The sequence below is a fragment of the Nothobranchius furzeri genome, chromosome 7, assembly GCF_043380555.1.
Source record: "Nothobranchius furzeri strain GRZ-AD chromosome 7, NfurGRZ-RIMD1, whole genome shotgun sequence".
Classification (NCBI taxonomy): Eukaryota; Metazoa; Chordata; class Actinopteri; order Cyprinodontiformes; family Nothobranchiidae; genus Nothobranchius; species Nothobranchius furzeri.
In genome coordinates, this window is record NC_091747.1 from 76,124,229 (window position 1) to 76,253,502 (window position 129,274).

Below are 129,274 nucleotides of genomic sequence, written 5' to 3' on the forward strand. Positions count from 1 at the left end.
GATGCCTCGGCCGGCAGGCTAACTTCACCCTGCATAACCTCTATTAGCATATCTTTCTATGTTGGCTGGCGATTCGCGCTTTTGTCTGACTACACTGTAAACTGGGACGGCTACTGGCCAACTGGGAAATAATGGAGACCAGTGATTTACTTTGCTGATGACTGAAGGGAACAGCCGAAAGCGAAAGTCTTCCCAGCATGTTGAATGTCCAGTAGTTTTCTCGGAATCGTTCAAAGTTTTTTATTTCGATTCCTAGAATGCCGACGGAAGAGGAATCCGCGGCCGATCTCCGTGAAAAATAAACGTGATCTGCAAATTGTGATCAACGCTTTTCAGAGCTGATCCCAGCAGCTGTCTGTGTGCAGCACCGAGTCCCCCATCCCCCCCACCCAGATATAAACAAACGCGTCTGCCGAACTTTTACTCCGTAACGTAAACTTTAACTCCTGCAGCGTAGAGGAAACGTGTTAAATACGTCAACACGGTGGATTTAATAGAAGCTTTAAAGAACAAACTCTGGACGGTGTGAGGTGAGTCTGTCTCACTGCAGAAATAAAAACACACACGGAGCGTCAGCAGTCAGACGCAGCCGCTCACCAACACTTGTGTGTGTGTGTGTGTGTAAGCGCGCATGTGTGTGTGTGAGCATCAGAAGGCTGAACAATAACCTGTAGAATAATTAAAGTCATCAAGCTAGAGCAGCTTCTCTGTGCTGGACCACACCAGCTTCTGCCGCAATAAATAAATAAATAATAATAATAACATTTTAAATTTCCTTTCTGAACTATTTCTGTTGAGAGTTTTAATGTTTAAATCTGTTAGATTGTTACTGACAGCAGCTACGTTTAGGTTCCTGTTCTGACTGAATGCTGCTGCAGCATGGAGGTGTAGTTCTCAGTCATCCTGGACATGATCATCCTGAGAGTTTTAGCTAAAAACAGCTGGACGTTTCTGGATATGTTGGAGACATTTAGCCTCTCATCCCAGAGGCTTCTTCCAGACTTTGGTTGTGGTCAGAAACAAACACACTGGTTGTGCTTCGCAAACCATCTTTGTTAGTGGGTCACAAGTCAAGAGCATCTGGCTGCAGACATCAGCTGGCGTCTTTGCCGTGACAGGAAATGACGTATCCGGAAAAACAAGACTTCGGGTCATTGCCTTCGCCGGAAGTCCTACTCTCACAAGTCGTCATTTGACCAATCGCAGTCACGGAGACAGCTAGTCAAAAACGCTGCGGTAGCCGGTATCGCTGCGCCGCTACTACAGTTGCTTCAACATTTCGCAGCGGTTGGAGCGTAAAGTTCGTAAAATCATCAAAATTCCCTCCAGATACCACCGTTTTCTGTCAAGAACTACAGCAGCTTTGTCTCCTTTCAGTTTCAGCCTTCACTGATGTTTCCCGAGGCTTGTGTTCTTTTGGGGTGTAGTTCAAGTGTTGGTCAAAAACAGGTTTCCCAGGAATTAGACAGGTCCGTCGTAACCCAAAGAAGATTGATTGTTGTTTCAGATTCATACAAGCGCTTTAGGCACGTTTCCCCTACATATGTTACATAAGAGATTTGAAATTAAGAAGAAAAACACTTGCAAACGCGTATGGATCTGTTCTCAATGAGGTAAATAAATATCTAAAGATGTTTCCGGTACTTTTACTGTCATTCTGTTGTGGAAAGTCGGCACAAATATTCAGCGAAAACTTAGAAAAGCTGCTTAAACCTTATTATGTTATAGTGGGCCTGTCTATATTTATAAAAGCAGTTGATGGTTTAAAGTAACTGTAACTAAAGTTACTCAGAGCAGGGGCGTGTCCAGGGAGTGGCCTGGGGTAGCACATGCCACCCTTAGAATCTGATTGGCCACCCCAGGTGCCACCCTACTAAGTTCCAGTTTAAATTGACTTTACATTGTCGACAAAAGGCTTGAGTTGTAAACTCCAAAAATAGTGTGTGGTAGCATGTACCTTTAACAATGTCTTCTAGCCCAGGCCTACAGAACATTTCTGTAGTATTAATATTATTTATTATTTTTCATATTCACATAAATAGTATTGAGTCCCAATCAACTCCAGTTGGTGGCAATAATGCAACAAGAAGTGACTTGCTAACCACCACAAAACTAGAAGATGAATAGAAAAAAATGGTGACTGTGCAATGTGAAACTCCAAAATTCACTAGAAAGTAAATAAATAAATAAATGAATTGTGTAAATAAATAAATAAATGAGCATAACCATTGGTGCCACCCATGCATAAACAAGTGCCCCACATGGGCCACCCCATTTTAAAAGTCCTGGACACGGCTCTGGCCGTGGGGAGTGTGTTGCGAATGACTCAGCTACTGCTTATTGTTGAGTAATAGGTCAAAGGGAGCAGTCAAGGTGGGAGACATCCTGGACAAGTCATCAGTCCATCATAGGACACATGACCAGTCACACTCACACTTAAGGACAATTTAAAGTCTCCAAATTACTTCAACATGCATGCTGTTGGTCTGTAGGAGGAAATCAAAGCGCCAGGAGAAACCCATGCATCCACCCAGAAAGGCTGTAGCCGGTGACCTTCCAACTGTGCCGCCATGCAGCCAATCGCTCAGATACTACTTTATTTTAATTCGAATCAGTTTATTGGTTTGTGTCTCATGCAACGTGTAGAGATTGAAGTACGTGTTGGCTATGAGCCTCGGCTGACACAACTCTGAGACCAGTATTTGTGAAGTTAATTAGGTAGTAACTGTTCATTTTTAGCCCAGGTTAGCCGTGTCAGCCATCTTGAATCAGTTCACGCAGAGGAGCCGTGTTTGATATTTGCAACAGTTTTTTTTTTAATTTTCAAGTTGACCAAGAAGGGGCAGGGGGGGTTATAATAATTGCAAACATTTTGCTTGAAAATATCGATTATTATGACATTTGACTTTGGGGTAGATAAAGGAGCATAGTTCAAGAGCAGAAGAAGGGATATACATACGTACAGTACAGGTAAGCATAGCACCGTTTTACACTGAATACTGGTGTTTTAGCTTTGTGTTTGTGTACAGAATTATACTAGAACTAGACTCCATAACAGAACGGTGGTAAAGAAAACAAACAAAAACAAAGTGATTTGTGTATCTGTGGGAGGAGGGTGGGTGGGGATGGCTGTCTTGTCAATGCGGTCCCATATCAAATATTCAATATTTCTCTATTCAACAGCTTCCAAACCCTTTCTCTTTGTCTCCCCAAGCAGATGTCGAACACACAGTCCTGGGAAAAATGAAACCTTTGCTGACTGTGAAACATCCAGAATCTCTTCTAACAATACAAAACCTGCTAAACAAATAAACCGATTGTATTTTAGATTCTACGTGTGGAATCTTTTGGTGCAAATAAATGATTTCCTTTCACACCGCTCCTTTGTCCTTCATGTCAATCCAGTCAAGAGGTTCCCCATGACTGGAAGTTACAACATCCATTTGTCTTTAAATCACCTTTACATTCTTTGGGCTGGGTATCAGTGGCACAAAATATAATCATCTGTTCATTATTACTCTGTAGGACAGGTGGAAGACCTTTGCTGTTAAAGTTTCATAGTTGAGGACAAACTCAAGAAGAGAAGTAGCTGTTTATTCTACCTTTAGTTATTGTTGTCCTCATGTTAGTAATTAGGAGTTGTCTAAATCTTTAATGATACATTTGTTTATAGGACTCTTCACTACTTTATAACCTGATAGTAAACCAGTGCTCTGCATTGCCCAACATCCATTCTTTTCCAGTCTCACACACACACACACACACACACACGTTTTCATATTAAAATATAATGAGTTACAGTGACAGATGCCATGCATACATCGTGTCTTACACAACCATGTAATCAACAGGTTTGCACAAAACACACACAACCCAACCGAGGAGGGCGGGTTTCAAAAACGACTTCTTTATACTGCAACGCAAGAACTGATTGGCTATCTCCAGGGGAAACCAATACTGGACCCCCAAGTGATACAAGATCAAGGAAAGGAGATGCTATACTCTCTCTCCCTCACACACACACACACACACACACACACACACACACACACACACACACACACACACACACACACACACACACACGGCTCAGTATAAGCAGCCACCCTCCACGACTCACTGGGGATCGAGAAGACAGAGCAGGCACACACACACACGCACACACACACTTTTCTACTCAGACAAAACAACACATTCAGAATGCTCCTTTGCCAGAGATTCCACTCCTCCGCTCCAAGGCTTTTCTGTTTGATATGGCTTATCACTGAACACACTGAGCCAAGATCCATTGCTGTCTCCTACAGATGGACGTGGACCCAGTCCTGCTTTAAACTGCTGTTTGAAAACTGAGACAAGCAAACTAAACTGCATGAGGGTTTCTGAGGCCTAGGAAGAGACAGAAGGATGAAACACCAATGACAAAGAAGACCAGTAGATGTTTGGTAGAAATCCAGACTTTCTTACTCAATTAAGTCAATCGGTGAGAGTAAAGAGGGTTTTACTGCAGCATCTGCACAACTCTGTGTTGATAAGGAAACAAGGGAGGGTTTTTTTTTACATCTGGGTCAAATTCTCCACTCAAGACACCACTAACTCCTTTGGTCTTTGCAGCATCACTGTCTGATCCTTCCTGGTCTGGTTCCAGACTGAGGCAGAAGCAAAAACATCTTCCCACATTCCTGAGAGGACAAGTACCATCCAGCAACTTCAAACCTTTACTAAGTCAAATATTTGTAAGACACAAGGGGCAACACAAGCGCGCGCGCACACACACACACACACACACACCCACTGGTGCCCAGCCATGCACACAAGGATTGTATTCTCAAAAAGTACACGTTAGCTCACAGAATCACACCACGGATTACAAAAACTAGGTTTCAACAGTGATTTTTCGTTACACGACCACATTAAGTGCTGAAGTTGTCAGGAGGTTGAGGATATACTGTTAGCTAGGGCTCTTCGACTGTTAAAAAATAATTCCTACTATATACACACGCAAACTCTTATTAGGGGTAATATGATGGAAAATATTTACGACTTTGAATAATCTGGAGAAAAAAATAATCATATTTCACTATGTCGTTGGCACTTGGAATCACTAAACCCGTTATACGTACAGTAATCACCCTGCAAATAATTCAGTTTAACTGTAATCTGGTTTTCTCCAAACTTATAATTACAAAGATTTTTTTGAAAAATGGTTTTTGTCCTGGAGACACAGTGTTCATAAGCAGCTTCCACAAAAACACCCGAGCCCGGTCGGTTTTAAACACACTGACTGACTTTAAAGTCTCGTCCTGGGACTACTTTCTTGTTTTTTAGAGATTTAGGTTGGGGGTTGGGGGGGGGGGGGGGGGGGGGAAGCTTAAAGAGCAATATCGCTGCTCTGTCTTTGAACAAATAACACTTAAAAGTAAAAATGTTTCCAAAGCTACTATTAAAAGCTTACACAGTTATTTTTTCCATGCAGTCATATAAAATACTACGTTCCTGTTTTCTGTTAGGCTGTACTGAATATTTACACATTTTCTTTTTATTATACAGTAAATCTGTACACGGTCAGTCAACAGTCTGTAGCAGTGAAGTGTATCTGTTCAGGGCTCCCCGGACACTGAAGCTCGCTCATGCTTCCACCTCTAAGAGGGGAAACGGGGACTTTACGAACTCACGGCCTTTCCTCTTTTCTACAACTCATTTCCTTTCAGACCAGTCGAGGGAAGGCGATGGTTTCTGGAGGAAACAAATGTTTGTGACAGTCACAAACATATGCAGCAGTCACACGTGATCCTCCAGACTTTACTGCGGCTGGTTGCTAACGTTGTCGGTCCTGTGAGACGACGGGACTTTCTGCTGTTTCTGGGGCTGCGGCTTCAGCTGCTGCTGGTGTCTCTGGTGGTGAGATTGTTGTTGCTGCTGTTGTTGTCGCTGCTGCTGTTGTTGTTGTTGTTGTTGCTGCTGCTGCTGCTGAGATTGCTGTGGAAGTGTTGCCTGAGTGAAAGTTCCCTGCTGTTGGAGAGGGAAAGCTGCCTGCAGGATCAGCTGGGTAGACTGGTTACTGTGGAGAAGCCGAGTACCCTGAAGGGTAAACAGAACAATTATTTTAGAAAATAAATCTCTCAGTAGGACAACTACTCTGTTTTCAGATCTAAAACATAATTATTATTTTTTATTTTCTGTTCACTCACTTGTAGGAATTGCTGTTGCTGCTGCTGCCCCTGCTGGCTGCCCTGTGTAACTACAGTTGTTTGGTTTTGGCCGTCAGGCTGACCTGGAGGTGGTTGGGCGGGTTGCAGAGTTAGAGTCTGGGTCTGCCCACCCTGCTGAGGTACACAGTGTTACAAAAGAACAAAAATATATGGTCAAAGGAATTCAAAGGAGCAAGTTCACTCATTTGTACATTTGCATCGGTCTCTATTATAAATGAATGCCTTGTGAGTGAAGCTCTGTGGGAAAAGGTAGTCCTGTTTCAGGAAGTAGATGCTAATCGGAAGGCAGAACTGCAAAATTTGGAGTCTTATCATCATTCATGATATTCTGACAACTCGCCTGACTGCCTAACAGCAACACGACTCTACCACAAGTTTGCTCTGCAACGTTGACGTTTTATCTGGTTAAATCTTGCCTCCCATCCTTGCTACCCTTGATCGGCTCCATCATCCACGCCTCCCTCCAGACCGGAATCGTACCCTCAGCCTTTAAAACCGCAGCTGTCACTCCATTTCTCAAAAAGCCTGGTTCAGATCCTAACAATTTCAATAACCCCCGCCCCATCTCCAACCTACCATTCATTTCCAAAATTCTTGAGAAAGTTGTCGCCAACCAACTTCATTCTCATTTATCCTGAAATTATCTGTATGAAGTCTTCCAGTCTGGTTTTCGCCCTCACCATAGCACTGAGACAGCTCTGCTAAAAATCACTGACGATCTCCTTCTAGCAGCTGAATCTGGCCAAATCTTCATTCTCATCCTACTTGATCTTAGCGCAGCATTTGACACCATTTCACATCCAGTCTTACTCCATAGACTCTCTGCAATCGGCATTTCTAAAACTCCCCTAACCTGGTTCAAATCATATCTATCAGATCGCACTCAATTTATCCAACTACGCACCTTCCGCTCCAACCCCTCCCCAGTCACATCTGGCGTTCCTCAAGGCTAAGTCTTAGGCCCCCCTTCTCTTCATAATTTACTTACTTCCACTCGGCAATAACTTCCATAAATTCAACATCAGTTTCCACTGCTATGCCGACAATACCCAGCTCTATTTCTCTACCAAACCCAACACTCCGCTCCCTCTTTCCTCTCTTCTCAGTTGTCTCTCTGAAGTTAAATCCTGTTCTCTTCCAACTTCATCCAGCTTAACAGTGACAAGTCAGGAATTCTCCTCACCGGCACCAAGTCCTCCCTCTCCAAGATCAGTTCATTCTCACTTAGTTTCGATAACACCACACTTTCCCCTAGCATTAAGCCAAGAGCTTAGGCGTCATTTTGGACAACACCTTATCATTCATACCTCACATCAACAATATTACAAAAACTGCTTTCTTCCATCTCCTCAATATCAATCAACTCCGCCCCTCCCTCAGCCAACACTCTGCTGCTATTTTGATTCACAGTCTTGTCACCATCCGCATCGACTACTGTAACGCCCTCCTCTCCGGTCTCCCCCTAAAGTCACTCAATAAACTTCAGCTGACTTCCGCCGCCCGTATAATCACCAAGACCTCCATCTACAATCACATCTCTCCTGCTTTGCACCACTGGCTCCCTATTAAATACCAAATTGACTTTAAAATTCTTCTGTACACTTTCAAAGCCATCCACAATCTCGCTCCTCCATATATTTCTAATCTCATCCATGCCGTCACTCCCACTCGCTCGCTTCGATCATCATCCTCCGTTTCCTTATCTGTTCCCCGTATTCGCCTCAGTAACACTGGAGCCAGAGCCTTCAGTTACTCAGGCCCTAAACTCTGGAACACTCTCCCGTCTGACATCCGCAATATCAACTCATTCTCAACCTTTAAGTCCCAAATCACAACTCATAAGTTCTGCTTGGTCTATCCACCATAACTATGCTCCTTCTTCTACCCTTCTCAAGCCTAGCAACCGAAATACTCCATTCCTACATTTTTATCTAGTCTTAGCTCCTTTATTTTATCTTGATAATTTTATGTATTTATTTGTATTGGTGTTTTTTTTCTTCTTGTATCTACCTGCACTTGTACCCTGCTCAGTGGCCTAGTGGTAAGAGTGTCCGCCCTGAGGCTGGGAGATCAGGGTTCGATTCCTGGTCGGGTCATACCAAAGACTTTGAAAAAAATGGGACCCAATGCCTCCCTGCTTGACACTCAGCATTAAGGGGTTGGATTGGGGGGGTTAAACCACCAAATAGTTCCCGAGCGCGGCTGTGTCTGCAGCTCACCGCTCCCCCAGGGGATGGGCCAAATGCGGAGAATAAATTTCGCACATACACCTGTGTGTGTGACAACTAATGGGACTTTAAAGTGACCTTGAGAGTCTTGAAGGGCACTTGAAATAAAATGCATTATTATTATTATTATTATCTCCACAAAAAGCACAAGTCTGGAGGAGTTCTGCTGCGTGGTGGAGCTCCTAATGCTAACAGTTGGCTTCTACTAGCCAAGATGTTCTCTACTGTTTCCTGGATGCTAAACCAACAACAGCCTTCCCCGTTGTGAGCCAAGATGCGTCCACAAATACTCGTTTACAGTGTGATGTAGATCTGAGTGGCTTTGTGACCGGCTTTCCTGATCTATTTTCACATTTAGCATCCATGTGAAACTCAAGAGTCATCTTGGTAGGCTCAGAAAGAAGCTAACTGGACTGGTCCATTTAGAACATTTTGTTTTTCTTCTCAGTTCAGATGAAGAGCCTCAAGTTTTTAAAACTGTGTAGAATGCTTTTTAAAGCCCACAAGGGTCTTTGCTGTTCAGGTCCACCTGGGAGATGTTATGCTCACGTTCCTGAAGGTGTGAATTGTTGTGAAAATGTGTGGGGATCAGGTTCAGGGCTGGACTTTAGGTGTTGGAGGGTTGTAACCTGAGAACATTTCCTCTGCTTAATGTAAATTCTTCTATTTGGACAAAGAAAAATAATTCTCAAACCATCGATCATCTTGGTCGAGATCCAAACACTCCTCACTACACTGAACCACACGACTTTTAGGTTTTAAGGTCACTGGGTGGTTGGGTTTGGCAAAAAAAACAAAAAACTCCTGTAATGTGTGGAAGGACCATGTTTTGTGCCTGTTGTCCAACATTAAAAGAGGAGGAGGTCTCAGAGTTCATCTCTTTAACAGCCGCAATGAAGCCCAGAACTTAATATCCAGGTGGCTTAAAGAGTTTGACCAAATGGTGGACCAGGACAACGAAGGTCCTAAGAACCCTCAGGAGGGAGGATCGGGGAAATCTGCACAGCTCTCAATATGTCTCTGCACTTTCCACTTATTGTTGCTAAAGCTTCTCACACAAGAAGCAAAGCATCCTCTAGCTCAGAGGTCGGCAAGCCGCAGCTCTTTCATCCATCTGATGCGGCTTTCTGCTTGTAAACCAATTCATGAATATTTAATTACAATGTATTTTATTTTACTGCATTCATTTTTATCTGTAGCCAATTCTAAATTTGAAGATTGTCTGCGTAAACCTGAACAGGTCACCTGCTTGAGCGTAATCAAATGTCTCTATAGAAGCTTTCTGAGCTGAAGAGGATATGAGATTCTGGACTTCTCCTCAGACAGGCTCATGGATGCGTTGCAGTGTTGGAGACAGGAACAAGCGCTATTCAGCCAAAGATTCACAATCAGGGAACATTTTTTAAGTGACGAGTCTCTGAGAGACCGGGTTTAGAAAACACAGAATCTTCCTGCATGTTTCTTGTAGGAGCCATTCATGTTTAGTAGTTTTCCTTTTGTGAATCAGCTGGTATGTGCACACGCTTCTGCACCTCATGTGATTGGTTGCACCGTGGGTGTGGTTATAAATATGAGCGCGCACCTATTGTTCGGGATATTTGGTTGTTTGTGCTGGCCTGCATTATGGTGACGGGGCGAACTTGGGGAGAAATTTCTGTTGACCGTTGTCCCATCAACTTACACCTGAAAGATCTGTACTGTCTGTGAGGTATTGTTTGGCATCTAATCACCATCACTCTAAGTAAGTGCCTGTTTCAGATGATAATACGACCTGGACAATAAATGATCAGCTGTGCAGCTGTTCCGCCTGTGCATCATCAGTCAAAAAAAACTTGTTTTAGCCTGCCGTGACGTGTTGAATAAGTTTTCAAACAAACGCCACAATAGTTCTGGTTCTGCGATGCGCTCCAAGCCCCCGATCTACACATCTTCAGCTCGTTGTCCACCTTACGCATGCGCTGACAGCGAGCTGCGCTGAGCTCAGTGTCCATCTCAGATGTTCTGATGGGGATCTTTTCTTGATTGTTGTAGCTACCTCCACGATGTGTGTAACGATTAAAATGTCAGCACGTCTGCAGACTTGAGATTTCTCCGTCAATAAACAATTGTAACGGAATGAAATGACTGTTTTCCACCTAAAAGTCATTTTCTCCCTCTCCTCAACAAGAACTAGTCTGCATGAGATATGGCCTCAAGGTCTCATGCATTTGTTATAAACTGCTTCTTTTCAGCTCAAGAGAAGAATGAAGAATGGACTCTCTCCTTTTAATAATCAAAGAACTCTATTTTAATAAAGCTAATCAAACAAAGTGTTAGTCAATAATGAGATGTGACCAATCTGTGAAATGAAAATATTAATTACTTTATTATAATCCTATAGAATATAATAAGTAATATGACTTTAAATGTTTCCACTAGGGACTGATGTCACGTAGCGTTAAGAGACGACACATTGCTTTACTGATCCAATCAGAATCTTCCAGATCTGACGGAGGCGTGGTTTTGGTGGTGTTTGGTAAATCTGCCATCTTTTCATTCGACCATAAACCAAAACATCTGAAGTATAAAACTATGCCCACGTCATCTTTAACGCCAGCTCAAAGCGTTCTAGAGAAGTTGACGGAGTGGCGTAACTTTCCTCTTCAGCCAAAAGAACCAACGACAAGCTGGATGAATCTGTTGCTGTTTCAACTGCTGCAACGGTTCCTTTCAGAATAAAAGCTGAACCATCACGACCCCGTTTTGGGTCTTGTTAGATGCCGATAAACTGCCGTGACCCGGAAGTATCTCAAGACTGGACTGGTCGGCTGCCGCGGCTGTTTCTACAAGCTTCGGCTTCAAAGGTCCAAGCTGGACCTCTACACCTCCTGATCTAGACGGGGACTTCCGCTAATGGTACGTAGACTGACAGGATGGCGTCGAATGTGTTTATGAATCTCCTAATCAAAGCTTAGCGCAAAGACATCACCTTCAGTTCCCACCAGAACTAAGCGTTTCTTCGGATTTGCTGGTTCTGAACAACATTCTACACTACACCATTTTCCGTCTCACTTCATCTTAGGCCCTGTCCACACGTAGCCGGGGATCTGCCAAAACGTAGATATTTTTCTACGTTTTGGCCTGTCATTCACACGAAAACGGAGTTTTTTCACACGAAAACGGATCTTTTTAAAAACTCCGGCCAAAGTGAAGATCTGCGTTTTCTCAGTTTTGGGTGTCTGCGTGTGGACGGACAAAACCGGAGTTTTAAGGTCCGCAACGTCACTTTCCGCGACAAAAAAATGCTGACATCACGTGTGCGACCTGTGTTTACACTAGCCGGCATCATGGAAGCCTTCAGAGCTGCGCTCTGTCACCCGATCCATCAATTGTCCAAGCGCTTTCTGCTTGTTTGTTTTTGCAAGCGGAATTACTGCTCCTTGCGGAAGACCACAGACGAAGGACGAGGTTAAGAACGGGGGAAGTACTGCCGCCTACAGGTCTGGCATGTCCTTAACAACGTATTTATCCGGGTACGTGTGGACAGAGTTTTTTTAAATGAGGTGGTGTGGATGCAAGTTTTTGGAGGGGTGGATATTCGTTTTTAAAAAAAAAAGGCTACGTGTGGACTAGGTCTTAGTTACACCATACATTTAGTGTTAAATTAGTCTAGTTTAATTTGTTTAGTAATAAATCTTTAAACTTTTAAAACTTGACTCTCTCTTCTGTTGTCTCTCAGTCAATACAAAGTGTTACATAATCCCTGCACTAAAAAGTTCCAATCTTCTAGTTAAAAGTACCCAAAGGTCCATCAGACTGATTCCATAGTCACTATGGAATCTCATGTCTCATGGTTCATTAAATAACATGTAAATTAACCCTTTACACAATCAAATATGGGAAATATCCAGTCAGTGTGAACCCTGTCATTTAACTATTTTACACTCTTGTGAAGATTGTTGCAAACAGAAACATTAAACATGATTAACACCAGAGCCACGCACACTGCGCCGTGATCTCCATCAGTGTAAACGAAGGAAAAAAAACTAATTGATTGGATCCTTTTCTTACCTTTTCAACAATGTTTAATGCAAAGTTTAGTTCAGTACAAAGTTTAATTACAACAGTCCAACGGGACAGAGCCTGGATTTGTATTCTGAACAGTTATGTGTCACGCCTTAAAAAGCGTCACCTGCTTGACTATTAAAACCACTAGCAGGGTGAAAAATATCGAAATATTGTAGCAGACGGGCTACAACTTTTGGATCAATTTTATACAAACAGTTTTATTAAAGGGACTTTACGGAATTTTGAATTTTTATGCTCGCGATTGCCCCCTCAGGCCAAAAGCGTAACGGCAGCTTCAATAGTAGGCTCGTGCACAAGGCGCGCATGCTGTACGTGCACACTCCTAAACGAAAATAACAGCTGAGACAGTCCTGTGTGTGTGTGTGTGTGTGTGTGTGTGTGTGTGAGTGTGAGTGTGTGTGTGTGTGTGTGTGTGTGTGTGTGTGTGTGTGTGTGTGTGTGTGTGTGTGTGTGTGGCCCGGAGGACAGAGGACAGGAGAACATGCAGCTAATTAATTAAATAATTTGGTTCTGTACCTTTCTCTTCAGCACAGCCGACAACGGTTTAAGATGGGTCAGTCCTCCTGCATGCTCAGATCATTCCCTTCCCTTGCTTGAAAAATTGTTCCAAAATGAAAGTTGAACCCACATCTTTTTTATCTGTCAATTCAATGCCGTTCGGCGAGTCTCAAATAAAAATTTGGGCATCTTACTGTAAAAAAAATATTATTAATGTAAAAAAGAATCTCTAAATGAACTAAGTTCACACCCAGAATTGAACCCAGGTCTTCTGCACGGGAGTCAGACATCTTACTAGGTGAGCTACACACTAGCTACATTTACAGTATCTGTAACTTTTATATCCTTAATGACACCTGAAACAACGTCAAACCAAAGAACGGTTCGGAGCGAAAATGGATATTTTGTTGCTAATTTGCAGGAAATATCTAGAAGAAAGTTCTACAGAAAGTAGCTAAGGGTCCTCAGAAATGTAGCTAGCTTTGTCACTAGGCGTTAGGAACAGCGACAAAGTCGCTGAGTTGGCACTACCTCTCTCTCTGCTGCTAAAGCTACCGATAGCAAATGCTACGGGCTATGCCTGAGCGTGAACGCGCATGAAGCAGCCTGCTCGACCCGAGCATCTCTCTTTTTCTGTGATTTTACAGGAAAACAGGCAATCACAGTAAAAATGCCAGGGCTCATTCTACAGGACCAGGGCATTGCAGGAGAATGTATGAAGAAGACATTTATTATTTCTATACATGTTTTGGCTGTCAAACTTCCATAACGCCCCTTTAATTATCTTCTGTTGAAAGATAACTTTGAGGTACATGAGCGACTGGTATTGGTTGCTGTCACCTGTTGTGATTGGTTAAAGCAGCTCTCTGCTGTCTGAGGGTAGGCCCCGCCCACAGTGCCGTGGCTGCTGTGGCTCCCAGTGTTTTCTTTACTGTGGGAAATGGGTAATAATGGCTCTTTGATGGGAAAAGGTTGCCAACCCCTGCTCTAGTTAGACAGAAAAGTCCAGTTTCCCTTTTTTCTGAACGTACCACAAATCCACAAAATTGTGCAAAAAAATTCAAGTCTTGGAAGAAACAAAACATAACAAAAAAACCCTGAAAGTTTTGAAAACTGTTAATCAAGTATGGATTAAATTCTGGCTTCTTGGAAGCCAATTATAAAGTGGAAATGACTACACACTCCTCCAGACGTGAAAACGAGGCAAGGGTGAAAAGGGTGCAAAACCTCACCCCGTGGTTAAAGAGCAAGTTACCCCAAATAGACTTTTTTTGCTGATAAACTATATAAATGTGTGTCTAATCGTGCTGCAGACATGTGTAGCAAATAATTTGGCACTTTAGTGTATCTTAGTTCAAATTTAAATAGTCTGCCAAAAACTGCTAGTGTTGCGCTGTCTTCAGGTAAAAACTCTGCACTGGAATTTAAATCTACTGTCACTATTTGCTAAGAGGCACCCTATGACGTCAGCTGGTACCATATGATGTCACAATGCCGTTGTGAGCCTGTGTGTGTGTATTTGTTAGCAGCTCCACCCTCTCAGTCAGCCAGGCAACAGCTTTTGTTGCATTTTTAAACAGGAAGTGGGAGTGGAGTTAAGACTCTGGTAGGGGGTGACTTGCTCTTTAACAGACTGGTTAATCTATGTCACCCTCGCCCTCATGTATAAAACCATCTACCCCCCTTATATTTTCCTCATCGCATCTACACAAATCACGTAGGTGACCCATTTTGCATTCAAAACAGCAAATTTTGATCAGTTTTAGCCCGTTTGTTTACCCACCTGCTGACCACCAAAGGGGTTGTACGCAGTAACCACCTGCCCCATGAACATAGAGGTGGGAACCATGACTGCACCACATGCATGCATTGGAGTTGTCACAAGTTTGGTCACCAGCTGCTGCCCTGCTGGAAATCTGGAGAAAAGAAATTCATGTTCAAGCATCACACCTTGTGTGGACTCTTCACATTTTCTATGAGGCTCTAATTAAAAGAAAAAAGAGGGTATTTTGTCCTGTACTTGCCGTATCTGTCGGTCCTGTGTGAAGGTAGCCACAGTTGTGCCTTGCTGTGGGTTGTTCTGAGGCAGGCTGGTGCTGATCTGCAGCACGTTGGGCTGCCCTGGTTGGGAGATCATCATGGTGTTGTACATGGGGGCAGATACAGATCCCGGGGGCTGGGGCTGAGCCTGAACCTGCTGTTGTGGCTGACGCTGAGGAAGACAGTGGGATGTGATAATTATTCATTCAAAATAATTCATACTGATGTAGTCCATCCATTGTCTGAACCCGTAGGGTCGGGGGGGGGGGGGGGGGGGGGGCTATCTCCAGCGGTCGATGGGCAATCAGGCGGGGTACACCCTGGACAGAGAGCCAGTCCATCGCAGGGCAACACAGACACACACACACACCTAAGGACAATCTAGACAGACCAATCAACCTAACAGTCATGTTTTTGGAATGTGGGAGGAAGCCGGAGTACCCGGAGAGAACCCACACATGCACAGGGAGAACATGCAAACTCCATGCAGAAAGATCCCAGGCTGGGAAGCGAACCCAGGACCTTCTTGCTGCAAGGCAACAGCTCTAACCACTGCACCACTGCACAGCCTCATTAGGAAAAAACAAGTCTCCTAATAAACTCAAACAGTGAGAGTGTGAATCCCACCTGTGTGAGTGTGTTGGTCTGCTGCTGTAGGTTTTGTTGGGGGGGCGCCGTCTGCTGCTGAATGGTGAGTTGCTGAGTTCCCGCATGCACAGGGTTGATTGTTGTTTGCTGGACCTGACCTGTCATGGTGGGCGTTTGCTGGACTGAGCCCACCTGAGGGAGCTGCACGCTCATGGGTCCACCCTGCTGCTGCAGCATCATCTGTTAGAGACATCCAAGGTCAAAGCACCCACATTTACACTACAAGGTGCTTCTATTGTATTTCATACATGTAAAAGCTTTTCATAGTAACAAAAGAACATTCCATAAACCTAAATTGTCTCCACAAAGGGCACATTTAGATGGTCAAAGGCTATTATTACTATTTTAGTTTTTACTAACAGATGCTAAGGGGTGCTAAGAGCAACTCAAATCTGCTTAGTATCCATTTAAACGGCTGTTGAAAAACTACATTAAAGAGAGACTGAATACATAGCGGTTAGAGTTTCAGGTTTCTCGTACTAAACACCTGAATGAGTTCCTGTCTACAGCTCACCTGTATGCCCTGGTCCTGGACCCTCTGCAGCTGCTCCTGGATGTGTCGTAGCTCGTCCTGCTGCCTCTGGATGTTAGCCTGGATCCTCCTGGTCCGGTCCTCCAGCTGCTCTTTAAGGTGCTGCATGGCGTTCACCTGTGCTGAGAACTCCATCACCGGCTTGAGGCAGACAGGAAGAGAGGAAAAGTCACACATTGAGCCTTTAGATGGGACTAGACACACAGTGGAGTACATATTTTTTCAAACGGTTTTTCTATTTCTTTTTACTTTGTTACAAATTTGCAACACATTTGGAGATCAATTAGTCAAATTTTTATTTACAAAAATTAATTAGACAACAACCTTTTTAGTCTCACACTAAAAAGATTCAAGTGAAGATTGTTTAGGGCCTGTGGCACCTAACACGTGTGTCAAACTATTCTCACCTGTACATTTGTCTGAAGCTGTTGCTGCTGCTGCTGCTGTTGTTGTTGTTGCTGTTGTTGCTGCTGTTGTTGTTGCTGTTGTTGTTGCTGTTGTTGTTGTAGTTGTTGTTGTTGCAGTTGTTGTTGCTGCTGCTGCTGTTGTTGCTGCTGCTGCATCATGGTAGGATTTAAACTCTGACCTGTGGTCTGAGAGTTCATAGACTGTAAAAATACGAGATCAGTATTAGTATATACTAATCTCTTCTAAAAAATGATAGCTAAGTCATGGATTTTGTGAAGTCTTTGAATTTGTTTCTTCAAACAGGAAAAAAGTAAAAAATGGTGTCGTGGTTTGCTACTCAGCCAATCCTGTCCCACCTGGCTGCTGATGGATGAGCGACGTTGTGATGTCATCTCCATGGTGGAAGCTAGTGACTGCCGAGGAGGCGTGGCCATCTCCATGTGAAGCTTGGGGGCCGTTGCTGCGGAGACAGAATTACGAATAAACGAGAGACTCTTTATTTTAGAGTAGAATGGTATAGAACAGAACAGAACACCCTGATGTGCCCCTTTTTAAAAAGGAGGACCACTACCCCGGTCTGCCAATTCAGGACAACTGCCCTCTGTGATAACTGTGTGAACCGACACAGCCCCACAATATCCAGAACCTTAAGGAACTCCAGGCGGATCTCATCCACCTCTGGGGTCTTGCCACCGAAGAGTTTTTTTGACCCCCTCAGTTACTTTGGCCCCAGCGATTGAAGAGTCCATCCCAAAGTCCCCAGACTCTGCTTCCTCACTGGAAGACGTGCCAGCGGGACTGAGGAGGTCTTTGAAGTACTCTGCCCACTGATCCACAAGTTATTAATGCTGTGTCAGCGCTGTTCTTTTCTTCTAAACATGTAAATTACCGGTATTAACGTGTCAGTTCTGTTTCTATTTTATAACCATCCAGAAATGTGAATGCTATCAGTGCTCACCCGTGTTTAAAATGTGTTTTGTTGAATTAAAACCACAACGAAAAACCTCCGTGTAGCGTCTTTCTGTCTAATTATCTTATGTTATGGCCATACATGTGCTGTGTGCCGGAGACCTGCATGTGGCTGCTGCACCGCGGCTTGTATTTGAGTGTGGCGTGTGTGTGTAGAAAACCTTTTTTTTTTGGGTTGGTGCGGCTTATATTGAGGTGCGCTCTTTAGTCCAGAAATTACGGTACATCCTCTTGTGGAAACTGGTTCCAGAGCCAGAGTTGATTCCGACTATATCTAGCCGGAACCGCTCATCGTCATACACAAACTCTGGCTCTTTCTCCACGAGAGGGGTGATATTCCACGTACCAAGAGCTAGCTTTGTAGCAGAGGATTAGACTGCCTTCGGCTCCCACCCGACCACTTTGGTCCCTCACTTAGAAGAGATCACAGATACAAGCGGCCGAAATTAGTTTTCGCCAAAAGGTGGCTGGCTCCCTTAATAATAGAGGGTAAGAAGCTGAGTCATCCAGATGGGACTCTGAGTAGACCCACTGCTCCTCCACATCAAGAAGAGCCAGTTGAGGTGGCTCGGCCATCCGTTTAGGATGCCTCCTGGACGCTTTCCTGGTAAGATTTTCCAAGCACATCCAACCGGGGTGAGACCTAAAGGAAGACCCAGGATGTGTTGGAGGGACTATGTCTCTCGGTTGGCCAGAGAACATCTTGGGATTACCCCAGAGGAGCTGGCACAAGTGGTTGGGGAGAGGGAAGTCTGGGCTTCCCTGCCTAGGCTGCTGCCACCGCGGCCCGACTGCGGATAAGCAGATGATAATGGATGGATGGATAGATGGATAGAAAGAAAATAAAATAATCTATTCTCCCGAAATACAAAGGCAATTAGCTATTATAGTCTTTAATCAACTTTACATTAGGTTGTGTGTACAGAAAACACAGGTATGCTCTTACAAGTGCAAGTGTTGTCAGAGACATGTGAGGAGGACTTGCGGGAACTACGTGAAGACGTTGAAGGTGTTCGGCTGTGGTCAAATCGTTCCAGAGCCTCCTTCAGGCTGGAGGTGTTGAGCTGTGATTCTGAGCCAGAGTCCTGGCTCTAAAAACAAAAACAAACAACAAAAGAGTAAAGATAAGCCAATACTCCGTTTATACACCACTCATGTACATAAAATGTATTGAGTGCTGAGGAAAAGGAACTGCTTGATGTGTAAATGAGCAAAGCATCAAATATCTTTATGTATTCACTTCAGGGCTAGAGGTCACTTTCAAGCAGACTCAAACATCAAAGGGGATAAGGAGCTTCACTCTGCAGATGTGGGCAAAAGCAAAAACACTAACACATTTACTGCATTGGTCCAGATTTGAAATGAAAGGTGATTTTTCTTACTTCATGATTTACTGGGCTTCAGGAAAAATGCAAATGCCCTAGATTGCCCTAATTTGAAAGTATGAGAAAGTTATGATGTGAAAAAAAACCTAAATGGTGAAAAAATGCATTAAAAATAGTGGTAATCTTGGTAATCATGATAAACAAAAAAAAAAAGGCGGAGATCGTCGTTTTTGGCTCCTCTACTGCACTGTCTAACCAAAATTGTAGCCTTGGAGACCTTTCCTCGCATTGTCATCACACAGTCGGGAATCTGGAGGTTATTTTGGATTCAAACCTAACTTTTGTAGATCAGATCAGTGCAGTGGTTAAGTCCAATTGAGGCTGCTCAGTAGGATTAAGGCCTATGTTCCTATGGATGTTTTTTACTTCTTTTATCCATGTCATGATTCCTTCAAGGCTGGACTATTGTAATGCGCTATACGCTGGCCTGCCTTAGTCAGGGCTAGGTCGCCTACAGAATGTTCAAAATGCGGCAGCACGCCTTCTCACAGGGGCAAGTAAATATGATCATATCACCTCCGTACTGGCAGATCTTCACTGGCTTCCTGTTAAGTTTAGGACTGACTTTAAGATATTGCTGCTAGATTTTAAATGTTTGCATGGTTTAGCTCCCTCTTATTTGTATGACCTGATCTTATATACCTGATTATATCTAGATTTCACTTAAAAACGAAGAGTGCTAGAGCTTTCTCTGCAATTGCTCCTGTCCTGTGGAATAGTCTACCCTTGGATGTGAAGACCACTGATTCCTTGTTCTCTTTTAAAGCATGTCTAAAAAAAGCATCTGTATGCCTTGGCATTTCATCGATGACTCGTAGCTGCAGGCTTTCTTCTTCATTTTATTTTTGGTTTTTAATCCTTTTAAATGATTCAATTTATTTTATGAGCATAATTGATGTTTTTAACTTTTAATTCATGCTTTGCATTTCGTCTTGGTTGTGATTTTAGCTTTTTTAAGTTTTAGTTAGCTTTTATGATATTAATCTTTATATTTTCTGCCAATGTTCAGCACTTTAGGGTAACAGCCGTTGCCATTTATGTGTTATACAAATAAACTTTGACTTGACTTGAAATGTGTAATAATTGAATCAAACGACCCTGAATCGAAATCGATTGGTGAGATATCTACGATGTCACACCTCTACTGGCTATCCTGTAAACCTGCAAACAAGCAGAACCTCTGCATCTTCATTACTGTGCATGTTTGTCACTGCACTGAGCAGTAATCACTGTTATCAATAGAATTTGACTAGTTAATGTCAACTTCCAGTGTTTAACTCTACTATGTGAAACTGTTTGCAGAGGTCACATTTATTTGTATGATATGCGTCCAGCACATAAGTGCAATAATTTACCCTAAAATAACAAATACACTTAATCTTAATAAGTTTTCCCATGTTGTACCACTTTTGGTTGAAAAAACATCATATGATTTAGAATTAGTCTTACTTTATCAACAGTCGCCTCTGGATTCGTCTCTTCAATCCCCAACTCTCTGCGTTGTTCAGCCCTGACTTCTGCATAGCTGGATTAAAAAAATAACAATCAGTAAAGCTCTGTGAAAAATGGGACAGATTAACTGAGCTGAAAATAATACAAAATGAAAAAAAAAAAACTCTGATAAATGTTCTATTTGCAAAAGGCATTAAGCTGATTGTACCTGACTACTGTGTGTGTGCAGACAATAAACTCAGGTCGAGAGTTCCACTGATGGTAGGTGATGTAGTAGTGTGTCTGCAGCCAGATCCACTGTTGACCTTTCGTCAGGAAACGATAGTAGCACGACTTCCCTTTTCCATACTGCATCACTGAGAAAAAGAAGGGCAGAAGGGACAAAGGTGAACACTTCACAACGATGGGAAAAATCCTTTTGAAGAATCGTGACTGAAAGAAAATGTGAGGCTCACAGTGTTCGTGACATTTGGCTAGTGTCTCCAGGTCATCCACGTGGTAATAGTCATACCCTGATGTTCCCAGAACCTCAAAAGGCAGGTAGCCTATGATTGGTGGAGCCCTGAAAAGAAAAGGTGCAAACTCAGCTGTTGTTGATCCAGGGATGGGTACCGAATTCTGTACTTTTTAAGGTACCGACCGAATTCCACAGTGCTGACCGAGCACCGATTCACTTCATTTGAAACAGTGCCTCGTTTCGGTACCGTCCTTCACAACGAGAACTTGCCTAGACAGCTGCGCATGCGCAAGAGTGTTATGATGAAACCAGCGACAACGATCTAAGTGAGACATCCTCATCTTAATCTGCTCCGGTAGATAAATATAATTAGCTTGATTTGTTAGCTTCTGTTTCACTAATGGTGCATTCGCTTTCTCCTCGGAACTCCGATTTTCCGACTAGAAGAACATGAACGCGCTCTAAAGTTTGGCTTCACTTTACTAAATGCGACGGGTGATTGGGTGAAGATGAAACCAGTGACAACGATCTAAGTGTGAGGCATCATCGTTTTAATCTGCTCCAGCAGCTAAATAAACTGTTTAAGATAACGTTAGCGTGATATGTTAGCTTCCATTGCCACGGATGTTATCAGCTAATGGTGCGTTCGCTTTCTCCTCGGAAATTCTAACTTCCCAGTAGGAAAAATCAAATGACAAAAGACGGCAAAAGGAATGAAGATACACAGTAAATTTAGTTCACAGTAAAGATGTTTGCTTCAGTTTAATTATCAGCTTATAAAACTACAAGGATGATGTTAAAATACAAACAGTTGTATGTTATTTATAGTGATATTTATCAAACATGGTTATACATTAAGAAAAAAATATATTTAATTATAAAAGAGAATTAAAATATTAAACACTCAAAAGTATCGAAAACTGGTACCGTTAAGTACCGGTATCAATTCCTAGGTACCGGGAATTAGTACCGGATCGATTCAAATGTCAAAGGTATCCATCCCTAAGTAAAACAGTCAAAAAAGTGTTTAAAGCCAACAGCTATGACAGAAAATGTCCCCATGTGGCCAACAGGAAGGACTGATTTGATTATCTCTCTGTACGTTTTTAACAGTATTAGTTATTAATAGGGGTGTAACAGTTCACAGGGGTTATTTGAACCGTGTCGGTTCGGGCAGTTCGGTGTGGTCCACCTGCGTACTGTTTCGGTTTATTTTTTCCGTTAAATAATGAATTTTTCACGCATTTGTGTGATTCAAGTGCAGCGGCTAAAAGTTCCTTGGCCAGTTTCCACACGGACGCTGTATTGAGTGATGCATGATGGCTGCACGCGCCCGATCTCTGTTTAAAAAATGTGATCTGCAAATTCTGATCCACGTCTTTCAGAGCGGATCAAACCAGCTGGCTGTAGCGGTTAATGTGGAGTCTGTGTAGAGACTCTGAACGGAGCATCGCGGAGGAAGCTCGTTATTTAATACCAGTTTTAAAGAAGAAACTTTGGGCGGTGTGAGGTGAGTTTTTAAGAAATAAAAACACGTCAAACACAACACTCGTCTGTATGAGAGTGCGCTGTGTAAATCATAGACATGAAGGGTGCTGGAGAGTGTAACCGCGCCATGCTGAATGGGTCTCCTCGCTCTCCAAAGTCGCTGCAGAGTGAGCAACTATGCCCGTTTCTGTGCAGCCTACGGTTACAACAACCAGCGTGCAATTCAAAACAGATCACATGAGATTACTAGTGCCTTTTCTAGCCGACCTGATAGGATTTTATATTTAATATTTATATTTTATCTATCATGCCGTACCTTGTGTTTGATTTTGTGAAAAAGCTTGATAAACATTTTTTTTTTAGTTGGGTAAGCACTTTCCTCAGTAGAGATGAGGGGGCTAATCTATCTAAAATAGCGGTCGGCCTCTACGGCATCTCCCATTCTCAACGCCAGTCGATGGGGCATCTATATATATATGTCTGTGGCGCAAATACCCTATGAAATAATTAAAGACATCATGCTAGATTAGCAGTCTGTGATGACACCTGGTTCTACTCACTATAGGAGCCGCTTCAGATATTAAATAAATAAATATAATAATAATATACCGAAATTAATCAAACCGAGCCCTTCAAAACACTGAACCAAACCAAATATGAGTTTTGGTACCGTTACACTCTTAGTTATTAATGTTGGAGATGGGTGAGGACCAGGTACAAATCACACAGAAAAGATGGCATCACTGATAAAAAAGGAGAAAAACACTGAGGGAGGATCAGAGTGGCGGAGCAGCTGAAACAGGTTTCACAGGTTGAGGCAGAATGAAAAGAGTAGTGTTGAAATGAAAGTCTGCTGTGATCAGCGACTTGAGGACTTCAGCTGTCTTTATTGCCAAATTTAGTATAAGTTGGCACTTCGATTCGAGCTTAAATGAGTAGATCAGGGATGGTGGATGTTGGTGTCGCCTAAGATGAGTAAACTGAAAACAGATTGGCACGTTGCCTTGTTGGATAACCACGAGTTAGCTGTCTGCAATCTGCATGTGAAATGAAAAATGTTGTTTTGGGTTTTTGAGATTCTGAATGTCCGCTTTTACCCTCCCAACTTGGTGCAATGCTAGTAGAGGTGTGCCTCAGCATTCAATTCAATTTTGATTCAGGGTCCTACGATCCGATTATTAACCGATTATTGTGATTGCAAACATTTTTATGCGTTTTTTCACTGTTTAGGTTTTTTTCTCACATCATAGCTTTTTCGTACTTTCAAATTAATTCAGCACACATTAATTCACGTTAACAAATACCTTTAACCTCACTATCTAATGCATGTAAGACTGAGCACATACCCACCATACTTTTGCATTAAATCTACAGCAAAAATGTATATAAAAGCCTGGTTTATCTAGTAAACATCGGCATGATCTTCTAGCTTCTTTTCCTTTGTTTGGCGACTTGAGCGCCACTTCCACATTCCCGCCAGGCCGCGTTTCTCCATCCAAGTTTTTTAAGGTCAGTTTATCCTCATTCCTCAGTGGTTTCTCCTCCTGTTCCCTCCATAAGTGGTTTTTATTAACACCGTGGATCTAACCCTGCTAATTTACGTCCACTAACTCCAGCTGTTTCTGTAGTTTCTGATTCCTCCACCTCACTCAGCATGGCTCTATTAAATACCCGCTATGTTAACAATAAGTCCTTCCTGCTCAATGATCTAATTCTCTCTAAAAACCTGGATTTTCTCTTTCTGACTGAAGTTTGGCAGCAAACATCTGATTATTCTGGTCTGATTGAACTCTGCCCGAGTGGTTATTCTTTTCTTAGCCAGCCTCGGGGTTTTGGTCGTGGTGGAGGCCTAGCTGTTGTTTTCAGAGACCATCTTCAACGTAGCTCTACAACCTCTGGTCACTTTGCTTCCTTTGAACTGCAGCTGATTAAAGTCGGGCGTAAGGACCCGTTCTACTGTGCTGTGGTCTATCGTCCACCTGGTCCAAACAGTTCTTTCCTTCAGGAGTTTAGTGACTTTCTATCCTCCACTGTGAAGCTGTCCAGACTGGTGATTGTTGGTGACTTTAACATCCACGTTGATGATCCCTCTGATCACTTTGCCATGAATTTCTCCAGCCTTATGGACTCCTTCAGCTTTACCCAGCATGTTTCTGGCCCCACACACACCAGGCGGGCACACTCTGGACCTTGTTTTTACCCTGAGTCTAAATGCTGACAGTGTTTGTCCTGAGGACGTTTATATTTCACATCACCATTGCATTTTCTTTTAACTTGTCAGTTTCTGTGGCCCCACCTCCTTCTCTCCGTATGGTTAGTTCAAATTTTCTTAATGGGAGTACAGCTAGCAATTTTTCTGCTGCTTTTGATCCACCCTGTTCTTCTGATAACGACCCAGATTCCTTAACTTCTCAGTTTAATGAGCACTGCCTCTCCATTCTGGACAACATCTGTCCTGTCAGAACCAGATCAGTTCCTGCAGTGAACCCTACTCCCTGGTTTAATGACAGCCTTCGCAGCCTAAAGCGCCAATGCAGAAAAATTGAGCGTTTGTGGAAGAAAACCCATCTCCACGTCCATCTGCTGCACCTAAAGGATCTTCAGACATCCTTTAACTCTGCAGTCAGAGATGCGAGGGTTTCCTATTTCTCCAACCTGGTGTCCCAGAGCAAAGGGAACCCCAAGGTGCTGTTTAACACCATCAGCAGCATCATCTCTCCTGCCTCTCCTACAGCCTCCATCCACTCTGTTGCAGACTGTGAGAACTTTCTCTTTCTTTGTGGACAAAGTCAATAAGGTTAGATCTAGCATCTCTCCTTCAGCCTTATCGCTGCCTCTCCCGGCTCCAACCAGGCCCATCATCGTAGATAGCTTTGCTCCTGTTTCTTTGCCTGAGTTAACCAAACTAGTTAACTCTATGAAGACCTCTGCATGCCCCCTCGACATCTTACCCTCATCTTTGTTTAAAAGTGCTTTTCAGTCCATCGGTCCCAGCGTACTCTCTATAATTAATGCTTCTCTGGTTTCTGGTCAGGTCCCTGCTTACTTTAAAAACGCTGTAATCCACCTACTTCTTAAAAAACCGAGTCTTGACCCCTCTCTCCATAGCAGCTTCAGACCCATCTCTAAACTTACGTTCATCTCCAAGATCTTAGAAAAGGTTGTGGCTTAACAACTCACAGCTGCTCTTGATGAACATAACATCTATGATAGCTTCCAGTCAGGTTTTCGTAGAGCTCATTCTACTGAAACAGCTCTTCTTAGGGTCTCTAATGACCTTCTGACTCACAGTGATGCAGGGGACTGTTCTGTTCTGGTCCTGTTGGACCTGATTACAGCCTTTGACACTGTTGACCACCACCTGCTACTGGACAGGCTGAGAGACTGGGTAGGCCTATCAGGATCTGCTCTGGAGTGGTTCTCATCTATCTCTCTGAGTGCTCCTTTTCTGTGGCTGTCTCCAAGTTTAGTTCCTCCACCACCTCTCTTACCCATGGTGTCCCACAGGGTTCTGTGCTGGGGATCCGCTCTTCCTCCTCTATCTGCTTCCTCTTCAGCACATCCTGAGCTCCTTCAAAGGAATCTCCTACCATCTTTATGCAGATGACATCCAACTGTACATCTCCTTTAAGCTCCATGAGATGTCTAAGCTGCAGCTGTTACACACCTGCTTAGACTCTATCAAAACCTGGATGGCTGGGAGCTTTCTTCAGCTGAATGAAGATAAGACTGAGATCCTCATCTGTGCCCCAGACAAGCTGGTTCCCAAAGTCAGAGACTCTCTTGGTCAGCTTGCTTCTCACACCAAGCCTTCCATCAGAAATCTTGGTGTGACCTTTGACCCAGCTCTCACCCTGGATTCTCATGTCAGTTCTGTTGTTCGCCCTTCCTTCTTCCATCTCAGGAACATTGCTAAGCTGAGTCCCATTCTGTCCCGCTCTGAACTTGAGACAGTTCTCCACACCTTCATCTCCTCACGCTTAGACTACTGTAACTCTCTTTTCACGTGTCTGAGCAGAACCTCCCTGAACCGTCTACAGGTGGTTCAGAATGCCTGTGCTCGGCTTCTGACCAAGTCCTCCAAACACACCCACATCACCCCGCTTCTCCTCCAGCTTCACTGGCTGCCAGTCAACTTCAGGGTTCATTTCAAGATCCTGGTACTGGTCTATAGGGCCTTACATGGACAAGCACCATCTTACATTGGTGATCTTCTCAGTCCCTACACCCCCAGCAGGTCCCTGAGGTCCAGTGATCAAAGCCTACTGGTTGTGCAGCACCAGGCTAAAGGTCAAAGGTGACCGATCATTTGTTGCTGTGGCCCCCAGACTCTGGAACTCTCTCCCCCTGAGCCTGAGATCAGTGGACTCAGTGGTCTCCTTTAAAAAGCAGCTGAAGACTCACTTGTTCAAGCTGGCTTTTGTATGACCTTCTTCACCTCTCTCTCTTTATTCTGCTCTCCCCACCTATTCCACCTTCCTCAGGATCCACTGATCTCCCTCTTTCCTATTCACTCTCTCTCTTTCTTAACATTTTTTAATCACAAATGTCTATTTTTTGCTCATTTTAAATATATTTTTAACCATTTTCTAAATTCTTTTTTATATTTTTACATTTTTTGTTTTTGTGAAGCGCCTCGTCATTTTTATCTTGAGAGGCGCTATAGAAATGATATTTTCTTCCTCTAAAAAAATCAAAGTAAACACGGCAGTCAGTTTCGCTTTTGTTAACAAAATCAGCTGAGACGGCAAACTGGAGCGATGCAGAAATCTGTGAGCTTCTGGTCTTTAGATCTGAAGCTCAGATCACCAGACAGTTCACGTGGGACTGTGAAAGACAGACAGCTTCTGGAGCGGCTCGTGAAAACACCTAGGAGCTTTATGCCATCGGCATAAAAGAAGTTATGTTCAAGCTAAAGTCCGTGACGGCGAGGAGACTGCCTCCGCTCCCACTTTATACAATCATCATCATTTATTTATTTCAAACATGCCAATAACATCACAATTAACAACAGGATATAAATCAATAATAGACCTCACAAGATAAATCAATAATAAATCAAGTTGTTGTAGGCATGTTCGAAAGAGAGTGGGCGGAAGCCAAGCTTATTCAAGCCCACCCCTATTTTTCACTAATAGTTTAACATTCAATATGTAGAAAAAACTCAAATTCAACAACCTTATGACCAAAGAAAATCAGAATCATAACAATAATAATAATGGTAGTCTAGACAATTTAACAATTCTTGTCAATATCATTAATTATATATTCCCATACACCTTTACTCACATCATCGCCCATTCTCATTAGTAAAGTATTTTAACCAAACTGTTCTTCTGTAGTGTGCTTTAAAAATCTGAATATTTTGACATTGTTTGTGATCCGTCTTTAAGTTATTCCATATTTTTATCCCACACACAGACACACAGAAGCTTTTACGTGTTGTTAGCACCAGTGGTAATTTAAATATTTTATCTCTCCTTAGGCTATGTGACAGCTCTTTAATTATAAATAGCTTTTGTAAATTATTTGGTAGAAGTTTATTAAATGCTTTGAAAAGAACTTGAACTGTTTGATATTTAATTATATCCTGTAATTTTAATAATTTAGATTGTAAAAAAAGTTAATTTGTGTGTTCTAAGAATCCAACCTTATTTATGATACGGACCGCTCTTTTTTGCAATATATAAAGAGGCTGTAAGGAGCATTGATAATTATTCCCCCATACCTCAGTGCCATAAGTAAAATAAGGGAGAACTAAGGAGCAATACAATACACGATGTGTGTTGCAATCAAGAAATGACAGCTTTATTATGTGTGCGGGTGATTGTATGTCCACTTTGGAAGTTGGGTGCGGGAGGGGAACCGTAATTGTTAATTGTTTTATACTTGGGGAGGGGGGCTGGGATGGGAATATGGGATCTATGGGGCCATTTTAATCTGTAAAGCACTTTGAGTTGCATTTTTTGTATGAAAAGTGCTTTATAAATAAAGTTGATTTGATTTGATTATCGAAAGACTTTTTGGGATTTTTTTGTTTTGTGTGTCTGATGTGAGGTTTCCATGAGTTTACTCCCAAAAATATGCTTTCTTGTACCATTTCAATTTGAAAACCATCTATATTTATTGGCAACTCAAACTTTGTTTCTTGATTACCAAATGTTATTGCTTTAGTCTTGTTTAAATTTGATGACAACTTATTGCTGTCCATCCATCTTTTAACAACAATCAACTCTTCATTTATTTTTTAATAAGATTTGGATAATTGTCACTGCTATAAAATACATTTGTATTATCTGTATCATCGCATAATCATTAGTGAAAAACACAAGATCGCACCACGTCACCGCCACAGGCTGACCACTTATAAACAACCAGAGGCTCCCTGGTGCTGCCGTAGTTTCATGTAGAAGGATGGAGTCGCGGGTTTTAGTTGTATTAATCCTTCTTTGATTGCTGGCTAGTTAGGAGGAACAACCAGACTTCTTCTCTTCATCTAACTCAGGATGGAAAAGTGCACTGAGTTGTCTCAGGTTGGTGGTGTTGCTATTGTATTTATTTTAGTTTTACGCAACTTCTCTAATCCTGACGAGTAAATCTCACACTCAGTGGCTGAAGCTGAGAAACAACAATTGTTTTCTCACTGGTCCGTCTTCCTAAAGTGTCCGGGCGGCTTGCGTAACTTTTATGTTCCCGCCATGCTTCGCGGCTGTCTTTTGGCATTTATTTAGAATCGTTTATGAACGTTTAGACGTCTATTTTGAACGGCACGTGTCACATCATTGTGCATCGATTAAATGGTGAATCGGCACCCTCCATAACATTTACATCCTTGTTTGTGTCCGACAGCAGGCACTGATGAAAATAAGAAAAATGTGAGTCGTTTACAACAAAAGCTATGAAGTCATACTTATTACTGGTGAATGTAATGACACAGATATGTCTCGGCATTACACAAAACCCCTCCAGGTGCAAAAGTGTGTTTGTGTGTGAAGATGTGAACACATAACTGCCTCTGCTTGTGTCTCACCTGTGGTCTAGGAAGAGGAATTTCCACTCTAGACTGTGCCTTGAGGTAAATTCCTCATTAGGTTCCTCTACTGTACACATTTCCTACAAGCATGAAAACAAAGACCTTTGAGTTGTATGTTTTTCTTTTAAATAAAGCTGACTCAATTGTATTTCAGGTAAGTTTGAGTCTAAACACTACCTTGATAAATTGTGGTTTGGCCAACCGAACTGTGGCTACAAAGCACACCTGGTCATCGAAGGCAGGTTGCAGCGATCGCTGTAACACCCCCGCCAGGCCGTTTCTTGTAATGTTGGGAACTGGAGCACAAACAAAAAGTTCTGTGATTTAAAAATTATATGACATGTTATATAAAACATTGTTCCTCTAAAAAACCAAATGAACAGATGACATTTTTTTAAGTAACATGGATGACTCACCATTGTTGAGAGACTTGAAATTGCCGATGAACTTGACATACTCGTAAACGGGAGGTTCCTTAGGGTCGATAGCCCCTCGCAGCATGTGGCAGCAGAACTCCAGATGATTCTTAGCTGCAGACAAAAATAAATCCAAACAAAAATAAGTCATTCAACATAGTGATTAAAAAAAATTGCTTATAAGAAATGTTCAACATATTTCAAACAAGCTGTAAGGTGCTACTGACTTTTCAAATAATCAGTACTGAGGCTCTCTGGGTCGGAGGGGTGTGTGGACAAAGCTTTGTAAACTTCGGAGTGTTCCCCAACAGGCAGGAAGTTTAACAGGTTCTGGTCCACCAAGTCGGCCTGGAAAACCACACATTCAGGTGTGGAGACAAGTTCTCTTTTCACACCCAGGTCGTCCTAACATGTTTAATTACTTACTGGTAGGTGTTCTAGTAATGAGGTGACACTCTCAGAGACATACAGGATGTTTCCATCAGTCATTATTGCTATAAAGAACCCATCCAGAGCCTGATAAAACAAGTTCAAATATCATTATGGGATGTTGCTCTCAATTACAAGAATAAAGAAATGAAGTGGGTTTTAATAATGATTCACAAAACATTTAAAATTATGATTCAGCACATCAAAACCGTATATGGTCGCTTCTTTTTAAATGATAAAAACATTCAAATGAAAGATTCAGGCTTATATATGAACATCTATCCACAATACTGATACAATGAGGTTGAAACACTTGTGTAGAAACCTAACAGGTGAAATAAATCAGAGCGTGGCACTTCTAACCTCCAGCATAAGCTGAGTGAACTCCTCGTTGCTAAGAAATGGAGGTTTCCAGTCCTGTCTGATCTCACTGGACTCCGACTGAGCAGCAATTTCTGGTGAAGGAGAAAATTACTTTTTAAATTTAAAGCTCTCATTAAAAATAATAAAAGGAGAAACTTTTGTGGTCACAGCACATAAGAACTACACAGCAGGGGCAAACATGGTTTAGTATTTAAAACAGAAAAAGTTGATTTTAATATTGATTCAAATTAAATTTAACCTAAATAGTAAATCTCACATTGATCAAGTCAGTAAATCATCAATAAGGAGTCAAAAGATTAAAAACAAACAGCGCTCGACATTTTACCAACACCCATGTCTGATAAAAGGCACAATAACACCTGTTTTTACTAAGCGTAGGTGATAAGGATGAACAAGTGCTGGTGTGTGTGTGCGTGTGTGTGTGTGTGTGTGTGTGTGTGTGTGTGTGTGTGTGTGTGTGTGTGTGCAGGTGAATAATTAAACATAAATATAGCAGCAGAAATCTAACAGAGAACACATAAACACAAGGATGGGGATGATGACCTTTGTGTTTACACAGGAAGTCGATGCTTTTCTGCAGGATGGTGGACTTGTCCATCTTCCTGGTGTTGCCTGGCAACATCGTGCCAAGCTCCTTGATGAGGACATTGAACTGATCTCTACGTTTCTTCTCTGACTTGTTACGGGAAACACTGCAATCCAAGAGACCAGGTACGGTTAATAGTGCTCGTCAAAAACAGCACACATGCTGCAAACGCTGTGCAGCACTGGCTAAAAGAAAAAAAAAACTCATCTTCAGGTAAAATCTTATTAAAACGTAGGCCAAGTGTACCGTTTTGCCTTGTCCTTCTCATCTTCTTCCATCGACCCATCAAAGAGGCTATCCCTACAGGAGGGGAGAAATGTTTGGCATTCAGAGTTTTTCCCAACGCCCATTCGTCCCTGTGTGAGTTTGTTTGTCGGCAGCTTTTAAATGCAGAAATGAATAGTTAGTATTAGCAGATGATGAATGATGACTAATGAGAAGAAGATTCCTAACATAAATGCCAGAAGCAAGTTTATATTTAGGTCACGTAGAAGAAGAAAAAAAGAGAAAGAGAAAGGAATGTGTTTTGCTTGCCAAAACCATGTTTAGGTAGAAGGGTGTTCCTCTAACAGCACTTTCATTTGCACTACAGCGTATTCTCTGAGACACACATTTAACTTTTGAATGTAATCATTCAGAAAACAAAATAATAAGAGAAAAAGATCTAAAATAATTTATTACGGGTAAACCCTTGAGAGTTTGATTACTAGAAAATTCTAATTGTGTTTTTGCAAACATCCCCAGCTTGATCCAGACTGAGTGTTTCCATCATGAGCGTGACATTTAGATACGTCGTACGCTCTGCAGTGTGAGTCAGCATACCCTATACTTGATGTCATGGTGGCTGCTGATCAGGGCTGTAGATGCAGTGATTTGTTCTTTAGGCGTGAGGTAGGCATTTGGAAGAGCACCTGGAGAGATCAAAAAGATAAATTAAAACCATTATTTTAAACGTTCCACTGTTTTGCTTCGTATTGCCGTTAGTGAATTATTAAAAATCTCAACTACTAGTGAAAGAGTCACACCTCTCATTTGCTGCTTTTACTGGAACACGTCACTTGCAGAGACACACTCGATTTGACAAACAATAAAACTGCCAGTCACGCAATGTTTATTGTGAGAAGCTATTTACAGCATGACCTCTGATACGGTAGTAATGTTAATGGAGAGTTGCTGAGTACAACCAATCTCAAAGAGAGACGGGTGGAGTCCAGGGGCGGCGTTAGGCCCGGCTACTTGGGCTGAAGCCCCGGATGTTTCATGAAAAGCCCCGGATCTAAATCGTGGAAGTAACATGCAGTACCAAAGTCCAACAGAGAGGGAGCAGCTGGCAGTAGTTTGTATACAGCCTGCCTGAGCCTCCACCACTGAAGAAGAGGCCCTTCAGCAGCCGGCTTCTTCTACACTCTCTGCCTGAAACGCATGAGTGAAGATGGACATAAGGATGTTTTTTAGACCAAAAGTACAACGACAGAACCCCAGCTTTGATGAGACTGGTGTTGACTCAGGTTTGTGAGTCTTATTTGAAAATATTTGTTGTGCTGCTGGTTTGCCTAAAGTTAGCTTACTATCAGGTAAAGTTGTTGGAGAAAGAAAGGGAATATTTACTATCACCTCACACTAAACACTAACAGGAACAATACTCTGCCCTGAAAATGCTTAATATGTAGCTTCAGATTAAAAATTATGTGGTACAAGACATATATGATATTGACTAGTGCGTGTCACATGTGTGCGCGCGCGTGCGTGTGTGTGTGTGTGTGTGTGTGTGTGTGTGCGCGCTCATGTGTGTGTGCGCGCGTGTGTGTTAAGCCCCGGATCTTCTTCAGTCCTAAATCCGCCCCTGGTGGAGTCTAGAACCGTTGTCCATAGACAGAGGTGTAAATTCATGCTTGAAAGCAGGTTGTAAAATAATCCTGTTACTGACATTCTGTGGATGTGAAATAATTGTATCAACATTCGAGGAAAAGCTAGCCTGGAAATCTAGACAAACCATAGCAGTAGCAAGAGGGTGGTTTAGCCACACCCCCTTGTAGCCTCAGCAGGCCTACCATTGCCTCAAACGATGTTTGGTCTGTCCAATCACAGCGCTTTCAGTTTGTAGAGAAACATTGGGTGGGCTTAGCGCCGGCGATACGACAAAGAAACACTACAAAGACATGTTTCAAGAATGGCGCTGGTTTGAAATGGCTTTGGCATAGTAATGCACAATATGACCAGTATGATTTTGGCCTATGATACAGAGTTGTTTACTACCGGCTAACCAGATGTGTTTGCTGATGATGTCACAGAGGGGCGCGAGCTTCAATAGAGCAACATGGCTGAGAGTGCACTCCTCATGTTTTTGCATGAATGTTGTCCATCTGCTCTAGAGGAAACGCAGCTGCTGCCGCCGAGCAGAGTGTGTGGATGAAGACGTGCTTATAAAGGGGTTATGTTGGTTATACGGACCTGGTTTGGGTTTAAAGGTTGGTTTATGCTTGACGCGTCCGCGAGGTCCGCACGGCTCTGCGCGGCGAAATTACATCATTTTAACAACCACGCCCCTCCACCGCGTCTCCGCACGGCCCAAAATTTCCGCAACGCGCACCTAGGAAATTTTCTAACCACGCGGACGGTCGGACGCGGAAAAACATGGCGGACCGGCAAGATCTAGTATGGCAGAGGTTCGTAAATACAGACATTTGTATGATTCAGCTCTCAGAGATCACCGTGATCAACATGTTGTTAATAATTCTTGGAGAGAAATAGCTCACACTGTCGGAAAAGACGAGGACGCTGTTAAAAAATGCTGAAATGCCATGTTGTAAACAGTCATTTTTACTTCTACTATGGTGCAGTGTTGGATGCATGCCGTAGAGCTCCATGCTGCCCCGTTCAGTTTGGGAGAATATTGGCTCACCGCAGAGACGAGCCGCACGAACCATAAACGCTGCGAGTTGTGAAGCGCGTTCCATCCGCGAGCCGCATTACCAAGCGGAAAGTGAATGCATCAAGCATAAACTAAGCTTAAGGAGTCGGACGGTGAGCAGAAAAACATCTTGAGTAAAATATGCCGGTGAGTAATGTTTCTGCGTTAACAGCTTGGTAATGTTAATTCTCTTAAATGCCGTTTGTTTGTTACCACATGATTAACACACAGTCTTCCAGATATTTTGGACATCTCCTGTAGTTTAGTTTGAACAGTTTTCCCTCACAGTCCTTCTTAGTTTCAGCTGTTTGTCCCATTAAATAAAAAGATGTCTGGAACCAGCTCCTCCCTCTTTCTCGCTCTGTGCTGCAGGTGCGCATCGCGGTGGGTCAAACCAGCGCAGACAAAAGTGAATGAAAATGGATTAATTTATGTTTATGATGCTTTTATCCAAAGCGACGTATAATTGTTAACCTATAGGGCATGTTGTGATCTGTCGGGGACACCGGAGTACCTGGAGGAAACCCACGCATGCATGGGGAAAACATCCAACTCCACGCAGAAAGGCTGCAGCCGAGTTTCAAACCTACAACCTTCTTGCTGCGACAGTGCTAACAACTGCGCCACCATGCAGCTTCTAACTAACACCATTTTACCTGCAGTTATTCACCCCGAAACAATTTCTACCAGCAAAAAACTTGAAATCTGAATAAATGAATCAGGAAAACAGGAAGAAATGTTATTTCTTGCTTTAAAAATTTTCACCTTAGTTCAACAGATTTATCTTGTATCTTATTTAAAATATCCCCTTTATTCATTTGACCTTATAACATAAAAACTATTTGTGATATTTTGTATTTATTTAAAGGGACATTATGGAAGTGTGACAGCCAAAACATGTATAGAAATAATAAATGTCTTCTTCATACATTCTCCTGCAATGCCCTGGTCCTGTAGAATGAGCCCTGGCATTTTTACTGTGATTGCCTGTTTTTCTGTAAAATCACAGAAAAAGAGAGATGCTCGGGTCGAGCAGGCTGCTTCATGCGCGTTCACGCTCAGGCATAGCCCGTAGCATTTGCTATCTGTAGCTTTAGCAGCAGAGAGAGAGGCAGTGCCAACTCAGCGACTTTGTCGCTGATCCTAACGCCTAGTGATGAACCTAGCTACATCTCTGAGGACCCTTAGCTACTTTCCTCTAGATATTTCCTGCAAATTAGCAACAAAAGAGCCATTTTCGCTCCGAACCGTTCTTTGAACGTTGTTTCAGCTGTCATCAAGGATATAAATGTTACAGATACAAAAGACACCACTGGTGCTTTAGCTCGCCTAGTTAGACGTCGGTCTTTCGTGCGGAAGACCCGGGTTCGATTCTAGATGAGAAAATGGTTCATTTAGAGTTTCTTTTTCACATTAATGGTATATTTTTTTACAGTAAGATGCCCAAATTTTTATTTGAGACTCGCCGAACGGCATTGAATTCACAGATAAAAAAGATGTGGGTTCAACTTTCATTTTGGAACAATTTTTCAAGCAAGGGAAGGGAATGATCTGAGCATGCAGGAGGACTGACCCATCTTAAACCTTTGTCGGCTGTGCTGAAGAGAAAGGTACAGAACCAAATTATTTAATTAATTAGCTGCGCGTTCTCCTGTCCTCTGTCCTCCAGGCCACACACACACACACACGGGACTGTCTCAGCTGTTATTTTCGTTAAGGAGTGTGCACGTACAGCATGCGCGCCTCGTGCACGAGCCTACTATTGAAGCTGCCGTTACGCTTTTGGCCTGAGGGGGCAATCGCGAGCATAAAAATTCAAAACTCCGTAAAGTCCCTTTAAATAAGACTTGAACAATATATGTTACTTACATGGCATTCTGTACTTCTAGAATTATTGTGTGTCATTAAGACATGTAGAAGAATGTATCGTGATATTTATCGTTACCGCGTGTGCTTCAGAACTTGTCGTGATATAGATTTTAGGCCATATCGCCCATTCCTACTTTGGCATCAGCTTTGGACAATTTACACTTGGGCTTTTCTCTGAGCCAAGAGCAGGTAGAGGTACTTAAGTTCAGGATTTCTACAAAAAGGATGTATTTGCTTCTTCTGTAATGAAGGTGTATGACAGACTGCCCTATTGACTGATTTCCGTAGTGATGAATATCACGTTGTTGCTCCGATTGGTCCTAGTGCTTCCCAACTGCATGCAGAGACAGTTTTAAAGACAACTGTAGATTTTGCCCTCTGACTGAGTTCTGTGTCCGAGTCGTGACCAGATATAGGATGACTTGCCAGGCTAAGGAAAAGGGGCAAATCCATTTCTTCTAAACCAGAAAGGATTGTTTCAAACTCATTGTTGATTAATACAAAAAGCAACAACTAATCTACTAAAAAACTGTTAAATCAATGAATACAGATATGCTAAAGAAATACTAAATACTTCAATTTAATAATCTGAGAAGATAAAAGTGGGGGGAAAAAACTTTTCACTGGTAATGTATCACAACACAAGTGTGTTTGCACGTGTGGTTCCTCCTCACCCCACGACAGCTTTTGCACAAATTCAACGTTTCTTGTTTTGTTAATTTTCTCAGGAATGGTAGAAACGGTCTGGGGATGGAGCCGACTCTGTGGTCAAAATAGATGCTGAGGTCATCAGGGTTAGGAAAGGACACCAAACCACAGGAAAAACACGGTGGCTGCCCAAATCTGTAGAAACAAACCAGAGTATGAGGAAAAGGTTGCAGAGATAAAGTTTTAGTAAATTTCCATGTTTATACATCCGACCTGGAACCAAATAAGTTATGATTTTCATTAGTTAATCATCTTTGTTACCACAAGATTTGTTTTGATCTGAGAAAAATGTCAAATCAAAACAAAAAACATTAGAATTCTTGTATAAAATAATTGTTTAATTATTAATCTGCACAACAATATCACTTCAAATAGACACAAGCATTTTCTAAAGTCTTTACATGACCTAGTTTGTAATTTTACTTATTCAGGTCTGATGAACCAAAAAAATAATGAATTTAGAAATTTCTAAATACATCCTAATGGGCCTTCAACATCTGAATTCTCTTTTTTAAACTTACCCTCATCTGGAATGTCTCTTGTAGGCAAATCTTTAGTTTTTGTCCTTAGAGGCAGAGACAGCACCACACCTGACCTGACCTGCAACACACAAAAGTCCTGACTCATTCACAAACACACTACGGGTCATTCATGTTTCCACAAGCAAGCAGATTTTCAAAACCAACCAAACTCATTTCAATCAATAATCAAATGTGCAACAATTACACAAAGAGTGCATGTTGAACGAGAGCAGATGACCGCAGTCCTGAGTGGCTTTTTCTTCACAAGTAGGTAAGAACTAGGGATGGGTACCTTTGACATTTGAATCGATTCGGTACTAATTCCCGGTACCTACGAATCGATACCGGTACTTAACGGTACCAATTTTCGATACTTTTGAGTGTTTATTATTTTCATTCTCTTTAATAATTAAATATATATTTTTCTCATTATATAACAATATTTGATAAATATCACGATAAATAACATTCAACTGTTTGTATTTTAACATCGTCCTTGTAGTTTTATAAGCTGATAATTAAACTGAAGCAAACATCTTTACTGTGAACTAAATTTACTGTGTATCTTCATTCCTTTTGCCGTCCTTTTTCATTTGATTTTTCCTACTGGGAAGTTAGAATTTCCGAGGAGAAAGCGAACGCACCATTAGCTGATAACAATGGTGGCAATGGAAGCTAACATATCAAGCTAACGTTATCTTAAACAGTTTATTTAGCTGCTGGAGCAGATTAAAACGATGATGCCTCACACTTAGATCGTTGTCACTGGTTTCGTCTTCACCCAATCACCCGTCGCATTTAGTAAAGTGAAGCCAAACTTTAGAGCTCGTTCATGTTCTTCTAATCAGAAATTTGGAGTTCCGAGGAGAAAGCAAACGCACCATTAGCAGAACGGAAGCTAACAAATCAAGCTAACGTTATCTTAAACATTTTATTCACCTACCAGAGCAGATTAAGATGAGGATGTCTCACTTAGATCGTTGTCGCTGGTTTCATCATCACCCAGTTACCCATCACATTTAGTGAAGTGGACCCAAGCTTTAGCGTGCATTCTTTCTATCATGCTGCTCTGTTTACAACTCGCTCGCAGCGACCGACGACATAACGCTCTTGCGCATGCGCAGCTGTCTTGGCAAGTTCTCGTTATGATGGACGGGTACCGAAACGAGGCACCGTTCGAAATGACGTGAATTGGTGCTCGGCCGGTACTATGGAATTCGGTCGGTACCTTAAAAAGTACCGAATTCGGTACCCATCCCTAGTAAGAACTGCATTGTTGAGAATCTATAACTAGTGATTCAATATTTCCCCACTTCAATGTAACTGTGACACACAGAAACACACACAAGCATGAGAACCTTCACAGACACACAAGCATAACATTTACATAATAAAGAAGCAGGCACACAAAGTATTTTACATAAAAAACAAACACAAAACCCAAGATGTGACTGAATAAACTGAAAAAACTACATAGTTTTAGAGAAAAACTCAGAAAGAGTTCAGACACTGACAATTCACCAGCAAAGACAGTAAATCACTGATAATGTCACAAACTATTAACAAATTATCCCTATCTGGGAATTTTTCGCTGTTAGACAGTAAAGTTCAAAGTCTCAGATAATATTTGGACTAGACTATTTCGCCAACTTACTGCATGCCTATAGAATGATGATGATGAATGCTACACCTTTGAGATGCTAGATTTTTGAAAAGCTCATAGGATTATTTTGGTCAACATTGAAATAACATTCATTTAGCACATTTGAAATGTGAAACACAATACAATTATTTCTCCTCTTCGGCGTAAAACTCGTTTGACATCAGTGCAGCTCATCCAAATATCCAATCCAATCCAATTTTATTTATAAGCGCATTCACAAGGCTTTACAACCAGACAAGGCGCTGTACACTAAAAATGTTAGTTAATTAAACCGGCGTTATACAAACATGTCGAACACAGATAGAAGATAAAAAGGAAATACAACAAAATTCCCAAAACTAACAGCTAAAAATCAATAAGACACAGGGAGAATAAAAAAATTAGAAAAACATTTTTAAAAAGAACCTCAATAGTACGGAAGTTGATATTGTGAAGTCCATTTTTAAACAATGCAGATGTGAGTGAGGTTCATAATTATGTTGTATAAGCTAGGTTGAAGTAGTGAGTTTTCAAGCGTGATTTAAAAATGCTAGCTGTTGGTGCTTGCCTCACTAGCAGTGGTAATGCGTTCCACAGCTTTGGTGCACAGACAGAGAAAGCCCTTTCTCCACGGCTTTTTAAACGTGCATTTGGAACAGCTAGGAGGAGCTTATCTTCAGACCTGAGAGCACGCGGCGGGTTGTAGTAATGGACAAGTTCACACAGATATGGAGGAGCTTGATGGTTCAAGGATTTGTAAGTCAGAAGCATAATTTTGAAGTTTATCCTGAACTGCATGGGCAACCAGTGGAGAGATTTCAGAATTGGTGAAATGTGTTGTCTTCTGTCAGCTCCAGTCAGCAACCTAGCTGCTGAATTCAGGACCAGCTGAAGTCTAGAAAGAGCTGCTTTACTGATGCCATATAAGCAGGAGTTAGAGTAATCCAGCCTTGAAGTGATGAAAGTGTGGACCACGGATTTCAGAAGACGGACACTCAGGATGTGCTTTAGTTTCGAGATGCGTCTTAGTTGGTAAAAACATGATTTAACTGTGTTATTGACCTGGGCATCCATCTTCAGAGCCTGGTCCATTTTTACTCCAAGGTTGGAGATTACAGAGGATACATTAGGTGAGAGATAGTTGAGGTCAGGTTGATGAGTAGCCATGGTACTGTAAGGACTGAAAACGATTAAGTCAGTTTTGGAGTCATTAAGATGGAGGAAGTTATCAGCTAGCCATTGCTTGACCTCAAGGATACAATCAGACAGAACTTTCGTTGATTGAGTTGGCTTAAATGAAAAATAGATTTGACAGTCGTCAGCGTAACGATGGTATGAGACAGCGTGCTTTCTGAAAATGGCTCCTAAGGGCAGTATAAAGAGGTTGAACAGTAACGGGCCGAGAATTGAACCTTGTGGGACACCCCAACGTAGAGGCTGTGACTCGGATGAACAGCCGTCCAACATGACCCTAGCAGACCTGTTACAAAAGTATGACCTAAACCAATCTAGGGCTGTGCCTGAAATGCCAGCCCAAGTGTGAAGTCTTGTGATCAAAATGTCATGATCGATCGTGTCGAATGCTGCAGATAGATCCAAAAGTACCAGAACCACATGGAAACCTGAATCTAAAGCCAGAAAAATGTCATTAAACACCCGAACGTGAGCAGTTTCAGTGCTGTGCTGTTTTCTAAAACCAGACTGACAGGTGTCCATTACCTGAAATTCATTTAGATGTTTCATCAACTGTGCATACACTATTTTCTCATTCTCAAATATGAGAATGACAGCATCACTTTGCATGATCCACTAGTACTCTAGATTGTAGACTTTACTAAAATTTCCCATATTTTCAAATCAATACCATCAGAAATGTGTAGTCTTAAATCCTCAAAGACTCTTAGAAGCAGAACATTTTTAATGGCAGATTTTTTCATTGTGTCCTTTCTCCAGAGTGGTGATTGAATTTTAAAAGTATAATTTATGAGACAAAACACATCAAAACACCAAATAATTAAACGCAATCTTCTATTTGATCAATCAGTCACATGAAAAAAGAAACATGGACAGAGTGCTGCTATAAAAGCAGAGAGGAGCTGCTATGGCAGCCTGGAAATCCAAGCAGACAGAGCCTTTCCACTGGATGTGTAAGACACGCTAACATAATAGACGTGTTTTGCGGGGGAGCTCCCTTCCCACTGAGAGTGTTTTACATGTGACACAGCTGCAAAAGCGTTTCATGCAGCTAATTTTTTGAGGTCGCAGAATCACCAGAGAACTGCAACACCATGAGGGATTGGGCAAGCAATTCACGCAAAAAACACAGTAGCATGTATCCAAACAGGTTTGTGGTTTATTTTCTGTTCTACCGCAGCTACAAAAAACTCACAACAAGTAATGACGTACTTTTTAAAATGGTAAAGCAACTGGAAATCCGCACAAGACTTTTATTTTGAAGTTTCCGGATGTTTTACGCATGTTGATGTTTCACTTACTGTCTGGTTTGATCTCAGCTGCTGTGCTTGATGCATTGTGGAAGCCTAGCATGTGAAATGTCCCAACTAGGGTTGTCACGGTGTGAAAATTTAACCTCATGGTTATTGTGACCAAAATTATCACGGTTTTCGGTATTATCGCGGTATTTTTTTTAAACGTGCTACATTTTCAGACAACTAAATAAACCCTGTATATCAGGAAAATATTGTCCTCAGTTTGTGTCTAAATTTTACCTAAAATTTGTTATTTTGTAATTATGTTGTTTATTTATTTGTTTACATTTTTCCCCTTTAGTCTTTAAAATACCAATATTTGCCCATAACTTCTTATTTTTTGTCTGTTTGATGTCATCATTTTAAAAATATTAGATCAGATGATACTCAGTACTCAAGTAGCCTTCTAATCAGATACTTTTTTACCCTTACTTGAGTAATAAACCCTATATCAGGAAAATATTGTCCTCGGTTTGTGTCCTTCCAGTGAGCTTTGCAGATGTGGGGAAATGTCATCAGGCAGTAATCATTGTTAAATTCATAATTATTCTCGGAGAGACCAGCTCTTATCTGGCCCTGGGAGCCCCGTAATGCATAGCGTCATTTCAACATGGCGGTGTCCGCGACACGGTTTATATGCAGGTAGCGGCGCTGCGGCTGCTTTATATAGCGACTCATTGCGTTCTCCCTCAACCCAAATCCTCGGATCACGCATTTTAGCTAAAACGCTAACGTTAGCTTGCCTTGAGTTGACTGTAGAGTTGTGGGTGATGGTCACGCAGATGTGTCATGAGATCTGAAGCGTTGCTGCCTTTCACAGACACTTTTTCTGCACGTGCTGCAAACAGGATAGCCGTCTTCTATCAGCTGTCCCTCGGCATTCTTCAAATATCCAAAAAACGCCCGTACTTCCCACTTTGTCTTCTTTGAGGGATAATAAATGTCCTGAGCGCTGCCGTCTCCTCCTTTGGCCGTTATTTCAGCTTTAGCTTCAAGAAAGTTTTGGCTGTAAACAGCAAAGTGCGCATGTGCCGCCGGCAACTTCAGCAGATGATACGGTGGCTGGTAAGGGTCACCGCGCCTACACCGCAGCCACGGTAATCCACCGAGATAATATATGTTTTAAAAAACAAGACCGTTATTATTATTGTCAACTCTTTTTACCGGGGTTTCCCGCTACACACTTGGGCAGCAGTAGCTCAACAGGTTGAGCGGGTTGTCCAGTAATCGGAAGGTTGCAGGTTCAAAGAGAATTCTGCTGTTGTGTCCTTGGGCAAGACACTTAACCCACCTTGCCTGCTGATGGTGGTCGGAGGGACCGGTGGCACCTGTGCTCGGCAGCCTCGCCTCTGTCAGTGTGCCCCAGGGCAGCTGTGGCCACATCGTAGCTCATCATCACCAGTGTGTGAATGTGTGTGTGAATGGGTGAATGATACACTGTAGTGTAAAGCGCTTTGGAGTCCTTACTCTGAGAGGCGCTATACAGGTGCGGGTCATTCATTATCATTTGCACCGGTTACCGTGACAACCCTAGTCCCAACGCCTCTGGGACACGTCCAAAAGGTGACACTTTGCAGCAGTTTAAACGCACCCACCCACTATAAAAGAGGCTAATTTGCCTGGTCTGTCCAAAAAAGCTTTGAAGCAACTGTAACTTATTAAGAATTCTGCTGGTAGAGTCTAAACAAGAACCAAGAGAACTGAGCACATCACTCCTGTTCTTAACTCTCTACCGGTAAACGATACAGTCCATTTCAAAGTGCTTCTTCCAGCTTATAAACCACTCAGTGGCATGGGGCCAAAATATATTTTGGATCTCCTTGCAGTATATACAGCCAGCAGGGCGCTGAGATCCTTAGGAAGCAGTCAGCCGGTAGAACCCTGGGTCAGAACCAAACAGGGTAAAGCTATTTCAGCTACTATGCTGCACACAAATGGAATCAGCTTCCACATGACCTCAAATGTGTCCCAACTCTAGTAACTTTTAAATTAAAATGGAAAACTTTCATGTATTTATCTGTTTCTCATGCTGCACCTGCATTATAACTGCTCAACCTCGAACTTTGCCTTTTTATTTAATTCTTACATCTAATTTATTTGTGTATTTATATTTAATCTAATGTTGGTTTGTGTATTTTAAATTTGATTTAAAAAGCTGCTGTTGATGTTACTTGTGCTATGCAAGTAAAGCTACCTTGCCCAAGTGCAGCATACTATGTTTTGTGGACGTTTCGCGTCAGGTGGCAAGGCCAAGTAAATATGTTTTTCTGAAGCATCTAGGCTTGTTAGTAGAACAGTGTGGACACATTATACAGAATTCAGCATCACAGATTGTGTGGGAGTCATAACCGAGTCATAACCGACTGTGATGGCGGCATACTTTTGGACTCGCCAGTGTATTTTGCCTTCATTCTGCCATCTTCATTTTTTCAAGCATCAATTTGCATGCAAATCTTGCCCTCGGACGGGGAAGGAGCTTGGTAAAATAACAAATTTGCAAAGTAGAAGTCACAAAACCTTTTCAATAATACTTGCTTTAGTTGGTTTCGTTATTTTGTGATGGTTTGGAGCCAAAATTGAAACTGAAATACAAATGCAATCAATTGCACAGGTCTACTACACTCAACACAAACCTTATCACATGAGCTGAGAGACTCAAAACATAAATTAAAAAGGAGGGAGAAGTTCCCTAAATTATCAACCTAATTCATGGCGATTTACGAGGACGCAGACAGAAAAAAATGAATCCATCATTCACCAAAGAATCCCGCTCAGCAAAAGCTTTGAAAACATTAAGATGAAATAAAAAAACTAGACAGGAAGGTCATGTTGACTTAAACCCCTCAAAACACTCAAATATTATACCACCTTCATTTTCAGCATTCATAGTTCATTAAACCACTGTGGAGTTTTTTGGGATGCTGACCTAGTCAGGAACTGATGGCCAACAAGTGAAGCCGTTTCTTCACGTAGCTACAGAAACGAATGAATAAATATTAATTTGTCCGCAGCGGTGCTGCCTATCACAAACAGCCATTCGCTAAGAGATGATTTAACGTACCTTTTAGTGCCACAGGTGTTGTTATACAACCACAAAGAGAGAGCAACCCATTTAGCAGGCTAGCAGGCTAACTGAGCTGGCTACCCAAGTGTCCATTTAACTTGGAGATTTAGCGCTGTGGCGTTTCCTCCCGCAACACTCGATGCGGTGACGGCCACGGAGACACGTTTGTGGAAGAAACAGGAAAATGAGTCTCAATCATTGCAGGCTGGCGCCGCGCCTGGAGCTGTCACGCAACAACTGAACTGACATTGAAGACAATATAATCTTCTGAATTATAACCGTAGCGCCACAAACGCCGCGAGACAAGATGTACTCGCACGAGAGGACGTCCTCAACAGCAAACCGACAAAAAAAAAAAGCACCAGCGGCCGCGAAATGCCCAAAACCAGCGATTGTGGAAACATTTTTCGCGGCAGATGTAGGTATATACACACACACACACATACACACACGAGAGAACACGGTCGCGCGCACACACACACACACACCGAGGAGGAGGGTAGGCGCACGCGCACTCGAACACACACACACAAACTGGCAGCTCCGAATGTGGGTCACTGGGCCTTCGAGCGTGCCGAAACAGTCCCGAAGCCTGCTCTGCAGTCCGACCGCTTCCGCACGCTAAAAACAACAACACCGCTCTCAAACTGCAACTGTGCCATATTCCAACACCAAACCACAGCTAAAGCGTCATATTTACAATAAAAACCCTTACCTTCGCCGGTTCTCGACTGCAGTCTCCGTGTTTTGCTTACTAGAGCGTTACATCGAGGTGGAGGGGGCCGGGGAGGACTTCGGGCTGAGGAGGAAAAACAGGAGGCCTACTTCATATTATACGACGTACAGTCATGCGCAATGGAGACAGTAGGGCGCACTAGTTTACTAGTACAGTAGCCTGGATCGGAGGGAACCGCTGAGTGATCTCCGAAGGGGAAATGACTCCGCGTTTTAGCGCCCTTCCCATTCAGATAGGGTCTTTTTTTTGAATGAGTAACAACATCTCTATTACAACCACATATCCTCTCGTCATAAATTATATTGAATGTATATTTAATTTAACATTGTTATAGTTTAAAAGTAAATAATTTTATAGATCTCCACAACGACATCTAAGGCTGATTTCCAAGATGTAGATGTTCGTTAGACAGTGGCGTGTCCAGATCTTTAAAATGGGGTGGCCCAGGTGAGGCACCACTTTGTGCATGGGTGGCACCAATGGTTATGCTTTTTTTTTTACCCCAAGCCTTTTGTGGACAATGAAAAGCCTATTTAAAGGGAATTCAGTGTGGTGGCACCTGGGGTGGCCAATCAGATTTCAAGGGTGGCATTTGCCACTCCCTGGACACGCTCCTGTGGTTAGACTGACTGTGGAAAAATTTGCATAGTAGAAGAGAAATGTTTTTACAAAACATCTGTGTATAAAAGTCTCCTGGCGCTTCACAAGCACAATAGAAAGTAAAATGATTTAAAACGTAATTGTTTAAAAAAAACAGAAAAAATAAGATTAAAGTACTCAACATTTACTTATGTAATTATTTATTTATTGCCATCTCAACACGACTGACTTTTGTATTGATTGACTTGTCTGAATCACTAAAATCAGGTTTTATCTGTTCATTGAATGCATACGGAAGAGGATTAGGGCCAGTGGATAGAAATTAAATAACATAATTTTGACTTTATTCTAAGAATTGTGACGTTTTCTGACTTTTTTCTCAGAAGTCAAAAAGTCAGAATTTTTTCCCCAATCCTCTTCCGTACGAGGACAAATTTTAAATTTCTCAGTCCTAATTTTCAACTTAGATCTTGGTTATGAAAATCAAACTGTATTAATTGGTTATTTCAGTTTAATTGGAATTTGTCAGATATGTCAGAGCTGTACTTTAATCCGTATTCTGTCTCAAAATCAAAATTGGTGCATCTAATTAGAATAAACTTAGCAGAAATGTAAAATTAAAACAACCTTTTTTACATATATCAGCCCTCATGCTTCCTAGTGGGACAAGTTGTTTCAGTTCGTGTCTTCTGGAGTTTTCAGTAATTTAGTGAATCTTGTTATCATCATCACAGAACACGTCTAAAAAGTATTCTCAAGACTTATTTCACATGTGTTCATTCTGTATGAAAACAAAGTTTTGGTTGATATACGAACACAAACATATAATGTTATCGTGATTGTGACTCGAAAGGAAGCCCCTGACGATGATTAATGAAGGTTTTTAATATCCTATGCAACTATTAAATAATTTATTAGCTTGCCATACAAGTTCGTTGTCAGGACTGCTCACTGTTTTAGCATAAAAGCTAATGGTGACACTGAGCTCTGGCTTGAAGCTGACTTCATTTCAATCAATCAATCAATCAATCAAAGCTTTATTTATAAAACGCCTTCCGCAACCCTGTCAGGAAGCCCAAGGCGCTGAACATGGTACAGTACAAAGTTAAAGAAAGTGAATAAATCAGAAAATAAAAGCAATTCAAATTACAGATTTACAAATTTTAAAAAAAGGTGAAACATTATAGTAGAAGACAAATGTGTAAAACAAGGGAAAAAGTGAACCAATGAAAACTGTGAGATAAAATCAACATAAAATTTAAAATTAATTGTAGTCTATATCCTGAGATGGACTGGCTCTCTGTCCAGGGTGTCCCATTGACCGCTGGAGGTAGTCACCAGATTTAGAAAACAGATCATGTGCATCAGGATCAGAAATCTTAGTTTGTTTGCATATTTTATTTGTTTGGGACATACCGCCCCCTCCTGGAGGAAAATGGTTAGGATGAGATTTCAATCTGCACTTTTTCCAAATGATGACAGGGATCTCGTTTATTTTTAAAATCGTGTCTTATAAGTAATCTCCTGTCCCCTATAGTGAATTAAATTATTCTCTCAGTTTTGTTATTTTTTCTGTCATTTTTCCTTCCACGTATGTTAATCCTAACATTTTCTGTTTTGTTTTTACTCTTTCTGTTGTTATTTTTTCCTCTCACACCCATCTGTACTCTTCATGTTTCATGTCTAATTAAACGTAAAGTGTGCAGAATATAACAAGATGGTCCAGGAGACACACTGTCCATGATCTCCAAAACAATTCTAATCTTCTTTTTTTTAACAATTCAGTCTTTTTATTTTCACTCAGAACAACTTGCAGAATTTCTAAATTGATTATTTTTGCTGTCGTTGCACAACTTCGACTTGACCTTTACTGTGCATTTGTGGGTTTGGTGCCTGAATGTGCTTCTTGATGATGGTTTTTAAGTGTTCTTCAACCCAGAGAGTGTCTTCTCCTCCACGATGTGGTTGGGTGTTAATGCAGCTCTTCCTGACCGCCTTCAGTTTATTCATCCCTTGTCTGCGTTGGACCCCTCCCCTTTTAGAACTTGTTATGCTGTCAAATAAATCCAAAACGTGCATGATTATTTGGATATTTTACATGATGTCACAACTTACAGGAAATGAGCTTGTAATCGAGTAACTCACCAAAGGGATCTCCATTATCTTTTATAGTTCCTATCATAAATAAGAAATCGTTGTGACTTTTATTCTCGTGCATGCCAGTATACATTACTAAAGCCACTCTGCTGTTATTCTGAGACGATAGGTAAGTACAATAAACCTCATGTGTTATTCATAGGTTTCAACACTTGTATGTTTTCTTTTCCTCTCTGCTTCCTGCCCATCCGCTCGTCTTTCCATCTCAGAGACAAAAAGCTTTTCAAGTGAACATCCACAAAACCCACCGACAATAACAACAACAAGAAAGCACTTAGCGGTGGAGACAAAAAAAACTGATCTTTGTTCTCCCAAATGTGACATATCCAATGGAGCCTCTTTCCAGCAAAGAAATCAGATCAGTGCGAGGCTCTGGTTTGTGTCGGCGTGGATTTGCTTAAAGAAGAATCCTGTTTTGAGAATCTTTTCACAAAGCCACGCCTAAAATACCTTTTTTCTACGGTGTTTTTGTAGTGACGGGAGTTTATGGAGCCACTGAAGAAGCATTGCAACTTTTGTGAGCTTGTAAAAAACAACTTCTCCACCTGCTCACCTAAGTGCTTCACCTCACTAGTATCCATTCTAAGAGATTGAATTACTACAGAGTAATGGACGCCATGTAGAGTGCTGTGGGACATCCTTTTCCCACACAACAACCGTTTAATCACAGGCAAACAGCGGGCACCGTGCCACGTTATATATCAGGTGTCTATATGTAAGTGAGAGATGGAGACAGAGTGACTGCAGGACGCCGTCTGTGTGCGCTACAAGTGAGCGTACCCAACCCCCAAAACACAAAACAATGGTTTGTGTTGTCTTGCTGAAAAAAATACATGTTTATGGGAAGCCTTTGCTGGATACCTTCCTAAAATCCTAATGGATCATAACTGGAGCAATAAAAAGGTAAACAGATGAAGGGGTTGGCCTTTAATTGCCTTCTTTGGCACTTAGTCCCCCCCCGTGAGTGAGCTGATATGAAAACATTAACTCAATCAAATATGGGTTGTCAAATGTGGCTAGATACACACACACACACACACACACACACACACACACACACACACCATAACCACAGATTTTCTCACCATCTGATCAGAGGAAACATCACCACCCTCCCTCCTTTCCACTGCCAGACCCCAGGCTCCTCCAGTCACCATCAACAGATTATTTTCCACATCTCCTTTCTTACTTGGCTTTTTTTTCTCCTCCTATTAATATTTCTTTCTTTATTTTTTTATTTTTTGGTGGAACTTTTCATCATGTCTTCTCTGTTAAGAGAAGAGATGCAGAGGGTTTTATTCCGACCTGCTAAACACAGACTTGTGGAGTTTATCGAGATCGAAGAGCCGACGTTGGGACGGCATTTTCTGTGTGTCTCGGGTAAATAAACTGGAATTTGACTGTTTTGTTTTGTTGTTGGCACCGCCCAGTGGAGCTGGATTTCATTTATTAAGAAAAAGGTATTTCCTGTTTTGTAGTTGGACCCAAGAAGGTAGTGCAGGTAAGCGTGGTGCAGTGCCAGGTGTTTGTGACAGCCCAAAAGTCTGGCTCCAAGAAGTCCCAGACCCAACGCTCCAGCATCCAGGACTGCTACAAGAAGATGGAGACCTGGTCCCTGCAGGACTTGACCCTCGTTGATGGACGAGACCCTGATGTGGTAAAATAATCTGATTAGAAATCATTTGACCGTTTAAATTAGATTCATGTGATGATATCTTATCTCTGACTTTCACACACTGAAAATATCTTTTGAAGTGTCTTATTTTCAGTTTGGGCGATGAAGGTTGTGATGTAATGTTGGTAATATCAGTGTGAAAATAGTATTAATTTTAATTAAACTTTTATTCAAACATCCCTTTATATTTAAGAATTGTCTTAGTTCAATAAGTATTCACATTTTAGTTTAATGCACACTTCAAAAGATTATAGGGTGTAAAATATGCTCTATAGTGATTTAACTATCACTTCTAGGGTTGAAGTTGCTCCGCTGGACTGAAAGTTACAGAAAACATTCACTTTTCTGCTAAATTCATGCCAAATATGAGATCGTAAGTATGTATTTTGTAGGAAACAGCACCTTTTTGTTGTTTTGAGGTAAAAAATAATCCCAGAAATCTCAACTAGTCATCTCTAATACTATGAGTAAATCTGTGAAATCACCATTTTTAGGTTCATGCTGGAGTTTTGAAGTGGCTTTGTTCAGCTTTGCGTCTGGGTTTTAAAAGAAACATTTTGTTTCAAAAACATTTTTTCTACAATTAATATCTCACACCCCTCGCCAAGCTCCCTCTCAGGTTATACGGTTAGGATAAGAGACTTTAATATTTAGGTACAAGGTGAAACTTGCAAAGAGAAAACCCAGCAAGCATCCAATAAATCTGAAACTGCGGGTACTGGGGTGGGCGGTTCCTAAGGTGAGACAGGTGAGCTAATTATCAGATGAGACACAACAACAAGCTAAGCAACAAGGAACTACAAGAAATGTAAAATAACTCTAAATGTCATGAAATCAAACAACATCTAACCTAAAAACCAAACAGATGCTAACAGGAAGGTTTTTTTGCCCTCAGGATGACCCCTGTTTCCTGCTGCACTTTGATGAGGTGCGCCCGATAACGGCTGTGAGCTGCTCAGCTAAATACACCATGGTGCGTGCCCTGGTTGCCCTTAGTGACCAGTACTGTCAGAGCTCATTGAATCTGCAGAACTTTGACTATGCCTACATCAAGCCCACCACCTACTACTACAACAGAGGGGACTGTATAGTTCTGTCAAAGATATGCCTCTATGCCTGTAACTTGGTTTGCCTGTCTATGTGTCCCGTAGCTGATGCATTGTAAATATCTCGGGTCGATGGAAGTTGTTATAAGGGAGGGCTTTATTAGAGCATTATTGATGTTTTGCAATAATATCCTGCTAAATGTGTGTGTGTGTGTGTGTGTGTGTGTGTGTGTGTGTGTGTGTGTGTGTGTGTGTGTGTGTGTGTGTGTGTGTGCGTGCGTGCGTGCGTGTGTGTGTGTGTGTGTGTGTGTGTGTGACATATACAGGTTTTAAACAGATCGGCATTTCTTAATAACTGTGTTTTCTACCTTTTTCACCTTTGTTTTCCAACTGCAATGAGCATGCTTTTGTGTACACCGATTTGAATTTCACTGTAAAATCAAAGAAATTGTAGAAGACCATTTGAAAATTGTGAATACTGGTATTATTTTCTTTTCTTAGATGAAGAATATTGTGTTATTTAGCATTTATGTATGCTTGCATGCAAGGCAGGTGCCACAGTAAATCGTTCTTTGCATTTTAAAACATTGAAGTTGTGGTTTTTGGTTCCTTTTAACCAAAAAACAAACCTAAATAAAATATTTATCATCACTTGGCTTGTATTTTTTTTCTTCTAACATTGTAATGCTGTTTTGTACTTGATTAAATTAAAAACAGTCTCAGTTGTTCTTAATATCTACAACCTTGGTTTAAAATAACATTTTCTTTACTGCCTTGGTGTAAAACGGCATGCTTTTCAAGAGCACAACGTTTTAACGTATTTTAGTAAATCATGGCCTCCCTCTTGCTTTTACTTCCGGGCTCTGCTACGGTGCAAACAGAAAATGCAAACTTCGTCTTTTTCTTCTTCTTGTGCTTTTTATTGAAAAGTACTCGAAGCTAATTAAACCATAAAGTAATAGCATCCACACTGTTGGACAAAAGGTATTATTTCTTACAAGTCCAGTAGCAACAAAGACAGGTCACCATCAGTCTGTGATTTAGTAGCCTCCTTCAGCTTCCTCAAACTACTGTAAGAACATGCCAATGTTCACTCTGGTTTTATCTCTGCTTCGCTTCCAAAGAAACTCTCTTACTTTTACTTCCGGGCTCTGCTATGGTGCAAACAGAAAATGCAAACTTCGTCTTTTTCTTCTTCTTGTGCTTTTTATTGATGATATGCAAACTGAAAATGCTAATCGCTAGCATTACAGCTAACAAACATAATGCAGGTAAAGAGCTCCCTCTATGAGCCACCTACCTGCTTCACAAAACTGTCAAGTGTGATGTTTGGTCTGCAGAGTGCAGAATGATGTCAAATATAAAACTTGTCGACTTTCTAACCCAACAATCTCTGAGATCATTGTTAATGATCAAGCTTAAAGAGCAACTCACCCCCAAATCAACCTCTTTTTTTTTTGCTGATAAACTATATAAGTAGGGTTGCGTTTTAGCTCATTTGGGATTTGTGGCTTCAGTTGAGGTATTATTTCAGCCTTTCCAATGTTAATCAGCTGCTCCCAATTGTAAACCAGCTTGTTGCCATGGTTACACATCATAACAAATCCTCAAAAAGTGAAAAAATAGCACTAAAAATCCTCTAAGCTTCACAGCACCAGAAAAGTAAAATGTCCCCCCCCCCCCCCCCCCCACACACACACACACACACAGTTTTTCTTGAGAAACTAGAAGAAAAAATGTGCAAAAAAAGGCAAAACTTACATATAGTCAACAGAGCTACTCCAACATGCAGCCAGAGCAGCGCAGTTCTGGAACAACCCTGCTGTAACTTGTGCTAACAACAAGCTAATTAAAACCATAAAGTAATAGCATCCACGCTGTTGGACAAAAGGTACTATTTTTTACAAGTCCGGTAGCAACAAAGACAGGTCACCATCAGTCTGTGATTTTGTAGCCTCCTTCAGCTTCCTCAAACTAAGAACATGCCAATGTTCACTCTGGTTTTATCTTTGCTTCGCTTCCAAAGACATTACTCTCTTACTTTTACTTCCGGCTACGGTGCAAACATAAAATGCAAACTTCGTCTTTTTCTTCTTCTTGTGCTTTTTATTGATGATATGCAAACTGAAAATGCTAATCACTAGCATTACAGCTAACAATCATAATGCAACTCAACTCAACTCAACTCAACTTTATTTATAAATCGCGCCTTACAGGCAAGAAGATGCCACCAAGGCGCTACACTGATCAAATAAAAACATAAAACACTAAGTCCAGAAAATAAAACATTGCATCACACAATACAGATAAAACTACAGTGAGTAAAATCGCTATAAGTAAAACAATAAAACTAGTTAGAAAGGTTAAAAGACAGGTCATAAAAATATGTTTTTAGCCTTGCCTTAAAAACCGCAACAGAGGTGGAGGCCCTTATGCTGAGAGGAATCTTATTCCAAAGCTTAGGACCTGCCACAGCAAAAGCCCTATCACCACGCGTCTTTAGGCGCGTTCTTGGGAATGCAGGTAAAGAGCTCCCTCTATACGCCACCTACCTGCTTCACAAAACGGTCAAGTGTGATGTTTGGTCAGCAGAGTGCAGAATGATGTCAAATATAAAACTTGTCGACTTTCTAACCCAACAATCTCTGAGATCATTGTTAATGATCTAGCTTAAAGAGCAACTCACCCCCAAATCAACCTTTTTTTTTTTTGCTGATAAACTATATAAGTAGGGTTGCGTTTTAGCTCATTTGGGATTTGTGGCTTCAGTTGAGGTATTATTTCAGCCTTTCCAATGTTAATTAGCTGCTCTCGATTGTAAACCAGCTTGTTGCCAAGGTTACGCTGATGCGTAACAAATGCTCAAAAAGTGAAAAAATAGCACTAAAAATCCTCTAAGCTTCACAGCACCAGAAACAGAAAAGTAAAATGTCCAAAAAAAAAACAGTTTTTCTTGAGAAACTTGAAGAAAAAATGTCCAAAAAAGGGCAAAACTTACATATAGTCAACAGAGCTACTCCAACATGCAGCCACCTAGAGCAGCGCAGTTCTGGAACAACCCTGCTGTAACTTGTGCTAACAACGAGCTAATTAAACCATAAAGTAATAGCGTCCACACTGTTGGACAAAAGGTATTATTTCTTACAAGTCTGTGATTTTGTAGCCTCCTTCAGCTTCCTCAAACTACTGTAAGAACAAGCCAATGTTCACTCTGGTTTTATCCCTGCTTCACTTCCAGAGACACTACTGGGATTTTTTGTACACAGCAGATTTCTATGGAAGGCACAGGATGAAATGTCACCAAATCGCCTCACGAGGGCGATGTTCAACTGCGTGCAAGGGCAATATTTCAGACAGAAGGCGCTCGACACTTTTCGTAGTCTGAAAATATGCCTGTCAAAAACAATCGATGGTATTATACATTTTAAATCATCTGATACTTTAAATTAAGCCTCTAAAAGAAGCATCATTAACTAATCATATTTGTAAAATATTACGTTTTTCCCACTTTTTTTTGGTGTTGTATTAATATTGTTTTGTCCGTTTTGTTCCGGCTTCGTAAAGGGCGCACTTCCAGCTCCTCCACGCTTGTCTGCCGCCAAAATTCAAGTAGGACTATCGGTTGTAAACACTGGGCTACGAGCGACTCACATTTTGACTCTGTAGTTAGTAACTCAGACAGATATTGCGCCTGGAATCAGCGGAAAGAGAACGGAAAGATGCACATCAAGTCTATTATCCTCGAAGGGTTCAAATCGTACGCGCAGAGGACAGAGATTAACGGCTTTGACCCGCTTTTTAATGCCATCACAGGGCTAAACGGCAGCGGCAAGTCCAATATTTTGGACTCTATTTGTTTCCTTTTAGGCATCTCGAACCTCTCCCACGTAAGAGTTTTTACTTTTGTTTTTATATGAATGAATTTAGAGGTCGCGTGAGTGTGTGCTAAACAAACAAAAAAATGTTCAGTGAAATTTTTTGTTTTAATTTTATGCGGTAGGTGCGAGCCTCCAACCTTCAGGACCTGGTGTACAAAAATGGGCAGGGTGGCATCACTAAGGCCACTGTTTCTATTACTTTTGACAATTCCAACAAAAGCCTGAGTCCTTTGGGGTTTGAAACTCACGATGAGATCACGGTGACCAGACAGGTGAGTACAGAAACACGCCAAAATAATGTGCTATATTTTATTTTATTTATTGCAGCGTTAGAATATGATCCGTTTGTTTCTTCCAGGTGGTGATAGGTGGCAGGAACAAGTACCTCATCAATGGCGTGAATGCCAATAACACCAGGGTGCAGGACTTGTTCTGTTCTGTTGGCCTCAACGTCAACAACCCACACTTCCTCATCATGCAGGTCGGCTTTGCGCATCATCTTTAGCCTTTAAACCCTAACGGATCACGTTTAGACACCTGACGTGTAGATCTCGGTCTTGTTTCACTTCTTTAGGGAAGAATCACCAAGGTTCTAAATATGAAGCCTCCAGAGGTAAACCCGTACACAGAAAAACTCGTCTGAAGCACGTATTTTATATCGTTTTGGATTTTATAAGTTCTCCTCCTTCAGATCCTCGCCATGATCGAAGAGGCAGCAGGTACCAGGATGTATGAATGTAAAAAGATCAGCGCCCAGAAGACAATAGAGAAGAAGGAAGCCAAGCTCAAGGAGATTCAGACTGTACGTCATCCAAGGTCTAACTGAATCTTTATAGTGGAGGGTTTTCTGTAGCTAACTATACCTTGTGTTTACTTTTAGATTCTAAAGGAAGAAATTACTCCAACCATGCAAAAACTGCAAGAGGTAAGCCAACCATAATAATCCAACTCATGATTCCTGCAGCGGTTGAATGGTGATGGATTTTACTGTTTTCTTTCCTGCGTTCGTTCTCTCTGATCCCCCTTCGTTTTAGGAACGATCATCGTTCTTGGAGTACCAGAAGCTGATGCGTGAGATCCAGCATCTGTCACGGCTTTATGTGGCCTGGCTGTTTGTGTGCGCAGAGGAGACCAAGCTGAAGTCGGCAGAGAATCTGAAGGTGATGCAGGACAACCTTACCAAGATGCAGGCCAGCATAGCTGAGAACGAGAGCAAAATTCAGGAGCTTTCGGTTCAGATCGCAGAGCTGCAGAAGAAAAAAGATCAGGTATGAATCTGCAGGCTGAGGCTATTTGTTTGTCTTTAAGTTTTCAACAGGATAACTGTACCTTTGCTGTGTTTGTTTAAAGGAAGTGAATGGAGTATTAAAATCCTTGGAGGATGCTCTAGCTGATGTACAGCGTGTCGATACTAAAGCTCAGAGTGCACTGGACCTGAAGAAACAGAACCTCAAAGATGAAACCAAGAAGAGGAAGGAGCTTGTAAAGAGCATGGAGGAGGTAACTCAGTCAAAAATGTGTTTACGTAAACCAAATCACACAATAAAGGTGAGCCTGAAAAGGTTATTCTTAAACCAAACCTTTCTCTTTTTAATCGCTAGGACAAAAAAATGCTTGTCGTAAAGGAGAAGGAGGTTTCAAAGTTGGCTGAGCAGCTCCAGGCTCTCCAGGAGGAAGGACAGAAGGACAGTAAGGCTCTGGAGGCGGCTGAGCAGCACTTCAAGGCTGTTTCTGCAGGTCTTTCCAGCAACGAGGATGGAGAGGAGGCCACACTCGCAGGGCAGATGATGACCTGCAAGAACGACATGAGCAAGGCCGACACCGAGGCCAAGCAGGTGAGCAGAGGAGCGTTTCAGCTTCTGGGTCTTTGGTCACAAACATACAGTTCACATAGTCTTTCATTTTCCAGTAAAACTTCTGTTTGACTGCTCAGGCTCAGATGACACTGAAACACTCCCAGGCTGAGTTGAAGTCCAAACAGGCAGAGGTGAAAAAGATGGACAGCGGCTACAAGAAAGACCAGGAGAGCCTTCAGGCAGTGAGAAGATGCAGGGAGAAGCTTCAGGCAGAAATGACTAAACTCGGCTATGAAGGTAATGTGTGCTTTTCTGGTTCCTTAGACCTGTAAGTCGACCGTTTTTACTCTGAGACGTGTTTATGAAAGCAAATGTCTCAATGCAGATGGGAAAGAGGAAAGCCTGTTGGACAAAAGGAGACAGCTGTCCCGAGAGGTGGCTCAGCTTAAAGAGACGTACGAGCGTCTCATGTCACGCTTCCCCAACCTGCGCTTCGACTACAAGTAAGAGCTTTCATCTTTAAATACCAAAGGGAAGAAGTTGTGTCGAGTTTCCTCCGACTCCAGGTTGTCCTGCTGTTAAAGTGCAACAAAAATAAACAGAGATGCTAAACTGTGAGCAAACTTCACTTTTAGTTCGGGCCCTAGCTAGCACTCCATGGGTTTTTTTTTAATCAATCAATCAATCAATCAAAGCTTTATTTACAAAGCGCCTTCCGCAACCCTGTCAGGAAGCTCAAGGCGCTGAATATGGAACAGTACAAAGTTAAATAAAGTGAATAAATCAGAAAATAAAAGCAATTCAAATTACAAATTACAAAAAAGGTGAAACATTCTAGTAGAATACAAATGTGTAAAACAAGGGAAAAATTGAACCAATGAAAACTGAGATAAAATCAACATAAATGACGGCCTAACTCAAATACATTCAGGAAACGCCAAGCGGAGGAGGTGTGTTTTTAGGCGACTCTTGAAGACTGGCAGAGATGGGGACAGCCTAACTGAGGGTGGCAGCTGGTTCCAGAGTGACGGTGCTAGGACTGAGAAAGCCCGGTCCCCACGGGTACGACACCTAGAACGAGGGACAGCGAGCAGGCCTTGGTCAGAGGAGCGCAGAGCGCGTGATGGGGAATGTCTGTTCAGGAGTGAGGCCAGATAGGGGGGAGCACCACCCTGGAAGAAATTAAAAACAAAGACGAGGAGTCTGAATTGTGAACGATAGCAAACCGGAAGCCAGTGCAAGGAGGCCAGAACCGGACTGATGTGGTCCAGTTTCCTGGTCCCAGTCAGGAACCTGGCTGTGCTGTTCTGCACAACCTGTAGGCGACGCAGTGATGACTGACACAACCCTGCATAGAGAGAGCTGCAATAATCAAGCCTAGAAATAACAAAGGCATGCAGTACCCGCTCCAGGTGGGCTCTCGACAGCATGGACACCTGCTTATCAAAAGCCACTTTTTTGGCGTTGTCCAAAGTGTCACAAACCAGCGTGGAGCCAAACACGTACTCCATGGCTTTACGCAGGTCAGACTCATAGCCAACGAGAGACAGAGCCGTGTGAACGTTATCAGCGCCAACCTGGTAGAAGAGATGAAGATGTCAGATTAAACCTCATGAAGTTCAGTTCCATCCATGCATTTACATCATTTATTTACATGTAAACATCTTTTTTTAGGGAGAGGTGAATCTGATTGTTTGCAGAGAGATGTGAAGAGACTTTACTTGCATTGGGAAAAGTCCTTTAGAAGGCCATTTCCTGGGTTTTGGGTTGTTCTTCATTTTTCTAAAATTACTATGTTATCACCAGAGATTAGGCTTTGCACGAGAATGTCAGTGAGAGGTGGCTGAGTGTTCGTTTATGTCTGCCTGCTGTCTCAGAGATCCAGAGCAAGGGTGGGACCGCGCTAAGGTGAAAGGTCTGCTCGCTAACCTGATCTCCGTCAGCGACGTCACTTACGCCACGGCTCTGGAGGTGGTGGCAGGCGGACGGCTCTATAACATCGTTGTCGACACTGAGGTGGGATTGTGTTTGATGCGGCGTCACGATGAGCCCCTGTGTGAGCTGGGGGTTGACTCCGATTTGGGTTTTTTCTGTAGGTGACGGGTAAAAAGCTGCTGGAGAAAGGGGAGCTGCAGCGGCGGTACACCATCATCCCCCTGAACAAGATCTCTGCCAAGACGCTCAATGACAAAGTCATCACCACAGCAAAGAAACTGGTGGGACAACTGGCGTGAGCGGAGAAATCTGGGATTATCTAATCTATGCTCTAATCTATCGTTTGTTTTCTTCTACCAGGTTGGCGCTGATAACGTTCACACGGCTCTGTCTCTCGTTGGCTATGAGTCTGACCTGCGTAAAGCCATGGAGTACGTGTTTGGCTCCACGCTGGTTTGTGACACTTTGGACAACGCCAAAAAAGTGGCTTTTGATAAGCAGGTGCTGACCAAGACGGTTACCCTTGGAGGGGACATCTTCGACCCACAGGGAACTCTGAGTGGAGGTGAGAACGACGAAATGGCGGAGAGATGATGTTTAGAGTTCTAGTTGGTCAGATTTGTATTTCTTCACGTGCATCTGTAAAAACAACTCCTCTGTTTTGTCGTCCAGGTGCTCGCTCTCAGTCTGCGTCGGTTCTGTCCAGCCTGCAGGAGGTAAAGGACGTTCAGGACAACCTGAACAACAAAGAGGCTCAACTCCAGGGAACAGAGCAGGAACTGGCCCGCCTTAAGGGAACCGCTGAGAAGTACGCTGAATATCTGAAAGGGACAATGTTTTTGGTGTGTGTGTGTGTGCGTGTGCGTGTGTACAAAAATACCTCGCGAGCCCCTAGAAAATTAAACTTTTAGGACGTAATTAACGGATCTATGACTGATTCACTTTTGGAGTCGACGCAGATTTAGACGGTCGCCTCGGCTGACCAAACACACGAGCTGCTACAACTCGCGTCAGGTTTACAGATTTTGACTGTAAATGCGGTGCGTAAGAAGAAGAAAATATCATTTCTTTTTTTTTTTCAAATATGTTTATTATGAATTTCAGATTAAAACAGAACAAAATACATCAACCCCCTTCCCCACCCCAAGAATCCCCTCCATCCCACCCGAAAATATCATTTCTATAGCGCCTCTCAAGATAAAAATCACGAGGCGCTTCACAAAAACAAAAAAATGTTAAAATATAAAAAAAGCATTTAGAAAATGTTTAAAAATATATTTAAAATGAGCAAGAATAGGCAATTGGGATTTAAAAGAAAAAATGTAAAGAAAGAGAGAGTGAATAGGAAAGAGGGAGATCAGTGGATCCTGAGGAAGGTGGAATAGGTGGGAGGAGCAGAATAGAGAGAGAGAGGTGAAGAAGGTCATACAAAAGCCAGCTTGAACAAGTGAGTCTTCAGCTGCTTTTTAAAGGAGACCACTGAGTCCACTGATCTCAGGCTCAGGGGGAGAGAGCTCCAGAGTCTGGGGGCCACAGCAGCAGATGATCTGTCACCTTTAATCTTTAGCCTGGTGCTGCACAACCAGTAGGCTTTGATCACTGGACCTCAGGGACCTGCTGGGGGTGTAGGGACTAAGAAGATCACCAATGTAAGATGGTGCTTGTCCATGTAAGGCCCTATAGACCAGAACCAGGATCTTGACATGAACCCTGAAGTTGACTGGCAGCCAGTGAAGCTGGAGGAGAAGCGGGGTGATGTGGGTGTGTTTGGAGGACTTGGTCAGAAGCCGAGCACAGGCATTCTGAACCACCTGTAGACGGTTCAGGGAGGTTCTGCTCAGACACGTGAAAAGAGAGTTACAGTAGTCTAAGCGTGAGGAGATGAAGGTGTGGAGAACTGTCTCAAGTTCAGAGCGGGACAGAATGGGACTCAGCTTAGCAATGTTCCTGAGATGCAAGAAGGAAGAGCGAACAAGAGAACTGACATGAGAATCCAGGGTGAGAGCTGGGTCAAAGGTCCCACCAAGATTCCTGACAGAAGGTTTGGTGTGAGAAGCAAGCTGGTAAGTTAGTAAGCTGGGAGTCACCCCCATCACAGATGCTGTGAGGTCTGATAATATTGCACGAGGCGGCACATAACGTTGTTGAGAAGATTCAACCAAAGACGCTTCACTTTTATTTAAATTGTAAAATAAGATGATCACCTCTCTTTAATGTAATCCTCTCTCTCCGTCATAATGCGCTCCCTGCAGGTACCGACAGCTGAAGCAGGAGCACGAGCTCAAAGCGGAGGAGGAACAGATCCTGCTGGCTAAAGTGCAGCAGAGCTCCTTCCACCAGCAGCAAGAGGAGCTGGAGAGGCTTCGCAAAGCCATCGGTTAGCGCTCAAAGTTTTCTCCTTGGCTGAAATACTCTGGATGGTTTTGTGCTAAAGAAATGTGTGTGTGTTTGTCTGACCAGAGGAGAGCGAAGAGACCTTACGAGTCACCAAAGAGGTCCAGAAGCGGGCCGAGGAGAAATACAAGGTGCTGGAGAACAAAATGAGAAACGCCGAGGCTGAGAGGGAGAAGGAGCTGAAGGCCGCCCAGCAGAAACTCAACGCAGCCAAGACCAAAGCTGATGCCTTCAGTACCAAGTTAAAGCAGAAACAGCAGGTGTGATGGTGGAATATTTAAAAAGTCTCATCTGAAGGATCTGGTGTCCATCGTGTCTTGATACATGTTGAGTATTCTCTGATCTGTGTTCTTGCTCAGGAGTCTGATGCTGTGGCTCTGGAGCTGGAGGAGCTGCAGCGGGAGCAGGCGGGTTACGAGCAGCAGATCCAGGCTGTAGACGAGGCCACGAAGGCCATCCAAGAGCAGATAGACAGCATGGCCTGCACCGTGTCGCAGAACAAGGTGTGTGTGTGTGTGTGTGTCTGACTCCACAGTGACTGCGAACATATTCAGTTGTTTTTGTTAGTAGATCACTTCAACAATGAAAATATTCTGACTATCATTAGCCAAACATTTCTGTTCAAGCTAACCTGCACCCATTAGCTGCAAGGTTTTATCTGAATGCAAAGCAGGATGTTGAAATAAGTCATCAACTTCCTGATGGCAATCCTATTTAGAAAACGGATAGCTTTTGTAGACATTTTGTCTCACAGATAAATGTGAAAGTTTTTGAATAAGATAAACAAGCAAAAATGAAATTTCTGCATGAGGATTAAAATTAATAATGGTTCAGCATCCTGTTACTCTTTCTAATTTATTACTTGGTGCTGTTACTTATGTTTTTTACTTTATTTTATTTAAAACTTTATGTTCTACTTCCTGCTTTATTTAAAGTTAGGGTTGGATCTTCTTGAAACATCTCCAGATTAGACCTGGGACGATAACAAATTTTGCTTGATGATTTACTGTATTGTCCAAAAGAGAAATTTGACGATTAACAATATTATTGTAGACATTATCAAGACCAAAACAACTTATTTAATGTTAATATATCATAATAATTAGGGCTGTAAGAAAATATTGATATGACAATATGTTGTGATATTTTTTCCAGCGATATTATATCGATATTTAAAGCCGTTTATCAAATTTCTGGAAGAATTGACATGTAAACGTTTGTGTATTTTTTTTCTTTTGGTGCAATTCAAACACCGACCACCAGTGGGCAATGGTGTGCAATGGGATTAGTTTCCACTGTTGAAATACAAATCTGTTATGGTTCAGATACCTCGTGTTAAAGACGTTAAGTATTAGTTTGGACTGTTGATTGAATCTTCTTACAATAAATAAATCAATAATAACGTCTGACTGAATGTATCGCAATATATTGTGATATATTGTATCGTCTCCCCTGTATCGCGATACGTATCATATCGCCATTTCACTCAGTTAGAAAATATTGCACCAAAAACATGAAAATAGACCGTTTTTTTTTTCTCTCAAAACAATACAGGTGCTGGCCAGTAAATTAGAATATCATCAAAAGGTTGAAAATATTTCAGTAATTCCATTCAAAACGTGAAACTTGTACATTATATTCATGCAATGCACACAGACCAATGTATTTCCAATGTTCATTACATTTAAATTTGATATTCATAAGTGACAACTAATGAAAACTCCAACTTTGGTATCTCAAAAAATTAGAATATTCTGAAAAGGCTGAATATAGAAGACACCTGCTGCCACTCTAATCAGCTGATTTACTCAAAACACCTGCAAAGGCCTTTAAAAGGTCCCTCAGTCTTGTTTTGACGGCACCACAATCATGGGGAAGACTTCTGACTTAACAGCTGTCCAAAAGACAATCATTGACACCTTGCACAAGGAGGGCAAGACACAAAAGGTGATTGCTAAAGAAGCTGGCTGTTCGCAGAGCTCTGTGTCCAAGCACATTAACAGACAGGCGAAGGGACGGAAAAAATGTGGTAGAAAAAAGTGTACAAGCTCTAGGGATAACCGCACCCTGCAGAGAATTGTGACGACATACCCATTCAAAAATGTGGGGGAGATCCACAAAGAGTGGACTGCAGCTGGAGTCAGCGCTTCAAGAACCACCACGAGGAGACTCATGAAAGACATGGGATTCAGGTGTCGCATTCCGTGTGTCAAGCCACTCTTGAACAAGAAACAGCGCAAGAAGCGTCTCGCCTGGGCCAAGGACAAAAAGGACTGGACTGATGCTGAGTGGTCCAAAGTTATGTTTTCTGATGAAAGCAAGTTCTGCATTTCCTTTGGAAATCAAGGACCCAGAGTCTGGAGGAAGAGCGGAGAAGCACAGAATCCACGTTGCATGAGGTCCAGTGTAAAGTTTCCACCGTCAGTGATGGTGTGGGGTGCCATGTCATCTGCCGGTGTTGGCCCACTCTGTTTCCTGAGGTCCAGGGTCAATGCAGCCGTCTACCAGGAAGTTTTAGAGCACTTCATGCTTCCTGCTGCTGACCAACTTTATGGGGATGCAGACTTCACCTTTCAACAGGACTTGGCACCTGCACACAGTGCCAAAACCACCAGCACCTGGTTCAAGGACCATGGTATCCCTGTCCTTGATTGGCCAGCAAACTCGCCTGACCTTAACCCCATAGAAAATCTATGGGGTATTGTGAAGCGGAGGATGCAATACGCTAGACCCAACAATGCAGAGGAGCTGAAGACGACTATCAGAGCAACCTGGGCTCTCATAACACCTGAGCAGTGCCACAGACTGATCGAGTCCATGCCACGCCGCATTACTGCAGTTATTGAGGCAAAAGGAGCCCCGACTAAGTATTGAGTGCTATACATGCACATTCTTTTCATGTTCATTCTTTTCAGTTGGCCAACATTAGAGAAACAAACATTTTTTCATTGGCCTTTAGAATATTCTAATTTTCTGAGATACCAGATTTGATGTTTTCATTGGTTGTCACCTATAAATATCAAAATTAAACGTAATAAACATTGGAAATACATTGGTCTGTGTGCATTGCATGAATATAATGTACAAGTTTCACGTTTTGAATGGAATTACTGAAATATTTTCAACCTTTTGATGATATTCTAATTTACTGGCCAGCACCTGTACATACAATGTGTCAGCAACCCAAAACTGCACTTCAATAATAATAATAGTTTTCTTAACCTCGATATATGAGGCTGGAAAAATTGAGTACTTCATTTTCATCTGCCGTATGATTTACTGGTTATCGTCCCAGCCCTATTCCAGATTAAACTGGTCTGTTCTTCACACAGCTCAGGTTGTTTGTGTTCCAAAGCTTTAATCTCTAGAAATGAGTCAGATTAGCCGTTTGTGTCTGCTCTGTCTGAACAGCCAGTTAAAGAGTAAGTCACCCCCTACAAGAAACTTACTTAACTCCCTCTTCATGTTTGAAAAATGCAACAAATGCTGTTGCCTGGCAGACAGAGAGGGCGGAGCCACTAACCAATACACACACAGGCTCACAACGGCATTGTGACATCATAATGTACCAGTTTACATCATAGCATACCTCTTAGCCAATAGCGGTGGCAGATTTAAATTCTAATACAGTGCAGAGTCTTTACCTGACAACGGCGCAACACTGACAGTTTTAGGCAGAATATTTAAATTTTAACTAAGATGCACTGAAGTGCCAAATTATTGACGACACGTGTCTGCAGCACAATTAGACACACATTTATATAGTTTATCAGCCAAAAAAGTTGATTTGGGGGTGACTTGCTCTTTAAGCTTTTCTAGATATAAAAATACATTCTAACACTTCTATAACATTGGTGCTGAAACACGACGGCATAACCCATCTAATTAAGGTAAAACAGACTTTCATCTGTCAATGTGATCATATTCATCTTTTTTCTATTTAATGCAAGCAAAATTGATTCATATGGTTTTTAAAAATTGTATTTATTTAATTTATTTTGTAGTTTATGTCGATCATATTGTCTGTATCTTGTATTTTGTGCTGCAGACCAATAATTTTCCGGTTCTGGGATCAAGAAGATCATCTTGTCCTTTAGTCTGATCTTATGAATGAAGGGTCCATCCTAGTGTGTCCTCGTCACACTTGTATTGTTCTGTTTTCCGTGTGTTTTGGGATGTAGGAGGCCGTGCGTAAAGCCCAGGAGGAGCTAGCCAAACAGAAGGAGGTGATCATGACCCAAGATAAAGAGCTCAAGGTGAACTCTGGTTTTGTCTCTGAAGTTTTGGGGTTTCAGTCGGCTCTTCCTGACATTTATCAGGCTTTGTCTCATTCTCGTGTCTGAAGCAGAAATAATTCCACCGACTTCTGAATGTTCCAGGTGAAAAGCACAGAAGCCAATAAAATCAGGGAGCAGAACAATGATGTCCAGCTGAAGATCAAGGAGCTGGAACACAACATCAGTAAACACCACAAAGACAGTAAGGAGTCCGCTAACAAGGTAAGGCCATCGTCCGACTCTCCTCCGCTCCACCTCATCTAGAAGGTTTAAAGTCATCCCGTCTTTTCTCTAGGTGACTCGCATGCTGGAGGAGAACGACTGGATCCATTCGGAACGCCAGTTCTTCGGCCAGCCGAACAGCTCCTACGACTTCAAGGCGAACAACCCCCGTGAAGCTGGACAGCGTCTGAAGAAACTGGAGGAAACCACCACCAAGCTGGAGAGGAACATCAACAACAGGGCCATGAACATGCTGAACGAAGCCGAGGAGAGGGTGAGGAGTGCTGCCGCTGGACGCTCTGCTAGCTGCTGCTTCACAGCTGATTTACCCCTCTCTGTCCCCTCCTGCAGTATAACGACCTGATGAAAAAGAAGAGGATCGTGGAGAATGACAAAACAAAAATCTTGCAGACCATCAAGGAACTGGACCAGAAGAAGAACGAGGCTCTGAACTTGGCATGGCAGAAGGTCAGCTGAACAGAGTCCGACAGTCCTGCTTTTTAAAGCTTTCTCTGTTGGGTTTAGAGACCGTTAAAGAGCAAGTCACCCCCTACCAGATTCTTACTCAACTCCCACTTCCTGTTTGAAAAATGCAACAAATGCTGTTGCCTAGCAGACCGAGAGGGTGGAGCCACTAACAAATACACACACTAACGATATTGTGACATCATAATGTACCATCTAACATCATAGTGTACCCCTTAGCCAATAGCGATGGCAGATTTAAATTCAAATGCAGTGCTGAGTTTTTACCTGACGACGGTGCATCACTGACAGTTTTAGGGAGAATATTTAAATTTTAACTAAGATGAACTAAAATGCCGAATTATTGACTACACGTGTCTACAGCACGATCAGACACTCATTTATATAGTTTATCAGCAAAAAAATGTTGATTTGGAGTGACTTGCTCTTTAAAGGGTTTTAGTTTAGTCCTCACTCAAATCCTCATCACTCTACAGGTGAACAAGGACTTTGGATCCATCTTCTCCACTCTCCTGCCTGGAGCCACAGCAAAGCTGGCTCCTCCTCAGGGATGTGGCGTCTTGGATGGCCTGGAGTTTAAGGTAGCTCTGGGAGACACGTGGAAGGAAAACCTCACAGAGCTCAGTGGTGGGCAGAGGTCGGCTAAGTCCTTCGCACGGCTGCTTATCCTCTTTTGTTATCTCTTCCAACATATTGTTTTTGTTTCCAGGTCACTGGTGGCGTTGTCTCTCATCCTGGCCATGCTGCTCTTCAAACCCGCTCCCATCTACATCCTGGATGAGGTGGATGCTGCTCTGGACCTGTCTCACACACAGAACATCGGACAGATGCTGCGCTCGCATTTCAGACACTCGCAGGTACGCGTCGACATCAAGCAGCAGCCGATTGTGGCGAAAGCTAGATTTTAATTCCACTTTTCCTCTTTTAGTTTGTGGTCGTGTCCCTGAAAGACGGCATGTTCACCAACGCCAACGTCCTGTTTAAGACCAAGTTTGTTGACGGGATGTCTGCTGTGACACGGACCGCGCTCAGCCAGAGCGAGTCGAGCCGTCCGCAGAAAGCCCACGACAAGGCTCGCCAAAGGGACAAAAGGAACTAACTAATCAGCTGATGGGGACGTTTTCGATCAATGATCAGTTTTAACAGAACAAAGCCTCTGGTCACTTCTACGCCATCATGAATAGTTCTTGCTTTTTATACCTTTGACTGAAGCGGTGCATCAATTAGCATCAGTTGTCTAAAACGTCGTTTTATGAAGTTGTCTCTTCTGTAGCTGTCTGGTGTTTTCCTTGTAATATTCAGCTGATGGATCTGTTTTTGTAAATAAAGGTGAAATATTAAACTGACTTATTTTAATCTATCCTGGTTGACGCTTGATTATTTCCCATTTGTAGACTTTTTGTTTGTCAGATCAACAAACGCATGTCAAAGACAGCCTGAGCAAATACAAGCAGCAGCATTCAACAGGCAATCTAAAATAAAATAACTTGATTTTAACCCCTTGATGGTGACAACTGCAGCCAAAAGTCTAACTGGTGTTAAATGAACCTTCCACATCACTACAGATTGTTTTCACTCAGCCCCATTAGAGGGTTGGGAACATGTTTAAGGTCAAAGGTCAGGATTTCCTAGAGAATTCGTGTCCCAATTAGATCAAGTGGTCCAGGTCCTGAAGCAGCTCCAGACCATCACACTTTCACCTCCATGTGTTACTCTAGACCAGGGGTGTCAAATATGCGGCCCGCGAGATGCTTGTGTAAACTTTATTTTGATACTTTACAATGTAGAGTGAAAATAAACGTATCATTGTGAGCAAGTTTTCTCTGTAACGAGTATAAATAAAACAAAGCTGCGCTCAAGGCTCACACAAGAACTTGAATCACATCCTGAAGATGGCCGCCACTCAGGATGTGACTTCTGATATTGATGTGCTGGTGAAAGCTAAAAGATGTAAAGTAAAATGAGTCAAATATACTTTAAGTGCTGCATGAAACTGATCTAGCCATGTGATCTGTAAGCTCTTTGAATCACTAAGGAATGTTTTTTGAATTTGATTTTTTTTTTCTTTTTCAAATTTTCAAGTACACTTCAGGTGTTGTACTATTTTGGAGACACTGTCCTCAGGCTCCAGCCTTGTTTTATTTTGATTGTATTAAAACAAAGAAAACAATCTGAAGTTGTTTTTAATTTACCGGTCCGGCCCACTTGTGACTAGATTTCCCTCAATGTGGCCCCTGAGCTAAAATGAGTTTGACACCCCTGCTCTAGATGGAACGCGAGTCACAACTTCCGGAGAGTTCCCTTCTCTTCACACCGGCCTACAAAAGATTTGCCTAAAAGTCCGGTGGATCATCGTGTTTTGGTAAATGTTAGATGGGCGTTGGTGGTCCCGATGCCCCTCTAGTTGCTCCATGACCTCACCCACACCCAGACGAGTCCTGCAGTGACATGATGTTCTGGAGATCTTTGAGCCTCCTTCATGTTGGGACAGATTCTGCTGAAGTGAGTCAATAATGATCGCGTTTAGCCATGACTAAAGCTGAACACGGCTTTCCTAAACTCTAAAGGAGCTCATAAGTTCTCAACATTTCACCTCAGATGCAACAGTCATCAGAAACCTGTTACAAAGCAGAAATCAATAACCGGTCCAAATGATTACGTTTTATTTCATGAAAGACAAATTCAAACAGCTACAGCGTCATTTTGAAGTTATCAGCAGGTTTCTCTCTAGATTTCAGGACACGCTGTGATACCCTAAAGCATCGTCACCTTCTGTTGGCTGCGATAAACAACCCGCTGCTGTTTGGACAGTTATTAGGAAGGCAAACCCACAACAGTAGTAAAAATCCCCATTTTGGGGCTATTAGCTATAAAGTGTCCACACACCCAACACTTATAAAGCAGTTTATCAGCTCACACACAGTCCATCTGAGTGAACAACGTAGAAGTTAACAGCTCACCGCGTTGGCTTTGCCCAGAGGAGCGAGTTTAGTCTGGTTTCCTGTTGGGAGTCCGCGGCGCAGCTTGATGACAGACGTGTGAATTATTAAATCCCTTTCATCAACACAACACAGGTGTGTGGGACATCAGGCCCCGGTCTTCTTGGGTTGTACCTCCTTTTCCATCAGTAACAGTAGTTCCACGTATGGCATCATGCTTATAAGACAGAGGGTGTGTGTGTGTGTGTGTGTGTTGCTCCTTTATGTTGTCCCATCTTCCTCAGGGTTGGCTCTGGATGCGTCTGCGCAGCTCCTGGGCTTTATCCCTCAGGGCGGGCCGTGCGTCCGACTGCAGAGTCGACAGGGAGCGCTGCAGCTGCTCCCGGCTCTTCACAGACATACACTCCCACTGCTCGCTCTCTGAACACACACGAGAATCAGCAACACACTCAGATATAAAAATCCATGGACTTAATACATCAGACACATAGAAGCTGGAGGGACCCTGATATGGTAAATGGTAAATGGCTTGTATTTGATATAGCGCCCTCTAGAGTTCTTGAAACCCCCCAAGGCGCTTTACAACACAATCACTCATTCACACATTCACACACTGGTGGGGATGAGCTACGATGTAGCCACAGCTGCTCTGGGACGCAGAGCGCCACCGGTCCCTCCGACCACCACGGCAGGCAACGTGGGTTAAGTGTCTTGCCCAAGGACACAACGACAGCGACAGACTGAGCGGGGCTCGAACCTGCAACCTTCCGATTACGGGGCGAGCACTTAACTCCTGTGCCACCGTCGCCCCTGATGGTTCAGCTCAGTTATGCAGTTTAACAGTGTTTCTAATTCTACATCCTTACGCAACACTAATTTATAACGACTGCATACAGGCACACTTGGAAAAAAATAACTGAAAATTTTCCCTTTTATTTTGAATTATAAAAATAAAAATACATATTATTAATAAATCTGTAGAAGTAAAAAACCTGATCCCATAAATGTAAATTATTGTATTGTCTTGGGTGTATTTTTTGTGAGACAAACTTTTTTTTTTTATCTCTTAGCAAGAAACAAAACAAATCACACAACATGAATGTCATCATGTCAAGGAGACTGCATCACCTACCTCCGATTCTCTTCACAATCAGATCCACAACAGACAAGGCCTCTGTCCGAACAGAGGAGTAACTTTTATTTTCTGCGGAGAAAACAAACAAACTCAAGTGATGAAAATCATAATTTAGTGTATTAGAGTGGAATCGGGCCCTCACCTAAAGGATATGTGAGAGCAGCACAAGTCTCCGTCAGGATCTCTGATAGTGCACTTGAGTCTTCACCAGCCTTCTCCAACAGCAACAAGCTACAGAGAAGAATGTTTGTTTTTACCGGATGAATGACGGAAGAGCTGGGATTAGAGACGACATGTTTGCTTTTGAGCGTCTTACTCCTGAAAGTACGGCTTCATGGCCTGCAGGACAGCAAGCTGCACTTTCCAAGTGCTCAGCCTGAGCTTTCCAGACATCAGACCGCACACCTCTGATTGGAAATGTGCTGCAGACACACACACACACACACACACACACACGCACACACAGATAAGAGCCATTTTTACATTTTCAGCCCAAGAGACGGTAAAAGCCTTTCTCTCAAAGTAAAGCCTGATTCATGCTTCTCCGTCAGCTCCAAAACGGAGAGACACGCACGGACGGAGACGTTTTGCTCTCGTGAACGTTGCAAAGCAATTCCCCAGCAGGACAGCAGAGGGCGTAGCGCTGTTCTGTGGTATCCTGTCGTGTATCTGGTCCAAGATAGTGTGTTTATATTGAGTTTTTTTGTATTTAAGAGACTTTTTAACACAGACAAATTTGTCTCTCATTCTTCTCCACCTCTTCATGCGCTCGCCACCTCTAAACCCACGTTTCCTGTCATTTCCGTCCACAAATAAAACGCCTGCTGTGCATCTTTTCAGTCCTCCAGTCACGGGGGAATTAAACGTTCACATTTTGAGTTTTTTCACGAGGTATTCTTCAAGCTGCTCTGTGTCTGCCGCTAGTTATCCTCGGCTCTCTTTATGTTTTTTAGGGCGCAATGGCGAAGGTGTAGACCAGGGTAGCTGCAGATTTAAGGGAGCCAAATTTAAGACTTTTTAAGACCTTTTTTTAAGGCCACTTTGACCAAATTTAAGCTATTTTAAAAATTAAATTTAAGCGATAATTTCCAGCTATTGCCTGGAACCGGTGCTAACCACGTCGCGAACGTGGGATTAGCCATCCAGCTACCATTAAACTTCCACTTCCCCATGGTGCAAGCTCCCACTAGCTTAACCAGCTAATGTGCTCATCTAAAAAAATAGCCCCCTTTCACAACCAACTGACTGCGTACGGTTCCGCTTACACCAGTATCGTACACAAAAAATGCTGAACACTAACTAGAAATTCACAAAAATTTTATAGAAATAAAAGAATCTTGTTTATTGGGTCTTTGATAATTTAAGATCTTTGGAAACTGGATTTAAGGATTATTTGTCATTTTTAAGGACTTTTAAGGCCTTAAATTAGGAAAAGCTAATTTCAGACTTTTTAAGGACCCGCGGATACCCTGGTAGACGACAGTGGCGTCCTGACCAATCATGAGCTTGCATTCTCCGTCTCGACGGACGGATGTTTAGAAAAGAGCTCGACTCCGTACGTCCTTGCGGGGGCTCTCCGGCAGGCCCGCAAGGACGGATAATGGCGTTGCGTGTCTCCGCGCTGACGCAGGCGCAGAAGCATGAATCAGGCTTAAGTGCAGCATTTCAGAAGTACTAAAGTACTTCAGATGTTTTCAAACAGAAAAGCTAAAAGTATGTTTTAGGTGTTGGTTTTTAAAGAGGCTAGGAGAGGATTTACCTTGAGTCTGAGGGTTTCTGGGCCAGGTCTTTCCAAGAGTCTCTAAAGCACAAAGCAGAGCTTCAGTCTGCAGCTCTTTGTCCTTCGCATCTTTATCATCAGAATCGTCATCGTGGTCTTCATCCAGTGACCTGGAGGACGCGCCGCCACTCTCCGGACAGCTCTGTTGTCAAGGGAAGAAAGCCTGTTCCTAGTTTTGTCTCCAACAACAACAAGAAGAAGTTTGCTGTGAGTGACGCCTGGACCTTTCTGATCAGAGGGAAGAGGATCTCCGTCATGTCGCTGAAGTGGTCCTCCTGGCTGCTTCGGAGCACGTCTCCAGCACAGCGCAGAGCGGCCATTTTGTACACCAGATTCTCCTTCCGACATTCTTTCAACACCGCCTCCACCACCTCGGAGATGGTGGGTTGACCACTGCAGGGCTTCTGCAGCTCCGTGCTGCAGGTCAGAGGAATAACAGAAAGCAGGTTGAATGAAGGTTAACTCAGTGTTCGCAGGGTAAAGGTTCTCCTAGATGCCTAACCTGCATTTGGACACAACTAGTGCGATGGCTTTCAGCAGCTCTTCCTGGTGACAGAAACGGACATGAATGTAGGATTTGGGTTTCATTTCTCTGAGGGCTTCAGCAGCTGGAGAAGGCGTTACCTTTCCGGCCCACGTTCGCCCAGATAGTCCATGAATTAAAGCCGTCAGCACTAAGCCCAGGTGTGGTGCTACAAGAGAGCCTGTCTGCTCCTTAGCAACTGTTGCCATGGCAGCAGCACCCTGAGCCTTCATCTTCCAAGACTGAGACTGGAGCGCTTTTTGTGTGATGGCGATCAGCTCCGTCATGTAGAGTCTGATGCCTCCGAAGCTTCCTGAGATGGAGGGTTACGAGATATTTAAAGATCTCAGCTTCGTTTCTTGGAAACTACAATGACTGTCGTAACACTGACACTCTAATTATCCACGTTGCCCACCTGGAACATTCTCCTGCCACACCTCCGCCCACAGCGTGGCGTCGTGACTCTCTCCTTTCTCCTCGTCGGGACCCGGTCCCTGATGCATGCCGAGGAAGGCCAGCGGCAGAGCCACGCCTGCGTGAGCCTTCAGCACGTCGGGACTATAGTGGCTGATGGCGTGCACGGTCAGCGCGCACGATGACTTGTAAACAAGTTCTGGAAGCCAAACAGAAACAGCCTCCAGTTACAGCAGCAACAGGAATTTAATGAGAAAGCTGAGAGTAAAAGAAAAGATAAAGTCTGCGATAAGTTAGCCGATTCTTATCACACAGAAGTGCTTTCACCACTTTGTACAGGAGACCATGTTAAAATGGTTTCCTGGCAATGCTTTGTAACGGTATGAAATGACAGTTTCCCCCTCTCCTCTGACACAGAACTAGTCTGCATGAGATATGGCCTCAAGGTCTCATGCATTTGTTATAAACTGCTTCTTTCCAGCTCAAGAGAAGAATGAAGAAAGGACTCTCTCCTTTTAATAAATCAAGGAACTCTATTTTAATAAGCTAATCAAACAAAGTGTTAGTCAATAAATAAGATGTGATCAATCTGTGAAATCAAAATATTAATTACTTTATTATAATCCTATAGAATATAAAAAGTAATATGACTTTAATTGTTCCACTAGGACTGATCTCACGTAGCGTTAAGAGACGACACATTGCTTTTACTGATCCAATCAGACTCTGCCAGATCTGATGGAGGCGTGGTTTTGGTGGTGCTTGGTAAATCTGTCAACTTTTCATTCGACCATAAACCAAAACATCTGCAGTATAAAACTATGCCCACGTCATTTCTAACGCCAATTCAAAGCGTTCTAGAGAAGTGTCGGAGTGGCCAATCCGTAACTTTCCTCTTCAGCCTAAAGAACCAACGACAAGCTGGATAAAATATGTTGCTGTTCCACCTGCTGCAACGGTTCCTTTCAGAATAAAAGCTGAACCATCACGACCCAGGTTTGGGTCTCGCTAGATGCCAACAAAATCGTCGTGACCCGGGAGTATCTCAAAGACTGGTCTGGTCGGCAACCGCTGCTTTTCCTACAGGCTCCGGCTCCATAAAGATCAAGCTGGACCTTTACACCTCCTGATCTAGACGGGGACTTCCGCTCAGCGTATGTAGACCGACAAATGGCGTCGAATGTGTTTATGAATCTCCTAATCAAAGCTCAACGCAAAGACATCACCTTCAGTTCCAATCAGAACTAATCGCTTCTTCGGATTTGCTGGTTCTGAGCAACATTCCACACTACACCATTCTCCGTCTCATCCACCTTAGTTACACCATACATTTAGTGTTTAAAGTTAGTCTAGTTTAATTTGTTTAGTAATAAATTTTTAAACTTTTAAACTCGACTCTCTCTCTTCTGTTGTCTCTGAGTGAATACGAAGCTGTTACCCCTGCATTAAAAAGTTCCAATCTTCTGGTTAAAATAACCCAACAGATCCATAAGGTTGATTTCATATTTACTATGAAATCCTACGTCTTATGGCTTATTAAATAACATGGCATTTAAATCATTACAGCTTCATAAAGTCACACCACATATTCGGTCTCTCTGGAGGCTTAAAAACCTCCACTGCTCTCATTGCCACTTCCTTGTTTTAACACAACAGGTGGAAACACCACCCAGTCCATTACAAGTACAGTGATCCCTCGCTACTTCGCGGTTCGTTTATCGCGGATTTTTTCTTTGGAGACTTATTCAAGGGAAATTCGCCGATTCCCGGTATTTTTCTATGCGAAATATCAAGAAATTCCTGTTTTTTTCATCTATTTCATCATAAAATGCACTTTTTGTAATAAAAATATAAAAAAACAAGTAAAAATACAGTACTATGTAAAGGGAGGGTTTTAAAAGTCTGAATATTGAATACGTACCTGTTAAATAAATACCGTAAATATGGTGTCCCTACTTTGCGGATTTTCACCTATCGCGGCCAGGTCTGGAACGCATCTACCACGATAAACGAGGGATCACTGTAGTCAAGTTTCACACCGACTCACCTTCCTTCTCCAAGTACCAGGAGCTGAGCTTCAGCAGTAGCTTCTCTACGCTGCTGTCCTTTGCCGTCTGATACAGAAACCAAATGTCAACAATGAGGAAGTCTTGAACCAAACATCAACTCAGACGGACAGAAACCGCTCTTACCCTGACCAGGTGTCCCAAAGCAAAGGCAAAAGCTTTCTGTACCACAGTGCTTCTGTCATGGATTCCATTCATCAGGGCACTCATCAGTTTACCTTCAAAACACCAAAAAATCCCACTCACTCTGCTGATTCCCAACAATTAACCAAGTCTGAGGACCAGAAAGGAGACAGGTGTAATGTACCTGAGTAAGGGGTGATGTCCTGAGGACACTGGACCGCGAGGGACACGATCACACTCGCACAACCTCCCTAAGAAGGAATGTCAGACAACCTTAATGCTGCATCTTCGGCAACAGCAGGGCAGAGGAAATCATATAGCCGGATTAAAAAGAAAGACTGAAAGGAGGATTTATAAATGAATCAGTGAAAGTGTGTCACCTTTGTGCCGAGGCCTACTCCGCTCTTAAGCAGCTCACAGAGCCTGGGGACCAGCTCCCCCAGCACAGAAACATCTAGATGCTGCAGACACTACACACACCAGATCAGGTGGAAAGGTGCAACACACCTGAGTAAGACGTTATGTCCCGCCGCCTCCTTATGAGGACAGCTCACAAAAATATAAAACACTTGTATTTAATTCTATCAAACTGGCAAACTGAACTTGAACCTGAAACTGTTTAAACTTGATGATCAATAAGAGATGCAATGTTTCTCTTTTACCATATTAACGGTCTCCATCATCGGCGAGGACTTGGCGGCGCTCAGCCTCGCAGCATCCATGGCACTCTGCAGATTTAGAAAGAACAAACAGGACTTAGAATGAGAACGAGTCTCGTTTGAGACGAACCAAAGAACCAGATGTTTACCTTTTCCTGCTCGGTGGCTCTGAGACTGAGGTAGTTGAGGACCTGAGGCTCCAGCGTGGTGAGAGCCTCCAGAAGGGCCGGGATGAGCCGGGAAGCATGGGGTTTTAGTCTGGAACCTGCAGTTTTACTGATCTTCACAAGAGTCTGAATGCTGGGGGAAGGGTGGTCAAAAACAATCACAAAACCAAAAGCTGCCAACAAGCCCCGCAGCTATCGATGTGAAGTCCGCCGTGTGTTTAACTCGGAGACCTTACCTGAGAGAGCGAACCTCTGAGACGTTACTGACGATGCCTTTCTCCAGCAGCGTCGGTAACATCACAGCCACCGTTTTCTGGGCTGCAGATCCCGTAGACTCACACATACGGACGCACACCTGCACAGGAGCAGAAGACGGTAAAGGGAGAGTACGTGGACGAGGACACGAGACGCGGTCCTTTACAGACTGGGACAGAGACACGCACCTTACTGAGTGTTTTTAGTGTCAAGTCTGCCGCCTTTCTCACCGATTCCTAAAGAACAAAGGCAACTGCGATCAAGTGGATTCGAACATGTTGCACGTTAACGTCCACGTTTACAAGTGACAGCAACTTTTCGTCTGCTCACCTTGATGTCATCAAGGACTCTAAAGAGAGTTTCCCACATCTCAGCCAGGTGATCGATGAGGTCATCAGCCTGACGACCACGAATCAGATCATTGAGGGCCAAGCAGCTGCCAGAAGAAATAAATCTTTTTGAGATATTTTAAAATTCTTTACATCAACTTACACCTCTAGCCCAAAGTTGTTATTAGGGATGCACCGATTGGTTTTTTGCTGCCGATCACCGATACTGATCACGTGGATTGGCCAGAAATTTTCTACAACATTATAATGAGCGCTACAAACTACATAATCTGGGAATAAAGGAAGTGTAACCTAATCTAAAATGGTCTGTATTAGGGTTGTCACGGTGTGAACATTTAACCTCACGGTTATTGTGACCAAAATTACCACGGTTTTCGGTATGATCGCGGTATTTTTTTCAAACGTGCTACATTTTCACACAATTAAAATGTCATCAGGCAGTAATCATTGTTAAATTCATAATTATTCTCGGAGAGAGACCAACTCTTATCTGGCCCTGGGAGCCCCGTAATGCATAGCGTCATTTCAACATGGCGGTGTCCGCGACACGGTTTATATGCAGGTAGCGGCGCTGCGGCTGCTTTATATAGCGACTCGTTGCATTCTCCCTCAACCCAAATCCTCGGATCACACATTTTAGGTAAAACGCTAACGTTAGCTTGCCTTGCGTTGACTGCAGAGTTGTGGGTGATGGTCACGCAGATGTGTCATGAGATTTGAAGCGTTGCTGCCTTTCTCAGACACTTTTTCTGCACGTGCTGCAAACAGGATAGTCGTCTTCTATCAGCTGTCCCTCGTCATTCTTCTGATATCCAAAAGATGCCCGTACTTCCCACTTTGTCTTCTCTGAGGGATAATAAATGTCCTCCTGAGCGCTGCCGTCTCCTCCTTTGGCCATTATTTCAGCTTTAGCTTCAAGAAAGTTTTGGCTGTAAACAGCAAAGTGCGCATGTGCCGCCGGCAACTTCAGCAGATGATACGGTGGCTGGTAAGGGTCACCGCGCCTACACCGCAGCCACGCTAATCCAACGAGATAATAGTTTTTTTTAAAACAAGACGGTTATTATTATTGTCAACTTTTTTTTTTACCGGGGTTTACCGCTACACCGGTTACCATGACAACCCTACCTGATCGGTCTGCTTTGATCTATTTTGAAAACTCCCATCAAAACCGATAGGGGCGCTATCGGGATCAAATGCCGATCCATCGGTGCATCCCTAGTTGTTATCTGAACAAGCAGAACAATGAGAAGTACAAATCCTCAGCTTCTGACGGAGGAGTTTAGAAAATTGTGGAATTGAGTTGAAAATAATCTAAATGTAAAAGCGAGGCATTGTGTGTATTTTTCCTGTACCTGGACTCACGAACTCTCCAAGTGTTATTGGTTAAGTTAGAAATGACATCCTGCAGGATCTCCTTTAAATATTTATCCACCTGGACAAACACAAACATGCAAACTGTCCTCATCACAGGAGTCTGCGTGGATCAGTTCTGTAGGCGTTGCAACCCTTACCAGAGTCTTATCAGTGACCAAGGCATCCCAGATGCTGGTCATGGCCTGGCGGATGCTCAGGTTGGGGTCAAACTGGTAGCGGTACAGACGAGGGACTAACTGGGGCAGGAATGGGGCCAGCTGCTCCCCGGCTTTAGCTGCAATCATGTGGAAACCAAAAGCAGCTCCCTGAGTTGAGGAGAGAAGGTCAGGTCGGAGAACAGTTGCAAAAGCTGCGTAAAGACATGAACGTGTCGGGTACCTTGCGTGAGGTCCACATGGCGTGGTGATTGGCCAGATTCATGAATTTGTACACCAGATCTGGTTGATTCAGGTCGCTGGCCAGAGAACAGAGCTCCTTGTAGGTGGAGAGGCTGTGCCTGTCAGAAAATCAGAACATGCTTACATATGATAAACAAAAGGATGTGTTACCTCTGGGGATGGGTACCGATACTTTTTAAGGTACCGACCGAATTCCATAGTACCGAACGAGCACCGATTCACTTCATTTGAAACGGTGCCTCGTTTCGGTACCCGTCCTTCATAACGAGAACTTGCCTAGACAGCTGCGCATGCGCAAGAGCGTTATGTCGTCGCTCGCTGCGAGCGAGTTGTAAACAGAGCAGCGTGGTAGAAAGAACGCACGCTAAAGCTTGGGTCCACTTCACTAAATGTGATGGGTAACTGGGTGATGATGAAACCAGCGACAACGATCTAAGTGAGACATCCTCATCTTAATCTGCTCCGGTAGGTAAATATAATTAGCTTGATTTGTTAGCTCCCGTTTCACTAATGGTGCGTTTGCTTTCTCCTCGGAACTCCGAATTTCCGACTAGAAGAACATGAACGCGCTCTAAAGTTTGGCTTCACTTTACTAAATGTGACGGGTGATTGGGTGAAGATGAAACCAGTGACAACGATCTAAGTGGGAGGCATCATCGTTTTAATCTGCTCCAGCAGCTAAATAAACTGTTTAAGATAACGTTAGCTTGATATGTTAGCTTCCATTGCCACCATTGTTATCAGCTAATGGTGCGTTCGCTTTCTCCTCGGAAATTCTAACTTCCCAGTAGGAAAAATCAAATGAAAAAAGACGGCAAAAGGAATGAAGATACACAGTAAATTTAGTTCACAGTAAAGATGTTTGCTTCAGTTTAATTATCAACTTATAAAACTACAAGAACGATGTTAAAATACAAACAGTTGAATGTTATTTATCGTGATATTTATCAAATATTGTTGTATATTGAGAAAAATATATATTTAATTATAAAAGAGAATTAAAATAATAAACACTCAAAAGTATCGAAAATTGGTACCGTTAAGTACCGGTATCGATTCCTAGGTACCGAATCGATTCAAATGTCAAAGGTACCCATCCCTAGTTACCTCATAATTTGTATTGAAAACCAATATATCTGCTATAAACATACAAGACTCACCCATCAGGCGTTTTTCCTAATCCCTCCCCCTGGAACACCTCTGTATCCTCTGAGACTGCATGTCGAACCCTGTTAGCACAGATGAACAGAAGCTAAATGGGTCTGTGTGTAGAAACCTAACTCCCCATGACGGCTTTTTAGTAAATCCAGCTTTCACCAGCTTAGCCGGCCACCACCACCTCACCTTTTACCAGTCATAAGTGTTTCCACTAAGGTGGACACCAGCTCCTGCTGATCAGCCTCTCCCCCCATCTCGTAGACAAGGCCGAGGCCCTTCGACGCCACATCCTGACTTAACTCTGAAAGCACGAAACAAAGATGGAGGAGGAAGTAAAACACAGATAAATAAGGCGCTGTGGTGTGTTTTGTAGTGCTACTAACACGTGTCTCACCATCAGGGTCTGAGAGAACAGAGATGAATGCCACCTGAATCTCCTTCAGATGGGACTGCAGGAGAAAAAAAATACAAAAAATAAAAATGAAATAAATGCATTTAAAAAAATTTGAACACAAATAGATCTTTTTGGTGTTATTCTTCAGAGCTGTAGGACTGGACGTGTGCTCACTGTAATTTCTTTGTGCTGGCTGAGTTTCTTGACGAGAGAGAGCAGCCAGATGCAGGCAGCCTGCCTCACGTGAGGGTTCTGGCTCGGTATGTACCTGCACAGGATCGAGTTCAGGACCCAAGGAACCACGTCATTGCTTTTAACATCTGAAGGAGGAAGAGAGAAGCCAAAGAAAGGACAGAAATCAGAGTGTAGTTCTTGGCGACAGCCTGGTTTAACGCTAACTAAGGTGTGAGAGATCAGACAATGAGCATTTAGATAAAGTTGCATGAACTTGTTAAATAATCTGATTAACTAGAGGCCATAACTCAGATTAATTTGACAGAAGCATGTGTAATGTACCAAAAGGGTCAATTTTCACCTATATATTGACCAACATAATGACCTTCCATCTACAGCATAGATCCACTTTCTGTTTGGCCTTCTGAATCCAGAAGGTTCTGTTCAGTGCGTGTTTACATACAGAAGACAGAAAATCCAGACAGGGTTCCTGCACCCTCTGTGAACGGCAGACGTCAACACTCTTCACTCTGAATAAGTGAAGAGTCCACGATTTTATAGTTATAAGTTAAATAATCATATGTGATGAATGAACAAGATGTTTAAATGAAATGTTTGAATAATCTGTGCTTAAATCAATGAATTTGAAATGAATATTGTTCTTACAATAGCTGCGTTTTCATGTGCCTAATTTCCTCAATCCGATTGAAATCTTGGTTGATCGGAATTTCCGAATCTCTGTTCACATGGACACGAACTGAAATGATCCGATCATGCCGTGCGTACATATGCACCAAGCATTTAATCCGATTAAATAGGTTGAGCATGCGCAGAGTTGCCTTTCACGAAAGAAAAATTGTAAACAAACGCCATGAAACGAAAAGAAAAATGTAAAAACAGAAATAACTATTCTTCCTGCTTTCCTGATCTATTCATTCAATTTAATATTTTTATTTAGCTCATAGAAGTTACGTTTTCTTCAGTGAATAACTGCAGATATTTGCTTTGCTGCATTTTATTGTTGATTAAAATAAGGGAGGGTTATGTCTGCCTCTTGATCAGCTGGTCCGCGGGTCTGAATTGACAGCTGTTGCGCTGCGCTGCGGCACAGAGCGGGGGTGGGGGTGGGGGGGGTGGGGGGTTAGCCTCATGTTTTATTACTGAGCTCTGTTGTGGCTTATTATTAATAACATGTGACGATCAGCTGAAACTGTTGAGAAAAATCTGTTCAAACAAAATAACAGAAGATGTTCAGAAAGTTTAGAAGCCTGTGTTCATCATTAACGAACAGCATCTCAGGTCATCTGCGTTTACGTGCTTTTAACGAACACGGACTTTACTGTCGTCCAGAGTATTTAACCGAGGACGTTTTCCTACCCAACATCAGCCTCCAATCAGGTCTGTAAAACCCAGATTATCCTGTCTTCTTTACAAGAGCGTCTCCATCACCTGCTGCAGAAGCTGCTGTGTTCAAAGCTGACAGAAACGGGGATCCGTGCGCTGCAACCCCCGCGATAAACCTGCGTATTTCCAGTAAAGATTTGAACATCTTTGTCGAATGATTTGTGCAATAATCAGATTTTTATTTTACTTCCACAAAATGCAAGTTCTGAATTAAATATTACTGAAACGGGACGGCTTGTTGTCGGATTTAAAAGCCGCCGCTCGTTAATTACACCGTCATTTTTGAAGTCAGGCAGTCCAAATGACAGCGGAGAGGCCCGCTGGGCTGTTACACACATGCGCAGTGGGCATTATTTTACCCCAACAATCCGAATGGCTGTGCACATGCATGTCAATCGGAATGAAGAACGGAATAAACCGCCTCTCTCAATCGGATTGAAATTTCAATCCGATCGGGCCGAATCGGATCAGAATATTCTGATTGACATGTTTACATGCAGAATTTTCAATCTGAATGGGCATTCAATCCGATTAAATATGCGCATGTAAACGTGGCTAATGATCCATTTATATCACAAATCACTGTGTGTTTGATTTAACCCCCAGAGACCCACGATTGTAGTATTACAACATCAGATTTAAGTCTACAAAAATAAACCTTCCCCATTTTTTTTTCTTTTTAAAACCACGTTTACATTGCTAATAGGTCCTATTGTTCAGTTCTGCAACACTATTGGCTGTTAAAATGTGTAATCTGGCCTCCTAGAACAACATGTGAAAGGTTAAAAAAGATTTTGCTGTTGTTTTCTAAATTTTGGTTTCTGGGGTTTAACAAGTTCATCATTGTTTACACTCATACACATTACAACAAGTTATATATTAAGGTTAAAAACATCTTTGTATCTGAAGGAAGGCGTGACTTTCTGAGGGATGTTGGTAAATACTCAGAAACGTGTCAGATTCTGATTTGCCAAACTTGGCCAGAAATCATAACAAAGTAGTTTAATAAAACAAGATTTACTTCCCAATTAATTCAGTTTCCAGCTGAACGAAGAACAACGAAGAATTTGTTTCAAATCCATACCCCCTCATCATGGTAACTACACGTATGAGTTCATATGTTGCCGCATTTAAGTTGAAGGCCATCGATCTGGCAGTAAAGGACGGAAACAGTGTAAGCTTGGCATGAATGAATCCATGGTTCGGCGCTGGAGACGGCAGCGGGAAGAACTCATTCAAGCCAGCTTCACCCGGGGATGATGACAGCAACACGGACAGCGACACTGACATCGCCGCAGAAAAGGTATGTGACGAAGCTCTTCTGAGGCTGTTCAACTCCGACACTGAAGAAGAGGACTTTAATGGCTTTAGTGTGCAAGAGGAAGATGAGAGCGAATGACTTTTTCTGGTAGGCAAGTGTGTTTTATTTACTAACCAGGCATGTTTTGTGTGCAGGTTTTATTTTCTAATCATCCAGGGCTTATTAATGCTGTGTCAGCGCTGTTCTTTTCTTCTAAACATGCAAATGACCGGTAATAACGTGTCAGTTCTGTATTTATGTTATAACCATCCAGAAATATGAATGCTACCAATGCTGTTTTCGTTTCTAAACTTGCAGGCACGTTCACCCGTGTTTAAAATTAGTTTTGTTGAATTAAAACAACAAAAAACCTCCGTGTAGCGTCTTTCTGTCTGATTATGTTATGGCCGTACATGCGCTGTACGCTGGAGACCTGCATGTGGCTGCTGCGCCGCAGCTTGTATTCGAGTGCGGCGTGTGTGTGTAGAAAACCTTTTTTTTTGTTGTTGGTGCGGCTTAAATAGAGGTGCGCTCTATAGTCCATAAATTACGGTAATCTCTGAGTATTGTGGTTTCGACGTCCAGTGACCTCACTACTCTGACCGCAAACCTCCCGACTGCCAGAAGCAACCCATACAAGCCTGCATACTGGTGTCTGATGAGGGTTTTTTTTATCAACAACTAACTCTCTAGTTTAAAACAAACAACATATTCGTTTACACCCAGATATAAGAATTTCTCTCAGACACAAAGAACAGTTGCTACAACATCTAGCTTCCATCACAACACCTCACATCCACTATCTTGTCATGTATCATTATTTTAGGAAAAATAATTAAATTCATTTTATAAACTATATACCGACTCTGTCTGAATTAATACGAAGTGTGTTTATGGTCCCTGAATAAGCAAAGAACCCTAGAATCTTCTGATTAAACATTCAAAGATCAATCAGATTGATATTTCATATTTGTATGGAATATCACATCTTATTGGTCATAATTAATATGTATTAGTTGCTACTAGGGATGGGTACCGAATTCGGTACCTTTTAAGGTACCGACCGAATTCCATAGTACCGACCGAGCACCGATTCACGTCATTTCAAACGGTGCCTCGTTTCGGTACCCGTCCTTCATAACGAGAACTTGCCAAGACAGCTGCGCATGCGCAAGAGCGTTATGTCGTCGCTCGCTGCGAACCAGTTGTAAACAGAGCAGGCACGCTAAAGCTTGGGTCCACTTCACTAAACGTGATGGGTAACTGGGCGATGATGAAACCAGCGACAACGATCTAAGTGAGACATCCTCATCTTAATCAGCTCCGGTAGGTAAAAAAATGTTTAAGATAACGTTAGCTTGATTTGTTAGCTTCCGTTTCGCTAATGGTGCGTTCGTTTTCTCCTCGGAACTCTGAATGTCTGACTAGAAGAACATGAACGCGCTCTAAAGTTTGGCTTCACTTTACTAAATGTGACGGGTGAAGACGAAACCAGTGACAATGATCTAAGTGTGAGGCATCATTGTTTAAATCTGCTCCAGCAGTTAACTAAACTGTTTAAGATAACGTTAGCTTGATATGTTAGCTTCCATTGCCACCATTGTTATCAGCTAATGGTGCGTTCGCTTTCTCCTCGGAAATTCTAACTTCCCAGTAGGAAAAATCAAATGAAAAAAGACGGCAAAAGGAATGAAGATACACAGTAAATTTAGTTCACAGTAAAGATGTTTGCTTCAGTTTAATTATCAGCTTATAAAACTACAAGGACGATGTTAAAATACAAACAGTTGTATGTTATTTATCCTGATATTTATCAAATATTGTTATATATTGAGAAAAATATATAATTAACTATAAAAGAGAATTAAAATAATAAACACTCAAAAGTATCAAAAATTGGTACCGTTAAGTACCGGTATTGATTCGTAGGTACCGGGAATTAGTACCGAATCGATTCAAATGTCAAAGGTACCCATCCCTAGTTGCTACACACAAAGGAAACCGACAGAAACCCTGTTAGGATCACAACTACTGACTGTGTGGTGGGCTGTACTGGTCCTCTGTGCACGTCCACGGGTCTCTGGCAGCTCCAGAACCGGTTCCTATAGCAGCACTAGTGACGGCCTCTCCAACTGTGAACTGCAGCTCCACCTGCTTCGCCTGCAGGGAAAAGTTCCAAGTTCAGACCCAGAAAATAAAACTGGTAAAAAACTGTGTGATGTGTTGTTTGAGGCCAATCTGTGATCATAATTCACTACAATCATCCTACAGATAAAGCAGCTAATGCACAGCGTAGCTTTGTTGAGTGTTCTGTGTTGATGTGAACACTAGAGCAAGGAGTCAAAAGGAAAATCTATTTATTCTTGTGGTACAAGTATGGAAAAATGGATGTTTGACAGTCCAAGTCAGGATTTCTATGGAGCTTATGCTCGTTGTGTTTATCTGGACTAAATCCTACGAGACGTCTGTTGTGCTTCGGCACACCTCCACTGAGTCCATGAGTCCCTGCAGAAGCTTTTTCTGATGTGGGAAGTCCGCATCTCCCACCGGTAGATAACCCAACGTCATAATGGAGCGCTCCTTCATCTAGAAAAGGATAAATACATTTTTTTTTAAATGTACCATTTTGTAGTGCATTTCTGTGTAAAGGTTAAAAACAGTTAGTATCCTACCCACTGTTAGCAACCTTACTGAACAGCATCCGTTGAAAGAAATAGCTCCTACAGGATTGATGCGCTAACAGCAAGAGAAACTAGAACCAAAGTGTTACAACAGCTCTGATCTGCAAAGGTTCATAGCGGATCCTGTAACTTTCTTCTGCAAACTTCAACACTGCCAAGGATTTCCCTTTAAACAGTTATTGACGAGGAACTCCTCCGTGATTTACAAGCATAAACATCACAAGCAGCACTCAAACGTAGCATTTCTGGTGCTCCAAAGGTCCAATCGACAAGACATTTTGAAAATTCTGTTGGGCGATGACAACTGTGGAGAAGTTTATAAAGAAATGTTTGCATTTATGAAATTTTAGCTTTTTTTAAGGCACAACCATAATTTTTGTCCTGAAGAAGAAGAAGAAGAAGAAAATATCATTTCTATAGCGCCTCTCAAGATAAAAATCATGAGGCGCTTCACAAAAACAAAAAATATCAAAATTGTAAAAATACAAAAAAGCATATCGAAAATGTTTAAAAATATATTTAAAATGAGCAAGAATAAGCAATTGCGATTTAAAAGAAAAAATGTTAAGAAAGAGAGAGAGAATAGGAAAGAGGGAAATCAGTGGATCCTGAGGAAGGTGGAATAGGTGGGGAGAGCAGAATAAAGAGAGAGTGGTGAAGAAGGTCATACAAGGTCATGACTGCAGTTGGACTCATTAGTACATATGATGTAAAAGCTGTTTCTCCAAACAAAGGCTGTTCATGTAGCCACTACCAGTGAGTGAGCAAGTGGCCTTCCCATGCATCCATAAATTAAGATTACAGCATAAATTTAAGAGTGCACTTGAAACCTTCCAGGTTACCTTCGTGCTCTCCTTGCCCGAGGTGATGCGAGCCAGCAGGTTTTCTACGATGGAGAGTTTAGTGAAGCCGTCTCCTTCTGCAGGAATCAGCAGAGTCCCGTTCCGCCCGATTTCTCCCAGCGCTGTGCAGGCTGCTGTGGCCAACAGAGCAGTGCTGCTGTCCAGGAAGGAACCTGCACACCCACAATCGCCACCAGAAGACGCTCTTTATTTATTTATTTATTTATTATATATATATATATATATATATATATATATATATATATATATATATATATATATATATATATATATATCACAAAAGGACTAGGTAAAACTGCTTCAATGTACCAGAGAATGCTCTCAAATCAATAAATATGGTCTAACAGAAAACAACTAATTAGCATAAAATATTTACATACCGATTGTTTTAGTAGCCATAGCAACAAGCTCATCATCACCCTGCGAAGTGATGCTCTTCTGTCCTTTGTCTTGTGTTGAGTCACAAGTGGCAGCTTTCTTTCTGCTCATGTTCCTCCCCACCATGTAGCCCAGAGCCAAGATGGCGCCGTGCTGGGTCTCGGGACTCTGAAATCGGACCAAAAATAAATATCTCAGCCTTTCTACACCAATAGCCTATTGAAATCACAAAGCAAAAGACAAAGTTGTTTACGTGGTTGTCTTTGGTGATTTTGACCAGATTCTGCACGGCGACCTGCAGCTCGTTGCCCGTCATGGTGGAAATCACCAACGCGTACAGCTGAGCAGCGAGTTCCCTCATGTCCTCTTTATTTGTGTTCATCAGACCCTTGAAAAACACACATGTCATTACAGACGCCTGCAGAAATGTGACCCAGCACAGGAATAAAGTTCTCACTTTGATCCAGTCTATTTTATCAGCAAATCTGGGGGCCAGTTTTTCTGGACACACTGACACCACCTCCAGCAAACAGTACATGACCGGGATTCCTGTTGAGAAAGAACAATAAATGCATTTAAGCTCAAATTAGTCACTAGTGCCATAAATCGTTTGGTTATCCTGTCTCACCCCCTACAGCAGAAACCAGCTGCTGGAGAAGATCCATGTAGATGTGCACAGGATTAGCCTCCACACCCTTTGATCCTGTGGGCTGAAGGTCTGAGGACAGCAGCGTGCGGATGTAGCGGCCAATGGCGGGGGCGTCATCCTGCATGTCTGAAGAGCGTGTGGAAATGGGTGTGGCCCCGCCGCTGTGAGCTAAACACATCCTCAGGTACAGCATGATCTGGAAAAAAAATTTAATTGTTTTCAGGAAAAGCCGAGTTGTTTGGGATTAACTGATGCAGCACAGGTTTAACAGTTACCTCTCCAAATGCAGATGGGTTAAAAGGAAGTGTTGAGGTTCCAATAATGTACTTAGCTGGGGTTTTAATCCTCTGAGCTGCCTGTCAATGATTAAAAATTAATCCAAGATTAAATTATTTTAGAGCAAAGGAAGAAAGTTGTGATGTCTACAAAAATGCTCCGAGTCTCACTTTCTCCTGAACGTAGGCTACCATGTCAGGAAAGGAAGGCATCGGCTTTGGTCCTTCTTTCTCCGAAACCTTTGTAGGAAAGTTCCTCAGGACCTTCTGGGCCTCTGCAGCGACCTCCTCTCTCCTAAATCACAGAAAATCCACTCAATCTGTCTTTTAATCTCACTCTGGTTGAATAAGCCTTTTCTAAGAGATCATCGCGTTTTTTTTTATTACACTCACGGGTCTCCAGCAGCCAGCAGCAGCAGGTATCTTGACGGCACATGATCAGGAGCAAAGACCGTGCTGGCGAACTTCATGGCCACCTGACGTATTTGCACCTCCGGCTGTTGCAGAACAACAAGGAGCAGATGTGTTAAACCCAATGCTGCTGTTAACCATTTAAGACCTGCCATAGAAAAAGTTCGCCAGAACTTATATTTACATGTTTACATGCTGTGGTGCCATTTTTTGGAGTATTTCAACTTGCTACACATCAATACAACCCTAACATTCTAAATTCTAATAATACAAATGTAAAATGTGCATAGCAACTAAATATTTGGTAAGACTTCCTTTTACAGTCCCCTAATTACTAAGTACTTACCTGGTAATTACATAGTAAGTTTAAGTGTATTATTGTTTTTAAACAGTTATTACCATGTTACTCATGTTCAATTCTAGATTATTTTTATTAATCATTCCAAGTAAATTCTGCTTTACTGCTATTACAATTATACCCTTTAATTACATAATAAAACACTATAACTTACTATGTAATTACCATGTAAGTACTTAGTGATTAGGGGACTGTAAAAGGAAGTTACCAAATATTTTACCCAAAAAAAAAATGCAATTATCCATACAGAAATTGAAAATCGTTTTTTGTTTCTACACATATTTTTCATCATACAGAAATGCCACAGCTTTATCCCTCAGAATTGTCTACAGCAGTGGTTCCCAAACTTATTTAGCCGCGCACCCCCTTCTATGTCCCAAACATGTCGACGCACCCCCCAGCCCCCACATCAGGGCATGGATATATATATATATATATATATATATATATATATATATATATATATATATATATATATATATATATATATATATATATATATATAACATGGTAATAACTGTTTAAAAACAATAATACACTTAAACTTACTATGTAATTACCAGGTAAGTACTTAGTAATTAGGGGACTGTATATATATATATATATATATATATATATATATATATATATATATATATATATATATATATATATATATATATATATATCAGGCGTCAAGCTAAGCAGACAGGGTTAAAAAAAATATGATCGACCGTTTTCCCCATCACTTTCATTTTTTAAATAGTAATTAATAAGCATTCGATACCATTACAAATTCCTTTGATTTAATTTTAAATAAATATTTAGAGTGCCCAGGTAGCACATAAACAATGCAATTTAACGGTTTTCTTAAAGCAGGAACGTTTAACCTGTGCGGCCAGAGCGCTCTCCTTCCTTCTGCTCTGCGTAAACTTGAGCTGATCACCTACTTGTGCGTAATCAAATGTCTATAGGGGAAAATATGGAAAAGATATTTAGCCTCAGACCGACTTATTGCTGTTTTATGGTGTGGCTGAATCTGCGATCCGCTGCCACGCGGACTGGAATAACAAATGCTGCAGTAACAGGAGTTGTGGTCAGGTTCATGAGGAGTCACTGGCTGGAGCGGACCCGACTTTAATACGTCGTCCCAAAATAGAAGCTAATATCTTAATGTGACCTTGAATAAAAAATGTTATAAAACCTGTTAAAAGTTTTTACCACAGAGGAGGCAGCGCTAATTTCTGCCTTCAGTCTGACGGCGAGCCGGAGTTTACGCAGCGTGCGCGCTTATTGAATGTCTGTGTGTGTGTGTGTGCGCGCGGCACAGCTCCATGAGCCGCTCATGTCACCGCGTCTCGTTATTGGCGCTATTTAAACCAACATTGTAAAATTACTTCTGCCCAGCCCAGATGTGCTCACTTGTGCACTCATGAGCCGTGGTTCCGCTGGAACGCGTCTGACCTCTGACAGACGCACTCTGAACTTCAGATCTTCAGCGCGCTGTTAATAGCCTGAATGGGAATCATTTCTTGTTATTTTGTTACATCCACAATGTTCTGTGTGTGAGGTTTACAATGTCAGAACACCTGCATGAGACAGGTGTTAATTACAATCTGCCAGAATGACTCGCCACCGTCAGATTTCTCCAACACCGTTAAAAATGATCAAATACGGAACATATCGGCGTGCGCAGGCCAGAGCGCTGAAGCTCGGCGCATTGTTATTATGAAGCTAGGGCACATGCGGAGGACACACACACACATGCGCGCGCGCAAAAATATACTTGTTTTCAATTACATTTATCGGGCCCACTTACGTTTTCTTTGGCCCACCCACAAATGAGTTTCTACGCTAATGGTGACATATGACAGACTTCTCTGAGCTCCGCAGCCATTACACTTTTCACCTCGCGCACCCCCAAGCGGCAGCTCGCACCACACTTTGGGAATCCCTGGTCTACGACAAAAAGTTCCACACAATCCTATCAAGCAACGACAAATTTATTTGAAGTGCGTCCACAAATTAGTTTCTGAGATACACTCATTTATATAAGCTGTAACAAAAACAAAAACAAATAATAATAATAATAAGCAGCAGTCTAAAATAATAATGTTGAATATTTGTAGCTAATTCTTCAGTAGCATATGGTTTTCCTTTTCTCTCACTAATAATAACAATAATAAAGAATATTTCATGAATATATACATGAGGAAACAGAAACATCTTTCGGCGCTGTAAAGGTGTCAACCGCTTCGGGGGGGGGGGGGGGGGATGTACCGTTTGGCGGGTCCGCAAGTCATCAAAACGTTTGTAGTGGTGTGTGAGTGTGTCGGGAGTTTGCGGTGGGTGTGTGATGTGTGTAGGGTGTGTTTGTCTAAAAGTATTATTGCAATAAAGCACAAGAAAAAGCCCAAAGACTGGGACTACAAAGAACTACAGTTCACAGGAAAATGACGTCAAAGCGGGTGATTGGGTGAGTAATAATCATGTGACAGTTCACGTTGACAACGTGATGACGTTTTAAAGGGTTCAGCGAGTCAAACATGTTGTGATATAGATACATTCACTGTGTGCTCTTACCTTTCCAATGTATGCAGCCACCAGGGCCTCCATTAGATTCAGCAGAGCTCCCTGGAGGTTTGCATAAGCTCCAACCATCATGGACAAAGCTTCCTGGATAGCAAGACGAACATCTGGCTCCTCCTGAAGAAGTTTGTAAGCAGAGAAACGGACGTGAACTTGTTTCACAGTTTTACTGCATTCAGCATCAGGCTGATTTTTCTTCACTCACCTTGCACATGGACTCGAAAAACTGCTGCACAAGTGCAATGTCCTTAGTGAAAAGCTGCGGCATGCGACTGAAACACAGAATACAGGAAGTATTAAACAAATTCCACTAATCTGGCATTTTCAGAACTTTAAATAAGTCAATTTTACCTCGACAGCTTTCCCACAGCAGAGTAGGCAACACACAGTAATTTAGGATCCTGCGAAGGCAAAAACTCAGTCAATATAAACACATAAACTAAAGGTTTGCAGTGCATCTTGGGTAGATGAATAAATACCTCCTTGTATTCGTTGATGAGTTTGGTAAGACCGTTCAACAGCATGAGTCCTAAAGGTTTGTTAGTGTCGGGGCATCTGGGAAGTGACAGCAGAGTAAATCAGTCGTAACTGTAAAGCCGGGCGTACACTGTGTGACTTTTTCACTCGCAGCGTTCAGCTTCAGCTCAAACTGTACGACTTCCTCGCAGAGCAGATCTCATGAGTCATGTGCTCACACTGCACGACCCAGTTCTCGCATGCGACCTGACTGCTCACACTGTACGTCTGATAGCAACACGTCGGCCCTAAAAATGTGCTAAAAATAGCAGTTTTTACTCAACACGTCAGACTTTTTTGTCTTGTTTTGCCTGTTGTCCTTCGGGAGTGCTGCAGGAGGACACACAGGGATTTATGGGGGTTGGATGAGGAAAACGAAATAAAGAAAGTAAATCTGTGTTTTATGATCAGTTTAATTTGACATGAACACGACAAACACGCTTTCTTGACAATCTTTGTGAGTAAAAAAAACGTGTAGAAATAAAAACGAACAGCGTGTGTTATTAGGGTCGCAGCGCCGCTTCAACAGTGCGATACCCTCACGAGGGACGAGCAAAATATTAAACACGCCAGAAGTCCGTGCGACCTCACGACTGCTGATCGGCAGCTGGTCACGTGGTGTTAATCGCCTCTCGCAACCCCCTGTACACTACACGACGCTCGGCGCAAAACTCGCCCCGATCTCGTGGATTCTCGCACGAGTGGAAAATCGGCTCAAAAAAGTGAAAAAGTCGCACAGTGTACACCCGGCGTAAGAGTACTGCAGCTACTTTGTACTCGAGTAGAAAAAAAGGTCCTCTTACACCATGCAGATGTGATGGACAAACTGTAAGGTGAGAGACAGGAGTTTGTTGTTCGTGTTGGCTCCGAACAAACCGTCGTACACGACCTACAGCGGAAAGCAAACGAGTGAGAATACAGAAGCTGCAAAAAACCTCTGAGTGTTTGAACGAGCAGCACGGCTTCGATCACCTGGATGTTAGCTGGAAAGCACTCTGCAGCCAGACGGGATCGGAGGAGATGTGGCAGGATCTTCAGTTTGACTCTGGTGCTCACCGGTTCATGTTTCAGCTCTTGTTTCACACCGCCACCCTGAAGCAAAGATGTACAAATATTAGTAAATATGCACAAAAATCAGTGAATTCAGCGTTGAGTCACAAACCTTTGATTTAAGAGGAACATCACCCAGGTACACCTTAAACATCTTGTTGATGATTAGAGGATTGTTCCAGTCGATGATGCTGGAATAAAATCACAAACAGCTTTGTGCTAACTTAACACGCTAAACCAGTATGCTAGCATTAGCTAAGAAAACGCCTTCCATGCAGTTTGCTCATAACCGGTTTACCTTATGACCGAGTGAGTAACCTGCTCCACCCACCTCTGTTTGCTCCTCAGCTCCAGATCAGCAGCAGTCGCCACACTGTGTCTCGTGTCGCTTGACGCCACCACCAGATGAACCACCGTCTCCACCTCTGGGACCTGCTTTGCCTCAATGAACCTCACGATGCCCAGTTTGCACTGTAGGGACAAAAAGTAGAGAAACTTCGACTCCGTAGACTGTGAACTAGGGATGCACCGGCATTTGATCCCAATCGGCCGATAGCGCCCCTATCGGTTTTGATCGGAGTTTTCAAAATAGATCAAAGCAGACAGATCAGGTAGGGTTGTCACGGTAACCGGTGTAGCAGTAAACCCCGGTAAAAAAAGTTGACAACAATAATAACTGCCTTGTTTTTTAAAAAACTATATTATCTGGGTGGGTTACCGTGGCTGCGGTGTAGGTGCGGTGACCCTTACCAGCCACCGTATCATCTGCTGAAGTTGCCGGCGGCACATGCGCGCTTTGCTGTTTACAACCAAAACTTTGTTGAAGCTAAAGGTGAAATAATGGCCAAAGGAGGAGACGGCAGCGCTCAGGAGGACATTTATTATCCCTCAGAGAAGACAAAGTCGGAAGTACGGGCATCTTTTGGATATTTGAAGAATGCCGAGGGACAGTTGATAGAAGACGGCTATCCTGTTTGCAGCACGTGCAGAAAAAGTGTCTGTGAAAGGCAGCAACGCTTCAAATCTCATGACACATCTGCGTGACCATCACCCACAACTCTACAGTCAACGCAAGGCAAGCTAACGTTAGCGTTTTAGCTCAAATGTGTGATCCGAGGATTTGGGTTGAGGGAGAATGCAACGAGTCGCTATATAAAGCAGCCGCAGCGCCGCTACCTGCATATAAACCGTGTCGCGGACACCGCCATGTTGAAATGACGCTATGCATTACGGGGCTCCCAGGGGCAGATAAGAGTTGGTCTCTCTCCGAGAATAATTATGAATTTAACAACGATTACTGTCTGATGACATTTTCCCAAATCTGCAAAGCTCACTGGAGGGACACAAACCGAGGACAATATTTTCCTGATATAGGGTTTATTACTCAAGTAAGGGTAAAAAAGTATCTGAGTAGAAGGCTACTTGAGTACTGAGTATCATCTGATCTAATATTTTTAAAATGATGACATCAAACAGACAAAAAATAAGAAGTTATGGGCAAATATTGGTATTTTAAAGACTAAAGGGGAAAAATGTAAACAAATAAACAAAATAACACATTTTAGGCTAAATTTAGACAAACTGAGGACAATATTTCCTGACATACAGGGTTTATTTAATTGTGTGAAAATGTAGCACGTTTAAAAAAAATACCGCGATAATACCGAAAACCGTGGTAATTTTGGTCACAATAACCGTGAGGTTACATTTTCACACTGTGACAACCCAATACAGACCATTTTAGATTAGGTTACATTTCCTTTATTCCCAGATTATGTAGTTTGTAGCACTCATTATAATGTTGTAGAAAATTTCTGGCCAATCCACGTGATCGGTATCGGTGATCAGCATTCTTTGATATCGGTATCGGTGATCGGCAGCAAAAAACCTGATCGGTGCATTCCTACTGTGAACACATAAAACACTCAAGCAGCCAATAAGTAAAAGAGTTACAGTCGTGGACAACAAGACCATTAGCTCATAAGAGAAACTGAGAAGCTTGCACCTGCTCTAGCTGCTCGGCATTCCACTGGGCTTCACCGATCACTCTCTTTACAGCATACACACTCATCCCTGGGGGAGGCTGGGGGAGACCCTGGCTGCTCCCAGCCGCTGTCCCTTCACCTGAAGCGGAGCAGGGTGCAGGCCGAGTGGGAGACTCATTCAATACGAACCTAGAAGGATCCCGAAGAGAAAAGTTTAACTCCCAGTTTGAAACACAGGGATAAACTCCAGATGGAACAACAAAGCAGAAACACACCCGTATGGCATGAGCAAAACATCCAACATGAACTCTAGCAGGAGGTGCATCGTCTTAGGCCTCTCAGACAGATTGAATGGAGACACAGTCTTGGATGGGTCTGCAGGGTACTTCATGTGGTACAGAGTGGGGATCAGAAGGTGCATGAGGCTGAGATTACAAGCAGAGACAGAGAATTTCAATTTATTCTAAACAAAAACAATCAGACTGAAGCAGAGTGTGTGTGGGTATGATAACACTAAATAGATACTTTTACCAGACTTATTGAATTCAGTTTTATTCTAATCCATCATCAGGATTAGAGATTAGCCTGTTAATCTGATTTCAAACTAAAACAACAAACAGATAAAGAAGGTCAACGCCTTTAAGGTTTACTTTAAGGGATCACAAAGCCAAATGCTGCATTGGAGTAAAGTTTCTTTTGCCAACAAACACCTGTTCAATTTAACACATATAGCTCGTCAGCCAATCACAAGAATGAATGAAGCACGGCCACGCCCTCACCTGTCCTGTTGCGGCTGTGGCTTTCCTTCCATGGCGGTGAGGAGGGTCGGGGCCAGCTCACACTGTTTCCCCACCTCTAGACGTGGGTAACCCATTTTTATGTAGATGATTGTGAAGTTCTGTAAAGACATGAGCTCATCACGCCACCCGCTTCAACTGAAACACGCCACTTTTCTTTGCTTTAAATCGGGCCACAGCAAAATTCAAACAAATCTGGAGCGGCATAAAAAAACATCTTAACAATCAAATCCTAGAACACAAAACGAAACAGTAAACAAAACACTAACCCACACAGGAAGCACAATAATTCATTGATTAACTTGTTACATACCCAATGTTGATTTTTGTTTTGTGTGTGCTGATTGATGGTGCTTATGTAATAACAGAATGGTGACTGACTTGAAAATGATGACTAAGAATATTCACTTATAGTTAGAAATCTTACGGTGACAAAGGAAGCTGCTGCAGGGTCCTGATACTGCACCAACAAGGTTTCTACTGGTAGCTGAATCTTTGGCCGGCTTTTTATCCTCTTGTTCAGGTGGACCAACAGCTCCATCACCTGTATGACAAGGCGGAGTGTTCAGATTGGCTTTACAAATAACATGAACAACATTTTTAAAAAGACTGCACGTATAGAATAGAATACTTTATTTGTCAATTCTTCGAATGTGATTGCCATACAAGGAATTGAAATTACGTTTCACACTGTCCCATGCGCAGACATTTACATAAAGTGCAGACGCACAACAATAACAAAACAAAAAAAAACATACAATAAGATAATATTAAACAGGTAAATATCGCTAATAATATACAAAACATATAGCAGCAGGTGTGTGCAATTTCAATGCAGAGGTAGTTGTTTACAATCAGAAATGTTTACCCCGTTATTGGTTCAACCACTATTTCCTTTTTGTATAGTGTGTGTGTGTGTGTGTGTGTGTGTGTGTGTGTGTGTGTGTGTGTGTGTGTGTGTGTGTGTGTGTGTGTGTGTGTGTGTGGTGTAGGGTCCAGTCTGTCATCCTAGTCATCCTATACTCCTGTCACCCTGGTGATTCTGCTGGCTGGGATCTGTGAGGGAAGAGAGTTCAGCAGTCTCACAGCCTGCTGGACGAAGCTGTTGGTGAGCCTGGTAGTGCGGGAGCGGAGACTTCTGTATCTCGCATATTATGTCTGCATGCATGTGGCCGTGTGTATTTGAATGCCTGTGAGTACATGGACTTGGGTATGTATGTGTTTATGTATAAATGTATCTATATGCATTAGGGATGTGTATTGGTGAAATTCTGGCAATACAATGTATTACGATACAGGGGAGACGATACAATATATCACGATATATTGTGATACATTCAGTCAGACGATTTAGGCGATTTTTTTTTACTAAATTTATTATAGGAAAATTCAATTAACAGTCCAAAGTGATACTTAACATGTTTAACCGTAACAGAGGGATTTGCATTTCAATGGTAGAAACAAAACCCATTGCACACTGCTGCCAACTAGTGGTCAGCATTTGAATTGCACCATAAGAAAAGAAAATAGACAAATGTTTCCATGTAAATTCTTCCAACAATTAGATACACGACTTTTTGCAAGACAAAAATATCACGATATATTGCGATATCGATATTTTAGATACACAGCTTTTGAATATCGATATAATATCGCTGGGAAAAATATCACGATATATTGCCATAATCAACATTTTCTTACATCCCTAATATGCATGTCGGGCTGTGCAGTGGTTAGAGCTGTTGCCTTGCAGCAAGAAGGTCCTGGGTTCGCTTCCCAGCCTGGGATCTTTCTGCATAGAGTTTGCATGTTCTCCCTGTGCATGCGTGGGTTCTCTCCGGGTACTCCGGCTTCCTCCCACAGTCCAAAAACATGACTGTTAGGTTGATTGGTCTGTCCAAATTGTCCTTAGGTGTGAGTGTGTGTGTGCATGGTTGTTTGTCCTGTGTGTCTCTGTGTTGCCCTGCGATGGACTGGCACTCTGTCCAGGGTGTACCCCGCCTAATTGCCCGTTGACTGCTGGAGATAGGCACCAGCCCCCCCGGGACCCTACATGGACTAAGCGGGTTCAGAAGATGGATGGATGGATGGATGGATATATGCCTGTCTGTGTACGTGCATGTGTGTGTATGTATGCACATGTCTATGTATGTCTGTGTAAATTCATATGTATGCATATATGTCTGTATGCGTGTGGTAGTGTGTATATGTGTGTTTGTGTGTGTGCAAGTGTGTACTGTGTGTGAAACTGTAAAGCGAATAAAGAAACTTAGTAACATGGAATTCATCAGATTAATCATAGTGACGTCAGTGGAAAACGGGTATGGTGGTATGAAACAACTGTGTATTCAGAATAATGTCTGCAGATGCTTGTAGAGCACAAAGATAAGCGACGCCCTTCTTACTTTCTTTCTCACGCCCTCCTGAACACTGGAGAGTTTTAGAAGGACTGGGGGCAGAAACTTGGAGATAATGTCCTGTAGCTGCTCGTCAGTCTCTGCATGACCCAGGCGGAGGAACACGCGTTCCAGTTGATCTGTCAAAACATATGTTACACTATTTAACTCCGATAACAAGGCTTACCCTAAGATCAGCTCTACCACCTAACTAGACAGCATCTTACCATTTATAAGTTAAACTATAAAGTCACGCCGTGTGACCTTTAGATCTAGAAACACAAAAGAACATCAGATTCGACTATTCTCATTGACATGTTGGTCAAATTTGGCCGATGAGGTCAACCCTCTCCTGGTTTAGCTCAAGCAGCTAGCGGCAACTGGCAAGACTGTTCACGCATTTTACCGCTTTATAAAACCAACTTCACGTCGTGTTTACACCCAATGACACCTCGTGTATTCAGCCCCAACTGTCCCAAGTATTCAAGTTGCAAATTTACAACTGAAAAGTTTGATGAACAGATAAAAATGAACAGCGAACGTGAAGGTTTCGTTTTGACCATGACTGGGCAAGCGGCCTCCTCCTATCGTTAGCCTCCTAGCTAGCTAGCCTCCCAGATCCAGTTTTAAACTGATTAAAGCTTTATATTCACTCCACATACATATAAATTAGCAGGGCGGACAAACTGTACTGACACATTTATTTATGGCAGCTATCAAAGTAAAATTTGACAAAATATGAATAACCAATATCAGAGAAAGAAACTCACTGAGTTCATCCTGGGCAGCCATGTTAGCAGTGAGACATCAGCGACACTCCTAGATTACAGCGCGTCACTGCACCCTCCAGAGCCACTCCTCATCTCCTCACCAGAGCAAAAATAAACCAGATAAGTGTTGGGTTATTCTGCTGACATCAAATACAGAGTTGACGTCTTCATTATTGACCCAGATTTATATTTTACTAATACATACAACAGGTATGTGGCTGAGATGCTGCCTTGTCAAAGACAAGAGAAGAAGACGATAAACTCTGAGTCAGTGTAAAAAAACAGCAACTGCATTCTGATGGGCTCGACCATGTCGAGTATGTACAGTCTATGGGCTCGACACACGGGAGGCGACATCGCCTCTCCTCCATTCATTTTCAATGAGACATGGGCGACAAAGCGATAATCGCGGGCAAGGGCGTAGGAACGAGTTTAATGTTGGGGGGGGGGGGGGGGGTTTGGGGCAAGGGCGTCAGTTTGTTTTCAGAATTGCTGGGGACAATAACCATACACTTGAGTGGGGTTTAAAAATTGCTGGGGACAATATAGGCTAGCACAGGGGTCGGCGGCTCTGTAGCCGCATGCGGCTCATCCATCCATCTGATGCGGCTCTCTGTGCTCTTAAAATAATGAATTGATATTTAAATAAAAAGCTTTATATTTTACTGCATTAATTTTACATCTGTATGCTAATTCTAAATGTAAAGATTATCTGCGTAAACCTGAACAGTTCCGACCCGGTCTTACTGTGAGACCGGGTTGACGCATCACGCTTGTGCGTAATCATATGCGCTTCCTGAGCTGGAGGATGTCAGATTCTGGGATTCTCCTCAGACGGCTCCTGGATGCGTCGCCACATTGGAAACAGGAACAAGCGCTATTCAGCCAAAGTTTCGAACATTTTCTTAGTGACAAGTCTCTGAGAGACAGGGTTTGGAAAACACTCGCTTCAGTGGGAGGAACCTTCTCACATGCGCTCTGGTTCTGAGAGCCTGGATTTGTATTCTGAACTGTCTAAACATGTTTTTAAAAGAAACGTATGACAAAAGTGGTACCTGCTCAGTAAAACCACCAACAGGGTGAAAAATATCAAAATATTGTAGACAGAGACGGGCTACAACTTCTGGATCATCTTTATATAAATCGTTTTATTGATTATCTTCTTATGAAAGATAACTTTGATGTACATGAGCGACCAGGCGCGTTGCAAGATTTTCAAAAGTGTGGGAGATGTTGTCTATGCCTAAAATAATTTGATGTTATTCACCTTGTTAGTTTAATTTCCATAATAGCGGAGCAGGTGCGAATTTTAGACGCGTCACGCATGTCTCCGTTTTAAACATGTTTAAACTGTTCAGAATACAAATCCAGGCTCTGTCTCGTTAGATTGGTGTAACTAAAGTTTGTACTGAATGAAACTACATTAAACCATGTTGAAAAGAAAAGGATCCGATTAAATCATTTCCCCTCATTTACAGTCACGACGTACAGCGCAGTGCGCGTGGCTCTGGGGTTAATCAAGTTTAGTTGTTTCTCTTTGCAACAATCTTCACAAGAAGGCAAAACAGTTAAATGGCAGGTTACAGATATTTCCATTTGACTGTATTTTGATGGATAAACTCAAGGATGCTGGCTGTTTTGAAAGAATTACCCCGACGCACACTGATGCGCATGGATGAGCTTGGAAAAATGTTCTTTTGATGAAATTATGAAACTTTGGCTGAACAGCGCTTTTTCCCGTGTCTAATATGGACACGCATGACGCATCCAGTCTGAGGCAGAATAGCAGCGCAGAAAGCACCTGTAGAGACATTTGATTACGCACAAAGTTTATGTGGAGCAGAAGCGGTCGGGCCACGGCAGGTGAAACGTTCCTAGCCTACATGAAGTGAAACTGTTTAATTGTAACATTAATATGTTACTGGACATGCTGGTCTGGTTGGTTAGACCAGTGTTGGAAGTGGAAAACACACACACACACACACACACACACCAATTAAAATAATGCTGATAGCATGGACTAGAAGACAGGTGATGGTTTTATTTAAATGATGATCAGGCTGCTGTAAAATGTAATCTCCATCCACATCCAGACGGAATGATCCTCTATTCTATTTGCTCTGCTCTTGTCTGGGCTGATGTAGCTGACGGTGCGCGCGGCGCGCCTAACGGCTGTGGTGCACATTTTACGCATTTGGAGAGATGGGCTGGATGCTTTGCTTTTACTGGAAGATGGTCCACTTAAAGCACGGGTGTAGACTACATATTAATGACAAATGAATGAAAATTAAATTGGGAGTTTTTACTTCATATTTTAGAAATAAAAATGACGGGAAACACATTTATGACGTATTTTTAACGAAATTTTCTAGCGCGACCTGCCTGCTTCACTTAAGTCACTGCTTATTAAGGTCCGTCCAAAATTACCGTGGCCCACCCAAAAATGAAAACCTGGCGCCGCACCTATTATAAACCTCTGCAAATTGTTGTTCTTCACTTTATCAAACTCAGACTTTGTACAGCTAATGTCAAGATGTAAAATGATGAATTCAGTCGAGCTCTTCCGTCCCTCCCTCTCCTGCTCTCCTGGAAACCCGACATTGGCTGTCAGAAGCGGGGGGTGAAGAAGGAGATGAGGCAGACAGAGTGAGTGCGACGTAAAGAAACCAGACTGGAGTGGAGGTGAGCAAAACAGCTGGAAAAGTGTGGGTGTTGAATCCCCCACGGGTGCGACGCCCATGCGAGCGACCGGTACCTGCTGCTGTCACCTGGTTGTGAGCAGCTCTCTGCTGTCTGAGGGTAGGCCCCGCCCACAACGCCGCGGCTGCTGCGGTGTTTTCTTTACTGTGGGAAACGGGTAATAATGGCTCTTTGATGGGAACAGGTTGCCGACCCCTGGTATACGATCTGAGCTGGTAAAACAAAAATCCTCATCAGCAGGCTTTTTTGAAAGTGGGGGGGACACAGCTGCCAATCACAAATTTTGCCGGGGACATGTCCCCGGCGTCCCCGGTTAAAATGACGCCTATGGGGGGGGGGACACGTTTTGGAAATCTAACAAATCTGTTGTAGGTCAATATATAGGTCAACTTCACTGAAAAAATACATTTAATGATTATTTCTGATTCAAACGTGTCACTGAGCGTTTCATGCAGGCTGGACATGAACATAGTCTCCTACAGCTATCTCCTGCATTAGCTTCTGATAGAAAATCTGATAGACGGTGAAATTCTAGGATTAGAAAAGTCTGACAGATGTGACTCAGGGTGTAAGGCAAAGCCCAGAAAGACAAGAAAATAACTTTTATAGCCCAGTTCACTAACATTCTGGGTTTTTTTTTATCGGGGACCCATGAGCCAGCCAGAAGGGGAGGAGACTTAGGCTCCCCATTAGCCAGATCCAGGTGATTACCGGCCAACGTGGACGTTTTAATTATAAAAAAGCTTTTTATGTGTCAGTACTGTTTTATTTTTATTTAATAATATGAATGTAGGATATATTATCTTATTCATATGGGTAGAGATGTGTAAACAGATTTAATACAAGACTAAAGCTATTCGTGAATATTCAGTCTGAATCGATCTGACTCTGGTCAAAATATTTTAAACTACATCAGCCAACAATGCTGACCAACAATCAGAAAAATCTGTTTGTTTCTGACAGAATGAAAAAAGAAATAATTCACTCACAACAACAGCTGGACCCACATTAATTTTCAGATGGACAAAATAAAAAACAGTGGCCACAATTGCAGTCTAAATGCACCAGAAAGCAGAGTTTAACACTTATTTTTCTAATATTTCTAAGGAAGCATGTACAGAATGTAATTTATTCTTAAACCGTAATGCCCAGCCCTACTTGTAATGGGATTACTTATATTTAACTGTGAGTGTAACCCACATCAGAATTGTGGTTTGTGCTGCGGCATAAGGTTGGAGGTGTAATTTCCCTCTCTGCCACTAGGAGGCGAGTATGCCTTGAGATGACTTCCTGTTAGTCAGCATTTCCTGTTGTGAAAGCTGTTACTCACGAGGCAACCGCCAGATTAACTGAAAGATCCTGGATCTGAATTCTGTGAAATACGGCCGTGGGAAGCTGCGTCAGCCGGGCGAGCTATCTCACCACGAGCTCCGATTGGTTTTTTTACCAGGACCGGATCATTTGAGATCTGAACCTTGTGGGTTCAGTGGCGAGCCAGTTCCAAGAGAGTGACTGTAGACGGACCAGAGTACAGTGTGGCCAGCCGTGGGATCCATCTTCAGCGAACCCCAGGACTATCACTACATCCCTTGACACAGATAAGACTGACACTTTAAAAAAATCTACCCGGGTAGTGTTAGCACTCTGGACCAGTATCAAAAGTTCTAGGTAAGATTATGGAGCCTTGAAAGGATCAGCAGAGAAGGAACCACACAATGACAGATAAGATATGATTTAAATAGAAACTGTATTGAAAAGTTGTAAAGTTTACAAACCCTGCCTGTCTAAGCCGGCTTCCTACAGTGCACAAACGCACATTAAAGGACTCAAAATAAAACCAAAACCAACACCCTCTTTGAGGAAATTCTCCAAAGAGTTTCAATTAAAGAGCTTCCACTCCTGTTGCTCAGTCCACTTCTCTTTGGAAAGAGAAATTAGTTTGTGTGTGTGCGTTTCTGTCCAGTGGATCTAACACTACCCGGGTAGATTTTTTAAAAGTGTCAGTCTTATCTGTGTCAAGGGATGTAGTGATAGTCCTGGGGTTCGCTGAAGATGGATCCCACGGCTGGCCACACCGTACTCTGGTCCGTCTACAGTTTGGAATGATGGGTAGTCCTCCAAGCCCATCCTCATGCCCAAAGCTGTCAGGCACTGCATCTGCAGAAATGGCCAGGCTTTCAACCAGAGAGATACCACCATCACAGACCATTGCATTGTCGGCGCAATAGATAAGTTGTCTCTCACAAATGGCTTGAACGACTTCTGGTTTAACCACTTCAATGTCTCCTGGGACAGATAGGTGATGTTGAGTGAAACAACGTATCCTGTCCCACTCTTTCTGAGATGGTAGGTCGTCATGCAGATTGCCGTGAGGCCGTCGTGACAACGCATCAGCGTCTCCATGTCGTTTCCCAGGGCGGTACTGGAGCTTAAAAGAGAAGGTGGAGAGTGCAGCCAGCCACCTATAGCTGGTTGCATCGAGCTTGGCAGAAGTAAGTACGTAAGTGAGGGGATTGCTGTCAGTGACCACCGTAAACTGATTGCCATACAGATAGTCGCTGAACTTCTCTGTCACAGACCACTTCAATGCCAGGAACTCGAGCTTGTGAGCTGGGTAGCGGGATTCACTACGTGATAGCCCTCTGCTAGCGTAGGCAACAACACGCAGCTGCCCCTCCTGCTCCTGATACAGGGCCGCTCCGAGGCCGGTGGAGCTTGCATCCGTGTGTAGGATGTAGGGCAACGTGGGATCCGCAAAGGCTAGAACTGGGGATGTTGTTAATTTGTCTATAATAATTTCAAAGGCCTGCTGGCAGGCAGGTGTCCAACGGTCCAGAAATGGTTCTTTTGGGTGGTAGTACTGGCCACTCTTGTCTTTCGACTTGGAATGCTTCTGTACAGGTGGGTACCCCGATGTCAGATCATTCAGAGGCTTTACTATGTTTGAATAGCCTTTGATGAACTTCCTATAGTACCCGCAGAATCCCAGGAAGGCTCTCAGCTCTTTTAGGCGTTGAGGAACTGGCCAGGTCTTTAACGCTGCTATCTTCTCCGGGTCTGTTTCCACTCCCTGCTCCGACACCACATGCCCCAGATAGCGAACCGAAGACTGGAAGAACTTGCATTTTTCCGGAGACAGCTTCAGACCGTACTCCTTCAATCGGTTAAGGACCTTGACGAGTCTGACTTTGTGTTCTTCTAAAGTCCGCGAGAAGACTATCAGGTCATCCAGAAAAACTACAACTTCCTTCAGGTTCATGTCACCCATGCACTTCTCCATCAGCCTCTGGAAGGTGCTGGGGGCATTCGTCACTCCTTGAGGCATGCGATTAAACTCCCAGAAGCCAAGCGGGCAGACAAAGGCAGTCTTGGGCTTATCAGCTTCATCAACCTCAATCTGGTAATAACCAGACTTGAGGTCGAGAACACTGAACCACCTGGAACCAGAGAGTGCTGCGAAAGTGTCGTCCATCCTTGGGAGTGCGTACGCGTCCTTCACTGTCTGCAGGTTCAACTTCCTGTAATCAATACAGAGACGAACTTGACCATTTTTCTTCCTGACCACAACAATGGGAGATGAAAATGGAGACTCGCTCTCACGAATCACTCCAGCATCAAGAAGCTCTTGAAGATGTTTTCTGATGGCTCCCACATCGTTTGGGTGGATTGGCCAGGCCCTGTGCTTGAATGGTGTTTGGTCAGACAGCTTGATGTGATGCTTTACTTTATCTGTCCTACCAAAGTCAATATCATTCATGGCAAAGACTTCAGGCATGCCATTCAGCTTTTTCACAATTCTGTCTCTCCACTCTGGAGAGATTTGAGATTCCCCAAAGTCAAAGACCAGCTTAGGTTGATCAGGGGACTTGGATCCAGGTAGCTTAGTTGGCTCCTGACCCTCCGTCGCACTCTGCTTGTGTGGTAGAATAGCTTGGATTGCATTGAGCGCAGCAATCACGCTCTTGGCCGGAATAGTGATGTCGTGCTCAGACGCATTAGATATCACAACTGGTAGCCTGCATGGGGATCTGGTTGGTATGTTGAGGAGGCAGGTCTTTACCAGCAGTCCTCCAGGTAGAGATGATGTAGGGTACTCCACAATGGCACACTTCTCCGACTGGAACCCCTTGACTGCTACAGTTCCTTCTAAAACAACAGTTGCTCCAGCCGGAACAACCTTTGTTTCTTTCCCATGCATCCTCACCACTCCAATGTTACTGTTGTGACATTGTTCATGTCGCAGCTGTAATACTTTCAGCACAGTCTTATAGCCATCTGATGAGGGGTGATGGATCACTGGACCTTCCTCTTTATGCATGTTATATGCCACATCAAGGGTGTTAGTACCAATCAGTACATGAAAGCCAGATGTTCCACTGTCTGGGACCACTAAGGCCAAGGTTGGGACATCACACTCCTTTCCCAGGAATTGTTCTGGGAAGGTGATGGTGATTTTAATGTAGCCCAAATAAGGTACGGGTAACCCATTGGCACCTTCAACTTCCAATAGATCATACAGTGGCTCTATCTGTGTTTCAACCAGATGTTGATCAAAGAAGGACTTGGTAACCGTAGTCATTGTGAACCTGTGTCCATCAGACAGTTAAACTGTTTATCTTGGATCATTACTTGGCATGTACTCTTTGCACCTACCAGTTTTGGGGAAACCTTCGAAAGGTGTTTCCTGACATTACACTGGTTCAAAGCAGCACTTAATTTGGGTGTAGCGTCTTTATTAACAGGGCACTGGTGAGCTGCTTCAGCCTCAGTTTGCCCTACAACTGAGGCTTCATCTAAAAATTTTCATTGGGAGTTAGATGGTTTGTCGCATCCCACAGACGCTGCTTTTCTCTTAGCTGACTTATTTTTTCATCAACGAGAGTGGGGTTTGGTTCGTTAGTGCAAGTTGAAGAAATATGGCCATCCTGACCACACTTGAAACAATACCAGGCCTTTGGCCTTGCATTCTGTTTTGGGTTGGATGGCTTCCAGCTTGGTGCTCTAGGGTCAAATTTAGGTGGGATTGGTCGGCTGGATGCGTGCTCAGCGCTCCCCTTGGGTTTCGAGGTCTTTTGGGGTTTCTTTGACATCAGTGCAGTAAGCTGGCTCTGAAGAGATGCGACCTGCTGTTTGAGTTCCTTCAATGTGTTGGACTCGGGTGGGATCACTACTTGCTGGCTGAAGGCACATGTGCTTTGCGAGCTAGTAACGGCCCGCTGTCGATTTGAGCCGAGGTGCTTCTTCATGTGCGTGACTTTGGCTGCATGTCGATCCTCCTCAGTACGGATCTGTAACAGGAGCTCTGCAAATGCTGGAGGGTGACTTTTCTTATCTTCTAGGTTGAGGTCAGAGAGTAAGATGTTGTCCCAACAACCGCGACAGAATTGCTTGAGAATATATTTGTCTGCTTCTTCAGCAGCAATTCCTCCCCTCTTAACAGCAAGGTTTAGAACAGCCTGTAGGCGGCAGAGGTAGGACGAAGCCTTTTCACCAGGATCCTGAAGAGTATTCATAAACTGGGCGAAAAGTTCTTTGCCGATGTAACCCAGAAGCTAGAACCTTAATGAGGTATTAACTAATTGGCTTACTAATATGATCCATCCTCAATTTAGATAAAATATAAAATATAAATTAAGGAAATTAACAATACTAATTAATAGATATCTAATTAACTAATAGATAATTTCATAATGAATTATTGGAAGGGTGAATAACTAAAATAACGAGTTTAATATTAAACATCGGTTAAAACAAGAATCTTGAACATCACTAACAGAAACAGAAGAGGAAAGCTGTATACTATTGGTCCAGGTGGGAATCTGAAATTTCATTGGCTGAGAGAAATAAGTCCCGCCTCCGCGAAATAAAACCGTGCGACGCAGCTGAGCGAGAGGAGAGACAAACGGCTGTGCAGCACGCAGATACAGAAAGCAAAGACTGAGCGGTTAGAGAGAGAGAGAGAGAGAAAAAAAAACAACGGTCGAGGCCGTGAAGAACCCTGATTTGGGTGCCGCATAGATAGAGGGAGAGGCGGACTTGACTCCTTCTAATAAGAGCTAGGAACTTGGAACCAACGCGGTGAGTAAAGAAAAAAGAAGAGAAAAAGCTAACGATGCAACTTAAAAAAAAAAGGAAACTTAAATAGCTTATCAAATTAATTCCATTCTTATAGATTTGTGTGGAGACGACAGAGTGAACCAATCCTCTGTAGGAGGGAACCGTTGGAGCGCGTTGGTGAGTGAATGAGATTAAATTCAGTAAATTATTAAATTCAAAAAGCTAATTACAGCAACCGAGGTGACAGCAGTGGGCTGCTAGACGTTAGATCCCAGGAGTTAACATCTCAAACTACCAGTTAACGGTGGTAGGGCATATAGGAGTTAACGGCTCAAACCGCCAGTTAACGGCGGTAGGGCATATGGGATTCCCAGGAGTTAACGGCTCAAACCGCCAGTTAACGGTGGTACGGCCTAGATGTACAAGGTCCTCAGGGGCGTTATAGCTAACGCCATAGAATTAGCAATGCGTCCCTTAACCAAACATTTAATAATAAAAAAAATAGATAAATAAAAATAAATAAAAGCTAACTGATTAGGGAGGAATTATTTTACAAAGGTGGACCAAAGGACCAGAATTTATATTTTGTTGAATTTTGTTATAGAACATTTTATTTATTTATTTATTTATTTATTTATTTATTTATTTATTGTGTTACAGATATACAAGGTGTCACAATGCTGTATAGAAACACAACTAAATGTATCCTTGTTGTCATGAATGTATTTCTTGTTGAATAGTGTAGAGTAATAGAATCTAACTGAGCCTATTGAGCTGAACAATTGTTGTCATATGTAATTATATTTCCAGAGCTACTGAGAATTATTTTAATAGACAATCAAATTGATGTTATGTTAGTTGAACTGTGAACCCAAACATGATTGGCTATGCCAATAGAGTGAAGCATTTGTTTAAGTCTGTAAGACTTTATGCTGTGATGTGACGAGAAGGGTCGATGCCAACTCGCTAACAGTCCTGTTGTTTACAGGCTGGGTTTTTTTTTTTCCTTGGGTTTGATCCCGACTCCTATGATCACTCACTTGGAACGAGAACTGGATTTCTTCCTGACGAGGGAGATGGCGAGCCTTAACCACTGAACGAACCAGGACATCTCAAGTAACTGAAGAGCAGACTGCTCTCTTCTGTGAACAATCTCAACGGTGTGGTAGGAAAAAATCGCACCACCGGACTCTGACTTTCACCCCAAGCGTGGGGATTTGACTTGACGCCGGCTGACTTGTGACTCATATGATCAAATCTCATACCGACCATTTTACTATTGTCGATTGTTTTCATCTGTTTTTGTGTGTTATCTTTATGTGTTATATTTCCCATTATTATTAAAATTTAGTATATAAACCGTTTCATGCTATACCCGTGACTCCAGTCATTCTTAAACAACCTCCAATTCTCCCCGAACCTAATTATTGGCCCATTTGTTTATTTTTTCTTTTAATTATCTTATTGTATCCTGTAATCCGGTTACATAAAACTTGGCGAGCCAGCCAGGAGAATTGTAGAGTTGTTACCTTAGCTAACCATTGACTGACATCATAAGAGTGCCTGGAGGTCACAGTGGTTTGCCATTTTGGCATTATTGGTACTTTTGAGTGTTTTAAAATGGAAGTTGTGAAAACAGAAAAGGTCAAAGTTTCAAATGCTGTTTTAATCAGTGGGTTAACTGATACAGACCTTGATAACGAAGTCTTTGGGTTTATGGAAGGATTCGGACCAGTTAACAGGTGCATTAAGTTACCAAACTGTGATCAGATTATTGTGGAGTTTCAACATGAAGCCACTGTTAAGGAATTAAAGAAACAATGTTTACCCTATGACAAACCTTGTACTAGGAACCCAGATGTTTTCTTCCATATTCAAGACCTAGCCAGCGCGTACAGTCTAGAAACTAGCACATCTGCCACTGATGCCTATCTGTCAGAGCTCAGGGACATAGCTGCGCGTAGCAATCAATCATTTAAAGACCTTCTAATGGAGGAACTGGCAAAAATTGGGGAATCTTTAGGAAGGGATACCCATGCATCTGAACCAGTCACTGAACCAGAGCCAATGCTCCATAGTGACCAAGTTACATATTCCCTGCCTTTAACACCAGAAGTTAACTATATGAACAACTCAAAGGACAATTGTCCACCTACAGAGACTGGAAAACAAAACCCTTGCATTCCACCAAATCTTTTAAACACACCTGAGGTTCAGCGAGTTATTGTGGAACACATTGTTAAAAGCAGTGAGGTTATCCCTCCGCCTACTTCACAATACAGACTAAAACCGTTCTCAGGGCGAGTTCCACACCCTTCTTTTGAAACTGACTATGATACTTGGCGTAGTAGTGTAGTGTTATGCATAAATGATCCTTCACTCACCAAGTCCCAAATTGTACGAAGAATCGTGGAGAGTCTGTCAGCCCCAGCAGCGAGCATCGTTAAAGCTCTTAGTCCAAAATCCGACCCGGAAACGTACCTTGAACATCTCGATTCAGCTTACGCAGCTGTCGAAGACGGCGACGAGCTCTTTGCTCGCTTCTTAAACACAAACCAGGACAGTGGTGAAAAACCTTCCGATTACTTTCAGAGGTTATACACCTTGTTAAACCTAGTTATTCAGAGGAATGGAATTTCCTCCAGTGACGCCGACCAGCAGCTGCTCAAGCAGTTTTGCAGAGGCTGTTGGGACAGCTCGCTGATTTCAAACCTGCAACTCGAACAAAAGAAAGACAACCCGCCTCATTTTACAGCACTTCTCCTCAAACTGCGCACTGAAGAAGACAAACAGGCTACTAAAGCAGCACGCATGAAACAACACTTAGGGGCACAACGAACTAGAGTGTATTCAAATGTGCAAACAACATGCTCTCAGAGTAAAAACACTTGTGAACTGGAAATAGATGATAACTGTGATGACTTACGCAAACAAATCGCTGAGCTCAGGAGCCAAATTGCACAGCTTAAGGTTAACAACACAGATAAAAAGGCAAAGAAAACTCAAAAAGAGTCAAAACCCCGTGTGGGGACTAAAATTCCAGATGAGCCCAAACAGATTCAGCAGATAACAGCAGTGGTGCCCAGACCAAAGCCTGGATACTGTTTTAAGTGCGGAGAAGATGGGCACATAGCTTCTAGCTGTAGCAACGAGCCAAATCCAGCACTAGTTGCAACTAAAAGACTTGCTCTTAGACAGAAGCAGCGCGAGATGGAGATGTCAAAGCCAATTGCTCAGTCTCCTCCTTTAAACCGGTAGAAGCTCCTATCGTGGGACAGATAGGTGCTAAAGTAGAACCAAGTCCCTCTAAGGAAAGGACAGAGAGACTTTTTTGCAAGCCAGTTCATGCTCATTCAGTGCCAAAACTTCCCAAAAGATTAGTGGGTGGGCGATGCACAGCTACAGTCTCAGTTAACAGTGTTGAATGTAATTGTTTACTGGATTCAGGGTCCCAGGTAACCACCATTGCCAATTCTTTTTACCAAGAACACTTACCTGACCTCTCAATTAAACCCATCAGTAATCTGTTAGAAGTCGAGGGCGCAAACGGTCAAGCAGTTCCTTATTTAGGATACATAGAGATAAGTGTCACATTTCCAAAAGAGCTCGATCAGTCTGGACTTGAGTTACCTACCCTTGCGTTAGTGGTTCCGGATATAAGCTCAAACTCTGATACACCACTACTCATTGGCACAAACACACTCGATCCTTTGTATGAGCAATTGTCTGCCAATAACTTACCTGATTCCAAGGCACTCTCTTATGGGTACCAACACGTGCTAAAAGCCTTAGCAGTCAGAAAAAAACAAAGCAAAGATGGACGAGTTGGTGTGGTGAAGCTTCGAGGGAGAACCCAAGAAGTTCTCCCTGCAAATAAAAAACTGTTACTAGAAGGGTTTATGCAACCCAGCCAAAACAAGCATGAGCCTTATGCACTCATTGAACAACCCACCAATGGTTCTCTACCAGGGGGTATAATTGTAGACTGTTGCCTCATTTCCTTACCTTCACATGGTCCATACAAAGTACCTGTTGTACTAAGAAACGAAACTAACCATGACATCACATTACCCACTAACTGTGTGATCGCTGAGTTAGTTAAAGCCGATCGTGTTATGCCATATCCAGAACCTGACAAAAGTGATCAGAAAGTACTTGCGGCGTGTAGTTCGCAGCAACAGACTTCACCTTCAAACCCTCCTCTCAGTTTTGACTTCGGTACTTCGCCCTTGTCCGAAGAATGGAAAGGGAGGATCACCAACAAACTTAACACTTACTCCGATGTGTTTTCGCACCACGATCTTGATTTTGGTCATACACAACAGATAAGACATCACATCAACTTAAAAGACGAGACCCCATTCAAACAGAAATCTCGGCCGATCCATCCACATGATTATGAAGCCGTGAGAAAACATTTGGAAGCCCTCTTGGAAACCGGTATAATAAGAGAGTCGGAGTCTCCATTTGCCTCACCAATAGTGGTAGTTCGGAAAAAGAATGGTGAGGTACGTCTATGTATAGACTATAGAAAGCTTAATCTGCAAACCATTCGCGACGCATATGCCCTGCCTAACTTGGAGGAGTCCTTTTCTGCTCTCGCTGGATCACAGTGGTTTTCTGTGATGGACCTCAAGTCAGGTTACTATCAAATAGAGATGTGTGAAAAGGATAAACCTAAAACTGCTTTTGTTTGCCCGTTTGGGTTTTATGAATTTAACCGTATGCCACAAGGAATAACAAATGCTCCAAGCACTTTCCAACGGGTTATGGAAAAGTGTATGAAGGACATTAATCTGAAGGAAGTGTTAGTTTTCCTAGACGACTTGATCGTCTTTTCCAACTCCTTGGAAGAACACGAAACCAGACTTTCTCACGTTCTTGAACGGCTTAGAGAATACGGACTCAAGCTATCACCAGATAAGTGTCGTTTTTTCCAGACATCTGTGCGTTATCTTGGACATATAGTATCTCGAGATGGCATAAAAACCGATCCAGATAAGGTGGAAGCACTCAAAACATGGCCGAAGCCTCAGACTTTGAAGGAACTCCAATCTTTCTTAGGATTTACCGGTTATTACCGACGCTTCGTTAAAGATTACTCAAATATTGTCAAGCCACTAACATCTCTCACGGCTGGTTATCCACCCAAACGGAAAAACTTTAAAACACCACCATGTAGATCAAAGTACTTGAACCCCAAAGAACCCTTTGGGAATCGTTGGAGCCAAGACTGTGAGAAGTCCTTTCAAACTATTATTGAAAAACTTACCACTTCGCCAGTTCTTGGCTACGCTGACGCAAAACTCCCATATCTAGTACACACAGATGCTAGTACGACCGGACTCGGTGCAGCGCTATACCAAGTGCAAAACGGTGTCACACAGGTAATCGCTTATGCAAGTCGCGGTTTAAGCTCTAGTGAAACTAGGTACCCTGCGCACAAGTTGGAGTTTCTAGCCTTAAAGTGGGCCATAACAGATAAGTTTCATGACTATTTGTATGGGAACACATTCACTGTCATTACTGATAATAATCCGTTAACTTACCTCTTAACAACGGCAAAACTCGATGCAACGAGCTATCGTTGGCTAGTTGCGTTGTCCACCTATAATTTTGACATCAGATACCGTGCAGGTACACAGAACGTTGACGCGGATGGCCTGTCTAGGAGGCTGCATGATAAACCTGAAGACAACTCAAAATTCACTGAGGAATGCCAACGACTAGATGAGTTCCGATCTCATCTTTTATCCTCTGTCAAAGAAGTCGAGCTTCAACTTCAAGCCGAAGCAGTGAAGGCAACATGCCAAAAGCACATGGTCTTGGATGAGACTGATTCTCCTTGTGGTTTAGTTCAGTCACTTGCCATGTCTGCAGCGGCCATTCCAGACCTATTCCAGTTGGAAGACAATAGTGACAGTTTCTTTGCTGTGCCCAAGTATAACCATGCTGACCTTGTCTCCTTGCAGAGGAAAGATCCAACCATTGGCCGAGTCATTCAGCTGCTTATGACTGACAATAAACCGCCAACTGATACTATTGCAGAACCCCCGGTGGTTCTTAACCTTTTGAGAGAGTGGAAACGGTTTGAGTTTCAAAATGATTTACTGTACCGGAGACGCCAATTAGGACCAGAGACATCATTGCAGTTAGTCTTGCCTGATTCATTACGTTCAACAGTCATGCAAAGCCTACATGATGATATGGGGCATCTTGGGGTTGAACGTACGACAGATCTCATTCGGTCCCGTTTTTACTGGCCAAGAATGGCTAGTGATATCGAAATCAAAGTTAAAACTTGCGAAAGATGTATCCGTCGGAAGGCCCTCCCTGACAAAGCTGCTCCAATGGTGAGTATTACCACCACCAGACCTATGGAGTTAGTTTGCATGGATTTTCTCTCCATAGAACCAGACAGTAAGAACACTAAAGATGTCTTAGTGATTACAGACCATTTTACAAAGTATGCAGTGTCCATCCCAACCAAAGATCAGAAAGCCACCACCGTCGCGAAGAACCTGTGGGAACATTTTTTAGTCCACTACGGGTTTCCTGAGCGTCTTCATAGTGATCAGGGACGGGATTTCGAATCACGTACAATCAAGGAACTTTGTTCTTTACTTGGTATCCGTAAAGTCAGAACGAGCCCTTATCACCCTCGTGGCAACCCCGTTGAACGGTACAATCGTACATTACTCAGCATGTTGGGAACTTTACAAGCCACTGAGAAACATCACTGGCGCGATTTTGTAAAACCACTTACTCACTCGTACAATTGTACAAAAAATGACGTGACGGGATACTCTCCCTACGAGCTAATGTTCGGTAGGCAGCCTCGGTTGCCTATAGATATTGCCTTTGGGTTACCGCATTTGAACAAGCCCTCTATAACTCATTCTCAGTATGTTAAAGAACTGAAGAGTCATCTGGAACAGAGTTATGACATTGTCATAAAAAACTCTCAAAAAACAGCGAGGAAGAACAAAGAACGGTTCGACAGAAACATTCGTGAGTCCACACTAGGTGTGGGAGATCGTGTTTTAGTCCGAAATCTTCGCTTAAGAGAAAAGCATAAATTAGCAGACAAATGGGAGCAAACAGTGTATATAGTTCTCAAACAGATGGAAAACTTGCCAGTATACACTGTAAAACCAGAGAACGGAGAAGGACCCAACAGAACACTCCACAGAGATCTTTTACTGCCTTGTGGTTTTCTCTCTTCATTAGAAAATGAAACAGAACGCGTTACGAAACCTAGCAGACCTCATACAAGACAGAGTTCAGCCTTAGAACCTGACCCAGATGAGCCACTTGACGAAGAGGTAGATGAGTTTTATTACTCTGATCTTCCACAAGTGCTAAACCGACCATCCTATCAAATAGCGGTCACCTTGCCAAATAGGGAACTCATAGCAGATTCAGGACCGGTAAATAATATTCAACAACAAAACACACTATCCTTACACACAGGGGATCGCAAGGAACCAACCTTAGCTGGTAATGAAAATGCTGAATTGTCCTTACTTGACAAAGGCATCAACACCGAAACATTCTTACCTGACAGAATGAGTGAAACTGCGACATTCTTACCTGAAAGAGTGAAAGAAGCAGCAACATACTTACCTGAAAAAACGAAAAAAAAACGAAGTATACTTACCTGACGTAGAAACGGGGGATGAAACTAACACAAACCTACCTCAATTGGATGGTGTCCTAAAGTCGCAGCAACGTGATGTAAGTTTTGAACCCATCATACACGATCAGACACATACATCTGAAAAGACCAAAGTCTTAGAGAATAGCTCATCAGCTCTGTCGGAAACAGAGAGCTCACTTCGTCCTGTCTCAGTTGAGAATCAAACCGAAACGGATGAGCATGATACTGTGCAACCAGAGATGTATGTCAGGAGATCTGAACGAAGTAGTCAGCCTCCTCAAAGACTAACTTACTCTCAATTGGGCAATCCACTAGTGACCGTAGTTAGGTCCCTTTTCCAAGGACTTAATAAAGCTTTTATTGACTCTCTTACTCAAGAAGTTGTGTACCCCGTAGAAACAATGCACAGGGACGTGCATGATATTTAATGGGGGAGGATGTAACCCAGAAGCTAGAACCTTAATGAGGTATTAACTAATTGGCTTACTAATATGATCCATCCTCAATTTAGATAAAATATAAAATATAAATTAAGGAAATTAACAATACTAATTAATAGATATCTAATTAACTAATAGATAATTTCATAATGAATTATTGGAAGGGTGAATAACTAAAATAACGAGTTTAATATTAAACATCGGTTAAAACAAGAATCTTGAACATCACTAACAGAAACAGAAGAGGAAAGCTGTATACTATTGGTCCAGGTGGGAATCTGAAATTTCATTGGCTGAGAGAAATAAGTCCCGCCTCCGCGAAATAAAACCGTGCGACGCAGCTGAGCGAGAGGAGAGACAAACGGCTGTGCAGCACGCAGATACAGAAAGCAAAGACTGAGCGGTTAGAGAGAGAGAGAGAGAGAAAAAAAAACAACGGTCGAGGCCGTGAAGAACCCTGATTTGGGTGCCGCATAGATAGAGGGAGAGGCGGACTTGACTCCTTCTAATAAGAGCTAGGAACTTGGAACCAACGCGGTGAGTAAAGAAAAAAGAAGAGAAAAAGCTAACGATGCAACTTAAAAAAAAAAGGAAACTTAAATAGCTTATCAAATTAATTCCATTCTTATAGATTTGTGTGGAGACGACAGAGTGAACCAATCCTCTGTAGGAGGGAACCGTTGGAGCGCGTTGGTGAGTGAATGAGATTAAATTCAGTAAATTATTAAATTCAAAAAGCTAATTACAGCAACCGAGGTGACAGCAGTGGGCTGCTAGACGTTAGATCCCAGGAGTTAACATCTCAAACTACCAGTTAACGGTGGTAGGGCATATAGGAGTTAACGGCTCAAACCGCCAGTTAACGGCGGTAGGGCATATGGGATTCCCAGGAGTTAACGGCTCAAACCGCCAGTTAATGGTGGTACGGCCTAGATGTACAAGGTCCTCAGGGGCGTTATAGCTAACGCCATAGAATTAGCAATGCGTCCCTTAACCAAACATTTAATAATAAAAAAAATAGATAAATAAAAATAAATAAAAGCTAACTGATTAGGGAGGAATTATTTTACAAAGGTGGACCAAAGGACCAGAATTTATATTTTGTTGAATTTTGTTATAGAACATTTTATTTATTTATTTATTTATTTATTTATTTATTTATTTATTTATTTATTTATTTATTGTGTTACAGATATACAAGGTGTCACAATGCTGTATAGAAACACAACTAAATGTATCCTTGTTGTCATGAATGTATTTCTTGTTGAATAGTGTAGAGTAATAGAATCTAACTGAGCCTATTGAGCTGAACAATTGTTGTCATATGTAATTATATTTCCAGAGCTACTGAGAATTATTTTAATAGACAATCAAATTGATGTTATGTTAGTTGAACTGTGAACCCAAACATGATTGGCTATGCCAATAGAGTGAAGCATTTGTTTAAGTCTGTAAGACTTTATGCTGTGATGTGACGAGAAGGGTCGATGCCAACTCGCTAACAGTCCTGTTGTTTACAGGCTGGGTTTTTTTTTTCCTTGGGTTTGATCCCGACTCCTATGATCACTCACTTGGAACGAGAACTGGATTTCTTCCTGACGAGGGAGATGGCGAGCCTTAACCACTGAACGAACCAGGACATCTCAAGTAACTGAAGAGCAGACTGCTCTCTTCTGTGAACAATCTCAACGGTGTGGTAGGAAAAAATCGCACCACCGGACTCTGACTTTCACCCCAAGCGTGGGGATTTGACTTGACGCCGGCTGACTTGTGACTCATATGATCAAATCTCATACCGACCATTTTACTATTGTCGATTGTTTTCATCTGTTTTTGTGTGTTATCTTTATGTGTTATATTTCCCATTATTATTAAAATTTAGTATATAAACCGTTTCATGCTATACCCGTGACTCCAGTCATTCTTAAACAACCTCCAATTCTCCCCGAACCTAATTATTGGCCCATTTGTTTATTTTTTCTTTTAATTATCTTATTGTATCCTGTAATCCGGTTACACCATCTTCAACAGTTCCAAAGGCTGCATCCAGCAGTTGAAGGTAAGTTTCAGGGGTAGCTTCAGGACTTAGCCTTTTGACAATATCTGCCGCAGGGGAGAGCAAGCTCTCAAGCATCTTCCGAGACTTCTGAAGATTAGACAGAGTGGAATCTTTTCTGAGAAGCTCAGCATGTGATCACCATGTGTCGTAGTCGGTCTCATTACTGGGCCTTGGGGTTTTGCCTGAAAATGGGTGAAGCTTGATGGGAAAATGTGGATATGTGTTACAGTCACTTTTCCTTACGTGTTCAACGATGACCTTTTGAACTTCAGGTGGATGTAGGTCACTTTCCCTTATGGGTAGACTTTGCCTCAGGATGGTGGGTGGCTTTGGTTTGGGGCAATCTTGACCGAAATCCATCAAGGAGGGACTTCTGAACATCTGGTGATCTGAGGTTTCGACTGTTTCAAGACATGTGTTGAACGGTTTGGCTACAGATACCTCATCAGTGCTGCCTGTTCCAATTGCCTCACTGATCTCTGACATCATGTCTCTCAGCACTTCTTCGTAGTCTTTCCCACTTAATTTAGCCAATTTCTTTATCTCATTGAGGTAGGTTTTAGTAACATTGCAGCCAACTTTTGTAGTGTAAATGCTAGCCAAAGCTTGAACGAGATACCTGACACTTGGGTTCTCTTTGAGTTCATGTGTGTAAGGCAAAAGAGAAGATAAGGCTTCAGTGGCGGCACCATCTTGATACTCAATAATCAGGTTTTTATAAAACTCTGATTCAGCATCAGTTACTGGAACGAGCCTAGCAGAACCATATTTCTTCAGAAAGTCTAATCTCCTCATCTTCTGGCGATCCAAGCAACCCACTCACAATCACTGCATTTGGAACTTTGATACCTGAGTTAGCTATGAACTCCATCTTTGCCAATAACGCTAAAGCATATAAACAACTTTTTTCTCATACAATTTCCCAAACATGAGATGTGTTTCACTGCTGACACTTAACTAGGCTCCTGGCTGGCTCGCCACTTTTGTAACGGGTATTACAATTAAATAATATGAAATAGGTATTGAACTATTGTCTTGACAACTCTGGACCAGTATCAAAAGTTCTAGGTAAGATTATGGAGCCTTAAAAGGATCAGCAGAGAAGGAACCACACAATGACAGATAAGATATGATTTAAATAGAAACTGTATTGAAAAGTTGTAAAGTTTACAAACCCTGCCTGTCTAAGCCGGCTTCCTACAGTGCACAAACGCACATTAAAGGACTCAAAATAAAACCAAAACCAACACCCTCTTTGAGGAAATTCTCCAAAGAGTTTCAATTAAAGAGCTTCCACTCCTGTTGCTCAGTCCACTTCTCTTTGGAAAGAGAAATTAGTTTGTGTGTGTGCGTTTCTGTCCAGTGGATCTAACACTACCCGGGTAGATTTTTTAAAAGTGTCAGTCTTATCTGTGTCAAGGGATGTAGTGATAGTCCTGGGGTTCGCTGAAGATGGATCCCACGGCTGGCCACACCGTACTCTGGTCCGTCTACAGTCACTCTCTTGGAACTGGCTCGCCACTGAACCCACAAGGTTCAGATCTCAAATGATCCGGTCCTGGTAAAAAAAAACAATCGGAGCTCGTGGTGAGATAGCTCGCCCGGCTGACGCAGCTTCCCACGGCCGTATTTCACAGAATTCAGATCCAGAGGCGGTTTTACCATTAGGCATAGGTAGGCGGCCACCTGGGCCCCCCTTGTGTTGGGGGGCCCCCTAGCTCTGACCGCCGGCACCCCTCTGTTAATGCCACAATATTCTTATTACCAACCTGTGGCCGCAGACGGGATTGGACATGCGCACTTCTCATTACCATAATTCCTGAACCGTTCAAGATATCATTAAAATTCCAAAAGTGCTGAAAAGATTAAAAATGGGGCTTTTCGTGCATATACAATACATTACGGTAGCCACCGGGATTCCCTGTCTTGAGCGCAACGAATCACAACACAGATTCAGAGACGTGCTGAGTTTGTCATCCAAAATGCTCCGTTTCATAACTTTTGAACGGCTGATCAGATCCAAATAATTCCAACGGTTCCTAAAAGTACATAAAAGCAGCTTTCCAACGATCTATAGCATGAAGCAATCAGTTAGGGAAAATATTGCAACGAGGGGAAATCCTGCTGTACAGCCTGATTGAAACGGAGCGCAGCACCGCGGTGAAAGCGGATAACGGAACGGGGAAGCTAATTAGCATAAAAAGCCAGCAAGAAATTATGGAAATGCCTCAAAGAAAATCAACACGATCTACTAGGTGTCCCAGAAGGTTTATATCTGAAGACAGTGACCACGAAGAAGGACAGATCTCCAGTGAACCAGGGTATGAATGTTTGTTCCGTCTTTATTTTTTATTTTTTTTATTTGAACAACCCTCAACTATTTGCTAATTGTAAGATTCAGCTTCATTCCAGCATTATTTATCTTTTTACAATAAATAATTATTTTTGCTAAAACAAAAGTTTTTGGTATAGCAGTGCACGGTGTGCAAGAGAAGCACCCCATGGCAGTGTGAGGTGTGCAGGACTCTGCCTGCAGCTGGAGAGAAGCTGCTTCAAGGTCTACCACATCAAATAAAAACGTCTGAAAGTTTACAAAAATAAAGTCTTAAAAACTGCTAAAAAAGATACCAAGGTTCACACTTTTTTAAGAATAGATGCATTACAGTTCAAAGTTTAAATTGTTTGCCCAGTCATTTTGAAGTTCCTTTACAGTAATAACTGTAAAAAATTCAAGTCCGTTTTTTGCTTTTTTCACTTTTGAGCTGATTTTTAAAGGCTGTAATAGAAATACATTCTAAATAGAAGAAGAAGAAGAAGAAGAAGAAGAAGAAAATATAATTTCTATTGTGCCTCTCAAGATAAAAATCACGAGGCGCTTCACATGAACAAAAAAATATATTAAAAAAAAGCATTTAGAAAATGTTTAAAAATATATTTAAAATGAGCAAAAATAGGCAATTGGGATTTAAAAGAAAACATGTTAAGAAAGAGAGAGAGTGAATAGGAAAGAGGGAAATCATTGGATCCTGAAGAAGGTGGAATAGGTGGGGAGAGCAGAATAAAGAGAGGGTGGTGAAGAAGGTCATACAAAAGCCAGCTTGAACAAGTGAGTCTTCAGCTGCTTTTTAAAGGAGACCACTGAGTCCACTGATCTCAGGCTCAGGGGGAGAGAGTTCCAGAGTCTGGGGGCCACAGCAGCAAATGATCTGTCACCTTTGGTCTTTAGCCTGGTGCTGCACAACCAGTAGGCTTTGATCACTGGACCTCAGGGACCTGCTGGGGGTGTAGGGACTGAGAAGATCACCAATGAAAGATGGTGCTTGTCCATGTAAGGCCCTATAGACCAGAACCAGGATCTTGAAATGAACCCTGAAGTTGACTGGCAGCCAGTGAAGCTGGAGGAGAAGTGGCTTCACGTTTCTTTTTGTGAAATGTTATAGTGGTTTGGAAATACAAACCATGCACTGAAAGCTGAGGTTGTTCTGAAAAAAGGAGAGAGTTACACACAATTTGCACTTTTCATTACAATTTTACAGCCATAAGATAAAAAAAAAACCAGGCGGCCCTGTTATAATTATGGTCATAAGAGGGTTATTAAGACGGCAATGCACAAACAGGAAGTGATTGGTAGTCATTCCACTCCAATCCAGTTGGTGGCGGTAATGCACCAAATTGTTGTTTGCCAAGTGCCATAAGACCACAAATAAGAATAAGAAGAGAGGCGGGAGCGTTCGTAAACTCAAAGCGATAGTCAAACCATTAAGCATGAAATGAAGTTATCCTAGTGGCTCCAATAAGAGAAAGAAGCATCATGCTTCATAAAAGCTTTTATCTTCACATCTGAAAGTGACGTCGTTTTTCGATGTAAAAAGGAAGCAGAAAGGAAAGACAATGGAAAATGTTTAAAGGGAGGAAAACATGGACCAAAATGGAAAATAGAAAAAAAAAACTAAGGCTAAAGCACAGGAGCGCTGACAGAAAAAAGAAAGCAGAGCAAATATTGAAAGCGCTCAAAGGGAGGGAAATACAGGAAAAAAGAGGAGGACTAATAAAAAGGGAAAATAACTCACGTCAAAAGAGGGGAGAGTTTAGCAAATCCAGTTAAAGGTAAGATTGTCGAAAATTTAGTGTAAGGGGCCCCATGTCTGTGTTTGCCTTGGGCCCCCAAATTGCTAAATCCGCCCCTGTTCAGATCCAGGATCTTTCAGTTAATCTGGTGGTTGCCTTGTGAGTAACAGCTTTCACAACAGGAAATGCTGACTAACAGGAAGTCATCTCAAGGCATACTCGCCTCCTAGTGGCGGAGAGGGAAATTACACCTCCAACCTTATGCTGCAGCACTAACCACAATTCTGATGTGGGTTACACTGTGGGTTACATGTTCACTTATTACATTCAAATCTTCCTCTCATTAGCAACCTAAAACCATCTCACTCTTCACTGTAGCACCTTCCTGCACCTCAGCAGGTCTGGTGCTCCCTGTCTCACCCTCAGCAGGTCTGGCTCTCCCTGTCTCACTCTCAGCTGGTCTGGCTCTCCCTGTCTCACTCTCAGCAGGTCTGGCCCTCCCTGTCTCACCCTCAGCAGGTCTGGCTCACCCTGTCTCACCCTCAACTGGTTCCTGCTGAACTTCATCTGATCTCTAATATAAAAACAGTGGAGGAGTAAATCATGGTTGTTATAGTATTATTTAGTCGTGCTCACTTGTTATCATGCTCAAATCTTCCTCTCATCATCAACCATCTAAAATCTCACTCCACTGTAGCACCTACCTGCACCTCAGCAGGTCTGGCTCTCCCTGTCTCAACCTCAGCAGGACTGGCGCTGCCTGTCTCACCCTCAGCAGGTCTGGCTCTCCCTGTCTCAACCTCAGCAGGACTGGCGCTGCCTGTCTCACCCTCAGCAGGTCTGGCGCTGCCTGTCTCACCTTCTTCATCATTTCCTGCTGAACTTCCTCTGGTCTCTTATATGAAAAAAGTGACATGAATAAGGTTTAAAAATGAAATGTGATGAGAATGTCAAAAACAAGCAACAATCACACTTACAAACTCCATTTTTATGTGGAGATTCTACTTTTTTATTTATTTCGTGTCAAATGGTTTTTGTCTGTTACTGTCAAATTCGCCATTTTTTGTTGACTAGTAGTGTTGTTTAATGTTTAACGCTAACTAGCAAGATGTTTACGTTAGTCAGCCATTTTAGCGTTTGACCAGAAATACAATTATACTCTTGGACTAAATTATTACCATCTCACAATTCCTTTCTTTCTTTTTTTGCCCATGAGAAGAACTCGCTGAGCTGCTGCCGTCTGTCTCTAACACCTGTGTCGGTCTTAGTGATGTGTCGATCGTGAACTTTGAAGTGAACGACGGGAGCCGGCTCGTCATTGGGAGCCGTCCCCTCCCCTTTTGCTTCGGTGAAAGCCACAGGCGATTGGTCAACATTTGTAACTGCGTGTCCAGACTGTCCACACACAGAGCAGTAGGGGCGGGGAAGAGGGAGTATCAGACTCAGACACACAGCAGAGCACATGTGGGTGGAGGGAGACGAGAGGGAATGAGGAGGAGGAAAAAGGCGAGCGAGAGAGAGGACAGTGCGACGAAGACGGTGAGAAAATGAGCGCCAGCAGTCGGAAAGTGGAGATTTCTGAAAGTGTTCAGTTATTAAATCCATAGAAATGATATATATTTTATATATAGCATTTTTTTACATTAGTGAATCATTTTACATATAGTTTTGCATTATTTTGGTTATAAATGTGCACTACGCAACAGAAAATCTGAGGAGCCACTTGGGAGCCGAAAGAGCCGGCTCTCTAAAAACAGCCGGAATTCCCATCACTAGACTCTGCCCCGACTCTGACTCCTGCTTCCCTCAGCAAGCCTGTCGAAGGGGAGGGGCTGTGTAGGAGAGAAGTCCGCAGTGTCTTTCAAAATAAAAGCTCGCGAGTCAAATATTTCAAAATCAATCTTTTTCTTCTCCATGTTATTGGGGGGACAAATGCGCGTTTGTCCAATATTGGAGGGGACACGTCCCCCCCCCGTTCCTACGCACTTGACTCCTGGTATCTGCAGACCATGTGGCACTGAGGACACAATCTTTGGTGTGTTGAAACATCTGTTAAAGACAAATCACATTAATGTCAAAACATTAGTATAGGAACAATTATAACTAGTTATTTCACACTGATGTTTAATCTTATTCATTAAAACTTATTCTCAATCACTCCCATCATGCTGACAATCCTCGCTTTATTGTAATTAGAACAGCCTCATCAAGTTTTGGGTGCTCTGGGCACACCTGGCACAACTTTTCACATGGAAAGAGCTGTTTTTAATGATCCATTTTCTGTGAGATGACATTTTCTGGAAGAGATACAGTACAGGAATTTTTTTCTCTTTAAAAATGTAGCGTATACTCCTTTCGACGGCAGCATTGTCCTCAAAGGAAGAACTCTCCTGAGTCGTCTGTGATGGGGTGCCTGATGGTAGTGGTACAGTTGATTTGAAGATGTCTCTCTGTTTCTGGAAGAGATGCCACTTAGCTATGTTTTTATGAGGACATGATATTCGTGGCTTTGCACAGGCGCAATGCCAGGTGTTCCTCAGAGCATTGTAAGTCACAAATATTCTGCCAAGACGGCAGAAACTGTGTATTTCCGGCTCAAATACAGACAAAGATCTGTGTTGAGGATCCACCAAAATCCACCCTCACACAAAGTGGAGCATGTGCCATCTGGGCAGCTTTCTGCCTCTTTATGCATGTAGCAGCTTTGGCCTCTCCAAAAAATTTAAGGTCCACCATTTCCATCACAATGTGCTCTTGAAGAAAAACCTCCTTTACAGTTTCTCGGCAGTAATCTAGTGAGCGAAGGTGCTCACATAAACTGAAGCCTAGTCCGCTCCGCTGGGCCAGCAACTGGTATTGCTGACATTCCTCCAGCTCACATCTGATATTGTGAGACATCCCATGTTTTCCTCTGAATGTGAACTGGCACAGAAAACCCACGGCCAGTTCTCTGCACAGCAAATAACCCTGTAGTTTCATCTACACAAACACACTGCAGATGGCTGGCCAGGCAAACATCTATTGACTGGTCGGAGTGCTTCCTCATCATGTGAGCCTTGTAGTTTTTGGTACGAAGAGTAAGGCCACAGTGAGGGCATGTCGTTTTCATGGACTTTCCATCAGCTGCAGTTTTATTGAACACAGAGGGTAGAGCATATGAAAGATTCAGAAAATGGTTCAGATACCGAAGACAAAACCTTGGGGGGGGGAAGGGGGGGGAGGCTCCTCGAAGTGTACTGCTGGAGGAATTCGGGTCTCCTCTGAGAGTTAAACGGGGAGCAGTCCTTATAATGGTGGCTGACTTGGCATTGAAGAATGCTGACAAGACAATAAATGCCTTGCCTTATCCCCACGCCGTATGATTGTACAGACAGAGCAGTGAGAGTGTCCTGCTGTCCTACAAGGCAGCCTGCACCGGCATATCACTTTATCTGTAAGAGAAAACAAACAAACAAACAAAGAAACAGATGTAATTTAAATGTAGTTGTATAGAATGCAATCAATTTTTCTGACAATCAGATTGTACATGTTAACAAAAACATCCAAGCCAATCAATAATGAAAGCAAAATGGTATGGATCACAAAAGTTATGTCAAGAAAAGTGGTGAAAAGTAAATAAAAAATATATTTTATAAAAACACTGTTTGGTGGCAGATGAATGCACTGAACTGTACAATGTCAACAGCAACTTTTAAGTCAACAAAGATACTGCAGAAGTGCTTAAAAAGTTCATATTTATAACTATAAAGTATATTTAAAACAAACATACCGTTGAAATGCAAGCATTTTTTATATGCACACTTAGATGCTCCTCAATCTTTGCTGACAGTAGGGTTGAGAGTGGGGAACAGACGGCACAATGGCAGTGAAAGAGTCCTCTACAACAAGTGTTGGGGGGGGGGGGGGGGGGGGGGGTTGGGCGTGTTCGGCCGGGGATACTTCTGCAGCTAGGCATTATCGGGACGATACCCTTTCCCCGCCCATTTTCGAGTCCGAGCCTCTGGTCAGGGGTAATCGGGTTCAAGAGGGACACGAGGATTTACAAGACGATATAAGCCGCCTACATGTTGAACTGGCGGCAATGGACGAGGCGTGAGCTCGCGCGTTCGCAGCAGCAGCTCCTATGCCTGGTGCGCTTAGTAGCACTGAGTGTGAGTGTGTGTGTGTGTAAAAATAAAATAATCTTACAAAGCCCGAACGTTTGCCGTGACGTGTTTTGTTGATTCTCCTCTCTGTGTCCAGTGTTTGGCGCAGCGAAGCGCAGTCATTCCACCGCCTCGAGCGAGTACCATGGAGCAGCAGCAGCCGAAGCAGCAGCAGTGGATGCCCAGAGATGGACTCTGTCAATGACGCCGGATGGTGCGGACTATGACTACCAACGGCGAGCGCCGGCGGGGACGCGATCCGCAGAGGACCGAGGGACACACACTGCGGCGGGAATGGAGCAAGAATAGGCCTCCGGATTTTTCCACGGGCGGTCCGGTGAAGGGACGAGCGGTTGGAGTGCGGACGACGAAGCGAAGAGAGACTGGAGCAGCATGTGAAGCTGACCCCCGTCAGCTTCAAAAATGGAGGCAAATAGGCTGCTCGGTTAGTGCTTCGTTTGTGCTGATTTGTGCAGGTGAAACTGACGTTTGTGCATCACAAACGCTCATATCTAGCGATGAGAACAGTGCCACGGGCGTGTCAGTTCTACTGAATGGAATGAATGATGAGCCGATTTCTCGGCCTCTACACAGAGTCTTTCTCTCGTGTGATTTAGCCAGAGGTTATTTTGATGTGGCTGTTTGTCCATCTTTGCCTATCGCTGGAGTTGCACTCCTGCTTGGAAACGATGTGGCTGGAGGAAATGTGGTCCTCCGTTACAAGTTTTAAACAACCCAGTGTCGGAAGCTGTTCTGTGTGTTGTAGTGCAGACAGGAAATTTCTATGGAGCTAGGATTGGGACAATATTCAGCGTAACTTGGAGGGGCGGATTTAGGACTGAAGAAGATCCGGGGCTTAACACACGCGCGCACGCGCGCACACACGTGACACGCACTAGTCAACATCATATATATATATATATATATATATATATATATATATATATATATATATATATATATATATATATATGTCTTGTACCACATAATTTTTAATCTGAAGCTACATATTAAGCATTTTCAGGGCAGAGTATTGTTCCTGTTAGTGTTTAGTGTGAGATGATAGTAAATATTCCCTTTCTTTCTCCAACAACTTTACCTGATAGTAAGCTAACTTTAGGCAAACCAGCAGCACAACAAATATTTTCAAATAAGTCTCACAAACCTGAGTCAACACCAGTCTCATCAAAGCTGGGGTTCTGTCGTTGTACTTTTGGTCTAAAAAACGTCCTTATGTCCATCTTCACTCATGCGTTTCAGGCAGAGTGTAGAAGAAGCCTGCTGCTGAAGGGCTTCTTCTTCAGTGGTGGAGGCTCAGGCAGGCTGTATACAAACTACTGCCAGCTGCTCCCTCTCTGTTGGACTTTGGTACTGCATGTTACTTCCGCGATTTAGATCCGGGGCTTATCCTGAAAGATCCGGGGCTTCAGCCCAAGTAGCCGGGCCTAACGCCGCCCCTGGTAACTTGTACCAAGTTTTGTAACTTCAAACATGTTTCATCACATGTAACTTTGGATTCGTAACTTGTAACTTTGGATTTGTTACTTGTAACTTTAGTTTTCTAACTTGTAATTCTCAATTCGTACTTGTATTTCTTGTTTTGTAACAGGAACGTTGTATTTTGTACATGTATTTTTTATTTTTTTAAATCAAACTTTTATTTTGTAAATTTACTACTCATTTTGTAACATCAAACATTCATTCAGAAACATGAAACTTTCGTTTTGTAACTAGCAGACTTCCAAATTGAAAAAATCAAGGTACAAGTTTGAAATCAAAACTCTCAAAACACACATTTCATTCTACAGGTACAAAACAAATCTACAGTGTTACGAATCTTTTTGTCTCATTTCTAGCGTCAGTGGACTGATACTGGCTTACTGCAATGAGCCAGAGGAAAGTGACAAAAGATCAGTGTCGAAGGTGATTTATAATAAATAATATTCAATAGTAGGGATGTGTATTTTTGAAATTCTGGCGATACGATACATATCACGATACAGGGGAGATGATACGATATATCAAGATATATTGCGATACATTCAGTCAGACGTTACAAGCAATTATTTTTACTGAATTTATTGTAAGAATGTTCAATAAACAGTCCAAACTGATACGTAACATGTTTAACATGAGGTATCTGAACCATGATGGAGGGATTTACATTTCAGTGGTGGAAACAAAACCCGCTGCACACTGCTGCCAACTAGCGGGTGGCGATTGAATTGCACAAAACGAAAAGAAAATACACAAATGTTTGCATGTAAATTCTTTCAGGAATTAGATACACGGCTTTTGAATATTGATGTAATAATCGCAGGGAAAAAAATCACGATATATTGCCATATCGATATTTCCGATACACAGCTTTTGAATATCGATATAATGTTGCTGGGAAAAATATCACGATATATTGCCATATCGATATTTTCTTACATCCCTATTCAATAGGTTAAATAAATACAGGTTTATTTTAATTTTTTTATTTGTATTATTTATTTTTGCTAGACATTGAGAGAAAAGACTATTAGCATTGTTGCGATCTCCAAAATGCCAAGAGTTTATTTTGAAATAATTCACCTGAAGAATTTTTTCCGAGTAACAATTGCAATGGTATAAACGTAAATCCTTCTTCTCCCTGTACCCCACATACTTCTTGTTTCGTCCCTAAAAAAAATCAGTTACATTTTAAAGCTTAAGATAATGAGGCTAAATCGCTTTTTTCTAAATTGTTCAGCAAAACCAAAGTGAAGATCCAAATATTCTCCACTTGAGGGCGCCAATTACCCCATCTCACTGATTTCATGTCAGTGAAAAACTCAGTTGCTCCCATCGACATAATATACGGTTGCTCCCCATAAGGAAGCATGGGGCTCGCTGGTCAGGCTAACGTGTTATTGCTATTTCCAAAAATGCAAAAAGTTGTTCGTTTTTTGAAAGTTCCACAATACACCAGTAGAGGGCGCCAATCTTCCCTGCACATTTGTTTCATGTCAATTAAAAACTCTTAGCAGTGGCTGTAGAAGGAAGTTTGAAGCCATTAGCTAGCTGGGTTTTTCTTGTCGACCTCAAACGACCATTGTGTCTAATACGGTTACATAAAACATTATTTATTCATTTATTTTTAGCAAAATGTGGAAAGACTGATGATATAAACAATGAGGCTAAATTGCTTTCTTCTAAATTGGTCACCAGAACCAAAGTGATGCTCCAAATATTCACCACTGGAGGGCGCCAATTTCCCTTTCTCACTTATTTCGTGTCAAGAAACTCGCTCTTTAGCTAGCTGAGTTTTTCACTCAAAACAACCATCATGTCTAACACGTTACATTAAAAAGTTGTTTTTTAAGCTAAATATTGAGAGAAAAATACAGTTTGATCGAGTTTCCCTATTGCCAACTCAAAATGTTTTATTTAGATTTTTTTTACTGTGCAACTATTATAATGTTATAAATGTAAACCCACCTTCCCCCTCTGCCATACCTACTTCTTACCATTTCCAAAAATGCAAAAATGAGTTCGTTTTTTCCAGCCGAATCCAATCTTTGATATGAATTTCTTATATTAATCTTTGTAAAATGTGTTTATAAAGTAAAGAATAAGCTCCTCCTACAGCAGCAGTGATAAAATAAACAGCACAATAAATAATAAACAACACAATGGAATAAATGACACAAAAGCCACATTCAGATATCATGATGTTGTTTTTTATTGTGTTTCAGAGCATTGACAAATCAAGACCATTCACTTTAAAATGCAGGTTTATTCACGAGTCAAAGCTTGAACATAGTAATTGTTTTACCGACATTTAAAAAACATATATATATTGTGGATTATTTAGGGAATGCAAAAGTGGTCCATTACACACATTCAACCCTCAGTTAAGACAAACACTAGATTAAACAGTGATTTCTGACAATAAAGCTTTTGTGGCTTTAATTCCTCTTTTAAAAAATCAAAGAAATTGTTCCTTCCTATATTGGCAACAATACAAATAGAAACACTACAACCAAAGCGGAACTAAAATAAACAAGAACAAAAGGAAACCAGTTAAAAACACAAACTTTTCACCTTTACGTCCCCTTTTTCATCATCATCTGGCAGGTTTCAGTTAAAGTGCATTAGAGTCTACTCCAGTGTCAGCCAGTATTAAAACACAATTACTGATGGGTATTTTTATAATTGTACCTTTTTGA

At 42.4% G+C, this 129,274-nt stretch overlaps 4 protein-coding genes across 7 annotated transcripts; 2 read left to right on the plus strand and 2 right to left on the minus strand.

Moving 5' to 3' along the window:
- Positions 1 to 5,650: 5,650 nt before the first annotated feature.
- LOC107382188 (circadian locomoter output cycles protein kaput) lies at positions 5,651 to 45,274 on the minus strand. Of its 3 annotated transcripts, none has more exons than XM_054751616.2 (24): positions 45,150 to 45,274; positions 37,240 to 37,318; positions 36,685 to 36,853; positions 32,053 to 32,141; positions 31,477 to 31,530; positions 31,188 to 31,336; positions 30,624 to 30,715; positions 30,258 to 30,347; positions 30,059 to 30,179; positions 29,832 to 29,945; positions 29,593 to 29,711; positions 29,413 to 29,495; positions 20,893 to 20,999; positions 20,646 to 20,793; positions 20,435 to 20,510; positions 18,547 to 18,691; positions 16,988 to 17,091; positions 16,631 to 16,831; positions 16,206 to 16,364; positions 15,671 to 15,871; positions 15,028 to 15,215; positions 14,787 to 14,919; positions 6,189 to 6,320; positions 5,651 to 6,078 (listed from the first exon to the last, which is right to left on the minus strand). In XM_054751616.2, exons 4-24 carry the CDS (start codon positions 32,067 to 32,069, stop codon positions 5,800 to 5,802), a joined length of 2,712 nt encoding a protein of 903 aa, XP_054607591.2. In that variant the 5' UTR covers positions 32,070 to 32,141; positions 36,685 to 36,853; positions 37,240 to 37,318; positions 45,150 to 45,274; the 3' UTR covers positions 5,651 to 5,799. The 3 variants fall into 3 exon arrangements, with proteins under 3 accessions (XP_054607591.2, XP_015809711.3, XP_054607588.2); XM_015954225.3 differs by having other exon boundaries at positions 6,189 to 6,323; XM_054751613.2 differs by lacking the exon at positions 45,150 to 45,274 and adding an exon at positions 44,432 to 44,568 and having other exon boundaries at positions 6,189 to 6,323.
- exoc1l (exocyst complex component 1 like) lies at positions 44,731 to 50,848 on the plus strand. 2 transcript variants are annotated; one of them, XM_015954227.3, is made up of 3 exons: positions 44,731 to 44,852; positions 49,406 to 49,584; positions 50,498 to 50,848. In XM_015954227.3, exons 1-3 carry the CDS (start codon positions 44,810 to 44,812, stop codon positions 50,765 to 50,767), a joined length of 492 nt encoding a protein of 163 aa, XP_015809713.1. In that variant the 5' UTR covers positions 44,731 to 44,809; the 3' UTR covers positions 50,768 to 50,848. The 2 variants fall into 2 exon arrangements, with proteins under 2 accessions (XP_015809713.1, XP_015809712.3); XM_015954226.3 differs by lacking the exon at positions 44,731 to 44,852 and adding an exon at positions 48,814 to 49,307.
- A 3,395-nt stretch (positions 50,849 to 54,243) lies between these two features.
- smc2 (structural maintenance of chromosomes 2) lies at positions 54,244 to 66,996 on the plus strand. Its single transcript, XM_015954224.3, has 25 exons — positions 54,244 to 54,535; positions 54,649 to 54,798; positions 54,885 to 55,007; positions 55,101 to 55,139; positions 55,218 to 55,328; positions 55,407 to 55,451; positions 55,561 to 55,794; positions 55,877 to 56,026; positions 56,128 to 56,361; positions 56,460 to 56,619; positions 56,708 to 56,825; positions 58,200 to 58,338; positions 58,419 to 58,538; positions 58,618 to 58,822; positions 58,930 to 59,065; positions 60,510 to 60,634; positions 60,718 to 60,911; positions 61,011 to 61,154; positions 64,833 to 64,907; positions 65,031 to 65,150; positions 65,224 to 65,424; positions 65,502 to 65,618; positions 66,113 to 66,273; positions 66,346 to 66,493; positions 66,565 to 66,996. Exons 1-25 carry the CDS (start codon positions 54,368 to 54,370, stop codon positions 66,733 to 66,735), a joined length of 3,588 nt encoding a protein of 1,195 aa, XP_015809710.3. The 5' UTR covers positions 54,244 to 54,367; the 3' UTR covers positions 66,736 to 66,996.
- A 1,286-nt stretch (positions 66,997 to 68,282) lies between these two features.
- Positions 68,283 to 98,196, minus strand: ecpas (Ecm29 proteasome adaptor and scaffold). Its single transcript, XM_015954223.3, has 49 exons — positions 97,950 to 98,196; positions 97,189 to 97,319; positions 95,211 to 95,327; positions 94,766 to 94,884; positions 94,262 to 94,411; positions 94,007 to 94,175; positions 92,333 to 92,472; positions 92,114 to 92,192; positions 91,924 to 92,043; positions 91,755 to 91,840; positions 90,915 to 90,990; positions 90,787 to 90,836; positions 90,641 to 90,707; positions 90,430 to 90,552; positions 87,492 to 87,595; positions 87,270 to 87,393; positions 87,099 to 87,179; positions 86,803 to 87,019; positions 86,632 to 86,723; positions 86,428 to 86,562; positions 86,177 to 86,342; positions 85,776 to 85,948; positions 84,737 to 84,838; positions 84,289 to 84,412; positions 79,549 to 79,694; positions 79,375 to 79,429; positions 79,167 to 79,281; positions 78,983 to 79,051; positions 77,803 to 77,920; positions 77,562 to 77,729; positions 77,403 to 77,482; positions 76,028 to 76,133; positions 75,886 to 75,933; positions 75,679 to 75,797; positions 75,425 to 75,575; positions 75,279 to 75,344; positions 74,997 to 75,086; positions 74,801 to 74,867; positions 74,620 to 74,711; positions 74,475 to 74,541; positions 72,429 to 72,626; positions 72,115 to 72,326; positions 71,993 to 72,036; positions 71,715 to 71,907; positions 71,470 to 71,632; positions 70,027 to 70,132; positions 69,853 to 69,941; positions 69,708 to 69,779; positions 68,283 to 68,995 (listed from the first exon to the last, which is right to left on the minus strand). Exons 1-49 carry the CDS (start codon positions 97,969 to 97,971, stop codon positions 68,856 to 68,858), a joined length of 5,541 nt encoding a protein of 1,846 aa, XP_015809709.3. The 5' UTR covers positions 97,972 to 98,196; the 3' UTR covers positions 68,283 to 68,855.
- Between the last annotated feature and the right edge of the window lie 31,078 nt (positions 98,197 to 129,274).

Bases quoted from the DNA above. Each gene is read 5' to 3' on its own strand.
- LOC107382188 (XM_015954225.3), bottom strand. The intron at 20,511-20,645 runs GTACAATCAGCT...TTTTTAATCCAG, and splicing joins TGCACACACACAGTAGTCAG to CTATGCAGAAGTCAGGGCTG. The intron at 15,216-15,670 runs GTGGGATTCACA...TGTCTTCCTCAG, and splicing joins AGACCAACACACTCACACAG to CGTCAGCCACAACAGCAGGT.
- exoc1l (XM_015954226.3), top strand. From the start codon at position 48,902: ATGAAAACATTAACTCAATCAAATATGGGTTGTCAAATGTGGCTAGAT. The intron at 49,308-49,405 runs GTAAATAAACTG...CCTGTTTTGTAG, and splicing joins GCATTTTCTGTGTGTCTCGG to TTGGACCCAAGAAGGTAGTG. The intron at 49,585-50,497 runs GTAAAATAATCT...TTTTGCCCTCAG, and splicing joins ATGGACGAGACCCTGATGTG to GATGACCCCTGTTTCCTGCT.
- smc2 (XM_015954224.3), top strand. From the start codon at position 54,368: ATGCACATCAAGTCTATTATCCTCGAAGGGTTCAAATCGTACGCGCAG. The intron at 54,799-54,884 runs GTGAGTACAGAA...TGTTTCTTCCAG, and splicing joins AGATCACGGTGACCAGACAG to GTGGTGATAGGTGGCAGGAA. The intron at 55,140-55,217 runs GTAAACCCGTAC...CTCCTCCTTCAG, and splicing joins TAAATATGAAGCCTCCAGAG to ATCCTCGCCATGATCGAAGA.
- ecpas (XM_015954223.3), bottom strand. From the start codon at position 97,971: ATGGCTGCCCAGGATGAACTCA. The intron at 84,839-85,775 runs GTAACCTGGAAG...ATCCTTTTCTAG, and splicing joins CGGGCAAGGAGAGCACGAAG to ATGAAGGAGCGCTCCATTAT. The intron at 77,921-78,982 runs GTGAGTCTTGTA...ATTTTCTGACAG, and splicing joins TTAGGAAAAACGCCTGATGG to GCACAGCCTCTCCACCTACA.